At 31.2% G+C, this 102644-nt stretch overlaps 15 protein-coding genes across 18 annotated transcripts; 11 read left to right on the forward strand and 4 right to left on the reverse strand.

Annotated features, from left to right (window-relative positions):
• Positions 1–6520: 6520 nt before the first annotated feature.
• LOC129890771 (transcription factor MYB78-like) lies at positions 6521–7993 on the forward strand. The gene is made up of 3 exons (XM_055966257.1): positions 6521–6699; positions 6920–7049; positions 7460–7993. Exons 1-3 carry the CDS (start codon positions 6552–6554, stop codon positions 7974–7976), a joined length of 795 nt encoding a protein of 264 aa, XP_055822232.1. The 5' UTR covers positions 6521–6551; the 3' UTR covers positions 7977–7993.
• Positions 7994–10302: 2309 nt separating this feature from the next.
• LOC129890779 (transcription factor MYB78-like) lies at positions 10303–11612 on the forward strand. Its single transcript, XM_055966264.1, has 3 exons — positions 10303–10553; positions 10754–10883; positions 11035–11612. Exons 1-3 carry the CDS (start codon positions 10406–10408, stop codon positions 11543–11545), a joined length of 789 nt encoding a protein of 262 aa, XP_055822239.1. The 5' UTR covers positions 10303–10405; the 3' UTR covers positions 11546–11612.
• An 8053-nt stretch (positions 11613–19665) lies between these two features.
• LOC129890789 (MYB-like transcription factor EOBI) lies at positions 19666–21659 on the forward strand. The gene is made up of 3 exons (XM_055966271.1): positions 19666–19993; positions 20637–20766; positions 20852–21659. The coding sequence occupies exons 1-3, from the start codon at positions 19813–19815 to the stop codon at positions 21399–21401; spliced, it is 861 nt and encodes a 286-aa protein (XP_055822246.1). The 5' UTR covers positions 19666–19812; the 3' UTR covers positions 21402–21659.
• Positions 21660–27493: 5834 nt separating this feature from the next.
• LOC129883533 (serine carboxypeptidase-like 26) lies at positions 27494–32420 on the forward strand. Of its 2 annotated transcripts, none has more exons than XM_055958175.1 (10): positions 27494–27797; positions 29119–29226; positions 29477–29572; positions 29664–29756; positions 29840–29928; positions 30133–30414; positions 30789–30955; positions 31063–31158; positions 31419–31524; positions 31983–32420. In XM_055958175.1, exons 1-10 carry the CDS (start codon positions 27539–27541, stop codon positions 32127–32129), a joined length of 1443 nt encoding a protein of 480 aa, XP_055814150.1. In that variant the 5' UTR covers positions 27494–27538; the 3' UTR covers positions 32130–32420. The 2 variants fall into 2 exon arrangements, with proteins under 2 accessions (XP_055814150.1, XP_055814154.1); XM_055958179.1 differs by having other exon boundaries at positions 27500–27797; positions 30795–30955.
• Positions 32421–34280: 1860 nt separating this feature from the next.
• On the forward strand, positions 34281–37425 carry LOC129883544 (F-box protein At5g49610). Its single transcript, XM_055958182.1, has one exon. It carries the CDS (start codon positions 34530–34532, stop codon positions 35610–35612), a length of 1083 nt encoding a protein of 360 aa, XP_055814157.1. The 5' UTR covers positions 34281–34529; the 3' UTR covers positions 35613–37425.
• Positions 37426–39493: 2068 nt separating this feature from the next.
• Positions 39494–44624, forward strand: LOC129890799 (nuclear poly(A) polymerase 3). The gene is made up of 10 exons (XM_055966279.1): positions 39494–39815; positions 40278–40355; positions 41091–41198; positions 41492–41554; positions 41654–41815; positions 41935–42048; positions 42375–42437; positions 42545–42850; positions 42954–43118; positions 43960–44624. Exons 1-10 carry the CDS (start codon positions 39585–39587, stop codon positions 44284–44286), a joined length of 1617 nt encoding a protein of 538 aa, XP_055822254.1. The 5' UTR covers positions 39494–39584; the 3' UTR covers positions 44287–44624.
• A 2776-nt stretch (positions 44625–47400) lies between these two features.
• Positions 47401–48370, forward strand: LOC129883547 (cell wall / vacuolar inhibitor of fructosidase 1-like). Its single transcript, XM_055958187.1, has one exon. The coding sequence runs from the start codon at positions 47506–47508 to the stop codon at positions 48031–48033; it is 528 nt and encodes a 175-aa protein (XP_055814162.1). The 5' UTR covers positions 47401–47505; the 3' UTR covers positions 48034–48370.
• A 6563-nt stretch (positions 48371–54933) lies between these two features.
• LOC129883561 (cell wall / vacuolar inhibitor of fructosidase 1-like) lies at positions 54934–56780 on the forward strand. The gene is made up of 2 exons (XM_055958198.1): positions 54934–55363; positions 56422–56780. Exons 1-2 carry the CDS (start codon positions 55067–55069, stop codon positions 56638–56640), a joined length of 516 nt encoding a protein of 171 aa, XP_055814173.1. The 5' UTR covers positions 54934–55066; the 3' UTR covers positions 56641–56780.
• A 1756-nt stretch (positions 56781–58536) lies between these two features.
• LOC129883555 (cell wall / vacuolar inhibitor of fructosidase 1-like) lies at positions 58537–59774 on the forward strand. The gene is made up of 2 exons (XM_055958193.1): positions 58537–59023; positions 59498–59774. Exons 1-2 carry the CDS (start codon positions 58724–58726, stop codon positions 59714–59716), a joined length of 519 nt encoding a protein of 172 aa, XP_055814168.1. The 5' UTR covers positions 58537–58723; the 3' UTR covers positions 59717–59774.
• A 1290-nt stretch (positions 59775–61064) lies between these two features.
• On the reverse strand, positions 61065–61875 carry LOC129895495 (DELLA protein RGL2-like). The gene is made up of 3 exons (XM_055971221.1): positions 61728–61875; positions 61537–61674; positions 61065–61417 (listed from the first exon to the last, which is right to left on the reverse strand). The coding sequence occupies exons 1-3, from the start codon at positions 61873–61875 to the stop codon at positions 61065–61067; spliced, it is 639 nt and encodes a 212-aa protein (XP_055827196.1).
• A 2134-nt stretch (positions 61876–64009) lies between these two features.
• Positions 64010–66828, reverse strand: LOC129890810 (putative ubiquitin-conjugating enzyme E2 38). Its single transcript, XM_055966289.1, has 2 exons — positions 66715–66828; positions 64010–65179 (listed from the first exon to the last, which is right to left on the reverse strand). The coding sequence occupies exons 1-2, from the start codon at positions 66767–66769 to the stop codon at positions 64173–64175; spliced, it is 1062 nt and encodes a 353-aa protein (XP_055822264.1). The 5' UTR covers positions 66770–66828; the 3' UTR covers positions 64010–64172.
• Positions 66829–70120: 3292 nt separating this feature from the next.
• LOC129890818 (probable pectinesterase 67) lies at positions 70121–73549 on the forward strand. The gene is made up of 5 exons (XM_055966296.1): positions 70121–70353; positions 70948–71110; positions 71702–71911; positions 72466–72713; positions 73396–73549. Exons 1-5 carry the CDS (start codon positions 70121–70123, stop codon positions 73547–73549), a joined length of 1008 nt encoding a protein of 335 aa, XP_055822271.1.
• A 2008-nt stretch (positions 73550–75557) lies between these two features.
• Positions 75558–77992, forward strand: LOC129883569 (uncharacterized). Its single transcript, XM_055958205.1, has 4 exons — positions 75558–75822; positions 75927–75982; positions 77611–77677; positions 77758–77992. The coding sequence occupies exons 1-4, from the start codon at positions 75697–75699 to the stop codon at positions 77836–77838; spliced, it is 330 nt and encodes a 109-aa protein (XP_055814180.1). The 5' UTR covers positions 75558–75696; the 3' UTR covers positions 77839–77992.
• Positions 77993–78363: 371 nt separating this feature from the next.
• LOC129883576 (uncharacterized) lies at positions 78364–85806 on the reverse strand. Of its 3 annotated transcripts, none has more exons than XM_055958217.1 (14): positions 85181–85806; positions 84491–85007; positions 83640–84051; positions 82904–83546; positions 82525–82565; positions 82101–82169; positions 81104–81204; positions 80903–80981; positions 80567–80665; positions 80372–80440; positions 80203–80252; positions 80037–80118; positions 79493–79597; positions 78364–78901 (listed from the first exon to the last, which is right to left on the reverse strand). In XM_055958217.1, the coding sequence occupies exons 2-14, from the start codon at positions 84913–84915 to the stop codon at positions 78899–78901; spliced, it is 2178 nt and encodes a 725-aa protein (XP_055814192.1). In that variant the 5' UTR covers positions 84916–85007; positions 85181–85806; the 3' UTR covers positions 78364–78898. The 3 variants fall into 3 exon arrangements, with proteins under 3 accessions (XP_055814192.1, XP_055814184.1, XP_055814187.1); XM_055958209.1 differs by having other exon boundaries at positions 79493–79587; positions 85181–85804; XM_055958212.1 differs by lacking the exon at positions 85181–85806 and having other exon boundaries at positions 79493–79587; positions 84491–85174.
• Positions 85807–92057: 6251 nt separating this feature from the next.
• Positions 92058–99376, reverse strand: LOC129883590 (ATP-citrate synthase beta chain protein 2). Its single transcript, XM_055958222.1, has 17 exons — positions 99194–99376; positions 97033–97152; positions 96820–96922; positions 96059–96124; positions 95823–95946; positions 95480–95614; positions 95294–95354; positions 95121–95197; positions 94290–94445; positions 93995–94123; positions 93774–93906; positions 93541–93668; positions 93300–93405; positions 93146–93222; positions 92974–93044; positions 92525–92809; positions 92058–92423 (listed from the first exon to the last, which is right to left on the reverse strand). The coding sequence occupies exons 2-17, from the start codon at positions 97130–97132 to the stop codon at positions 92348–92350; spliced, it is 1827 nt and encodes a 608-aa protein (XP_055814197.1). The 5' UTR covers positions 97133–97152; positions 99194–99376; the 3' UTR covers positions 92058–92347.
• Positions 99377–102644: the final 3268 nt, after the last annotated feature.

Genomic DNA, 102644 nt, shown 5'->3' on the forward strand with positions numbered 1-102644 from the left:
AATGTACATTAAACAATCAAATCAAACATATGAATAAAAAAGGAGTAATCATATCGAAAATATTAATTATTAACTAATAAGTCAACAACCTATGATATAGACTTATAGGTTCAATTGGATTTAACTATGTTTATTTGCTTACCTAAGCATATGCGTTAGTTACCTTTACAAAGAGGATTTATAGAACAAACCCTTGCTAATTTGTTTGAATTTGAAGTATAACACATAATTTGTAAATAATTTTTTTCTAATAAATTGAAAATATTCAATATATTGAGATGAAACTAAAATAGAAAAGTGAAACATCATGCTTTTTGTTCCTAAAAAAGAAATTTCATTGGATATGTCTATTTATAATAAGAGGACATTATTGCAATTAGGAATTGACAAATCATTAATGGGGAACATAATTATAATTCTTTCCAATTAATATAATGCAAATGTATTAATTTGATTGAAAGAGTAGGGAAATAAAGGAAAATAAAAGGACGATTAATTAATCCTAAAGGACAAGTCGTTTTTAATAGTAGTTGACTAAATATTAAGGTCTCGTTTGGCCATGCGATATGAAATAATGAGATGAAATTTTAAGATGAAGTTTTGTTTGGACATACGATTTGGACTTTTATGTTAAAAACATAAAAATTTCATAAGTTGCAATACTATCAAAATTGTCTAAATTGTTTATATAATCTTACCAAATAAACAAAAGTTTATAAAATCGCATTATACATTATCACAAAGTTATTCTAAAAAATGCAATATTTATTGATCAAATCTTAAATAATTCAATAAAAAAAATGAACATAAGTCTTAGTGTTCAAGTTGTTAGTAGCTAAGAAAATTATTTTTGCAAGTAATGTCACAGGCCATAGTGATTAGTCTTCTTCACTCAATATAATGATTGGATTTTTATTATTATTAAACATTGATTTGAATGAAATAGTAATAAATTTGATAAAAAATAATGAATTTGGTGAATACAATTGGTTAATTAAGAATTGATTTGAAGTAAAAATAATTTTTATATTGGAGAGAATAATCGTTATATGAGATATAAACGGTTTTAAAAGTAGTTATATGAATTATAAATTTTATTTATATATGAAACAAATGACTAGTAGATATATATAAATTAAATATGAGTTATTTTTACAAAATATAAATTTGTGGGTCAATTTTTATATTTGAAAAATCACATATCATTATATGAAATCATGAGATAAAATCAACGTAAAATCGCATGTCCAAACTTTGATTTCATCTCATAATTTCACGCATGGTCAAACGCCTACTAAAAATAGTGCTAATGAATCGTAAGCGTATATGTTTAATTTAACTTTGTAATAGTTTGCTTCGCCATTGAAAATTATAATAGATTTAAATTATTATATACTGATAAATAATAGATATATTCTATTATTTAATCATAAAAATTCACAACAATAACTTAAGGTCTTTAAGTGTCCTTAAAGAAAAATAAAGCTCATATATACGATGTAATTTTTTCTGTCAAAGAAATTCGAATGAACCCTCTTTTGCCCTTTTAGCTTCGCCCATAATTGCGATATAGCATAAAAATATATACTTATAGTTTAACTATTAATTGGTCGACTTGAATCTTCCTCTTTGTTTCAACTATAAGATAAAAGAAACTAGTTGTCCTGCATAATTTTGCACAATAATAAATTCTGATGGATTTAAAAAAAGATATTTCGATATACTAAGTTTTCATATATGAAATTCACAAAAAAATATATCAAATGATAAAGATCTATTATACATGATTTTTTTCTCCCAAATTAAAGGGTTCTAAAATGTACATGAAACAATCAAATCAAACATATGAATAAAAAAAGGAGCAATCTGCAATCATATCAAAAATATTAATTATTAACTCATAAGTCAACAACCTATGCTATATAGACTTATAGATAGGGATGTTCGAATGAGATCGAAAAATTGATCCGAAGCGGTAAATTAAGTAAAATTGATTTAATAAACTGAAAATTGGCTCGGTTTGATTTGGTTTGGTCTTAGATTTTTAAAAATCGATAACATTTGATTTGCTTTGGTGTTACCCATAAAAAAAATCTAACTAAACCAAACGAACCAAACCGATAAATATGGACATATTTAAAATATTATATATATTTATATATGTTTATTAAACTTTATCTATTTTTTAACTTATTCATAATTTAAGACCATTCCAAGAAAAAAGTCTAGCCCATGTTCCCTAGACCCATTTACGTTTAAAGTAAAATAAAAAATCCTTACTGAATAATTAGCATAAATAATTTTTCCCTCGTTAGATTTTCAGTTTTCTGTCAAACCCTGTAGACCTCTATTCTGCTCTCAGTCTCTCACAATAATAATTGTGTGCAAGAAGCTTTAATCCCTATAAGTCTGTAACTTTTTCTTCCTTTTACTTTTTTGGTTACTATTTGTATGTTCCCTACTCTTTGTTTGTGTAATTATTTTTGTGTCTTTGAAGTTTTACTTGAATGAATTGCTTCTCTAGTCTTTCATCTTGTTTGTGTTTTTTATTTTATTTCTCTGTTATTTTAGATTTTCTCCACTGATTTAGGTTTTTTCTATTGATTTAGTTTTTATTTAATTATTTTGAATTTCTCTATTTATTGAGATTTTCGGATATTTTTTTTCAAATGAAAACTACAACTACTCAAAAAGAGGTGGAGCCAGTGGAGGTAACCAACAAAGTATCTCCAACTACTTTGCTGGAACCTGAGCTTGACGGTGATAAAACTCGTGATATTACTCCCAATCATGCTAAAAAGAGGAAACAGACAACTCTTTGCGACCCTGATCATAGCCTTGTGAGTAGTGACAGGAGAACATCCGCCATTTGGAAACACTATAATGAATATGTTGATAAATGGAGTAAGAAAAGAGCGAAATGTAACTACTGTACTAGTAACTTTGCTTCTGAAAGTATGAATGGGACCTCAACGCTATAGAGACATTTAAATGAGGTTTGTCCTAATTCCCTCTTAGAATTATTGACAGAAATCAATCAAGAATCAAGATAGTTAAAAAAGGGGAACAAACATATAGTACATGTACTGTAGAAAAGGGTGTGATTAACATCAATGAGATTAGGAGAGTCATTGCTGAGTTTGTCATTATTAACGAACAACGTTTTAAAATTGTTGAAGGGAAAGGTTTTATTGGAACCATATTTGCTTCTTATAGCTCTAGCTTGGACTTTAGATGGTAATTTATTTAGCTCATATACTTTTCTTCTGTTCTCACTATCTCTGAATGAGGTCAGGTATTTTTGAAGATTAATGGCAGTTGTTTTGAAATTCTATTGATTTGCAGTATGAAGGTAGTAAATAAGTTTGTCAATTTTTTTGCATTATAAAATATATTATTTCAACCCGTAAAAAATGAATCAAACCGATAAAATTGACAAAATTGATAAAATCGAAACTGATAGAATTTATACTATAATGGTTTGATTTGGTTTGAATATTAAAAAAATTGTCTTAATTGGTTTGATTTAGTTTTAGCCAAAAAACGAGTCAAACCGAACCATGAACACCCCTACTTATAGGTGATTTACTTAGTGCAAAATGACACGGTTAATTAATCAAACTATACTATATATGTGAAAATTAAATTGAAAAATTATCTAAATACATAATATATTTTATGCTATTTTCTAAAAATTCTTATCATTTGAAAATATTTCAAGAATTCTTATTTTCTTCTTTCTCTCTCCAATTTTCAGATATATAACTCTTCACTTTCCCACTTCCTTTTTAATTGTCCTAAATTCACGTGTAAATTACAGTCTCCATTTCAATCATTTTGATTTTCAACCGCCTTCTTCAAAGTTTTCCTCATTAATTTCAAATTCTAAGAAAATTAGAAGAAGTTCTTCATCCTCCATGTTGGCATTCTGTACACCAATTTCTCATTTTTTTTAATTTCAAATCACTGTGCTTCTTCTTAACGTCCTAATATATATGGATTCTCGTCTATCTTTTAGTATTAGTCTTACCCAGTTAGTTCCTCAAAATCAAAATCTTTCTCAAACTGAAGATGTTTCTAAAAATGACGATCTTCCTCAAAATCAAGATGCTCCTCAAACCGAAGATGTTCCTCAAATCAAAAATGCTGATACTCGTGAGCTTGATTTGGATGATGATGGTTTTCATGAAAATAGATCCAAACAATAGAACGATCCATTAATCATGAAGAAATTGCATGAGAAGAAAGTGAAGAAGGATGTAGGTTCAAGTTCGAAATCCCCAGTTGAAAAGGCTTCTAAAAAGAGGGGGGGAGTTGAATTTGTTACTACTAGCCCTTGTTTTCCAAAGGTTTTGATTTCTTATGTATCTAGTGGTTTTTAAATTTTTAAATCATGTATACCCTGTACTTTTCGCCGTTATGATACATTATAACTTATAATATAATGTATCGCGTTCAAATATTATTTTTGATATATAATCCTAAGTTTTTGAATCATAAATTTTCATGTATCATGTGTATGATTTTGTATTAGATACATACTTCTTCAAATCTAAGTAAAATTTGGTACTAGATACATTCAACTAGTATCAATTACAAACTTAGAGTTCTTTTTGATACATAACCTAAGTTTTCCAATCATAAAATTCTATGTATCATGTGTATGGCTTTGTACTAGATACATAAATGTTGCGAAATTAAGTACAAGTTACTACTAGATACATTTAACTAGTATCATTTTCAAAAGGCAATATTATTCTTATTACATAACCCTAATTCTGTCAATCATATATAAAATTATATGTATCATTATGTGGTTCTGTACTTGATAAATAACTGTTTCAAATATAAGTAAAATTTTGTAGCAGATACATTCATCTAATATCATTCACAAAATTAGGATTATTTTTGATACATAATCCTAAGTATGTGAATCATAAAATTATATATATCATATGTATGATTCTGTAATAGACACATAACTACTGTGAATTTAAGTACAATTTAGTACCAGATACATTCATCTAGTATCATTCACAAATCTAGGGTTATTCTTGATACACGGCCCTAGGTTTGTGAATCATAAAATTCTATGTATCATTTGAATGATTCTGTACTTGATATATAATTCCTGCAAATTTAAGTACAAGTTTTATTAATGCAGGGTATGAAGTATGTGATAAAAAAATTCCATCTTTTGGGATATATTGGAAGAAGAGAATTTAGGCAAACTGAAAAGAAAAAAATAGATGAGGAAGAAGATGAAGAATAAAATTTGTTACGATTTGGGATAGATTGGGGAGAAGAAAATTTGAAATTTGAATTGTTGGAAATTCCTAAATTTTTGAGAAAGATTGATATCAATTTGTTTTGCGTGATTTGTGAAACTGACATTTAATTTTATCTTTAAATGTAACAACCATGATGTCTAAGGTATCACATTTAATCTATCTGGATGGCTCCTATGTACCCGGATGTGGCACAAATTTGAAGAAATATTTATAAATTGAAAAAAGGATAGAGATAGAATATAATTTGCTCTTTGCACTATGAGATTTATGTAAGTTGCACGAAATAAATAGCTATTGTGTCGAATCTATTCATAAGTGTGATAACCAACCCGTTAATTCATTATAATTAGATTATCCTTCTTCTAAATCTTATCTATAACATATAAACCAAACTATATTATATATGGATATTGGAAAAGTACGTTAGTTCTTTCCATCAATTATAATATATGACGATTAGGGTTTACGAAGAAAAATATTATGCATCTCTAAGAGGATATCTAGATTGTGAAAAATTTGGATTTCATTCACTTAATCATAATTCCTACGTACCAATCAAACTGACATGCATTGTGGTTTCTAAAATTTACTTCCGTCAAGAAAATAATAATTCTAAATCTCCTAAACTATTCCCTCTGTTCCAATTCTATCATATAATTTGAATTTCGAGAGTCAAATAAGAAAATATTTTATCGTGAATTATTCATATACCCTTTAAATATTTTAAATCGTTAATTCTTGTGATTTATAATACTTTTTATATACTTTTTAAATTTGTAAATTATTTTTCTAAAATCTTAAAAATTGTATGCCCGATAAATTAGAACGAAGGGAATAGTATTTTATTCTCAAATAATTCCATGACAATTTGCTTTGGTGGGTAGTGGAAATTAATCAAAGAAATCTAAATATTGATTTCCGCGGAACTAATTAATTATTACTATGTATTATATAGTGATTTAGTCAAAATCAAAAGGTGCAAAACGAGTTTGATTAAGTATATATATAATAAATATAATAATATACTAATGCTTCAATTAAACTTTATAATAAAAAAATTGGGAATTAATAATAAATAAATGTTCTTTCTTTATTTCCCTCACACTATATAAAGCCCTACCACTTCAATACATTACTTCACAACACTTCTTTCTCTCTCTATAACACTCACAAAATCCATCCTTTTTTTTAATTATTATTATTAATCAATAAGTTTCTAATTTCTATATTTACAGCAAAAAGAAAAAAATATCAATTTTGATGGATAAAAATCATCAAGAAAATAATACTGATGAAGAAATGATGGAGCTTAGAAGAGGTCCATGGACTGTTGAAGAAGATTTCATTCTTATCAATTATATTTCTCATCATGGTGAAGGTCGTTGGAATTCTCTCTCATATTATGCTGGTAAGTAAATAATTATTTAACGTATATATACAATCTTTAAACAATTTTTCAAACTATAAGTATATATATATATATATATATATGTCTACTAATAGCAACATGTCACTTAATATATGGTATATCTTGTAATTGATAGTATAATACTTACTCCCTTCGTTCCAATTTATCTATATAATCTATGTTTTTAGTATATCCCAGAATTAACGTATTAATTAAACAGGTTTAAAGAGGACAGGGAAAAGTTGTAGGTTAAGATGGCTTAATTACCTTCGACCAGATGTTCTACATGGAAATATTACACTTGAAGAACAACTCTTAATTCTTCAACTTCATTCTCGTTGGGGCAATAGGTATGTTCATTTGTAAACGAATATCGTAAATAATTTTTACATTATCAAAATATTTTAACGCGTTGTACAGACTTGTCATGGGTGAACTTCCTTATTCTCGCGGTTATATTGATACTCCATCTGTTCCAATTTGACACTATTTCCTTATGAATTCGTTAATAAAGATACATTTATAAATTTAGAAACACCTAACTATATGTTTAAGAATTACGAAGTCTACTTTTTTACTTAGACTTCATCGAGTCAAATTATATCATATAAGTTAAAACATAAAGATAATCACTTTTTATAGAAGAAAACCTATAGTTATATTACAAGAGAAATTAATAATGTAATGTCTATCGATCGTATAGTACTTTTCTATTCAACTAATAATGAGTTTATTTATGCCCTTATTTTTGTGTGCGTAGGTGGTCAAAAATCGCGCAACATTTGCCAGGAAGAACAGATAATGAGATCAAGAATTACTGGAGAACTCGAGTGCAAAAACATGCCAAACTACTAAAATGTGATGTCAGCAGCAAAAAATTCCAAGATACATTACGTTATATTTGGATTCCAAGGCTAGTTGAGAGAATTCAAGCATCCAAAATTCACAATAATAATTCTAGTAGCGAAGCTCAACAACCCGTTCTCAGAATGGGTATTACTGAGCTCGTGCCAATTCAACTGACGAACAACAACAACAACAATAATAATAGTAATTTAACCACGAGCGTTACACCGGAGAATTCCAGCTTGGTAGCTTCATTAGAAAACTCAATTGGGACACAAGTTTCACATAATCAAGATTATTATCAAGTTAATCAAAGTGATCAATTATGGCTTGAAGATTACCAAGCAATGGATCAACAAAATTTACAATTATGGATGGATAATGAAAATGTTTTCAACAATTTGTGCAACATTGAAGACATTTGGTCCTAATTAGAGCAGTCAACTAAACCAACAACAATGTTTTTTTAGCAATTTTTTTAGAGTTATAATTAATAATATTAAAGCATAGAACAAATATTATCTTTTTTTTTTGTCATTGTTTGTAAAACTACATGTACAAGTAAATGGTAGTAATTATATTGTTGACTTGTCTACTTCAAGATTTTAACCGTCCACCAATATTTTATGACTCAAACAGAATTTGTAAAAGTTGTAGTGTTTCAATACGCTGATTTTTTTTTTCAATTCCAAAGGATAACATAGTTTTTTTTATTGACTTCCAACTTGAAGATTATAAAAGGGGATAATTACGGCCCTAAATACTTCGACCAATTACAAAAAATATATAAAATGTATAGTTTTTGACATATATTGTTTGAACTGATTTTGCTTTTTTGAAATTGTGAGCAATTAGCTTACGTGTGAAGAAGCAAATTACCAAATTTCATGTAGCATAAAAAGGTTCAATTGGATTTAACAATGTTTGTTAAGTTTTAAAAAACCTAGTTGGCTAGATTAATATCTTAATTAATTAATTAACTAACTAATAAGAACCACTATTAGAAGCTTGCTTATTTGACTTGTTAACTCATGAACATGGTCAACTACAAAGATGAGATGTCTTTGACTTTATAGAGTACTTAGGTTTACAGGGTTGAAAGTTGAAATCTTAAATCACTATAATATAAAAATAATTAAGAAAGAAATTGAGGACATCAAGAAGTGTTACATAGTGGCTTAGGTTGCTAATTGAATTTACATGAATTCTAGATACTTTCAAATATATACAATAAATTAATTAATTAATGATAAATATAATTATATTTTATTTATATAAAAAATAGCCAAAAATCATAGAAAATATACGGTGACTATATAATATAGCTTGCCAAAAGTCATAGAAAGTATACACTTATTATATAATATAAATTACTTATACATGAGCTATACATTGAATATATATTATGATAATTCTATATATTGAATATACATGAATATACACTAAATATATATATATATATATATATATATATATATATATATATATATATGAATATACACCAAATAATCACTTTTTGGTAATTAAAATAACCGAATAACCGTCTAGTGTAATTTAAATGTAGTTGATATATATTAATTATTAGTAGCCGTAAAGTGATATGTATGCAGGAGGTGAAGCATTAGATTAAAATAGAAAAATGTCATTATATTAGCACTAATGAATAGTAATAATTAATCTTGTTGGTGCTTTTGGCAACCAAAAAAGAAAAAGGAAAAACAAGGAACTATTCTACCAAAAATTAAGTAAAATTAATCCATATATGATGAATTTTCAGAAAAGAAATTATTTGACTTTTTTCATGAAAGGGCCTTACACACAAAAGAATTCGAAAGAGGACTTTCACCTTAATTTTGGTGCGTTAGTTTGAATCTATTCGGATGGAGACGACAATGAAAACAAAGAAAGGATCGGAGGGACTCATGCTAATCAACTCGACAAAGACATTTTAATATATATATCTTAAAACATACGTATTTAACTAAATAACTATGTGCGTTAATTATATTTACAACGAGGATTTATATAATGAATCTTAGCTAACTTGTTTAAATTTGAAGTATAACACGTAATTATAAATAACTTTTACACCTGATAAATCAAAAATTCAAAAGCCTATAAAGTTATTAGTATATTGAAATGAAACCAAAAATAGAAAAGTGAAACTTCATGCCTTCTCCACAAAAAAGATTTCCATTGGATGTGTCAATTCATAGGATAAGAGAATATTAATTATTATTAGGATTTGACAAATTATGATGGGAAACTAAATATGAATGGTGTTAATGAATCTTAAACCTTAATTAATCTTGAGTCGGACTTAAGATTTTTAGTTTATTAATTCTAAATTATATTTTTAAAATTAAATTTAAATAAATTATTTATATATATTAAATATTTTTTTAATAAATTTATTAAATTCTGTTGAAATCGTAACTATAGTGGCGGGATCCACCCTATATATAAATCTTGATGGATAACATGAATACATGACAACTTGGCCACAATGTTGAATGAGTCCACTATGTAGAATGAAGGAAAATTAATTTATTATATGGTCATATAGTATAGTCAAAATTAACCAAAAGGTGCAAAACGAATTTAATTAAGTGGTATTATGATATACTATGTTTGAATTAAATTTTTTAATAAAAAAATAGGAATTAAAGATAAGAATATTTTTTTAATTATTCCCTCACACTATATATAAAGCCTCACAACTTCCTCTTATCTCCAAAATACATCTCTTCACAACACTTCTTTTTATCTCTCTCTCTCTAAACAACTGTTTTTCTCTCTATATAACTTCAACAAAATCCATCAAAAATCTTTTTCTTTTGTTATCAATCAATCAATTTTGATGGATAAAATTAATCAAGAAAATAATATTGATGAAGAAATAATGGAATTTAGAAGAGGTCCATGGACCGGTGAAGAAGATTTTATTCTTATCAATTATATTTCTCAACATGGTGAAGGTCGTTGGAATTCCCTCTCACGTTGTGCTGGTAAATAAATAATTATTTATCGTATATACACTATTTATATATAATTTTTTTACACTGTTTATATATATATATATAGTAACATGTCACTTACTATATGGTATTACTTGCAATTGATAGTATAATATTACTCCTTTCGTCCAAATTTATCTGTATATTTTTCATTTTAGTTTATTCCAAAACTAATTATTGATTAAACACAGGTTTAAAGAGGACGGGAAAAAGTTGCAGGCTAAGGTGGCTTAATTATCTTAGACCAAATGTTCGACATGGAAATATTACACTTGAAGAACAACTTTTAATTCTTCAACTTCATTCTCGTTGGGGCAATAGGTATATTTTTATGCGATATCATTTTATTATTAATTCATTTTAAAAAATATATTTTTATATTTGAAAAAAATCATTTATTCTTATTGAATTCTTTTTATAAGAAACATGAGTTTCAAACAAAGTCTTACAACCACACCATTTTTGAGTGTAGGTGGTCAAAAATTGCGGAACATTTGCCAGGAAGAACGGATAACGAGATTAAAAATTACTGGAGAACTCGAGTGCAAAAACATGCGAAACAACTAAAATGTGATGTCAACAGCAAACAATTCCAAGATACACTACATTATCTTTGGATTCCAAGGCTAGTTGAGAGAATTCAAGCATCCAAAACTCCCAATAGTAATTCTAGCAGCAGAGCTCAGCAACCCGTTCTGAGAACGGGTGTTACTGAGCTCATGCCAATTCATCTGACGAACAACAACAACAATAATAATAATTTAAGTATGAGCGTTACAATGGAGAATTCCAGCGTGGCAACTTTATCAGAAAACTCAATTGGGACACAAGTTTCACCTACTCAAGATTATTATCAAGTTAATCAAAGTAATCAATTATGGTTTGAAGATTACCAAGCAATGGATCAACAAAATATACAATTATGGATGGATAATGAAGATGTTTTCAACAATTTGTGCAACTTTGAAGACATTTGGTCCTAATTAGAGAGCAGTAAATTAAATCAACAATAATATTTGAGTTTTGGCATTTTGTTTAGACTATAATAACAGTAAACATCAACAATTGTAAGAAATCATAGAATGTTTTTATCTTTATTTTTCATTATTTGTAAAATTACAAGTACACTTGAGAATTTCAAGAACAAATTAATCCTGAGGTGGGAATTTTGTTTTTTTAAGAAAGAGTGAAGTACATAATGTTATAATTGTGTAAGTCGATGGTAGTAATTATATTGTTTACTTGTCAACTTTAGGATTTAACGATCCAACGAAATATTGAATAACTCAAATAAATTTTGTAACTAATTATCTAGACATAATAATATATAATCAACTTGTAAATATCCGGCGCAAATAAACTTTTATTGTTAAAGCACTAATAGTTGAATGCTTATTGGGGAAACTGAATTATTGGGGAAAAAAAGCATTTACTACCCAATTAGGAATTTAATGAGATGGATGAGATCGCATCATAAGAGGCCGTGATTCACGCTGAAAATAGAGATTAAACCTCCTAATGGCAAGTGCTTTCACCTTAAACAGATCGTACACTACACAAGATAAATTTGAATTAGTTCAAATCATGTGTTTTGAATACTATATGATTAAAAAAGAGCCTTTTTTTCTTTGTTGGACTTTGCTCATTTGCTGTTCGATATCTGCAATTAATATACCTAACTAAATTTGGATTTGTGCATTGTAGACATCGTTTTTGAGAGCGACGGCGCTCCCACGTGATTTTTTCAACTCTCAAAGCTTGAGCTTTAGACCTCTGATTAAGAGTGTACTTATTTCAATCATCCCAACACAAGCCATGTTGGTGAAAAAAAGAGCCTTCTAAGAAAACCATTTTTGTAAACAATTGGAACATTTTGGATAAAGTAGCTCTAAATATAATCTTTGTTTACATATTTTCATAGTTATAATTAGGTTCTAGTGCAACTTAAACACTTACCACAGTTTGCCATGATCTTATTTTTTAGTTTAATTCAAAGATAATGTAACTTAATGTTGACCATCGACTTCTTTCTCTTAACAACAAAAAATTACGAGCTTAAGGTCTAATGTCTATCCAACAACGTATTCAGCGTATACAAATATCACAAGTGGAATCTGAAAGAAATAGTGTATCGCATATTGTATTTTTATTTTAAAAGATAAAAAAAATAATTTTTGATAGATTGATTTATACACATATAATATAAAATTATAAATATTACAAAAAGCAAAATGCTTATAAAATAAATATATATAGATATTGGAAAAGTCAGAAACAGTGTGTTTAAAAACTAGTATATGCATGTGTGTATACATATGAAGTGTTGTTTTACCTATGTATTTAATATAATTTTCTATTCACACTATATAAATTTCAATAAAGTATTTTCAACTGATTGTATTTCACTATGTGGTTACGTAACCAATTAAATTCTAAATATAATATGGTCTAAATTCTAATTCATCTTTGGTGTTGACCATTTTATTTGACTCTTAACAATAGTTTATAATGTACAATTAGATTTTCTTGCGCTACAAGACTAATTTATTCTTTGTTGACTTTGACTATTGTGTTTCACTCATCAATAATATAATATAAATATTTATTTTAATAGATTAAAATAGTAAACTCTTACTAAGATGTTTCAGCTAATTTCTTTTATTTTCCTTTTTGCCTTTTGAATTTTTTTGCAAGTACTTCATCGGTCTAAATTTGTGCGGTACTTTTTACTTTATTTTAGAATTAATTTAACTAATATTTTAAATTAAATTATATTAGATCAATTTAATATTTTAAAATTAAATTTTAAATATTTAAAACATGTACAATAAGTCCTATATAAGTTACAATTCTTTTAATATTAATATGATAAAAAATATATTTTAAAAATATTAGTTAAAATTTATAGTAGATTGAGATTCGAAAAGTAAAAAAAAACATTAGATAAATTAAGACAAAAAAAGTAGCTAATTGTGTGTGAAGATGGGATAGCAAAACAAATTAAGTTCATGTACCTTAAAAAGTTTTGTTTTGGAATTTATTAATGATTATTTAGTCTCAAACCAAGCTAGGTTGATCTATTATTTTAAGTAAATAATTAATATGAACTAACTTTAGAAGATTCTTGATTAGTTTGACTATTACGCACGCACGGTCAACTACAAATTAGAGTTGAGATTTCTCTTGACTTTATAAGACTTATATATTTAGAAATTTATATATAATTTAGAAAAACACAATTAAGTTTTAGCCTGCATCGAAGGAGAAGAAGAATTAGGAAGGATGTGAAAGAATAAAGAAAATAGAAATTGGAAAAGGGAGAAAAAGAAGTTAGAGAAATTCCGGCGAAATGTTATTTTTGAAAATATAATAAAATTTAATTAGGATTAAAAATTAAAGATTGAAGCTATTTCGTGAAAATATCTGGGAAATTAACTTATATTCAAAATTAACATTATTTTTGTATAATAATTTATTATTCAAAACTTATTGATCTAACTATTTCGAATATTAATATAGGATTTAAATAATTTGATAGTATAAATAAATATTGGAAGTACCTTTAAAGGATATTAATTAAAGTAGTTAACATCAGTATAATTTGCAAAATAACAGATAGTTACAAATGGACGAAAGAAAGGAGATGACTCTTATTAATATAATTAAAAAAACTACTTTTAATAGTTATTAGGAATTGACAACTCATAAATAAGGAAATTCCAACTAGTATAATACAAATGTTATAAGTTATAACTATTGATTGAAAAAGAAAATAGAAAGTGAGGAATGAATCTAAAAGGGTTATAAATATGTGTCGTGATGAAATAGTTCATAATTATTATATATATATAATTACTGTTGTGGACTTTGATCTTTAATGGAATTGTTAATGAATCTGGACCAATTATATATTCATTCTATTTTTTAAAATAAATAAATAATTCCTGGTCATATTTTGCTTCATCAATTGATTTGATGTTTCATTAATCAATCAATCACCATCATTAATCACAATTTTCATAGTGATTTTCGGTGATATTGCAGGTAGATATGCTAAATGAGCGGATTGAGCTGACTTTGAAAAAAATAGAATAGATTGAGTTAATAAATAAACAAATTATTGATCCGTAAAAAGTTATTTAGACTCAAATTCGAATCATATACTAAATCTTAAAATCTAATTACACACAAAAAAAAGTGCTAGAAAAGACACACCTCTCCCTCGTTGTGCCTCCCTCTCCTTGTTCCTTACTCGATCGTCTTTTAAAAGCCGTCACCCAAGATAATAAGAGTCCAAATGAATCTAGTCTCTTAAAATTAAGATTGAATGCTTTCAGACTAATTAAATCGGTGAAAATTATAGTAACCTCGTTCTTCATAATTTTTAATGTTTTTCATAGGCAAGAATTTATTTTTATTTTTTAAAGAAAAAATTGACTTAAAATATCTATATCCCGGTGAATTATATGCTAACATTATAATACATAGTATTATTGGGCAGTGTCACTATATATTTATCACTTCTTTTTTTCACTAGTGTGAATTCTAATTGAGAAATTGGATGATACATTGAACAATCAAAATAAAAAAAGCAATCAATTAAGTCTACAACTAATTAATTATATTATAGGGGCCTATAGAGTTCTATATGACAAAACAACATGTCTTAATAATTAAATCTACTAAATGTGCTATTTATTAAAAGGTAAATTAAAAATTAATCCTATCTCCAAATATATTTTATTATAAACATATGTGGGGTAATTTAGAGTTAGAAATCAACATAGTTACGTGTACTATATAATTGGTAAACATTAGAGGGAACATTAGCAAATATTTTAATATTAAAACTATACTTTAAATTTGAAGCGTGCGTTTGAGTACTGAACAAAGACAATTTTGGTGGGCTTACCCTTTTTAAAGTTTTTTGGAGTGAATAAAATTTTATATTGATAGTTTGAAAAGAAAGATATGTTATATGTAAGATGTAGAGATATTCTTAATGTGCATGTGAGGTTTTTTAGAAAAAATTGTGCGAGTTGATCTAAATTAAAGGAGATAATATTATATCATCTTGAGAATATTTTGATTGTTTTAGCCTAACAATTGGTACGAGAGACTAATTCGGCGAAATTAGTATAGAGATGAGCAGACGATGGTACTATGCGACAGAGGCAGATTCAGGATCTTAAATCTCTGGGTGTCATGCTACTTTAATTAGTAACCTATGACAAAATCCCCAGTGTAGAATAACAACAACAACTACATACCCAGTGAAGTCCCACAAGTGGGGTCTGGGAGGGTAGAGTGTAAGCAGACCTTACCACTACCTCATAAAGATAGAGAGACTATTTCCGAAAGACCCTTGACTCAAAAGTATCAGTCCAAAAAAAAAAGTGCAACAATATATATACAAATCATATTATGCAATTTCTGCATGACAAGAACAATACCAATAACAAAATAAAGTGATAAGATAATACTTAATATTTATTAACAAATTTACATATAAAATTTAGACTTGTTCTGTTGGTTCACCCATAGCAGGCTCGAACTTGCATCCTTGCAGTGATAAACCTGAGTTTTAACCACGGTCGTCACAAATCTCATTATTTCTAAAAATGTCATGTATAATATTTATACTTTCCTTATAAATATATATACAAATATATATGTATATACATTTTTTCAACCGAGATCATGGGATGATATGACACCCCCTTCCAACTACATAGATCTGTCCCTGCTTTGCGACCCGACTTAGTACCTTGAACTATCTACGACAATTTATAACCTTTAGTTGTAGCTTTGAATACGCATGCATCATGAGAAAAAGAAGTCAGTGGCCTTTAATTTGGTAGTCATCACTACATCAAAAATAATTTTTAGCAATAATATTTAATTAATAACAACAGCTTAATTAATTATTGCTTAATATATTTTCTTAGAGACAATTAACATTCTTTGTAAATGTTTTTAAAGCGTATAGTAACACTGGATCCAATGGTAATTAACTAATGCCATCAGTAAATACTTTAGCACTGTATTTATTAATTTGCATATTTACTGCCGATAAACATTATTTTTATTATAGTGCATAACTACTCGATTGATGTGATGGCCATAACTACTATCATATAATCACCAATTTCTTGAAACAATAATCGAAATTAAAAAGACTATATAAAATATTGGGATACTCTCTATAATATAAAGTGCCTTTTTAAAAAAATATTATATAAACAATTCAAAATAAATAATATCATATTGTAGCTGTATTTCATAATCACACTTTAAACTATAACTATTTAAATAATCACTAGCTAATAACAATCCCCAACATATTATCACATGAATGATACAAAATGAAAATTTAAACTAGACCCAAAAAAAAAAGAAAAAAAAAAAGAAACAAATGTAATATCACTTTGATAATTTCTAGTATATTAATTGCATCTATTATAATATAAAGTCATGAACACGTGATTGGGGTACTCTGTTTTGTAGATTAATTTGTTTATAAAAACGTCTTCATCCTCTAGAACTTTTAAATTAACTAGCCATAAATTCTAAAAAAAGTGCATACCTATTTTAATTTTATTTCTTTTGTAAAAAAGGACAACTAAACAAATAAAATAAAAGAAGTCTACTGTTTAATATGGTGGCTTTAAAACAGTGCAATGAATATGGAAGCATTTCCAAAAATTGTATTCTCAAAGTGGTGCATGAATTGTCTATTTATAGTAATTAATATTTAATATTATAAAGCAAGAGAACAAAAACAATTTTACAGTAGTATAAATTTATATTAATTAATTCAAGGAAAAAGGATGGCCGGTGGCTTAAGACCTTGCTTAATTTTTTTTTTTTGTAATCATTTATATATTAATTAATCTTTAGATCCTATCCACATGTGTTTTCACATTTCTTGATTTTACTTTCCTTAATAGTTTCTTAGTTGTGTCTGGTATTTGTATTTGGATCTGATAAAATTTAGATCTCCGCCAAAAAATGCATATTAAAGGGGTAAAATACTTTAAAACAAAGACAATTCTATATTCAGAGTTTGAAATTGAGATTTCTGATTAAAAAGAAAAGTGCACGTATGTACGTACATACCACTCTACCACAACGTTTGTTGGTTGTAGTTTAATCGTAGATATTAAAAGCAATTAAGAGTTTGCTTAATCTCACTATACTATCTTTTTTTTTGGTTTTCCACCAGATGTTTGGAGATCATGGAGCCCCGATCAAATCCGAATCGTGCACTGCAGGGCCCATTTGGGGGTGGCGCTCCCAACAAGATTTAATTTTCTTTATACCCAAGACTCGAATCTGAAACCTCTGATTAAGGGTGAAACAGTCTCACTACTGCACCACAATCTATATTGGTTTAATCTCACTATCTATACTTAATAAATTAGCTGTTTAAAGAGGACTTATAAGCAATTATAGAGTAGGATTTACACATTAATTTGAATCATAAATAAAGTACTCCCTATAGGGATTAGGCATGAAGTTATATATATGTACAGCTACTTGTTAATTCTAAATTACTAATTATAATATATAGCCATCAATAACATAACTACATAGCCCATATTCACATTAGATCGCATATCTATTTTTTTAAAAGACACCAAAAATAAAATAAAATAAAATAAATAAAATAGCTGGCTAAATTTCTATAGAGGCAAGTAGCCGGACACTACTAAAAAAAAGTGAATTTCTAACAAAATTTTATCAAAAATTGGCTTGTCAAAAACATTTCAGCGAGAAAAATAGCAATTTCATATTTCTGACGATATTCTGAAAGAAATGTCAATTACAAATTTGCCTTTTCTTAATAGTGAGATTTTAAAAAAACTTCAAAGTTTATTAGATGTTGGAAGTGAGAGTTTGGCGATATGATGAGATTTGAAGAACACAATAAGCCTAGCTAATATATATATATATATATATATATATATATATATATATATATATATATATATATATATATATATTTCTTTCAAGATTATAAATTTCATATTTTAAAAAGGCTTATTTATAAATATCTTGGGTGACTATCTAATAGAAGCGATGAAATCGAAAATTTCACTAAAAATGATGTCCAACACGCAAGATCTAACATACGGAAAAAGGCCAAATATATTATGTACTATCAATATAGTTTAAATGTACTTTTGTTTGAGTTTCGGTAATTGAAATATATGCTTTCGTTATACTTTCGATCCAAAATAAGGATAACTCACTATAGAGTATAATGAAAGGGTAATTAGGATCGAAAATATAACTTAATGAGTATATTATTTGAACCGAAACTCAAATGAGGGATATATTTAAATTATTTTTGATAATATATGAGTATATTTGATCCTTTTTCTTTTAATAGGTAAAAAGTAATTTTTGACCTACATACACACAATATATTTTTAAAGAAAATATTCAACTGATCACTCTTTATTATATTACTGTTTGTGGTTCCGCCTTTACCTAATGGTGTAAAAAAAATCCTTAATCTAAGCCATGAAATTTCAATATCAATTGTTAGTGGACATCTTATTCAGTTTTGAAGAAAAAAAAGGAATTTAGGAAATTAACTTTGAAAAATGAATTTAAGAAAGTCAGCAAATCCATGACAACTTGTTTAGTGGATGAAGAAAAAAAATAAATCTAAATATTTATTTAATTTGTTGAACTAATATTAAAATGTGAATACAGTGAAATAGACAAAGTCAAAAAGTGTCAAAAACGAGTTTAAGTCATTAAGTGTAATTAACTAATTAATTAATGAATGAATGAAATGAAATTAAATTAAATTAATCAACACACAGTATACACTTTCCATCAATTAATTAAACAAGTGGCTAAAAATTAGACATGTTCCCTAATTGCGGCTTTGTGAGATTAAACATTAATTAAACTCATTAATTAAATGTACAACTTCTTAATTCTTCTTTAATTTCCATCTAATTTACACGTTTTACTCACCTTTTTTTTTTCTTCTTTTTTTTTTTGTTTTTCTTCAAATATCTCTCTCTTTTTATTCATCTATATAAACTCCCCGTCACTTCTTCTTATCTCTTCATGCACTAATTTAGTACATCTTTCTCTCTCTAAAAAATCTCCTCTCTCTAAAAAAAACACAATTCAATTTCTCATAATTTATGAGGCTTTAGGCGACTGGAGCAACCTTTCGATTAGCTTATTCACTCTTTTAGTTAAGTATTTCGCTTTTTTATTATCGATGGATCATTTTGGTTTGAGAAGAGAAGCTAGTATTGATAGTAACGATACAAAAGGCGATGAAAACAATAGTAATTTGGACCTAAAAAGAGGTTCATGGACTGTTGAAGAAGATTTCACTCTTATGAATCATGTTGCTGTTCATGGTGAAGGCCGTTGGAATTCCCTCGCTCGTTCAGCAGGTAACATTTCTATACATGACAATATTTAAAAAAATTGCAATCTTTTTTTCTTAACTAATTTTTATATAACTACTCAAAATTTGTGAATTTCCATGGACGTTTCTGATGAAAATTCGTGGGAAAAAAATTCATATAAACTTATTTCCCACGGATTTCAAACGAATTTCATAGGGAATTTTGAATTTCTAGTAGTCATATATATCATAATAACAACAACAATATACTTTGTGAAATCCAAATGAGTAGGGTAGTATATATATATAATTTTATTTCTGTTTCATAAATAAGGTAAAAAGATTTTGTTTTTCGATGGACGCCTCAACTTAGATATATAGGTTGGATAGTTTATGAGGGGAGATAAAAGATTCATGTTTGATGTGTATTGGATAATTTCTTTACGTACTAAATAATCTTTTTTAAAAGTTAAGAACTCATCTAATCATCCCACTAAGATAAAAAAAAAAAAGGGGGGGGGGGGGAGGGGAAATTAAAATGGTTATGATTAACTATTGTTAAATAAAAAGTAGTTAGAGTATTAAAGTGATATTATTGGTTCTTCCTAAAACAAAATTCTTTTACCAATAAGCTATGTGATATAAGGAATTTAATAATTACTAACTTATCGCATGAATTAATTAAACAGGTTTAAAGAGAACAGGGAAAAGCTGCAGATTAAGATGGCTTAATTATCTTAGACCAGATGTTCGACGTGGAAATATTACACTTGAAGAACAATTGTTGATTCTTCAACTTCATTCTCGTTGGGGCAATAGGTATGTTCATTTGTACATAATAAACACTAGCTAATTCAATAGGCATATGTACTGAAAATGTAAAAACATTTTTTTTTGATTGTAGGTGGTCGAAAATTGCACAACATTTGCCAGGAAGAACAGATAACGAGATAAAAAATTACTGGAGAACCCGAGTGCAAAAACAAGCCAAACAACTAAAATGTGATGTGAATAGCAAAGAATTCAAAGATACGTTGAATTATCTTTGGATTCCAAGGCTTGTTGAGAGAATTCAAGCTTCTTACAATTCAAATAATCAAGTGAATATTCAACAAACAAATGATAATATTATTAGTAATAATAATATTCTTCCAAATTATTCTAGTACAACAACAACAACTTCATCAGAAAACTCAATTGTGACACAAATTTCAGACATGTCTGATAATTGCTACACTAATTACCCTCTTAATCAAGGTGATTATGGGGAAATCTTGATTAGTCCCACAGGTGATTATTTTCAACAAGGTGCACTAGACTTCAGAACAGTGGATATTATTAATGATAATAATAATGATCAACAAAATATGAGCCAATTATTTTTGGATGATCATGTTTCAGACAATTTGTGGAACATTGATGATTTGTTGTTTTTACAACAACAACTCAATTAACAATGATGACTGAGGTCTCGAGTTCGAGCTTTGCATTTGGAAAAAATTATGCATTGTCGAATTCAAATTAGCCAGATTCTAGAATAAACAGAATCAAGTGTAGAAATCACAATTAGGGTCATTATTACTCATTACAATTCACAAAAGAATAGTTTTTTTTTAATCTTTATTTATGTTGTGAGCTACATACATTATAACCTTTCTGAAGGATTTGTAACATTTATCTCTTTTAATTAATTAAGGATTTAAAAGGATTTAATTCTTTTAGACTTTTATTCTTTGAATGAGAAATTTTCATATGGTTTCTTTGTGTATACTGTGATTTTATTTAAATAAGAAATAGTTAAATTAAGAAATACACATCATATTCTAATTCTTATAATTAATTGTATAAATATACTTCATATAAACAACAGGGACGAACTTTTGTTTAGTATATTCGTATTAGAAAATTCATTAAATATGTATATTAAAAATTTAATTACAGACCCAGTAATTATGATGATTATGAATTTGACAAAAAGTTTACAATTAATAAGCTCTAAATTCTTGTTTCGCTTCTGCAAATCAATACATAATATTTAAACTCTTCTATTTTAACAAAAACTTGTGATTACACTAAAGGGAATTTATAAGTGTAAAATTAATACTATTATAATTAATGTTGAAAGAGGATCCATATATATTATTGGTTCCACTATATATAAATTTAATAGTGAAAATGTCATTGTTGCTTGTCATTCTAATCTTAGACCAAAGTCATAGAGTTTTAGAAACATAGTCTATGGGGCCTGAACTAGATATTTTCCCCCTCATGCGAAATTTGGTATTCACATTAAAGATTGAATAAATTTAAATTCACACATTTGTAAAATTTATTTTCAAGAGCAATAATATTAGTAGGATTTTTTTCATTTTCTAAAACTCAAACTCGAGACCTAATTAAGAGTAAAATTAAAAGATCTCAATTATCTCATCACGATTCATGTTGGTAGCTGCAATGATTAATTAAGGAAAATTGGTATATTCTCAAATACATAGTATTGTTTAAAAACAGTTAAAACCCTATTATTTTTTTCAGTTCTTTTTTTAGTATAAAGTCTAAAATTACTGTAATTTTATAATTATATCGTTTGAATACTACATGAGTGGATTCCAATGTCACCAATGACTAATGAGATTATACTATTTATGAAATTAATCTCAAATTTAATTAATTCCTGCTTTGTCCCCTTGTTTGCCGACGATTAAAGTACCGTAAAAATTTATTCATGTCGGTTGTTTATATGTATGATATATACAATAAAAATCCAGTGAAATCTCACAACGTGGGATCTGAGGAGGGTAAAATGTACGCAGACCTGACTCCTACCAAGGTAGGACGGCTATTTCAGAAAGACTCTCGGCTCAGTAAAATTATAAAGAGAAGTTAGATAAGGATAAGAAGTTCAAAGCGATATGACAAAGCAAATAACGAAAGCAACCCAGATAAAATAGAGCAATCAAAGTACATAAAGTAATAGATAATAACAGAAATCAGATCACAAGAAATATGTATGATATATGTTTCAACATAATATATGTACCTCAATTAATTCAACGGAGAATGTATGCACTAAATAATTCTATCCACCAAATACAAGATGATCGTCATTTTCAACGAATACAAAATTATAAATACTTAAAAAAATAAAAAAGATAAGTTGAAAAAAATAAATTGGTATTGAAATATTTGTATCACAGGTGTCTTTGCACAAAAGCCATCAAAGTGGTCCCTAAAGTAGAGCTATATATTAAAATAGGTTCCCTAACTAAGGCAGCCATAGCTACAATTAAAAATAAAAAAAACTTTCTCAATTCATGCTATGTTGTAAATAACGACAATAATATAGCTAATATAATTCTATAAATTGGATTTGAGGAATTTGTAAGATATACGTATATTTACCTTTATTATTTATAGAATAGAAAAGTTATTTTCAATAGACCTGAATCCTAAATATCATGTTCTTATAATTTCCTTTACTATTAAATTTTATAGCTCGTCATGAAAGTTGAATTTGTTGTGCCAAACTAGAATTAATTAGCCCGTCCATTTTGATAGCTCTATATTTTTTTAATAATTCGGGCAAAGTGCACGGATACTCATTCATTTTTGCCACTTCAGACATTTTTGCTAGAATTTTAGTTATTTTTTCCTAAACATTAATCCTTATTTATTCGTCAAATTTTGTATATCCGACGTTTTTGATAGACTTATGTAAAGAGAAACTACTATTTTAAAAAGTTAATTTTTAATCTACAATTGCAAAAGTGTAAATCCATTTTTTAAAAATATATAGTACATATATCTTTAATTTCAAAATTCAGAATCCGTTCCGATCCATATAATTAGATGCATGCATCCTTTATTTATTTTTTCCTCTAATCGATTGCGTGAAGGTATTTATTGAAAGGGAGATTACATTGTATAAATTAAACATATTAATTATTCAAATCTCATTAGCCACAAGTTTTATTAATGAAAAAAGAAATTAACTTCCAAAATTTTGGGTTTTTTCTTGTTTTACATAGAATGCTTTTCCAAACCGTAACAAATATAGGAAAATCTTCATCATGCCGTTCCACTATAAGAAAATTAATGAACATAATTAGGCATTTTTTGTGTTATATCACTACTAAAAAAAATATTGGAATTAGCTACAAAATTCTTCGTTGGTTCGTCGCTATTTTTTTCGTATTTATGAAAATTCAGCGGCAGAGGCAGGAATTTCTGGGCGAAATATTGAACCCATTTACCACTGAGCTAAGCCCTCTGACTTATGTTTAGGGAGTTCAATGATAAATATATACACACAAATCAAAAAAATTATCTTATATATACAATATAAAATATGTCGTACATCGTTTAACTACAATTTTTTTTATCTAATACAATGTAGATCCGCCCCTGTGAAAATCTGTCGTACATTTGTCCGTGGCTTAATTCAATTTATTTTTGGGTAGTGTATATATAAGTTTATGGCTATCCTTTTCTCCAAAAGTTTTTTCACTTTTTAAATTAGTAAATAGTTATGTAGTGGAGTTTTTAACGTCCATAAACTGTTGCAATTAGGTGATAGCTTTTGGCCATGGAAATATTTCAAGTGAATATATTTTTTTAATGAATCATTATGGATTTCAGAAAATTACATTTAACATTATTGATTCCACAAATTGTAGATAGAATAGTCAGTATCACTTGATATTACTTAATAATGCTTATCTTATCCTTCTATATGGTTTGTAAATATATTGTTCATGCTTCAAATGTTTAGTCGACATGCGACGTCAGTTGTGAAATGAAAAATGTGTCTCCTTTTAAGGTCTTGACAATTCTTACTTAATGAGCTAGTTTATTTATCGAGTGGTTCTCTCTATTAATGATAAAAGTAATTATCTAGTCTAGATTATCTGAATAAGCGATAATTTTTGTCAATCCGAATTATAATCAATACCCCGTGCAGCGCATGGTCACTCAACCTCTAGGCTGAGTTAGGTCTATATATGTTCAATTTCTTATCATGATATTAGAACTATACTCATCTAAATTCTTAGTTTATTCGATGTTGGAGCCCGACTCATATTACGATGGTTATTGAGTTTTTTCTATATCCAGTGTAGAATAAAGATTCAGTTGATCTCTTTATATAGTCTTGAACAGTATTTAAACATGAGTTCGTTTTTTCAGATTGAATTAGGCTTGAGGTCTTATCACAAACCCTTCATTAACGAGAAATTACACTCAATGACCTTAAAAACATGTGGTATTGAATTTTTAACCCCCGCTTGGCCTTCAAAAGTAATTAAACTTAGCTCAACATTTTGTCCATGGGACAAAGAAGGTCAAAAGTCCTACACCATCCACCTTTATAAACTAGTTTTTGAGATTAAATTAAATTTGAAATCAGGTTCTTATTAATTATGCAATATTAAATACTTTATGGGTCAAAAAGCAAAATACTTAGTACTACTTGTCAAAACGTGTGGATGTGGGCTCTTAGTGGATTGTTCAATTCTTGTAGAGTTTAAGGAAAAATAAAAAAAAGTATGTTAAATTATCAATAGAGACTAAGTAAGTGGGAGTCTATTTTGTCTAAGCATGTATTGTTTGTTAATTAATTATGTGTTAAAAATAATGATTAGTAGTAGCCACAAGTCAATAAATACGAAAAAATTAAAATTAACTATGAATTTCGTCACTAATCTATAGCTAAATTGTTCATAGCTAGCAATTGTTTTTGATAACATGCTAGAATTTATCCGTTGCTAATTTTTGATTTTTTTTGCGATGAAACGATTTAATTATAAGATTACAAATGAAAAATTAATATTCTTTTTGGGTCAACTAGTTTGATTATTCATTCTTTGGATGATAAGATCATGGCTTACGTAAGTTGCTGTGGCAAATATATATAGCCTATAAATTCAACTTGCTCAAGTCATTGGTATATTTGGTGATCGATTACAAATATCAAGTTTTTGACTCATAAGTGTGTATTAAATTTGGGCAAGTTGAAAACATTTTTCATTTAATGGTCAAAATTACGGAGGTGTTTGATTATGTTTCATCGTGAAACTTTAAAAAAAAATTATTTTCAAAATGAAAAATAATTTTTAGAATAGAAGTTGTTTTTGATTTTTTTGTGAGGAATTTTTCGTTTTTCAAATTCTTGAAAGTTTTAGAATTCAACTTTCGAAGTTTTATGTCCAAAAATATTTTCTAGAGTAAAGTGAAAAAAAATTCATGATCAAACACGTTCTTAAGTATTACATAAGAGTTAAGACAACTCGTTTAAATGATTTAATAGATTATAATTTGTTAAATATCTTAAGATTTACAATCAAGTAATAGAAGGCTAAATGTATTTAATCAGGTATATCAACACGATTACAAGTTGCATGGTAAATATTTAAACATCAATACTTAAAATTTTTCATAAATTATGTTTTGCGATGACAATACACATCGATTGAGTGGGCTCACTATTCAACAATTTTAGCTTGCGTCTTCTAAATTATTTATATATATGGTCGATTTAAAATGTTTTGTATTTATAAATATGTAAATCTTATCTTTATTTTTGCAGAGTTTGGGAAGGATAAAATATACGTAACTCTTAACTTTATCTTTGAAGATCTGGAAAAGATGGAATGTACTCGAAACTATATGACAACATTGATCTCCTCATATGGTTAATGCTCCTTATAGGCATGAATTTCAGGCAGAGTGAGAATTTTTTGCTTCAACTTTTAGTTATTTGAAATGAGCACTTTTAATCTTTTTTTTAGAATAAATAAAAATACATCTAAAGTATCTTAATTTTTTGAATTTTATATTTAAATTATTAGATGCTCGAATTTTTTATCTGAATTATCACCAAATATTTATCGAAACACACCATAACAAAAATTTAATAGTGTGTGTACTACATTTTTTTTCCCTTAAAAAACAAATTGTGTCAAGTAACACTCCATATGAATAAATAATTCTACCATGGAAAAACTAATTAAAACTTAAAAAGATTAATATTTTGAGTAAAAATTAGCATCTTTTTTCTATTCAAAAGGTCATGATTTTTGGGCATAATACATAAATATGACTCTTAATTTGACTTCAACTGACAACTATGATCTCTAACTTTACAAATGTACAAATATGCACTTTAACTATCAAAAACTTGAACAAATAAACGCATTCGTCCTACGTGGCATCCTGCATGACAATTTTGTGTCCTACGTAGAGTTCTACATGTTTTGTGCCACGTAAGACATGTATATTTACTTGTTCAGTTTTATAAGTTTAAGTGTTTATTTGTGCACACTCATAATTGAATGATATAAATATGAAATGAGATCAAATTAAAAGATATATTTATGTATTATACCATAATTTTAACTATCACATTCTTTTTCATTTAATCTATCCATCGAAGCACGACAAATAAATTGAAACAAAGTAAATAAGATAGAAGTGTGACTAATATAATGTCATTGTCCTTTCAATTATTGAGGTCAACTCAATAGTCAAGTTTGAGGGCCACTTTATCTTAAAAGTTTAGAAACACACTCACAAATACACACACTGACTGAAAAAAATGGAACCTTCAAATGCAAAGAACACCAAAAACATCTTACTAATATTTGTGTTCCTCATTTGTTGGAGTAATGTTTTTTCAAGAACTCAAGAAGATGACAAAGTAACAAAGCTGCCTGGGCAACCCAATAGCCCACAAGTCTCACAATTTTCTGGTTACATCACAGTCAATAAAACTCATGGAAGGGCTCTTTTTTACTGGTTTTTTCAATCTCAGTTTGATTCTTCCAAGAAACCCCTTCTCCTATGGCTTAATGGAGGTGATTTCTCATATTTTTTCTCATAAATAATGAACCCCATTTTCTTATTTTTCTTGTTTCATATGAAAAGATTGGAGCTTTAACTATTTTTCTTGTTTCATATGAAGGATTGGAGCTTTATGTTTTATTTTTCTTCTCTATGTTGTTCTTGAACTTGTGGCACTAACCATAATTCTTGTTTTCCCTTGTAATTTCCCATATCTTTATCATATAGAGTGAACCCCATTTTCCTATTTTTCTTGTTTCATGTGAAAGATTGGAGCTTTATACTCCCTTTGTCTCAATTTACGTGGCACAGTTGAAATTTCAAAATTTCATTTCTTTATAGGACTTTTAAATATTATAAGTTGTTAATTATGGTGATATGTTTCCAAATGTAAGCTTCTGTGCCCGAATTCACTGTCAAATTTTAGAAGTTTAAATCTCAAAATTTCAACCGTACTCCATAAATTGGGACAGGGGAGGGAGTACAAATTATTTAGTTCTGTTCTTTTAGCTTCTCTAATGTTGTTGTTCTTGAACTTGTGGTTCTGACCATAATTCTTGTTTCCCATTGTAATTTCTCATATTTTATCATAAAATAGTGAACCCCATTTTCTTATTTTTCTTGTTTCATATGAAAGATTGGAGATTCAACTATTTAGTTCTTTACTTTTTTGTATGTTGTACTTGGGACTTGTGTGGCTCTATAACCTTATTTCTTGTTTTCACTTGTTTCTGATGACCTATGTTGCTCGTACTCTTCAAAAATGTTTACGGGTGGACTTTGGAATACTCGAGAAATAGTGTTTTTGAGGATCTGACATGGGTGCGGCAATATTCTTTGAGAGTACGAGCAACATAACTTATGATGTTTTTCTTGTTTCATAAGGAAAGCTTGGAGATTATTTTTGTACTTCTATATGTTGTTGTTGTTGGAACTTGTGGCTGTATAACCATATTCTTGTTTTCTTTTGTATCTTATGAACTGCATTGTTCAAACTCTTCAAATATGTCGGATGCATGGTGGATACTTCAAAAGTAGTGTTTTTTATTGGGATCCAATATGGGTGCGACAATACTTTTGGGAAGTCCAAGCAACATAGCTTATGATAGCTGAGGGAAAAAAAAAGAGTTTCGGCACATGATGAAAAGTACCCTTGAACTTGTGGTTTTAAACATGTCAATGATATCCTATAAGAGCATGTCATTAAGTACAAATAGGAAGTTCAAAGTTAAAAACTACTAGATATAAAATGGTGTAATTCTTTTAGGAACAAACTAAAAAAGACCGAATGAGCACTTAGTTTCTTAGCATTCACTTGTGTGATTTCTATATTAGGGCCTGGTTGCTCTTCAATTGGATATGGTGCTGCTGTAGAGTTGGGACCTCTGCTAGTTCAAAACAATGGGGCTGGTCTTGACTTCAACAAGCATTCTTGGAATAACGGTCATACCTCTTTTTCATTTATGCTCTATGTTGACCTTATATTGTTTGCCAATTTATGACGAATCCTCACAATGTAGAGCATATTCGCTCTCTATATTATGTTGTCGAGACGAGAATTAGAAGTAGATTTGTACATGTTTTAGCTTTGCAACGCTTAGTAACTTGTTCATTAACCGAAGGTTTAGTAACTTGTTATATCGAACCTAATAGGGTGTGACTGTATTGTTCTTGTTGGACATTTTACTTGCAGAAGCCAATTTACTGTTTTTGGAGTCACCAATTGGGGTGGGATTCTCATACACCAATACGTCCTCCGATTTAACCAACTTAGATGATGACTTTGCTGGTAATTACAACCTGAGAAATGCAAATACATTTTCGAAGAAGAGTTTCCATTGTGTGTATGCTAACTTATGACCATGATTTGCTTCACACAGCTGAAGATGCTTACAATTTCCTGGTGAATTGGCTGGAAAGGTTCCCCGAGTTCAAAAACCGCGAATTTTTCATATCAGGAGAGAGCTATGCAGGTGACATAAACCTGCCCCTAAACTTTCATTTTAACGATTAAGACTATGTGTCCAAAGTAATGTGCAATCTTTTGTGATCATAGGACACTATGTGCCCCAGTTGGCAGAGCTCGTCTACAACCGAAATAAAGATAGCAAAAAGTATCCATATATTAATCTCAAAGGTTTCATCGTAAGTTTACCTTCATCTCCTATTCCGTAATCTATCTTAGTTTGCATTCTGTAGCAAATCACTGCAAAATTCACGGATATTTGCAGAAAGTGATTACTCACTTGCTCATTCCGATTTATGCAGGAAAGGAAAAACAGAATATTAACATTTTCTTTGCTGAACTCTTGAAGTGTCATCTATTTAATCTTATAGGATGACTTGCAGGTCGGAAATCCTGAAACGAACGATTACTATGATTATAAAGGGATATTGGAATATGCTTGGAGCCATGCAATACTGTACGATTCGGAGTATCAGAAAGCCAAACAAGTATGCAATTTCAAGGGCTCCAACTGGTCCGACGCGTGTAATGATGCTATGCAAGTGTTATGGGATAAATATAATGAAATTGATATCTACAACATTTATGGTCCCAAGTGTCTCGTGAACTCTTCCTCTTCTTCAGCTAGTGATATCGTTAATACAAACGACGCTTCTCAAATCAAGGTGAGAATGATCTTGGGCTCCATCTAGTGCATATTAGCCTATATCTGTAAAACAATTTATAGTCCGAGACTTGGGAGCTATTTTGAGCCTCTTCAATGGCGATTATATAATATGTTGCTCATACAAACTCTTCAAAAATGTCCTTGAGACTTGAATGCGTGTTGAATCCGCCAACACTAGTGCATTTTGGAGGATCCGACAAGGGGGTGCAACAACATTTTGGAGAGTCTGAGCAATATAGATTATATGCACTATAGACTAATAATGTTTCCGTTCACAATTAGTATTTCCATCTAAGCAATTTTTCTTCACGAATCAGATGGAAACTTACAAACATGACTCGAAACTTGGTTTCATTTTGACAATGTACTTAGTTGCAGGCACCTAATTATGGGTTCAGGAGGATGAAACGAATTCCGGGGGGTTATGACCCCTGCTATACTGCGTTCACCGAAAAGTATTTCAATAGGCTAGATGTTCAAATTGCTCTTCACGCAAACACTGAGGGAAGTCAAGCTAAAAAGAAATGGAAAAGTTGCAGGTGACTACAAGTTCGTTTCATGGTTATATTTGGTCGAGCTCCGTGCAATCTTTTGTTTACTATTTTCAGTTTCTATTTCCTAACTTGATTTCTATTATACACTTTAGTGATCCTGTGTTTCATATGTACAACTACAATGTGTTCTCTATCTTGCCAGTATACGAAAGGCTCATCAAAGGGGGCCTGAAGATTTGGATTTTTAGGTATTTGTGTTTTTCCCTCTGTCTTGAATTTTCTTTTAGCTTGTTCTTATCCTTCTTGTAGTTGCATCCTAGTATGAGGTTGACAAACATGACTCGAAATTGCTCGTGTTTTATTAAATGTCTCCTGCTCTTTACATAATGGATGAAAACTACTGATCTAATAAGGCCTTGTGATTCCTTGAATGCATCTTGATCTGCTTTTAGTACTCATTTTATATAAGCTGAAATTCACGTGGCTCGTTTTTTTTATTGTCAAAAAGTGGCGATGCAGATGGACGAGTGCCAGTAATTGGGACGAGAGACTGCGTTGAAGCTCTTAATCTGACTCTGAAGTCCCCATGGCATTCTTGGTTCCACAATCAGCAGGTTAGTTCTTCTTGTAATTTTTGACTTAGAAAATCAAATGATGATCTAATAAGTAAAACCCATTTTTCCTCTTTCTCCCTCGCCCTCTTTGAGAACCAGAAAATGTAGTCGAACTGCATTAGCGTATCTAGTTAACTTATCCTCCTTGCAATGATAGTCATCTCAATAAAATCACTGTTCATTGAGTCAACAATGCTTCAAATCTTATAAGAAATGTAGGACAAAACATTACAGCATGATCACGACAATTATGACTTGTATTTACCCGATTGAAAGTTGTTAATATGTACACGAAAAGCTAACTAGCTAAGCATAGTTGGTTGTTAGAACGCAACATAAAAATAAGATAGGTTACATGTTACAACATAGTAAAAGTACACTTGTAATGTAAAATTATATGCACTGTCAGTACGTGTGTGTATAGTAACCGAGAGACACGTTGATGTATGTAAATGCAGGTGGCAGGACGGGTAGTAGAGTACGAAGGGCTGACATTCGTGACAGTAAGAGGAGCTGGTCATCTAGTACCTCTATACATGCCAAGTGAAGGTTTAGCCCTCATCCATTCTTTCTTAACTGGTGAAGAACTCCCATCTCATAGATAAACGTCGATTGTATCTCATAATAAAATCTCCCTTATAAACATCACGTCGATGATTCATTACCAATTTGTCATTTTACCGCACGAAGTTACCTAATGTTTGCTACTAGTGATAAGGGCGGAAAGATGTTGACCTTTCGCTATTAGCGGTACACTTCTTTCTTGATTATATTACAACAAGAATCATGATTTGAGAGACCATAAATAAGCAAGAAAATATCAAAAGCACTTGCAAATTGTACCTTTGTGTACTGTATTTTAAAGAATTTCAAGGTGGTTCTCTTCATTTCCCCAAGTGCCATTGAGTTGATTTATCTTTTTGGTTTCATGTTTGGTGTTTGGTACCCGTATTGTGGCCTAACCAAATCTGAACGTGCATTGGATAGGCTCGAACTCGAGACCTATGATTAAAGATGAATGAGTACTTACAACTCCACCATAATCCTTTCTATGTTAATTTGTTTTCTTGAACTATTTACTTCCTATCGAGATTTCACTTTCTTTTCAAACAATTATTGGATTCCAATTACACCTAGTAATTTAATCATCAAGGACATATTCAATGTAATTCTGCGGGTGAGATTTGAGGAGGTGGGTGGTACGCAACCTTATTCCTATCTTGTGAGAGAAACTGTTTTCAATAGATCCTCAGTTCGAATAAGAGCCCGTTTGGATGGGCTTTAAGTTGGTCAAACCAACTTATAAGCTCCTTTTTAGCTTTTGGACGAGTTTGCCTAATGCTAACTTTAAGCCATAAAGTTCTTAAAGTCAGTCAAAAATGAAAAGACAGGATTTCTAACTTTTTTTTCTAAGTGCTTAAAGTCATTTTGTTTGACCATGGAAATTACTTTTATATCCCTTATATTTTAACTAAATTCCCAACTACCCTTTTTATTCTTTTAACCCTAAAATTCAAACACTTATTTTCAATATAAGCACTTTTATCCAAACACTCAACTGCTAATTTATAAAAATAACTTTCAGCACTTAAAGTTTTAAAAACACTTCATACATAAAAGTTACTTTTTTAAGTCCATCCAAATAGACTCTAAGCATGTCACAAATCTAGTATGTAAAACAAATACAATAACGAAGAAATCATGTTGAATGTAAAATGAAGGTTTGAAAGGTATGAGTGTTCTAAAATGATTAGATCACTAAGTCAGTCTAGTACACTAAAACTCCTATTATGCACAATATTCGAAAAAAAATTCGATCATAAAGACCTATTGTACGCAATCTTATAAAAAAAAAATTAGATTACTAAGTAGGAAAAAAGGATACTACATGTCCATCTCTAAAATATATTATTAAAGTTTCAATATAAGTGACTCATACTTTTCACTATTAAAAGACGGGGGCAAATGTGCTTCACGAATACCTATTCATATGGAAGTCAAGATCAATTTTAGTATATAAATAAAAACATTATCTTTATAATTATTTATTTATTTGTTAGTTTATATTTCAATCAATAACAGGTGGGTTGTTTTTTAATACTATTATCTTTCTTTGGAATAATAATAATAATAATAATATGAAGCTCTGACTTAGCTAATCGCTATCAAAACTCATCAGCCTTTAGTAACAATTAACAAACTTATAAATTTTTTAGATTACGATCTAAAGATTCTTTTTGAATAAACTAAAAAATTTATATATAAAAAAATTATTAAATAGCGAAAAATCTTTCATTGTATCATATGATTCTTTCGTTCTAGCTTTTTCCATTCCTGCCCTTGCAAGCGAAGAGATGTCAAGATAGCACGTGATCTAAAATTACATAAACTATTGTCAATGCTAGACGATAATATAATATTTTATTTGTAAAGCTGAGAAATCTATAAATAAATATCAAACACAATTCTAATATTATCCAAAAAAGCAATTATTCCTCAAGGATTATATTTGCGCAAATTTTGAAAATAGGAACAAAATTTCAATAGTGACATAAATAAGTTTTTTTTATTTATTATTATTTTTCATTTAATGTTCGATACCCATATTAAAGTCCGACTAAATCCAAATTCACATTAAAAAATTTCACATTAGAATAAAACACTGTGTTAGACAATTCCGCTAAGTAAATCAAGCCTAGTGTTATATCATCAGCCCAAAAAGGGAACTGTACTATAAAAGCCTTTTAAGGCCCATCTATTTTGTAACAAAATCAAGAATTAGCCATTCCATTTTCACAGCAATTTCTTAGAAATCGGTAGCCATTTCCCTTCTTTTTTTTTCTTCAATTTCACAAATTATTCATGTTTTTCTTCAATTTCCAAGATAATTCAACAACCCCATCTTCATCAAATTACAGAAAGACCTCAAAAATGTGAGAAAGGGTGAGTCTTTCTTCCATTTCTGAAAAAAAAATCTCATTTTTTGACCCCAAATCAAATTTAAGATGAATTCACCATATGGGGTTTTCCCAGATGAGGTAATTCTTCAGATTCTTGCAAGATTACCTGTTAAATCAGTTTTTAAGACAAAAGTTGTGTGTAAAGTTTGGTACAAATTGATATCTGATAAATACTTCACAAATATTTATAATGAACTCTCAGTTAAGAATCCTATGGTACTTGTTCAGGTTACTGAACCTTCATCAGAATCAAGATCTAGTTTGATTTGTGTTGATAATTTAAAAGGGGTTTCTGAATTTTCATTGGATTTTGTAAAAGATAGGGTTAAAGTTAGAGCTTCTTGTAATGGTTTGTTATGTTTGTCTAGTATACCTGATAAGGGTGTTTACTATGTTTGTAATCCATTGACTAGAGAATATAAATTGCTTCCTAGAAGTAGGGAAAGGCCTATTACAAGGTTTCATCCAGATGGTGAAGCTACTCTTGTTGGTTTGGGTTGTGATTTGATGAAACAAAAGTATAATGTGGTTTTAGCTGGTTATCATAGGTCGTTTGGTCATCGTCCTGAGAGGACGTTTATATGTATGGTTTATGATTCAGAGTCGAACAAATGGAGGAAGTTTGTCTCGTTGCAAGACAATCAATTCACACATATGAATAAGAATCAAGTTGTGTTTATTAATGGTGGATTGCATTGGTTGACGGATAGTTGTTCGTGTATGCTTGTTCTTGATTTGGGTACTGATGTTTGGAGGAAATTCCAGTTGCCCCATGAAATTAGTTGTGGAGTTAGCAGTCGGGTTTATTTGTTGGAATTGGATGGGCACTTGTCCGTGATTCAGATATATGAGGCTTGGATGGTTATTTGGGTAATGGAGGATTACGAGAAGGAAGAATGGCGAATGGTGGACAAAGTGAGCCTTCGATGCATTAGAGGGATGGTACCGGGCATTTTCCCAATAAGTCAAAATGACAACTATGTTTACCTTGCTACACATAAGCAGGTTTTGGTATATCAGCGAAACAGCCGTGTGTGGAAGGAGATGTTCTCGGTAAAGGACAGCTCAACCTTGCCTTTATGGTTCTCAGCACATGCCTTTAGAAGCACTCTCTTTTCCTGCCATTGACCCGAGGATCGTGTACATCTTTCTATTCAACCTTTGTACATAATGCTATTGTTAGTCTTAAGTCCTGTCTCTTTTACCAGTGTTCATCTTGTTCTTTTGTTATTTTGTGCATGCTGTGTGGAACCTCAAAGACGGTTTTGGCTGGGATATAGTTAGTTATATGTTGACTTATCGTGGAGAATGACAAATGGTTGACAAAGTAAGTCTTCAATGCATTAGAGGGATGGTACCGGGCATTTTCCCAATAAGTCAAAGTGACAACTTTGTTTACCTTTCTACACATAAGCAGGTTTTGATATATCAAAGAAACAGCTGAGTATGGAAGGTGATGTACTCTGTAAAGGACAAATCAACCTTGCCTTTATGGTTCATAGCACACGCCTTTACAAGCACTCTCTTTTCCTGCCATTGATCCGAGGCTCGTGTACATCTTTCTATTCAACTGTTGTACATAATGCTCTCATTAGTCTAACTCTTGTTACCTTGAGCAGTCATTGTCTTAATATTCTGCCATACTGTGAATGTTGTGTGGAACCTCAAAGGTGGTTTTGGCTGTGACGTAATCAGTTATTTGCTGACTCATTGGGGAGAAAGGCAAATGGCTGACAAAGTGAATCTTCGATGCATTAATAGGGATGGTACTGGGCATTTTCCCGATAAGTCAAAATGACAACTTTGCTTACCTTGCTACACATAAGCAGGTTTTGATATATCAATGAAACTGCCGAGTATGGAAGGCAGTGTACTCTGTGAAGGACAGCTCAACCTTGCATTTATGGTTCGTAGCTCACGTCTTTACAAGCACTCTCTTTTCCTGCTATTGATCCGAGGCTCACATACATCTTTCTATTCAACTGTTGTACATAATGCTATCATTAGTCTCAACTTCTGTTACCTTGAGCATTCATTGTCTTGATAATCTGCCATGCGTGTATGCCGTGTGAAACCTCAAAGGTGGTTTTGTCTGGGATGCAATCAGTTATATGCTGACTTATTGGGGAGAAAGGCAAATGGCGGACAAAGTGAGTCTTTGATGCATTAGAGAGATGGTACCGGACATTTTACCAATAAGTCAAAATTGACAACTATTGTTACCTTGTGCTACACATAAGCAGGTTTTGATATATCAAAAAAACAGCCGAGTATGGAAGGTGATGTACTCTGTGAAGGAAAGGTCAACCTTGCCTATTTGGTTCGTAGCACACATCTTTACAAGCACTCTCTTTTCCTGCCATTGATCCTAGGCACGTGTACATCTATCTACTATCATTAGTCTAACTCCTGTCACCTTGAGCAATCATTGTCTTGATATTCTGCCATACTGTGTGTGTCGTGTGGAACTCAAAAGTGGTTTTGGCTGGAATATAATCAGTCATATGCTGACTTATTGGGGAGAAAGGCAAATGGTTAGTCTTCGATGCATTAGAGAGATGGACCGGGGATTTTCCAATAAGTCAAATTGACAGTTATTGTTACCTTGCTACACATAAGCAGTTTTTGATTTTGATTTATCAAAGAAACAGCCAAGTATGGAAGGCGATGTACTGTGTAATGGACAGCTTAATCTTGCCTTCATGGTTCGTAACACCATGCCTTTACAAGCAGTCTCTTTTCTTGCCATTGATCCGAGGCTCGTGTACATCTTTCTATTCAACTGTTGCACATAATGCTATCACTAGTCGAACTCTCATCTCTTTGAGCAGTCATTGTATTGATCTTTTGTCATGCTGTGTATATATACTGGAACCTCAGTTCATCATAGGTGGTTGGTTTTGACATGAATTAGAGCCCGTTTGGATTGTCTTATAAGTTATTTATAAGTTGTTTTCAGCTTTTTTTTAGTGTTTGACTGGCCAACTTAAAGTCATTTTGTGCTTAAAATAAACCTCAATAAATAATTGAGTTTGTTTGGATGGACTTATTTTAAACAGCTTATAAGTTGAAAACAGCTTATAAGTTGAAAATATAAGTTGGGTTGCATCTATTTTAATTTTTTTAAAATTATAAGCAGTTTTCAAATTATAAGTTACTTCAAATAAGTTCATCCAAATAGGCTCTTAATCAATTTATATGTTGAGATATCCTTCCAGGATAATTTGACTCACTATCACTTGTTGGTCTGATATATGTCCATTGGAAGCTATGCTTTTAGCTCCCTATTAAGTGTACAATGATAATGTTTTAGTTTAGGGATATTTTTTGACTACCAAAATTTGAAAATAATGTCTAAATATTAATTGAAGCAAGTAGTTTAAAAAATAACAGCATGGTACACAAATTTGTGGTTAAACAAAGATGGTTAGTCATATTCCCTAAAAAGTCACGAATACATGAGAAAATCAGTCATGAATTTTGTAAAGGCTATGGATATCTTTCACTAGGTCATTAGAGATATTTCATGAAAATTTGGATGAAAATCTATATTAGCCGCCACTAAATGTAAATATTAGTGGCAACTATAGTCGCCGAAAATACAAATATTAGTTATCGCTAAATATAAGTTTAGTGACAACTTAAGTCGACGCAACAACACATAACTAAAAATTATATTAGTGGCAACTTCAGTCGCAACGAAAACATATATTAGTCGTCGCTAAAGATAAGTATTAATGACAACTTTGTATTTTCAAGTTCTGTAAGGTTTACTAAGATTATCTGTACATCTTATTTACTTTCTCATCTCCAAATCGATGACCAACTTTGGTCGTCAAATATCATGTCTATTGGGGGTGTGAGGCAGAGGGTGGATTCTTTAAAAGTAGAGTATTTTTTAGAGAATTCGACAAGGGACATTATTTTTGGAAAGTCAGAGCAACATATCTTGAGGTTTGTCATTACGGTTTGAAAATGAAAATTTTCTTTTGATAGCCCTATCATATGGCTCCGATAATTCACATCCATATAATAAAAATATGCAATTATCTACTACTCGTCTATTCTAATCCTAACCTCCATGCTAACTCCCGTATATATTGTCACAGGTATACCCACACTTCATGCTCCACTTGTGAGATTTCACTGAATATGTTGTTGTTGTTGTATACCACACTTCATGGATCAAAATGTGGTCGATTAAAGCATGTTCTATTTACTATACCGAGGTTATTTTGGATATCATAGATTTATTTTTTGGGAACACCAAGAAACCTGTAGTCGATATCCAGGGGCGGAATCAGAATATTTGATAAGGGGGTTCAAGAAAATTAAAAAATAAGGGACTGAATGAAAAAAGTAAAAAATGTGTCATTGCCGAGAATCGAACCCACAACCATGGGCTCAATCTCAAGCACCTTATCCACTAATCAACAATCTCCATTTGTTAAGGGGATGCAAAAATAATATTTGTACATGAATAACAAAATTCGCAGTATATATATAGTGCAATTTTCCGACGAAGGGGGTTCGGTCGCCACCCCTCGCACCCCTGTAGTTCCGCCCCTGTCGATATCCATCGAGTGGATAAATTCACTCATGTGCAATAGCTCACAAATTAAACTATATAGGAGACTAGATAAGTCTAATATGACGAGCTCGATCGAGAAAGCCACATTTACAAAGGGAATCAATCCGCGATCTCCCTCGTGAAATACCACCTACTGTATCAACTCAACCACTGTCTTAAAGATGTATTACCAATCGTCCAATTTTATGCTACCTTATATCCTCATAAAATAATGTATATTAAAAAAAAGCTTGCTATATAATCCCTTATGCATGCATGCATAATTATTTGCAACAAAAAAATGAAAACCAAAAACTACATAGCTAATCTTTTTTCTTAATATATATAATGCAAAATATTGCTACTAATTTATGATAACCTTATTACATAAACCAAACAAGTCCTTAATACCCGTCATTATAGTTTGTTAGTTCCTCAATAGTTGGAGATCCTTCCATTGTAACTTTGTAGATTCTTGAGAATAATTTGGAATTTCCAAGGAGATTCCTTTTGATTTTTTCAATTTGTGCATGGAATTAGAAATTTTTGAAAACCAACTTATTAGTGATCTTATTGGAGCTGTTAATCATCCTTTAAAATGCCGACCCACAAGGTCTATTGGGCTGGCAAGCTCTAATCTTGCTTCTTCAGAGCCTCAATTTGGCGATTTTAATCAAAACCCAGAAATATTTCTGGGTTTTGGACGAAACCCAGATGTGATTTTGAGAATGGAAATGGAAAGATCAATGGCCCTGCTTCAGGTAGTAGTTTACTATCTATTGTTGTGTCAATATTTGGGGCTTTTTTCTTCTTTTTTCAATTTGGGGTTAGGGGAAGGGGGAATCACGTGGTGGAGAATCGAACCCTAACAGTAAAAGTTGGAATAGTTAACCAGCTGAGCTATTGAGATTCTATTATTTGAGGCTTTTCTTTTTTTAATTTGGGTGCAGGGTAAGGGGGAATTATGAGGTGGAGAATTGAATCCTAGCCAATAAGGTGAAAGTTCAAATAGTCAACTAGCCGAACTATTGAGATTCTATTATTTGGGGCTTTTTGTTTTTTAATTTGGGGGTAGGGGAAGGGTGAATTACGAGGTGAAGAATCGAACCTTAACCAATAAGATAAAGTTCGGGTAGCCAACCAGTTGAGCTAGTATGAGGTTAATATTTTGTTAATTTGTGTTGTTTGATGATTAATGAGGTGTTAATTTGCATTTTTTGAAGATGATGGTAAATGAGGGTTTAGTGCCTTGTGGAGAAGATGAAATGAAGAGGAGAAATGCTATTGACAAGCTCAAAAAGGTTCTTTTTTTTATCTATTTAAGCATAATTTAGATTTATATGTATTTGATATACATTTTGCTCTTATGGGTGCATATATATGCTGTATGTGTGTGTATTTTTATATTAAGTCAAAACATCACATTATAAAGGTGCAGTCTTGTTGGTAACAAGGTATAGTTCTTAAATGGTTATGTAATTGGGTTCGATGTAAAGTGTAGTTGATCATCTCAGTATCTCTCCTAGAATGAAAACAAAGAAGAAAATAAACTCTCCTAATGTAACAACTAGGGAAAAACAACAACATCAACATACCTAGTGTAATGGGGTTCTGGGAGGGTAGGTGTATGCAGACCTTACCCCTACTCTGGACGTAGAGAGGTTATTTTTGTTAGACCCTCGGCCCGATGAAACACATATAAAAGCAGTTCAGATGAGGAGATAACGGAAATGAAGAAGTCGTGGCAAAATACAATAGAAAGCATGACAAAGCATCCTGCTCAGTAACTATAACAAAACATACGAAAATCAAAGTACAAAAAACGTCAAACAATAATAGAAATCGAGAACAAGATGCTGCAAGAGTAATACTATGACTTCATTCAAGATTAGTTGTATAACTCACCAGTTACTTGTCAATCTTAATGTTTTATATCGAGGTCAGTTTCCATCACATTAAGTATATGATTTCATTGGAGATTTCAGTGAGCTACAAAAGCTTTTCAATCACATTATTTATTCGTTATTATTTTGCAGATAGTAGTGGAATGGGTTAAAACGGTGACTTACCAACGAGGTCTTCCAAAAAAGTACCTTAAGTTTGCCTCTGGGACAATATTGACATATGGATCGTATGGTCTAGGAGTAAGTCTAATTTCATAAGCTCTCCTTCGGTTTTCCTTCTTTTTTTTTTGGTTTCGTCTTGTTGGAAATTGCAGTATTGCTGATCACAGATATTTATGTTGGATAATAAGTGTTGTCCTGAATATCTGATTCACATTTTCTTGTTGTCAACCGCAGATTTAATTTGAAAGTTTTCTGTTATGCTGTTACTCCTCTTTTCTTATCACCACAGCTGACAATTTCTTGCATCATGAGAGCTGATCCGCTTGTTTCTGCAGCTTCATCATCTTTTGATACGTTTCCAATATTTGCAGGTTTATAATTCAGAGTCAGATATCGATGCTTTGTGTGTTGGTCCTTACTTTGCCACTATAGCTGTGAGTCTTGTTTCCTTTTTTAGGTTCTTTATTTCTAAATGAGGTTGTGCAATGCCTATAATGCTACATGTCATGTGTATCTCGTTGTGCCTCCTGTAGGAAGACTTTTTCATCATTCTGCATAACATGCTTGCAAGCAGGCCTGAAATATCGGAAATCCACTGTGTCAAGGATGCAAAAGTTCCTCTGATGCGATTCAAATTTGATGGGATATCCATTGATCTTCCCTATGCACGACTCAAAGTAATATCTATCCCCGAGGTGAGTTATTTTGATTACAGTTCAAGTGAAAGAGACCTTGTTAACCAAAAGTGTTAAATTTCTTCCTTTACAGATACTATACGATTACTCTATCTAATTGATTTTCTCTTTACATATAGAATGTGGACGTATTTAATCCATTCTTCCTTAAGAATATCGACAACACAAGCTGGAAAAGTTTGTCTGGTGTGCGTGCCAATAGGAGCATTCTTCATCTTGTGCCAAACATAGAGGCAAGTAATGATGTCAACTTGTATTACTTCCTCCGTTTCAATTTGTTTGTCTTATTTTGACTTGGCACGGAGTTTGAGAAAGTAAAAAGGCTTTTGAATCTTGTGGTCCCAAACATGCCATGTGAAAAGTTAGAATTAAAGAGTTACCAAAAAAGGAAAGAGGCATTCGTTTTGAAACGCACTAAAAAGGAAAGTAAGACAAACAAATTTAAACAGAGGTAGTTGATAGAAATAGCGTGGTTTGACGTAGCATGCTTGACAGGATCCCTTAGTTTGGCCTAGTGTGAAAGTTTCCGTGTATTACATTCTTGGTTGATATGCTACAGGTATTCCAAGCAGTGCTTCGTTGCGTCAAATTATGGGCTAAAAGACGTGGAGTTTATGCAAATGTAAGAGATTCATGGATTCGCTCTGCTGCTTCTCTACTTCTATATTTCATGCTAACATTATCTTTTTCTTGGCCTCGAATCAAATCCAATCATGCGATAACCTTCAGTTGCTTGGATTCTTTGGAGGAATTCACTTGGCTGTGCTTTCAGCATTTATCTGCCAAAGGCATCCAAGTGCCTGCTTAAGCGCACTCATTTTACTTCTGTTCAAGACATTTGCCTTGTGGCCTTGGCCAACTCCAGTAATTCTGCAAGACCAAATAGCTAGGCCATTCATCCCAACTCATGATAAGGTTTTGTGGATGCCAATCCAGTTACCATGTAGCCCGTACGAATTTTGTCATTCCAACATTACCAAAAGCACATTCTATAAAATCAGGACAGAGTTCCTAAGAGGACATATGTTGACTAAGGTATATGATAATTTCGAACATATCCTGTCGTCCTGGTCATTATTTTAGTTCTTTTAGTGGTTATTTTTCCCTTCACCACTTACTCTATGTAATTTTACTTCAGGATATGTTAAGTCCAGATTTTGATTGGAATATCCTTTTTGAGCCTTTTCCTTATGCAAGAAGATATGGACTATTCGTCAAAATTTTTCTCTCAGCTTGCGACAAAGATGAACTAGGAGACTGGGTAGGTTGGGTCAAGTCACGTTTTCGCTGTTTACTGGTCAAGGTATGTCCCTGCTGCAGACTTATTTTCTCTGTTTTAGTAAAGGTATCATCACTATTTTAGCTTATTGCATCAGCATATTGGCTGCTAGGATTTACTGGACCGAGTAGGTACCGGTGAGAGTTGGAGACAAACTTGTTCCTGCCAATGACTTTCCTATCATGTTTTTCCTATGTTCGTTATAACACAAAATACTTTTGTGCACACCAGAGGTTTTGAGGAAAACCATTTCTAAACCGTTTTCTAGTGTCTTGTTGAAGATAAAAAATAATGGCATGTGATAATAGTGAAAGGTGGAGGGCGTCCATATGATTTGTGTTATGTGATAGTCACAACTCACAACTCACAAATAGCAGAGTAAAGGACTGTTTGGTGCACGAAGCATCCCGTGTTCACGCGGTGTCTGAGGAAGGGAAACACTCCAATGGGGGTAATGTAGGCAGTGTACCCTGATGCTAGTATTAATGGTTGATTCCACACCTCGAACTCGTGACCCTATAAATCATACAGAGACAACTGTATCATTGCTCCAAGACTCCCTTTGCAGATAGCAGTAGTGATAAATATAATTGTAGGAATAAGAAGTCTTATCTAAAATGACTAGTGCTCCTTATTTACATTTGATGCTTATTTGCTATGTTGCGTGCTGGACCTTCCAAAATAATGCATTTTTTGAGGATTTGACACGGATACAACAACAATTGTGGAGAGTCTTAAGCAACATAGCATATTTGTGTTAAATTATTGAGATGTTCTCGTCTACGAGAAGTATTGTATCATTTCTTATTAACTGGAGTCGTATTTTTAGTTCTTTCGTAATGAGACTTTCTTTCATTCCACGCAGCTGGAGGAGTTATTGGGTTTTTGTGACCCGAACCCAACTGAATATGTCGACACAGATGCATCAGAGCCTAATGTCATCTTCTATTGGGGATTACCAACTGGTAGGACTGATCTAATAAACGCTGATCTCGTGGAAGAATACTTTCTGAAGAGCATCGACAACGGATTGCATCAAGTCTCAACTGGAACGATGAAGTTATCGATCGTAAAAGCATATCAGTTGCCTAAAAAAGCTGATCAGCTTCCTCTCGAACGAAAGAACTCTAAGCCATGCTGGAGAGTTGTTGATGGCAATCGGAAAAAAAACTCCTCCACAGCCCAAGTATAAACCTCGTTGTGCTGATGATTACTTGCCTACAAACGAAAATCCCGATTATCCTAGTGCTGGAAGGTAAGCTGCTGTGCTATTCGGAGATATTAGAGCGGGATCCACTTTTTGGGAAATACAATTTACTCGAAACGATAGCAAGAATATTTCTAGTAAATACAGGGTTGACACTGCACATATTTGTTGATCACACATATAAAGAACATGAAGAAACTTTGTACATTTGCATTGTATTGTATTAATTTTGAAACTTTTGATCCTCACAAACACTTTTTTTTTTTTGCTATTGAATTAATTGATGGAAGAAAATGTAAAGAAAAATTGAATTATTGATGTAATGAAAAGGTTACTATTCTTCTTATCCTTGTTTGATTATTTAAAAAAATTTGGTTCCTTAATTATATATTTACTTTGAGGAGTAAATCTTTTTCTATTTTCTGAATTTAGCAAATATTGGTTGATTTAGTTCTTGTATTAATGGATGGTTGTTTGGTACGAAAGTAAGATATTTATAAATCATTTTCTGGTAATCAAATATCGAAAAATTATTAAAAGGGGGGAAATGATTTTTTTTCCCTCTTATTCTCCGAAAAACGTTTTCAACATACCTCTTTTTTTTTCTAGCACTTTGTAGTTTTTCTTCTTTTTGATTGGAAATGGTAAAATTGAAAGGCAAAATGAATACGTGAATTATGATGGGATCGTTGATATTTATTCACCTTTAATTAAAAGATGTGTCTGGCCAAATATTCTACATGACAATGTAAAAGTCATTTCATGAATATAATGGGAGTTATAGTATAATGTCTAAAGTCTATGGTTTCATGTGTATATGATAGAGACATACTTATGCCAAGAAGTGGTAATTTGATACCACTTTGAGAAGATGTCATTTTTAGTTTGTTTAGATTATGATAATCTTTAATTTGAATTAAGCAAGTGGTGCAACTAGCTAAGATATTTTATTGAGGGCATTGTGTTTAATAATAATTACAATAAATAAAAACACTTAATTAGAGGTCTTAAGTTTGAGTCTTAAGAATAAAATAAATTAATAAGATTAGTGTATTCGGATATGAAGAAAACAACCGTTGGACAACATCAACCGTCAAAAGTGGTTTATTTACTTATATAGGTAACTTTTTTTAGAGATTTCGAGTTCGAGCTTTGGATATGGAATAGTCTTTGTTACAAAGTGTTTTATCTCTTATATAAAAAAATTCAGTGTAAATCTAGATTTGATCGGACATGTCAAATATCGAGTGAGAAACAAAAACCCAACATCATTAATCGTCAAAAATGGTTTACTTTTATAAGTAAAAGAGTCTAGAAATCTCAGGTTCAAATTTAAAATATCTCAGTACGAATATGAATTGAGTCAAGCCCTGAATATTAAGCAAAAAACCACTTTGAAAGATGCCATTTTCATTTTTGGATTATATAGGTCGTTAGATGATATAATTTTTTTTAACTTAAAGTAAACAAGTTGCACTTGCACCCAGTAAGATCTTTTTCTCCAAGGCAATTTGTTTACAAGCACTAATAATTAAGGCCCTATTAAAAATTTAAAATGTCATTGTTAATTGTGATTGATTTAATTAATCCTTGGACAGCTTTAATCAACTCTTGTTAATTTTATTTTTCTCAAAGGACTCTTCTAAATGTCGTCATCTACATCAAAATATCTAGTAATTTTTCTTTTGTAACTAATCTTTTTAATTGTTTTTTTAATTTTCCATTGGTATCTCCTTGGCCCGACTAATCCAGATAACTAACTTGTTTATTACCTAAAGAGAATATTAAAGCATGTCAAATACTACTACAATAAAAATAGTTTTTAGCGGCAATAAAAGAGTGTTAAATTAAAACTTTTATCAGCATTAGTTAATTATCGTTGGATACAATGTCACTACAGATTTTGGGGACAATTACAAAAAGCTCTAATTTTTACGCACTAAAATGATATATTTAGCGGTAATTAAACTATTATCATTAATTAATTGCCCGCTAAAATTATTTTTGGCTTAATGTATGTAGCAAATTCTATATGTTCTAGATATGCTTTGCTATTTCCAAACATCATCATTATTGTACCAGTTTGTAAATTTAATTAATTCTATTGGTTGAGGGATTAACGTAATTAATCAAATTAGTGGAGTCGGTGAAAATAAAATAATTAAAGAGAATAAATAAAAGATAAAAACAAACCAAAATATGCTATTAACCCTACTTTTTAATTATTTTTAAAAAAAATGGACGGAATTCATTATCATATTTATATTTATATTTATATACACGTTTAGAAAATGATAACTAATCTTTTTGTGCTTTTTTAGGTTATTGAAAATAGAGAAAAATGAAGAAAAAATATATGAGGGAATTATAATATTTGGTGACAAAAAAAAGAAATGGTTTGTTAATGATGTGATTGGGAATATAATTTATTAATTAAAAACAATTAATTTACGGTCTAAAAGCTTTTGCTAGTTGGCACGACAAGTAGCTAACGTCGCAATTTGGAAATCAACTAATGCTAAACAAATAAAGTTTACTTGTGACCGTCACTGTCATAATTTATGTGACACTTTTTCGTTTTTCAAAAGTCAAATAATTTAGGTTGATCGGATGTATGAAATCTTTAATTTTTTTTGAAAAAAATTATATTTTTATAAACTACATAAAAAATATATGAAAAATTTACGATTAAAAATAGACTTGTTTGAATCTCGAAATATGAAAAATACCATATAAAATTGGGATGGAGGGAGTATCAGAATTTGATGCTTCCTCACTACGCAAAGATTATGTTTCACTTTCTAATTTTATGTTATTGTAAAACTATTAATATTTCATTTTTTCCAACTATTAATTTCATTTATTACTCTCAGTTTTCTCTCACATAGTGTTTATACATAATACCAAAAAAAAAATCGAACATGCATATAAAATATCATGATATCGAAATTGTGATATGAAAATTTTCAATTTAATATGATAATTAACTAATAAGTTTCCACCATACACTTTGAGTGATGCACACAATTGCTTTGGTCACTTTCCTTCTCTATTTATATGTCAACACAATTGCTTTAGTTGTAATCTTGAAAAAAAATATATATATATCAAAACACCTTTAATATTTCTTTAGCTTTTTCCTACCTATATTCCTTCATCATCTTCTCATTCTTTCTTCAATCCTCAAGAAAAAAAAAATTAAAAATGAGAAATTTATTCCCTATATTGATGCTAATCACCAATTTAGCACTCAACAACGATAGTAGCAGCAACAATAATAATAATAATAGTTTTATACACGCAACGTGTAGGAAGACCCCGTACTACTCCTTATGTGTCACAACCCTACAATCCGATCCCCGAAGCAATGAGGCTGACATCACCACCCTAAGCCTCGTCATGGTGGACGCGGTGAAATCAAAGTCCATAGAAATAATGAAAAAGTTGAAAGAGCTCGAGATATCGAACCCTGAGTGGAGGGGCCCACTTAGCCAATGTTATGTGGCGTATAACGCCGTCCCACGAGCCGATGTAAAGGTAGCCGTTGAAGCCTTGAAGAAGGGTGTCCCTAAATTTGCTGAAGATGGTATGAATGATGTTGTTGTTGAAGCACAAACTTGTGAGTTTAGTTTTAAAAATGATAATATATTGGTTTTTCCAATTTCTGATATGAGTCAGGAAATAATTGAACTCTCAAAAGTTGCTAAATCCATAATTAGAATGTTATTATGAGTGGTGAAACAAAGGTCAAAGTTGATGTACAGTGCATGAAGTTCGCAAAATTTGAAGAAGAGTCGGATTATAAGGGGTTATAATTTTCTAATCATCTTTCTGTACTAGTTTTTTATTTTTAATTATTTTTTATATTCTAGTATTTTGTTTAATGTGTGTGTTTGTATATACAGAAATGTAGACAATAATGTGAATTGTATTTAAGCTAGTTTGGCTATTAGTTCCACTAAATTATATTTCATATAAATTCTAAGTGTTTTAATCTTTATGTGATTTAATGATGATATGAGTTGAGCTCAAAATGAAATAGTGAGGATCAATGTGTTTGGGATTGAGACATTATTATTTTTGTTATTCTTGGATACATCACTCCCTTTTTGTTGATATATCACTATCCCCCTCTCGTATACAACCCTCCTCTCTTTGATACATCTCTTCCTTCTCGGATACATTCTTTCCTTACGTATTCGGATGTTCTATTTCCTCTTTGATACATCCCTCCTTTATGTATTCGGATGTCTGCTAATGTATTCGGAAGTCCAGTGATATATTCTAAATTTATAGATTTTAAGGAATTTTTGTAATTTGAAAAAAAAATAAGAAAATAACGTAATTAGCTTTTTACACTAAAAATGTATGTAAATTACATTTTTTTTATACACATAAATTTACCAACTTTTAAACAAATGTGAAGCACGAACAAAGGCTGAATTAGATTTTTAGCTAAGATCGTAATTTATTAAATATGTATAAATAATTTATTCAAAATTCGTAAGTATTGATCTTCTTTTAGCTAGTACCTTTAATTTTAGCAGCAAAATACCAATTATTTGGTTGGTTGGTGCGTGCACATAAAGCAAGCATTCTATTAGGTGATAGGTTTGCTTTCACTGATCTTTCATTATTTTTTTAGGATAAAAATACTATTTTTGTTATTCCGTATATTTTTTTAATTTCAAAAAAAAATGTACATTTTTTAATATAAGTATCGAATAATTTGATTTCTCAAATTTAAATCACTTAAATAATAATTGTTGTCTCTACAAAGATTTGAATTTTAATCTCATGATTTTTACTTACTTTATTGATCGTAAACTACTATTCTGATGTAGAATATCACGATCAAGCAATAATCTATCAACAAGACTTAATTACATCGATTTTCTTTCTATTTTCTTCAACGATAGTTGTGAGCTTGTCAATCTTTTCTTTGACATTTCAACTATATGAGATGTCTCCTAAAGATAATATATATTATGTGGAATGTCACATCGAGCACTAATCTATCAACAAAAATTACGTTAACACATACTTATCTTCGAGAGTTAAATTAATCTTCATTTTAATTCACTTTATTAATCACTAAATCATATTTTAGGATACTAATATATCAAAAAATAAAGAAAAATTATGTGTTAGTCACCTAGACTTGAATTGATCTTCATTTAGTTCACTTTATCAACCGTTAGGCCATAATTTAGGTATTTAAAATTATTATTATTATGTCAAATGTCATGATCGAGCATTAATCTATCAAAAGAAATTATGTTAGCCCATACTTGTCATCAAGACTTAAATCGATGTCCATTTAATTCGCTTTATTGATCGTTACACCAAAATTTTAGAAGATTTAGAATTGTTTTGATATCGAATGTCACGAGCACAAATCTATCAACAAAATATTATGTTAGCCCAAACTTATCAACACGACTTGATTCGATCTTTATTTGAACTAACTCTATTAATCATTAGACCACACAATCTTCGGATGCTTAAAGTTTATTTTGATGTTGCATGTCACGATCAAACACTAATCTATCAACAAAAATTACGTTATCACATATCCTAAGATTGATATTCATCTTTTTTTCTTCAAAAATAACTTTAACCTTGTCAATATTTTCGATGAAATAATTGAAGTGCATGCGAGTTTAACAATGTTATTAAAAAAAGTTATATTAGAGTGGTTGGGAGAATAAAGCGTTGAGGTTGTAATATAAGTGCCTTTATTTTTTCATAACTTATTCCTTTAGGACTTTTTATAAAGTGGAGGTGAGGTTTAGCTAAATATTTTTTTTGAGTTTTTCACTCGATATTCGGAGTTTGTGGAGTTTCGATTAAATTTAAATCGCACACTGCAGGGCTTATTTGGAAGTGGTGTTTCTAACATGATTTTTTTCATACCCAGACTCAAATCTGAGACCTCTAATTAAGGGTGAAGCAATTCCACCACACCACAAATCATATTGGGTTAGGTAAATATTATTTGTATCTAGTTTTAATGAATAAATAAACATATATTAATGATAGTGTCTTTAGATATTTTATTTAGTAATTATGATAATGAAGCTTTAAGGTTATTTATAATATGAAAAGCCTAAGATATTTTGACATTTTGACTAAAGATGAGTGATGCTGTAACCCACTATCTCATAAAAAAAGATGAATTGAGAATAAGATTAGAAATATAATATTAAAAAAGTAGAAGAGTATTCTTATCTTTAAACTAATGTGTAATATAAAGGTCCCCCCAAGGCAGATGTTTTTGTTTCCTTAAAAATTTTGGGGATATTTTATTTGGACAATGTTATTTAATATATATTTGATTAATTTTTTTGAAAATATTGTACGTCTATTCATTTTGGAATATCTTCAGACATGGGGTATCACAAGCCTCAGACAAAAATAGTTGAACACAAAAATGTTTGAAACTGATTAGTCGTATATGTCCAAAGTTTATGTAAAAATAATTGAATTTTAATCATATTTATCTGTATCAGTTATATGAAACTTCAAACACTGTATATCTAAAGTGAAAACTTGTAAATTACATTTAATGGCGATCCCAAAATTGGTGATCTATCCACCTTCTTAATTGATTATATTTAAGTAAATTACAATACTTGTGAACTAATTTACGATATCTTCATTGTTAATGTTACGTCAAGCAAGCTACGTGGATTGACCAGGGTCTTCTTCGACAAATCAGCCGGATATTTCATCATTTATCAAAGAACAAGAATCTCTAGCCCATTTATAATCAGTAAGCACTGACTGGCCCAGAATAAGTTTAGTGGGCTATGTAAGTTGAAGCCCACAAACAATTTACAGCCCAATACAGCAAGGAAGCCCACAATTCATGAATACTCATACTTGTTGGACCATTAGACTTTTAGAGACTCATTAAAAACAAAAACTTTAGATACTAATTCCTTTATTCAAAATAAAATTCATAAATAGCCACTGTTCAATTTTGTAATTGAAAAAAAAAAACATTGTTATGGGTTTTCAAATTTCATAGATAAAATTCTTTTAAGATAATATCTTTGAAATTTCACCAGCAGAATTTGAAATTCCATAATAATGAATGTTTTTTTCAAAAATAAACCGCGCAGGATAAGATTGCATACATAGATAGATTCTTGCAGCATGATCCTTCTTTGAATCTCGTGCATAACGAAAACACCTTTTGCAAGATCGTCGATAAATCACTTTTTCAGTTAATCGGGCTGGTGCACAAGCGGACCATGCCTTGGGCTTCTACATGGGCCGGTCTTTGGGCTTAAGAAAATATCTGATCAAACCCCTAAGAACCCGTGTTAGAATCGAGCTGATCAAAGTCCGATAGACACGGGCTATGGTTAAAATTGAAATGGTAACTATACTTCTATTCTCAATCAAATATCTTTAATTCAATATTTAAAAATGAAGCCGTCTTTAATATTTTTTATTTAATTTGAATTAATCAGACTTCAAGACGAATTTATAACAAAAATTCAAAAGAAAAAAAAGGAGAGACTTTCATGTATCAAATCAAATTGTTATTTGTCTGTGAATGCAACTAGAAATGCTTATCCAATCACTTTGGTGGACAATATTTATCCACCTGTCTTATTTTTTGTTGTCCCCTCACTTATGTAGGCCCTATATTACAATATAAATAGTTATTCCATTAAATTATATGTGAACGCGAGATATTTTATATATTAAGTTATTTTATTTTATTATGTTCTATATTTATTTTATGATTTTAATTAATTTAAACTTATGTTGAATAAGGTTTTAAATTTTCAATAGACGAAAACGTTTTTTTTTTATTCAATGACAATCCTTTGTGATTATACTTTAAAACTCTGGTTGGACTTCAAATTTTGTATAGAATAAATTTCAAAGAATTTATAATCACAAAATTTGAGTTGGAAAATAATAAATTTCTTTTTATTTTTTATAAAACAAAAACAACGGCCACTTTTTAAAAAATTATGCAAGCTTTGATCACATGGAGCGTGAGGTAAAGAAAACAAATTATTGTTATTTTCTATGTTTTCCAATCATGAAAAGGACACTCTAGTGTTACATTGGTGTATATATAACTTCTTTTTTTCGATTTCTCGTTTCGAAGTTTGATATTTTTATTATAATCTGATTAAATTTAAAACGTACATTGAATGACTTATTTTTGGAGATGATGCTTTTCAAATAATTGTTTTTATTTTATTTTTAAAGACTTAAATTTGAGATCTTTAATTATAGATAAAGAGATGTGTATATTTTGGACTTGGCTAAAACAATAAATTAATTGGTATATTTCTTCTCCCAGTAAATTAATTAGTAGATAATAAAAGATATAGTGGGAAAATGTCAAAAAGTAGGCATAGTGCAAAATGCTTTTAACTCAAAGTTGGGGTACAACCACCTCAAGATAATGAAATGATATCATGAAAGTAAAATAAGATAATGAAATGATATCATGAAAGTAAAATAAGATAATGAAATAATATCATGAAGGTAAAATGTATGATTTTTTTATTTTTAAAGGAATTTATAATCTAAAGAGTCGTTTGTCCAATCGTTTAAATTAAAAATAATTAAATAAATATATAATCTTTATATAATTCATGTATAACATGCATAAAATTATACATATCTGATAGGAAAATCGATATACATGAATTCAAATAGATTCAAAATTAAGCTTCTAGGTTCATCTGAAAAAATGTATGACCAATAATGCTATGCAATTTTATCAAACCACTAGACGTATATTGCATCACTCAATGATTTGATAATATCATCCAATCAAACAAGTAAGAAGGACAATCATTGGAGGCGTAACTAAAATTTAAAGTTTATAAGTCTTAAATTCTAATCATTTTAAGTTACTACGACTAATTACAATAATAAATGCATATTCAATCAAATTTAAAATAAATATGAAATTAAATCAAAATTTATAAATTCAATTAAATCTGTAACTAATACTTTAGCTCCGTCCTAAAATCAATCATGCAAATGAAAGAGCAACTCGATGCACTAAAGCTCGGTCCGCTATGCGCGGGGTCCGGGGAAGGGTCTGACTACAAGGGTCTATAGTACGCAGTCTTACCTTGCATTTCTGTCAGAGACTATTTTCAAGGCTTGAATCCGTGACTTCATGATCACATGACAGCAACTTTACCAGTTACTCCAAGACTCGCCTTCGAAATCAATCATGCAAATGCTTCCAAGAAATCAACCCAAAAAGGAAGAGATAAGAGAAAGGCATAATAATGTGATACATTCCACTTTCATGAGGATAATGAAAGGAATCATTATCTCTAACAATTATGGATGTTCAACTTGATTAATATATATAATTACAATTGTATTATATTTCTATATTGATACAATTATTATATTGAATTTATCTTTTGGGCTATATTATTATTGAATTCAAAAGAGCATGTAGACATAATTTAAATTATATCTTATAAAAGTTATTCATTTTTCTCTTTTATTATATAATTTTTTTTTGAAGTGTTATATATATACCTCATCTCTAAAATCTTTTTAGTCTAAAAGCTTTTCAATTCTGATTGATTCATTTTCAATTAATGAATATTACAAAACCTTTTCAGTCTAAAAGCTTTTCAATAGTTTTCAATCCATCAATATTATAAAATTATTACGTTTCTAAACTGACAAACTTCCAAATAAAATGAAACGTTACACAACATGCTTGTCTTTTTCCAAGGGCAAAATAGGAGGGCCAATAATGATTTTTGGTTTGTGTACATTTTGGTAGTTTCAAAGTCTTATCATATTAGAGTGTTATGATTTAGAGCATGTTTGGATTTACTTCAAAGAGTATTAACTTTTAAGTTAAAAATAAAAAAATAAATTTAAATGATTTTAAGTTAAAAAATAAAAAAATGGGGGAGGCTTACTTTTAATTTTTAAGTAATTTAAATTTATTTTAAGTTATTTTATATTTGTTAAATACTTTTAGAAGTCAAAAACTGACTTAAAAATAGATTTGATTGTTTGGTTGTTGGTTAGAAACTAAATCATTTATGTATTAAACAATATGGTTAATATCACAAATGATAAAATTAACACATGAAATCATAATTTGCTAATGCTACAAATTTGATAAAGCTTTTATTATCCATCAGACATAAGTTTTAAATTTTACTTATAAGTATTCATAAAGCATTGTGGTCAGGAGCGGAGCGGACCTAGTAAGGGCACAAGAGATTTATTTTAAACCTTTCAATAAAAAATTATATTATTATAGCACTAAAGCTTTCGCTATGCACATGGTTCGGGGAAGAGTCTGACCACAAAGGTCTATTATACGCAGACTTACCTTGTATTTTTGCCAGAGACTGTTCCCAAGGCTTGAACTTGTGACCTCTCGGTCACATGACAACAACTTTACCAGTTACTCCAAGACTTAAAATTAATTTTTTATGTATATGTAATAGATATTAAATCCCCTTTACTTCTTCGTCTACCAATTTCTTCATATTATAAATTTTCTTATTGAAAATTCTGATTCAGCCACGAATCGTAACTTGTTTGTAAATTAAATTCTCTCTTCCCACAAATACCAAACAAACCCCACCGAAACAACAGAGCAAGAGATCAACACGCAATTGAATCCATCTACTATATAAAACACACATACACACACTTACAAAAACACATTCCAACTTCAAATTTTCTCCATACAAAAAAAACAAACTAAATTAGTTGTTAATTTTCTTTGAAAATGAAAATTTTGATTTTCCTAATGATGTTTCTAGCTATAGTGCTAGTAACAAATGGGAATAATAATCTAGTAGAAACAACATGTAAGAACACACCAAATTATGAGTTATGTGTGAAAACTTTGGTTTCAGACAAAAGAAGTGGAACAGCAAGGGATATAACAACATTAGCATTAATAATGGTGGATGCTATTAAATCTAAAGCTAATCAAGCTGCTAATACTATTTCAAAACTTAGGCATTCTAATCCTCCTGCTGCTTGGAAAGATCCTTTGAAGAATTGTGCCTTTTCGTATAAGGTAAGTTCTCGGTTCAATTTGTTTGTCTCATTTTTTTAATAAAATTTTTGACTCAGCATAAGGAGTTACGTTTGTTTTTCCTGTTTTAATTTGTTTGTATAATTTTTTTAGTAAAAATTTGGACTCTATTTATGTTTCTCTTACTTTCTTAGTGAAAATTTACTCTCAATATCTAACTAAAAGATACTTCAATTTTAAACTTTTTAGTTTTTATTTGATGACAATATTTTATATATATATATATATGTGAAAATTTCATGACTTGGTTCAGTAGTATAAGTATTAAAAGTCTTTCTTTCGTTTTTAAAAAGTTTATGTTTAATTAAATTATGCTATTTAAATTGAAACGAAACTTTTTACTTTTTTCGCTTCAACTTAGGTGACATAATTTGAGTTTTTTAAAAAAACTTTTGAAACTTTGATCTTAAACATACTATTTCCCTTAAGTAATACACTTTTCTTACTTTTTTGGTCCATTTCAAAAAAAGTTGTCGAATTTCTATAATTAAAAGTAATTAAATTAAATTTTCTTTTTATTGAATTTAAATAAAGTGTGAATTAAGAAGGAAAATTGGAGAATCAAATTAAGAAAAAAATAAAAAATCATTTCTCTCTTATGTAACCTTTCAGCTTTTAAAAGGTTAAAAGTATTCATTTAGCTCTTAAAGCTTAAAAGAAGCGCCCGTCGCTCCGCTGTCCCTACTTCAGTAAATGAGTAAATGACGTGATTGATCAATTTTCTTAATTAATTAATTCGCATAACAGAATTAACTAATTAAAATTCCCGAAATTAAATTAAATTTAAATTTGCGGAACTATGAAATGAAATTAAATTTAAATTTGCGGAACTTTTTCAAAAAGGATCTGAAATCGAGAGAATATCACATGTTGAATTTTTTATTATCATTAAGGTAAAATGAAAAGTATAAGGTTGATCATTTTTTTAAATATAAAAATGCATACATCTTTCTTTTAATTAATGACTTAATATTACATAAACTGAAACTGAGAGGGAATATTACATGTTTGAATGTTTTTATTATATGGTTCCAAAACAGGTAATTTTAACAGCAAGCATGCCAGAAGCCATAGAAGCATTGACAAAAGGTGATCCAAAATTTGCAGAAGATGGAATGGTAGGTTCTTCTGGTGATGCCCAAGAATGTGAAGAATATTTCAAAGCTACAACTACTAAATATTTACCACTTTCTAAATTAAATATAGTTGTTCATGAACTTTCTGATATTGGTAGAGCTATTGTAAGAAATTTATTGTGAAATGTCATGTGTTATTATGTGTCTTACACTTTTTCATTTTCATAAATTAGTGACATGTGTAATGGAACCCCTCTTAATTATAAGGAAAAAAATGTATCATGAATATTTATACAAGTGTAACACTCTTATCTAATATCCAATATACGTTGTCCCCCTTCTAGATAAGTTTCTACTACTATAACTTTAATACTCGTTTTAATTTATTTATCTGATTTTGAATTGATATAGAATTATTATTTTTTTTAAAAAAATTATAATTTTAAATTAAAAATATGTAAAATGTCTTTTAATCTTATGATTTTAACATGTCATGTGCATGAAAAGTTAGAGTTAAAAAAGTTATCAGATTTTTTTTTATTCTTTAAACAGATTGAAAAGAAAAGTAAGACAAACAAATTGAAAAGTAGAGAATTGTTATGTATTTTATTAATTTTATGGTTTTAATTATGGCTTGAGAAATTATGTACGCGAGCTATGCGTGAGATTTATAGAAGGATCAAACATCTAGGGTTTGTTGTACGCTATCTTATCCTATATTTCTTTAAGAGACTGTTTCTATTATAGAAGGATCAGACATCTAGAGAATTTGTTGTACGCTATCTTATCCTATATTTCTATAAGAGACTGTTTCTACATCTCGAACTCGAGATCGACTAGTCAAGTCTGAAATTGAATCTAAATGGTGAGGAATATATTTTTCGTGATTTCATATGCTATTGTTTTTTCGTTTATGAAGTTTCATGAAAATGATATTATTTTATTTTTATTTTATTTTAGCGCGTGTATTTGATAAATTTAAATGTGTAAGTCTAATTATCCATTTATCATATCATAATTCATAAACATATTTTTAAAATATATTTTACAACACGAAAAAAGAATTAAAAAATGAAAAAGTGAATTAAAAAAATATATTTGGAAAGACAATTCCTAAGACTTAACTATATAAATAATAATATTTTTTTTAATATAACATATATGAACATTTTTATTACGTATATAGACGTTTTAAAGAATCATAAAAATTAATTATAATTCCTAATTTGATGCTAGAAAAAATCATCTATTTATCCTAATTTAAGAGATTCTCTTCAATCATTAAACAAAATACCTTAAAAAGAATATCAAATCTTTCTAAACTAAATTTCTATTTGTAATATATGTATATATATGGCAAAATTAGATTATTTTTATATTTTCTTATATAAATTAATGAATAAATATTCATGGTAGATATTTATTATTTTGAAAGTGTTATTTTTAATAAAAAATCATTACATATAATTTATTTTGTTGTAATATACGCTGGTACAAGATTTTATAACTATAATATATAAGATATTTTTATGGTATACTATTTATAAAAAATAGATTATTATTATTATTATATCTTTGATATAAATTTGTGGGATAAATATACCTATTTCGGCTTGAATGGAAAATACTGGACAGGAAAGGAAAATAAAATGTCCAGCCTTTCAAGCCCTACTAAGTAAAGGGGTATCAATTATTATATCGGGAGTACTTTAAATTATTATTTTTTACTAATTATGAATATATAATCCTAATATATATATATGGTATAACTTTTTTATATCTAAAATATATCATATACTTTGATGGTATAAATATAATTTGTAGCAACGTGAGATTACTATTGTTATATATTTTACATAAATTTATGGGATATTTTATTAATGCTGTAAATTTATTACTCTATATTGAAAGTATCTTTTGTACAAAAGAAAGTTTACTAAATATATATTTATAGTATATGTATGATATAAACTTTTGTATTTAAGGAATACATATATCTATTTATGGTATATATATTAATGATTAATTCTTATGTATATTAGAATCTGATATTTGATGAGTTAATATTTTATATGCCATAATATTTTTTTTTCCTAATTAATATTTTGACGAAATTCATTTTCAATGCATCCAAATTCAATTCAATCCGTCCGTTTGCCATCTCTACACTATATAAAACACACACACAGTAATACAAAACACCCTCCAACTTCAATTTTCTCCATACAAAAAATAATCCACTTTTAGTTCCTAATTTTTTTTTAAAATGAAATTTTTGATTTTCCTAATGATGTTTCTTGCTTTAGTTCTAGTAACAAATGGGAATAATAATAATCTGGTAGAATCAACATGCAAGAACACACCAAATTATGAGTTGTGTTTGAAAACTTTGTCTTCAGACAAAAGAAGTGAAACAGCAGGGGATGTAACAACATTAGCACTAATTATGGTGGATGCTATTAAATCTAAAGCTAATCAAGCTGCTAATACTATTTCAAAACTTAGGCAGTCTAATCCTCCTCTTGCTTGGAAAGATCCCTTAAAGAAATGTGCATTTTCATACAAGGTAACGTCACGTTTCAATTTATCTGTTTTACTTTTATTTTTTCGATTCGTTTAACAATGTGTGTCTCTTTTCCTTTTTAACATTACTTTTCTTTTTAGTTTGTTTGAAACATGTTCTTTTAATTTCCTTGTTGGAAACTCATTAATTTCAATTTTCTACGTGACACATAGCTAAGACCAGTGGTGGAGCCACCTTGTAGTTAGAGGGTTCATCCGAACCTCTTTCGGCATAAAATTATACTATTTATATATGGTTAAAATAATTATTTTATGTATATATAGTAGATGTCGAACCTCCTTCGACTAGTTCGTGCATCTACTTCTTCAGATTTTGAACCTGTTGGTCAAAATCCTGACTCCGCCACTGGCTAAGACTAGCTACAAGGTTGAAGAACAAATCTATTTTATTACATTTAAACTTCATTTTTTTTCTTGAATATCACATATTGAATTTTATTATATGGTTCCAAAACAGGTAATTTTAACAGTAAGCATGCCAGAAGCCATAGAAGCATTGACAAAAGGTAATCCAAAATTTGCAGAAGATGCAATGGTAGGTTCTTCTGGTGATGCACAAGAATGTGAAGAATATTTCAAAGCTACAACTACTAAATATTTACCACTTTCTAAATTAAATATAGTTGTTCATGAACTTTCTGATGTTGGTAGAGCTATTGTAAGAAATTTATTGTGAAATGTCATGTCATGTTATGTTATGTGTGTTCTTCACAAAATTAGTGACATGTGTAATAAACCCATCTTAATTATTATTATTATTATTATTATAATAATAAACTAGTTGTGAAAAATTCGTGGTATATACTAGTTCAATATTTGTTCATAAATTTATTTTAAGTGGTGTTAATTAAATAATTTTACATTTTTGCTCTAAATAAATTATATATATCAAATTATCTCATTCTTTTTTCTTGCAAATCTAATATGAAGATGCTCATAATTAGAATGTCCATAGTTAAAGTATTTTTCGTTATTGACCGTTGATTTTTTTCAATCAAAGTAGTTACAAAATTTATATAAATATTATCAATATTTAAAGTAATAAAGTTATAATTAAAAGATATGAATTTAGAATTAAAGGGCATAGTTAAAATGGATCCCATAATTTTGTAAAATTGTGCACTAAATAAATTAAAATAAACCAAAAAAATGTTTTTTTTAATTTTACTAAAATATCCTTGTTGAAGCAAGCATATCGACGAAACCTTCCTGCTTCGGCCTTAACTCTCGCTTAAATAATAAATAAATAAAATAAGAGAAAATGTGTCATGAATATTGGTACAAGTGTCACACGCTTATCCAATATGTTTGTCCCCTTATAAATAAATCTCTACTACTATAACTTTAATATTTTCTCCATTTTAATTTATTTATTTGATTTTGATTTGACACAAAAATTTAAAAAGTAAGAATTGTTTTTGAATTTCTTAGTCTTAGATTAAAAAATTTCCATCTCAATTTATGTAGTACCCCTTTTTTTTCAAGGATGTTTTCGTTTATTGATTTTCGAATGAATTATTTATATATATTAAATTAATTTTTGATACAAATACTCAATGACATGCAATTTTATGCTTTAGATTTATTGTAAATATAATTGATTGGTGATGTTTTTTTCTTGAAAATGAAATGACAAAAATGAATAGTTGAACGTGTCACCATCTAATTCGTCCTTCTAATTCAGCCTCATCATCTAATAGATCAGGTTCAACAAAAAACTTTTTAAATTATTTATATTATTTGTTTAGATTAGCATTAAGTAAAAGAAGAAAATCAGCATTTAGCATTGTTAAAACAATTATAGAGAGCAGCACTAAATAAAATATCATATTATACAAAAAGGAAAAAAGGAACAAAGGAAAATCTCTACATAACTTCTGATACAAGCTATGTTATAGACTTTTCGAAAATATGATTAGATGTAAGTCCGATCCTTTGAAAGCTATTCATTTTTTTGAGTATTCAACATGAATGTGACAATATTTTTTGAGAGTTCGAGCAAAACATATGTCTGAATGGATTTTTTAAAGAGTGATGTAAGCTCTATGAAAAACACTTCTTTTGTGGAACTTCCATGCAGAAAGTGAATTCAGAGGAGTTCCTTTCCATCCAATCGCGATAAAATTTTCATTCATTTCAAGCGTGAAAGAGTTTCCACTACTAAATTTTTCTACCACCATTTTTGCTTGGTACAATGATGAGTTGCTCATTTTCATCTCCTCCATTCCAAATCGCTTGAAATACTTCCTCCATAACTCAATCGTTACGTGCCTAATAGTCCTTTCCTCCCCCTCAACCGCGACAATGTTCCTTATGCCATGCCACATTACCTCTGATTCCATAGTCGTCCTAGTTGATTCATTATTTTCATACAATCCTCGAACAAATCAAAGAAAGCACCATGATAGAATAGAGCTTCAATAAAACGGTTAATAAAAACAGGAGAGTTAAGATTTGCCTCGACCTCTGCAACGATCATTATATGAGGATTCAAACCTTTGATAAATCCCATCAAGAAATCAAGCCTATCTTGTTGTGTTAACATGTTGGAGAGTAGATATTGTGAGTAAACAACAATGGCTTCCTCAGGATCGATATCAAAATGAGATCCAGGATATCTTCCACCATAACAATCTTGAATGAAAACGAAAAATGGAAGGACTCAGCAAAACTCACTAATCGTTTACCAGTCTCCTCGACGTTAGTCCTGGACTGAACACCTAAAAATGCAGTTATCTTAAGATACTCCAGAGGATTTTCAGCATTATGTTGATGAGTTACGAGTGCTTGCATTAGGATAGTCCATTGCATTCCCATTTTGATCTGGAGATCCATTATATGAATCTTTTTTGAGTTTTCTACGTTTTCTACTATAGCTTGAATTCCAACAAATTTTACCACTTGACAGAGAGGCATGTCCTGAACTGCAATCGTGCACGCGTTTATGCTCCTTAACGACTCCTGAAAATTTTGCATTCCATGTATCCCTAAACCTTTCGTGCAATATTTCCCTGTTTCCCTATCGATTCATTCACGTAGAGCTTGAGAGAAATAGTACACCAATCTCTCAACAGGGTTCCCTGTTTTGGAATTCAACTTATCACATTCATTTAAAAGGTTAATCGCGCGATCAAACAACTTCTCCCCGATATTCTCTGCAGAAGCAAGAAGACGTTCAACGAGCATTATGCTTCTAGACACTTCCTCTGGAACGTCAAGCAATGAGTTAGCAACTGGATGATCAAATTCAGTGGATTGAATGAACTTTTGTCCACCTAATCGAAGAATTTCCTCTGTGGATAATTTACAAACAATTGGTGTGCATTCATTTTCACTAGTTTGAACAACATCAATCTTTTGCCCCTTTAATTTCCTGAATCCATTTCCAAAGTCTTTTAGTATGTTGAGTGAAGAATGCAATAAATCTTGTTCATTTTGTTCTTGCATGCTACTTGTTTTTTCTTCTTATTCGTCTTCAATTTTTAGATTACTATATGTAGGATACGATTTTTTATTTTTTTAATATTCTATAAATTATGGAAACTTTGGTATCATCCATAATCGATGTTTTCAATTTCAAGCAAAGGCAAATCAAGCAGTACTAATTTCGATGATACTGCGCATAGCGGGAGCTTAAGTGCACCGGGCTGCCCTTTTTAGTAGATGTTATCATTGGTTCATGTGTACAGAATTGTACTAATTCATAAGCTATATTTATGTAAGAGGTTGTTTCGTCTCTACAATTAAAAAGGACACTAAGATGCACTAAGCTTCTGCAAGGGTATGTTGAAAAGGACAGTTCGATGCATTAAGCTTTTGCAAGGATTTATTCTACACAATTTTACCCTGTATTTCCTCAAAGCAAAAAGGTTGACCTTGTGGTGTTTTCTCAATTTGGTTTATGGTTTATTTTGAACTTACAAAATAAAACATTGCAACCTAAAACATAATAACATAAACCTACATAGGGCAAATCAATAAACCGTACCTAATCGATAAATCGAACCAAATCGAAAAAAACCCAATTAGTGGTTTGGTTTGGTGTTTGGAAAAAAAACCCGATCATTATAGGGTTGGTTTGGTTTTACCTAAAAAAAGTCAAACCGAACCAAAACCGACCCGATTCTAGATATACTACTTTTAAATTATGTTATACATAAAAATATTTATTAAAATGTAATTTATAAAAAAAAATTAAAATTTTTCATAATTTTTGTTTTCTTTCTTACATTTAGATTTGGACTTGAGAAGGCCATCTAAATAATATACAAAAAAACTCATCTTATAAAGTTATATTATAAAGTTAAAACTTCAATTGTTCTGCCTCCATCTTATATGTTGATATTTTGTACTAGAACTCTTTTTAAGAAGCACTATTATGTGCTTTTTATTAGATATTATGAAAAAACTGAGAAACCAGAAAAAACCCCAAAACCCGAAAAAATCCAAAAAATCCGAGAAAAATTGATATCGAAAAACCCGTCTTTTATTGGTTTGGTTTGGTTTATAGATTTAATAATCCAACACAAATGGTTTGATTTGGTTTGTAAAAATTCTGAACCAACTCGGTCTATGTACACTCCTAATTACCTACATATTTGATGCAACTTAGAGACAAATAGACTGTCTTTTTTTTAATCTTTCAATAAGCTACTCTACCTTATACGTCACTGAAATAATCAGGCTTTGACTGCACGAACTAAGACCTCCATAAAAGTTCAAAGAAGTAAAGCTACATACTACTGGAAAGAGATGGGCTAACTCCTTTCTATTTCTTGCGGGCTATTGATTGCCTGCTTACTTTCAAGCCTACACATGAAGACTGTTTTTGGGTAGACATTCATTAAAAAGCATCAAACGAATTCTAAGTTCCATTGCAGAAAGACGGATATTCCTAGCTAATTATCAAACAATCACATATGGGGAAGGTCGTTTTCATGTAAACAAGGAAAGGAAATAACAAGAAAAGTAACACAAATTCAGCTTTCATAAACACAAATAAATCTACCAAAAAACAAGGGGGAAATTTCGAGTACGCGACAAACAATGTACCTTGTTATGGTAATATTCAATTCAAGAACACACAATGTTCCATCCAGATGCAAATTGTAAACATAAAACTTACTATTATCTCATTCAAAAATGAACTTGAAAAAGCCTTTTATCTTCTGCATAAGTCCACTTTTAGGCTTATTTTCCTTTACTACTACTTTAGCCTTTGATGATGCATTTTCCCTTTTCCTCTTCTTCTTAGCTGTCTCCTTTGCTTTCTCCTCCTGGTTTCTGTTGCTCAACTTCTTCAAAGCACTTTCAAACTCAGCAAACATTTTCCTCGAATTTTTCTGAAACTGAACAGAGGTGTAAACTCGAGACGATGACTTGTTATTATCTCCTTGATACTGTCCTGCAGTTGCCTTTCCACCACCATATGTGTTAAGTGATGCCAATATGTACTCTCCACGTTCACGAAAATGTTGATGAACAAATCCTTCAAAGTTCTTTGGAGGCGTACGAATATGACAAAGCATTAATTTACATGACATGATGAATACTTCCTCATTATAAGCTAAAGATCTCTTCAACCAAGTCTCAGACTTGATATGTTTTTCGCGACCAGGCTCATTGAAGTAAGGTTGAGCGTTGAGTACTAGTCCCTGGATTGAGACGAGAAGTTGAAGAATCGTAGAATTTGTAGGTGTCCATCTTTCAACCTTGGTTCCATTCCAAGTGTTGACAAGGCTCAAGCAAACGAATCCACTTGAATACAGATTAGGATTCATATGAAATCCGCGTGACAAATGGTAAATATTTGGAGGATGGTTAGGATAATCTGATGGAAAGACAATGTCGAAGAAGAAAAGTCCATCGTGATATGGAGTCCCTGGGGCACCGATGATCACTGCTCGTAGAAGATCCATACGCAACTCATATGTTCGAACATAAATGGATTCAGGGAGATTTTTCTCAAGGATTTTCCATTCTTTCATGATGCTTCTATAAGTAGAAGTGTTTGTATCATTGAAGTAGTTTCTTTCTTTGTTGGATTGGTTTGATTTGATGTAATAGTGATCTGATTCATCTGATACAACATCAAAATGTGGGAATTTGATAGTTTTACCACATTTTTTGCCCTCACCAGCTAAGAAAATATCAACAAATCGGGTCAGTGGAGGATAAAATATATGCAAACTCTACCCCTACTTTTGAGAGGGTAGAGAGCTTGATTTCTAAAGATACTCGAATGAGCAAACAATGAAAAAAGAGGCACACAACAACAAGAGAATAAGATAATGAAACGCATCCTAAATTACATTGACAATGTATATAGATAGACATTTAAATTTGGCTTCCAGTACTGTTGGTTGAACACTCCAACTTATAAAATTAATGATTATCTAGACACATCTCAACTCGTATCTACTGTATCAGTTTGAACTCTCCGACTTGCAAAATGATCATCTAGACACATCTAAAGTTTATGTTTCATGTCAGAAGAACTTCGACTCTAGTAAAACATTTCAAAGCATGTTTGAAAAAGGAAATACAATACTACATAAGTATAATGTAGAAAAGAATGGTACCAACAACAAAATAAAATCTATACAATCGAATGATAAGATAATAGGAGTAATAGTAATAATATGAGAAGGAGACTAGACTGTGCTCAACTACCGACAAGCCTTCTACCCTAATCTCGATCAATCATTGAACATGAAACAAAATTTTGAAAAATTAATTTCCGAACAAATTTTTCGCCCAAAAAACATAGAGAAAACGTAAGTGCTACAACACGATATGCATAATGTTTTTTTAACTGTTAGTCACACAATGTTTTCCAATAATTTTCATAAAATTTTCGGGTAGTATCTAATTTATATATTTTATTTATTTAGTTTTTTTCCTTAAGCTCTACACAAAAAAATGATTTTCCTTATAGAATTCCTTATTAAACATTCTTTAATTTATCAATCAATTGTCAAGGGGATCTAACCAATAAAATAATATATATATATATATATATATACACGGAGAATTCAACTTATACTATACACATAAAGAACGATTTTGACCCTATCTATCGCACTCCAATGAATGAGAATTCGTATGAACTCAACCCCACTAAATCCGCCCTGTAATCATTCTACTCTTAATTTTTCTATTTTAACACTCAGGATGCACAATTTTCATCAAGGGGATCCAAATTTATTTTTTTAATATATATATATAAGATGAACCTCCAGGAAACAGCCGTCCCACGTTGTGGGATTTCACAAACAGCCTCTGGCAGAAATGCAAGGCAAGGCTGCGTACAATAGACCCTTGTGGTCAGGCCCTTCCCCGGACCCCGCGCATAGCGGGAGCTTTAATGCACCGGGCTGCCCTTTTATATATAAGATGAACGTACATGCGAAAAATTCAAGAGAATTTAACTTATAATATATACACAAAAATAATTTTGACCCTATCTACCGCATTCCAACGAATGAGAATTCAAATGAACATAACCCTCTAAATCTGGTCCCGCGACCGATGTACCCGCAATTTTACTATGTTAACATTGAGGGTTCATATCATCGACCCCAACTCGTTTGAGATTAAAGCTAAATAGTTAATTAATTGTGCTTGAAATTTGAATGTGGTATTAAAAACTACAAAAAAGGAAAAGAAAAATACCTGAAACAATGGCCATACTAGTTCCTTTTGTTCTTGTTTCTTCTTCAGTAAACATATATTAAAGACTCATAATAATAAAAGTATTAAATTAGTTTCATCCCATATAGAGTTCTTGTTTTTCTAGGTGAACTATATATATGGCTTTCGAAGTCCTACTACAAATAAAAATCTTCGACTTATTGAAGATTTTATTATGTGCATAAATGCTTCAAATCTATTATAGTCAAATTTCCTGTAATGACAAAATTAATTTCAATTTTTTTAGATATAGTCAATTTATTTTATAAAAACATTGTTGATTTCGAGGTTTTTTAGTTGTTACCCCAATGGGCTATTATACCCCTGTAATAAACACGTGATATTTTGATTGTGTAGATAATGTTTCAGTCTATTATAGTCAAACTTCTTTTTAATAATATTGTTGATTTCGAGAGTTTTAGATTGTTATAACGGATGACTATTATATTCATGTAATAACATTTGATATTTTGGTTGTGCAGATAATGTTTCAATTTATTATAGTCAAACTTCTCCGTAATAACATTGTTGATTTCGAGAGTTTTAGATTGTTATAGCGGGTGACTATTATACCCCAGTAATAACATTTGATATTTTGATTGTGCAGATAATGTTTCAATCAATTATAGTCAAACTTCTCTATAATAGCATAGTTAGTTCCGGGATTTTTAGATTGTTATAAAGGCTGATTATTATACCCCGTAACAAATTTGATATTTTGATTGTGTAGATAATGTTTCAATTTAATACAGTCAAACTTCTCTGTAACGGAATAATAGGTTCCGAGATTTTTAGATGTAGTCAAATTTCTTTGTAACAACAATTAATTCCAAGGTTTTCTTCGAATCTATTATAGTCAAATTTCTCTATAACGACAAAATTAACTTCAAGAATTTTAGATATAGTCAATTTATTTTATAACAACATTGTTGATTCCGAGGTTTTTAGTTGTTACCGCGATGGACTATTATACCCCCGTAACAACATGTGATATTTTGGTTGTGCAGATAATATTTCAATTTATTATAGTCAAACTTCTCTGTAATAACATTGTTGATTCCGAGATTTTTAGATTGTTATAGCGGGTGACTATTATACCCCAGTAATAACATTTGATATTTTGATTGTGCAGATAATGTTTCAATCAATTATAGTCAAACTTCTCTATAATAGCATAGTTAGTTTCGAGATTTTTAGATTGTTATAAAGGCTGATTATTATACCCCCGTAACAACATTTGATATTTTGATTGTGTAGATAATGTTTCAATTTAATACAGTCAAACTTCTCTATAACGGAATAATTGGTTCCGAGATTTTTAGATGTAGTCAAATTTCTTTGTAACAACAATTAATTCCAAGATTTTCTTCGAATCTATTATAGTCAAATTTCTCTATAACGACAAAATTAACTTCAAGAATTTTAGATATAGTCAATTTATTTTATAACAACATTGTTGATTTCGAGGTTTTTAATTGTTACCGCGATGGACTATTATACCCCCGTAACAACATGTGATATTTTGGTTGTGCAGATAATATTTCAATTTATTATAGTCAAACTTCTCCGTAATAACATTGTTGATTCCGAGATTTTTAGATTGTTATAGCGGGTGACTATTATACCCCTATAACAACATTTGAAATTTTGGTTGTGCAAATAATATTTCAACCAATTATAGTCAAACTTCTCTTTAACAGCATAGTTAGCTCCGAGATTCTTAGATTGTTATAAATGCTGACTATTATACCCCCGTAACAACATTTGATATTTTAATTGTGTAGATAATGTTTCAACTTATTATAGTCAAACTTCTCTGTAACAGCATAATTGGTTCTGAGATTTTTAGATGTAGTCAAATTTCTTTGTAACAACAATTAATTCCAAGAATTTTTCGTTGTTACCGCGACTGACTATTATATCCCTGTAACAACATTTGATATTTTGCTTGATTTGAAATGGGTTAAAATGCATGTTATAATCCAACTTGATATATATATATATATATATATATATATATATATATATATGTGCATACTAGTTCTTCGGCACGTGCGTTGCACGTGTATGCAGCTTGACAACATTCTACTATTTACTAACCTTCTAGTCTAATTTGTGTCCTCCTCAACCTTTGTCATCAGTAAGCTACAATTGTGCATGTCCTATCTAATCATCTTTATCATATACTTCTTCGGTCTATATCTACCTCTTCTTAAACCATTTATATCTCATCTCATGCGTATGCACTAAGGTATCCACGCATCTTCGCTTCACATGTTTGAACCATCTCAGTCTCATTTTCTGAATCTTGTCCACTCTCACCTTGTCCCAGATATCTTTATTTCTAATCATATTTCTCCCTCCACACATATAGCATAGCATCCTCATTTCTTCAACTTTCATCTTCTGAATCTAAGGGTTCTTGAGTGGCTAACATTCCTCCTCATACAACTCGGTTGGTCTAACTACCACTTTGTAAAACTTTTCATTAAGTTTTAGTGGAACATTCTTGTCGTACAATACGTTAGATTTGATCCACTATTTCATCCACTCTATATCAATACGATGTGTCACATCAGCATCAATATCTCAATTTCTTTAGATAATAGACCCAAGATATATACTTGAAGTTTTCTTTCTTTTGGATCACATGTTCATCAAGCCTCACTTCTACACTAGTCTCAGGCATTACGTCACTGAACTTGCACTCCAAGTATTATGTGTTGGTCTTACGGAACCCGAACCCTTTGGCCACCAAGCTCTGTTTCCAATTCTCTATCTTAGCATTAATTTCACTATGAGTATTATTAATCAGAATTATGGCATCCACTAATAACATACACCATAGCAACTTACCTAATCCGATTCTCTACATTAATTCATTTCTCACCAAGACAAGTAAAAAATGGGCTAAGAGTTGATCCTTCGTACAGTTCATAACCAATTGAAAAATGCTTCGAGTCTCCTACTTTCCTTACTAAGTCCAAAAAATGCAAAAACTTAATATTAATTTGAATATCACAAATAATATACTGTTATTTTTTTTCATTACATGGGGTTACCAATGAAAAAAATATTTTCAATTTATCAATTTATAATATTGTATATGTTTTAGTTATGACTCATGAGTGAAAAGATAAATATATATATATATATTATATATATATATATATATATATATATATATATTATTTATTTTTATCACAACCACAAAAGAGTCTTTGGAGGTCCTCCAACATAGAAAGAAAAAATTAAGTTTTACCAGCTAATTTAATGCGTTAAATTAGCAATTTCTAACTATATTACAAATCATTTTAAGAAAAAAAATGATTAAACTCTCTTTTGAAAAATTAAAAATGCTCTTATCTTTCTTTAAAAATTCTTCAAGATGAATATTAATGTTACATTATTTTGGGTCATTTTCTTGGATTTTGTTCATTGTTTATCTGTGAAAAATGTGATTGATTCTCCTCTATTAACACAAAAAATTGGCACTAATCACACAATTATAGTGGATATTAATGGACAAGGGAATTTTAAATCTGTTCAAGCTGCAATTAATTCAGTTCCAAATGGGAATTCCAATTGGGTCATTATCCATATTAGAAAAGGGACTTACAGGTACTTACTTGGTTAATTTTTTCGATCCGGTCATTGAAAAATAGTCATTGTCCTAAAGTTTAATTTTCTCATTTATTCGCGATGTATTTGTATTTTTCTATTTTGATAATGATGGTATCCGCTCCAGATAACTTATGCATTATTGTTATTATTTTATTGAGTACTTGCGACTATGTCAATGTGTGACGCCCATGATGAAGGGAAAATTTGACGCCCATGATGGAGGGAAAACCTCTGAAGAAGAGGTGCACATTATATCTTAGGTGAATCTCACATCGGAATAACAAAATTAAAAAGTTAGAGATCTTATAAGAATGAGTTCAGAATCAACTGTTCAGGCGTATTTTGGATTAATACCCAAGGGACAAATCCATGTGGTCTTAGGGCCAGTACCAACAGATATAGATACCACATAACTCTATCAAATCATTCATCATTAGACCACATCCTTGAGGGTAAAATCGCTTCATACATTAAATGTGATGATATGATATAAAATTAAATATATTAAATTTAAATTCTAGAGCTACCTCAATTCTTTCTTTATTATAAAAAAATGAATTTGTTGAGATTTTTTAAAAATATTTTTTGCAGAGAAAAAGTATATGTACCACCAAAGAAGCCCTACATTTTTATGAGAGGCAATGGAAAAGGAAGAACATCAATTGTATGGTCAGAAAGTTCCACTGATACCACCAAATCTGCTACTTTCAAAGTTGAAGCTCCTAATTTTGTTGCCTTTGGCATCAGCTTCAAGGTTCATAATTTTCTAATATCCATCTCCATAAAATATTCTTTTAATTTGTATCATCATATATATATGGGCAGTACAATGTACAAAGTATCTCGTATTCATGCAGGGTTCGAGGAAGGGCTGCACCTTTAAGGAATGTGATGTAGACAGTCTATCTTAGTGCAAACATAAGTGATTATTTTTATGACCCGAATCCGTGACCTATAGGTCAAATGGAGATAGCTTTACAGTTGGTCCAATTAAAAAAATTAGCAAATTGACTTAACACATTTAACGTTCACTTAATTAAAATATGTGCTTTTGGTCCTTTTTATGTAGAAAACATAACTATTTAGACTTGTTTTTAGAAATATATTACCATCAAATTAATATTCTCCTAAAAAATGACTTTGATCGTATCAAAAACATATATATTTTGAGTGTATTAATACATGCTAGCTGATTTTTCTGAATTTAGTTTGAAATTTATCCAAATTTAATCATGACTTCTCTAAAATTAGAATATTCATATATAGTACCATTGACATATATTATGAAAGTTTTTTTTTCTAATATTATTTTATATTATAAACTTTTTTTTAATTTCTTTGGTAGAATCAAGCACTTAATGGTGTAACTTCAACCTCACCAAACCAAACATCAGTAGCAGCACTGGTGGGAGCAGACAAAGTTGCTTTTTATCATTGTGCATTTTTGAGTACTCACAATACACTTTTTGACAACAAAGGAAGACACTATTATGAGGATTGTTACATTCAAGGTTCATTAGACTTCATATTTGGAAGTGGTCAATCCTTATTTCAAGTGAGTTTAATTTTTATGCCTCGATATAAAGTATAGTATTTATATATACGGCCAGAATAATTATATGAATCAATTTAGGTCAAGTTATACTGACAAAAAAGTCGTTACACTTAAAAATTGGGATTTGTATCCATTGAGAATAATACAAGTTATCAATCATAACAGGTAAAAAGGACATGAAATACACTGATAGTTACATACACTTACGTGTGAATAAATTTTACACGATATTAGTGTACTTCAACATGTTATCATTGCTAATTCACTTTATTCTCTAGATTACTAAACTCACTTTCTATGAATGATTTACTTATATATTTTCTTTTAGATGACCTGATAGTGTTAAAAAGGATTTCCACTATCAACATCTAAAAGTTAAATTCAATTAAAATACAATCGTGATAAATGATGTTTGTTGTACAAATGTCGTCTATGTTTTAGGGTTTAACGAATAAGGTAATGAAATTCCAGTATAGATAAACTTTTATTTTTCTTACCACAAAGCATATAAAATTATCCCTCGATCCATATTTTAGCCTCTTTTTTTTTTGCAGAATTGTGAGATATTTGTAGTAGCAGATAGAAGGGTTGATATTCGTGGTTCAGTGACAGCACAAAGTAGATATAGTGCCATAGAAAATAGTGGTTTTGTGTTTATTGAAGGGAAAGTGTATGGCATTGGAGGTGTGTATTTGGGAAGAGCTAATGGACCTTATTCAAGGGTTATTTTTGCAAAAACTTATTTCTCTAAGACAATTGTTCCTCAAGGATGGACTAATTGGAGCTCTCCAGGATCAACAAAGTAAGACAACTTTTTTCTGTTACTATTTGCTTTTCATACTTGATTTTGATATGTTTAACCTGATCCGAACATCTATTAGAAACAAAAGGTAGAAGTACTTGTAAAATTACACTAGATATATTATTGTTATTATTGTTATTATTGTTATAGCTACAACCATTGAAATCAAGAATTTGGATCAGATTAATAAACTTATGATCATCATGAAATAGACTTAAGTTGTCAAGGAACATAATTTATCATGAGTTGTTCATGTAATGGTTTATTGAGTACTCCGCTTGCAACCATATTGTTGATCAAAATAACTAGGTTTAATGACTTGATCAGTAGCTAATATTGATCCTATTATAAAATTCTCCCACTTTGTGGTCGATATGTCCAATTCGCCTTATATTTATAGGCGTATTTCTGAAAGATTATATAAAGAGGTAGTGGTACATTATACCGAATCATATTTAATTCATACGATCGTAATAGCTCGATTTACTAGGTTTAGGGCCGAAGCTAGCTTGTGTCACGGGGTTCAATTGAATCCCCTTCGCCAGGAAATATTCTTTTAATAAGGCAATAACAAACAATTTTTAGTTATATATAAATTGTTGAATCCCTTTGACACGAGAGAAGATTCTACCTTATATCAAATTTAAATTCTGAATCCGACTAATTCTGATATTTGGTGCAGGAATTTATATCATGGTGAGTACAAGTGTCATGGACCAGGGGCAGCTATAGAAAGTCGTTCTCCATGGTCAAAACAACTCAATGACAAAGAGGCAATGTCATTCACCTCCATTGAATTTATCCAAGGCAAACAATGGCTTCCAGTATGGATTTAATTAAAGTTAAATAATATATTATATGAAGATTAATTAGTACTATATATACTAGTATTATTAGCCATGAAGTGCATCCCTTAATTGTAATTTATGATGCCTCTGGCTATACACATTTTTGCATATTGAAATTGTTAATAAGTACTATTAAGTTAAATTATTTCTAGTTTAAAAGTTTGATGACACTATTGGTGACTATAAATTTGAATCGTTAAATTAGATGAGTCATAAGTTATGCTAAAAAAAAATTGTGGATATTTTAAGCAATATATGTAAAATTTATCGATTCAATAAATTTTTTGAATATAATTTATATCAAAATTGTGTCAATCCATTATAACTTGTGAACAAAACAAGTTTTGTCCATTCACTTGTATTTTCATCAACAATTTGTACCAAAGTTATATGGACCTTTGACTAAACAACAACAAGTACCTCTTGCGATTTCGAACCCTACTATGACTATTCAAGGAGACACTCAGAATTAAAAGGATAAACAAACTTACCTTGTAGATTGTCGAGTTATAAGTTAATTGCATTTTCATTGTGATTACATAGCGTAACTACTTAAACACATTCATATATCAGACAAAAAATCAAGGGATCAAAAAGTTAAGTTTTACCATAATTATTTTAAATGCATTTGAATAACAATAACATTACTTCAAGTAATTATTGCACAAATTTCTTAAATGGGGAATTTTTTTAAAACATAGACCTCAAATGGTCATATTTGTGCAAATCTCACATTCATTTTCATTATGATATTACAAAACGATAATTACTTAAGTATATTCATATTTATTAGACATAAAAACCAAGAGATCAACGGGTCAAGTTTTACTATAGTTATTTGAAATGCACGATATAACTTGTGGGAAAAAAATAACTTTCACAAGAAAATTATAGAAAGTTATGATTCGTCAAGTTATTATTGCACAAATTTCTTAAATTGGAAAAAACTTAAACGTCCACCTTAAATTACCATATTTGAGCAAATCCCCCGTCCATTTTCATTATGATATTACAAAACGATAATTACTCAAAGTAAATTTTATATAAGACAAAAAAATTAAGAAATCAAAAAGTCAAGTTTTACTATAGTTACTCGAAATGCATTTGAATAATGACCCCTCCGACATAACTTGTGGATCCATCAACTTATTATTGCACAAATTTCTTAGATGGACTAAAATTTAAATAAGGAAAACTATACAAATTGGACCCATTAAGCAAAGTATTTACTCAAATTGGACTCAACCTAAACTACTTACCCTGATTGGATCCACGACCCAAATGATTTACATGACTCCCTCTTATTCTATTCACTGAATCACTGCTTCTTCATCATTGATACCATCGAAATATATATAGCAGTGTTCCAGTGAAAAAACTCTTCAATTACTGTTTGATACCATCAAAGTACCATCAAGCAGTAAACACGAATTAGTAATTAAAAACAGGGGCGGTATGAAAGTAAAAAGATAGTCGCTTGTAAGTAGTTTCCCTTTTGGGGTACACGTGTTCTTTTCCCATTTAAATATCGACGTTAAAGGGAAACTTACATAAATATACAATATTAAGAAAATATTTATCATCTATAGCAATAAAAAAAAAATTACTGAACACTTATAATACATTTATAATACAGTTCTAATACATATTGCAGAGAACTATTTATAAAACATATATAATACAAGTTTTATAGATAGATAATACATTTATCACATACTTTAATAGATTCATAATACATTATGTCAATTTCTTACTACACAAACATAATATATATTTTAAAACACTTATAATACATTTATACTGTATGCATAATTCACTTTTAATACAAGTGTAGATTTATCATAATATTGCTATGTATTTCTATAAATTGTAATAAATAAAAAATATCGCTAAAATCAGTAATTAATTTTTAAAAAACACTCAATTAAATAATTTTTCCGACGTTAAATGATCCTATTTGTGCAAATCTCATATCCATAAGAAATGAATCTTTTCCTAAGCCCAATACCAAATCAGGCCCAAGCCTAATAACAAAATTCTTTAGGGCTCCAATTAACTCTTCACAGTTTGGTAAAAACTCTGAAACTGAAACGGTAACGGAATCGGAATCGTAAACGGAGAGAGAGAAAGCAACAATGGAGGCCGGTGACGAAGCACTTGAGATGGTTGACTCAAAGGATTTGCAGCAGCAAAGCAAAGCTTTAGATAAGCTTACTGACCATGTCGAAGATCGTCAGCTCGATTCATCTCGTGTTCAAACGGTACCGTTTTATCCATATTCCTTTCATATTTCGTATGAACCTATGTAATTATGAATTTGCTTCAGTTTTTTGTCATTTTAATGCTGATAATTTGTGTATTTTAGGCTATGGCTTCAATTTATGCATCTAAGGAAGCTGATCTTCAAGCTATGAGAATGAGGTCTGTGATTTTTTGCTTATGAATATGAATATTTTTGGATGGTATTACTGATTGAGTAGTCAGAAACAATTTATTTTTTAAAAAACTATTTTTGTAACTATAAGAATTTGTTAGTTATAATTGTTTTGTTATGCAACTCCTAAAAATGTACTTTTGTTCTATAAAAAGTAAAAAAATTGATGCTCCGAAAACTAGACTATGGCATCAATTACTTCATTTGAATGTTGATCTTCAAGCTAGATGAGGTTTACTTTTCTTCCTTATTTTTGAACCTAATCAAGGATAATTCTCTATACCTCATAGGTTTGCGTACATGCTACCCTTCTCAGACCCCATTCTTTATGATTATACTGAGTACGTAGTTGTTGTTGATACAAATTCGTTGTTTGAATTATTTGTAATCTAGTCTATAATCATTCAAATTTTTATTTATAAGAATTAAGAATTTTGATGCACTTGCAAATTAGGCTGTTGCTGTACTTGTTGCATTGAAGGAAGTTGATATTTAGCTTTGTCTACTTTTCCTCTCTTTTTCTTTTTGGATTTTTAAGTCTTGGTAATTGGAAAGTTGATGGATGGATTTGACTTTTGAATACTCCCGGACACTCTGAAGGAATGACAGGGTTTAGAATACGAAAGTCAAATCATCAAAACTTCAAAGTGAATTCAGATGTTATTTCCTCATTTCTCAAATAAGATTTACATACGTAGATATTCTGATAGAGTATTATACTTCTTATTATTTTTTAAGACATTTGAGACTTGTTTCTAAAAATCGTAAAAACAAAAGAAAATTGATTGGGTCTATCGGAAGCAGTATCTCTATCAAAAGGCCGGGGTAAGACTGCGTACACATCACCCTACCCATACTCCACTTATGGGATCACAAAGGGTATGTTGTACAAAAGAAAATTGTTTGAAAAAGTGCGTCTAATTGTATTTATATGATTGTTGTAACTCATAAGTCGCTTTTGTTGATCTTATCCATAATTCTTGTTTGGTTATGTGAAAGGTGTTTGTACTGAACAATTAGTTGAATTTGTTGCTTCAAGAAAGTTGATGAGTGTTTTGATTGATTGCTAATGTGACGTTGCATTTCTTTAGCTTTCAAATCATTACCTGAAATTTGGGAAACATTGCTTGTAAACTCCAATTTGGGTTATCTTATCTGATTATGAAATGAATTTGAACTCCACAAGTTTTTAGATACATGGAACTTAGTTGATGTGTGCAAGGGACTTTTAGTTTATCCAAATAAAATAATTGAATTGGTTTGGTATGTGTTTACACGCTTATTATACGTGCATTGAAGGGAAATGAAGAGTTATTCAATCATGGAAATCAAATAACAAAATAGTGAATATGATAGAGTGGAATTGTTTCCGTTATCCACCAACAGTTAGTCTCTTGCTTCTCGGATTCACAAAAGAAAAAATCAAAAATAAAACTACACCTAACACCACGTTTTACACTCATATTAACATCAATATTACCTTTGAATGTGTGTACTTAGCTCTTGAACCTCTTTCAGTGTGTTTTTCCTGTTCTGATAATGTCTCTAATGCTTCTTGTGAAGTTGTATAATCCTTTATAAATTAGATGACATCAAGAAATTGTGTCTATTACAGGGAAAAAGAATTAGCTGCTGTTAAGATTAATGCTGCTGATGTTGATATAATTGCAAACGAACTAGAGGTCGGTTTCCTCTTACATCTACACGTGTTGTTTCTGTTGGTTTATTTTAGATCTCTTATGTTGTTTCAATTGTGGAATAGGTGGACAAGAAGGTTGCTGAAAAGACTTTGAGAGAGCATAAAGGTGATGCTGTAGCTGCAATAAGGCATTTGCTGAACTAGTACAACAACTACTATGCCTCATCCCAAACAAATTGGGGTCGGTTATATGAATAGTACTGGGGATTTTTTTCCTTCGATTCTGAAATGTACTAGCAAAGAGACTATTAAATGTTCATCCTATAAATGTAACTTTGATCTGTTGACTGTCTTTCAATTATAATGGTAATTGCTAATATTGAAGTGAAAAATTAGACGTGATTGGTGAGCAAGTTTTGGATTACTAAATGATTCATGCATAACTAATATGTATATAACTTGTCTTCAAACCAAACCAAATCAAAAGACTTGTAAGTGATTTCTATCAAACCAAACCAAATCAAACGACTTGTAAGTGATTTCTATCCATCTTCATTAGCCAAAGTTGGTTTGTTTGAGTTATCGGAGTTAAAAGATAGTAGGTATCTCATGGAATAGTCGAAGTATATTCATAATGGATAAAACTCAACCTCAGTTAAACTTCAATGGAGACTTCAAATTCAAAAATTGCACTCAAAGGAGTAACAATAAAAGAAGAAAATCAATAACTTGTAAGACTTGAAACATACCACCTTGAAAGCAAATTTCTCATTCAATATACAAAATATTTGAATGTTGTAACCTTATAAAACCCACAACGGTTTGAAGACGAATTCACTTCACACAAGATAACAACCAATGCAAACTGTGAATTCATTGAACAAGAATCATGTTAAGACTCACGTAGGGCAGTAAATGACTAGTACCAACTTGATTCGAATAAAGGGAGCTGCATTTTCTTCATCAGATTTCTCTGTAATGAATTAACTCCAAGCCTAACATTTAGCCTCTGAACATAGGATCCGACAACACAAGCTGTTTGTGAGCTCTGACTGACCAACCTTCATGCGACAGCCATAAAATCTTGAACAGTTAGCAATCAGCAGATGAAACTCAACCATATATGCCTGTTAGTTGTATTTACTGTTCCTTCTGGCTGCTATCTCCTGCAGTGTTACGTGCTGCCTGTGCCTGAATAACGTACTGCTTCTGCAGATCCTTAAGTTTCTCCACCAACTCTTGGAATGAAGGACGAGATTGTGGCTCACTGAGTTGGACAAAACATAAAAAGTTGCATATCAGCTCATTTCAGAATAACGATGAGTAGGCCTCAATCCTAAGCAAGTTGGAGTCATGTGGCTCCACTTATACAGCTTGGTTCAAAAGATGTGTAAAACTAATGTGATTCAAAGCAAAATGGTTGCCATGGAAGATGCTTTGCCATTGCAGTCATAATGCTCGGGAGGCGGGACAATGTTTCCTAAATTAGTCAGAGAATCAAAGTCCGTTGATAATACTTATTCGTCCCTAGTCAAAAAGATGCACGGAACTCCTACATCCTTTTCCTAAAAAGGCTTGACTCTTAAAGATATTACTATGTCCAGCTTACATATTGTCCGTTAATTTCTCTCAGATTTATCAAGGAAGCTATTGAATATGTTTCGAGGTCATCTCACTCTGGTTTGCTAAAGACAAGTCCATCATAACTTCAGAACAAGTTTGAATTCAAAGGCAATAGGCCTTGGAAGTTCCAAATAAGAATAAGAAAAATTCATGACATGTTTTTGACATGACGATGTCTTCCTCTTAAGGCTATTTGCTTCAACAAAAGAAATTATGATGGCAAAAAGATGTAAACCTGAGCCAACAACTTTCGATAATAGACGCCAACTGTGGATGAACATCCTTTGGGATATCTAGCCGCTGATTCATGAATCCTACAGCTCCAATCACCTGCAACCAACTCCAAGAAGTTGTTCTTTTTATACCACTATATGATGAAATATAATCTACTATTATCTTTTACTTTTGAGTTGATGGTCAAAACTCAAAACCACACCTTAAGTATCACGTTTTTGAGAGTTTCCTACCTGAACTATCAGGTGTTCATTTTCCTACTTGAACTATCACCAACTATTTATCAAAACACACCTCAACTATTAGTTGTTCCCTTTTCCTACCTGAAACTGAAATATCACTATCGTTCAGGTAGGAAAAGGGAACAATTAATAGTTGAAGTGTGTTTTGATAAATAGTTGGTGATGTTTTTGACCATTATCTCTTTACTCTTCTTATGTGTGAGGACTGAGGAGTAGGGGGGGGGGGGGGGGGGGGCTCTTCAGCAACTTGAACTGAATTTTATGTAATGTTGTCCATGTGAAACTTCAGTTAGATAAAAATACCTGCATTGTGTTGAGGCTATCCCAAGGGATTTTCTCCGTGGCGAGTTCCCATAGTATCACTCCAAAACTGTATACATCAGACCTAAATGCACATTCAAAGAAAGATCAATATCTTTAAAATATTAAAAAATCTGCATGAAGTGCATATTTCTCATAGTTGGCATACTTCTCATCTGAAGAGTCATTGCGAAGAACTTCTGGAGCCATCCATTGAGGCTGCATGAGAATAAATATAGAAAGTCAGATAGTCACATGAAGTTCCAACACAATAGGTGAATTAAAATAGCCCATACTGATAGAGTAAGAAAGAGAGATTCTGAGTTCAAGCTGAATACCGTTCCTTTACCCGTCTTTGTTGCTAGATATGTTTCATGTTTAAGACGTGACAGACCAAAGTCCCCAACCTAGTGATATTTGCATGGTGAGAATTCTTTTCAACATATTAAAAGCTCTTCCGTAATAGACAATTAGACATTCAGAAGACTGGTAATACAGAGAAGAAATGACAGTCAAATGAACTGAAGCCAAACCTTAACATTCCAGTTCTTGTCCACAAGAAGATTTGAAGACTTCAAGTCGCGATGAACTATAGGAGGGGTAAGATGATGAAGATAATTCATGCCACGAGCCTGAAAGAAGCAGCAAAAAGAGACATGATAGGTAGACTAAAAGAGTAACGTGGTAGCTCCAAATATCTCCGATAAAAATTATTATATTACTAATAGAAAGAATTTGATTATCAGCTATACATGAAGGAAAAGATACAAAAGAAAACGGATATGGCAAACGTAATCCAGTAAAAATGATGGATGTTATTCTTGGCAATAGTAAATATAACAGTTAATACAGATATCCTATGAACTTACTACATCTAAAGCCATGTGTATTCGTCGTCTCCATTCTAATTTGGATGCGTTCCTCTGTAATAGCCTGAACAAACTTCCCCTGCAATAATGGAAAAGGTGAAATGGTTTATCATTCACACACGAAAAATACTGATAGTCACAAGGAATAGGTGCAAAACAAATTGAACAGGTTATTCAGCATGAAGAAGGAAAAGGATTTACCGTGGCAGGAATTCTGTAACAATGCAGAGGCGTTGCGGTGAAGTAACTGCACCCATGAATAGAAGAATATTTGGATGTCGAAGTCTTTTCATAAGGGAGATCTTCAGAAAAAAAAAAGAGTAAAGCACAAGGCCTGTCAGAGACGCTTCTGGTCCTAGCACAATGTTAGTAACCATACTTGAATTAGAAAGCAAAAAAGAACTAAGCTTAAGTCTCCATGCACTAATATCAGGCACAAAAACATTTTCCAAGACATACTATGAATGAGTCATTTCATTGTAGAACTATTATCTTTGGCAATTAATCCTCTGTACAAAATCAGATAGTATTTGCCTATTTGGGAGTAAACGGAGGGACTCCAAACAGAAGTTGATCAAATTAATAGAATACAAAAGACAGATTCAGAACCAAGGATGTCTGAGTTAGGATTTTCCAGAGAAACAAGACTCAAGCAAGAAAAGAACTCCAAGACAGAAAATTCTCAATCCTTGTCCCTTGTTTAAGTGCATAGGACTTCAAAAGTGATGCGGCGTATAAAGGTGGGGGTGAAAGATTTGATTCACTATTAGCATTTTAATAAATTTTACCACTTACTAATGTAGAAAGTCAGATAGTCACATGAAGTAGATCCTATTGTGATAGTTTCTAACAAACAGAAAATGGTAGTATTTTGTTTATGACACATTTAATTTTCATCATATGCAGATTAATCTTCACATTGGTCCTGCATTAACTGGGATTGATTACATTAGAAAGTTCAATTTTCCAGAAGTCGCAGTGACGAAGAGCATACATTGCTGGTGAATTTTGACCTTGGTTCACTGACCTCATTAAAGGCTACAGCAATATTATGGCAATTTCTATGAAAAACATGGAAAGACCGTAATTATGACTGCCATATAGTTTAAAGTCTTTTAGAAAAACCAATATTCAATCAGGAAAAGAAAAGGAAAAAAGCAAAAGCATTTCATAACATATTTATGACAAACAGACCGACCTCCTGTTTGAAGGAATATATCACTTCATCAGAATATTCTTGCTTGGTGAACACTTTAACAGCGACATCCTGCACGGCAAAGACATCATTATGTACAAAGAAGAACCAACTCAGTCACCCTTCCTGGGTGTTCCCTCCAGAAAAATAGCTAGTACCTCTAAATTTTAAGTGTTGATTAGAACAGTGTTGAGGAACCTCAAGTAATATACAAAACTAATACTGGCTTAGAGAATTTTTCGACTTTGACATCATCCATATGATTATGATAGGACCAAGAATCCAGTTTTGTACTGTGTTACAGTCCATAAGCATAAGCTCCCGGAGTAAATGATAACTCACAAATTCTTAACGATACTTGACGAATAAATGCTTAGAAAATTCTGTGTCCAGGAAGTTTAAAGAACAGAAGAGGCAAAGAACTTACTGATCCATACCACAGCCCATGATAAACAGTTCCACAAGATCCTAGAGAAACACAGAAAAGAAAAAGTGAAACACAGAGAAGTAAAAGGAAAGTGGTAACAATTGTCAAATACATCAGAATATTATTGCTATAAAGCTGCTACGGGTTATTCATTGCAGAATTAACGTGTTAGCTTCAGAAAAGATATACATAGGTTCAAGTGCGATTGACTAATAACTTCTGATTATTATGCACAACAGAAGCATATATAATGGCTGGAAAATAGAAAACAAAAGTAAACTACATCCTTGTCTGTTACCAAAAAACTCTATGATCAAGTTTGGAATAACTAACTAGACTTGTTTTTTATAATTTCACCTGTAAAGGATATTCCGCGTACCTTCTCCAATCTGTTCTCCGATAGTCAAGTCCTCCCACAAGATTTCGTAATCCAGGCAGTCAGTATCCATGTCCACCTTATTAACAGCACTACTGCTGGTGCTTCCATAGCTACTAGCACTGCTTGTGCTGTTAATATTGAATGAAGACCAGGATCCTGGAGCTTCATTATTGGTTGTCCGGTAAGTTTCAGTAAATTGATTTTCTGGTTTAAATGTATTAGAACTGTTGATGTGATTTAGCTCATTGTCTTGGTCATTGTTTATCCAAGGCCACACAGATCGTGTAGTTCTTGACTCTGACCCTTCTCGTTCATTGCCTTTCCATGGCCATGATAAACTATTCTTTGCCATCCACGCCTCTGCCTTTGAGGTAATAATCTTAGAAATCCCTTGTTTTCCCTCACTCTCATCCCCAGAATGCTCCACTTTAGCAAGATTAGAGAATACTCCAAAAGGAGAAGGGTGAACATCTCCCCTAGGCGTACTCGCTCCACTTGAATTCACATCCTCCCTGTTATCTGAGAGAGCAGCATCAGAAAATGCATGGTCAGAATAATGACTATCTCCACTTCCACCTTCGCGAAGAATGCTACTCTCTCCTGTCTTTATTTTTGACTTAACCGTATTGCTCACCTTTGAGGCCTATTGTGACAGTAAGAAAAAAGAAGACAGTAAGAGAACACAAAGAAAGCAAAATAAAACCAGACAACTACCCAAATAAAGACAGTTACTAACCAAATTAGATATTTTGGAGGCAATGGCAGTTTGCAGGGGCTGCTGGGGATCAAGTCCAAGTTTGGAAGAAGCAGGGGTTCTGGCTCTAAATCTTGTATCTGCTTCCAACTGTTTCCCTCCCATAGACATAAGGCCTGATTCTTTGAAAGGCCTCATATCACTCGATATACAAATAACACCGAGCAAAGTACCATCATCATCATAAAAAGGGGTATCGGTAGCAACGACTAGAAATCTATCCCCTTGCTTATTCTTAACTGGAAACTGTCCCGTCCAACTCTCACCCCTTATCACTCGGCGTACAATGTTATTAGCAGCATCATGATCCTGAGCATCTGTTAGGAGTTCAATGAGATCTCGTCCAAGAGCTTCTGCAGCAGAATAACCATATAGTTTTTCAGCAGTTCGATTCCTGTGCAACAACGGCTCAAATTACACTCCTATATTGATAACATTAACAAACACCAATGGAAGTCAAACTAAGGCCAAACAAAATGTTCTTACCTATTTGCACAAAGTTTCGTTTGGTAGCTAGTAAAGAGGTAACTTATTCATGTATTATTTCTGCATAAGTTATACAACGTTTGGTAGCTAGTTAGGAAGTAAGTTATTCATGTATGAAATTAATGCGACATGTGGTTTGCAATTTAGAAACTCGCATAACTAATACATGTATATCTAATACCTGCATAATTATTAAGTAGCTACCAAACGAGTGTTCATCATTACAACCATGGACCAACTTAAAAATAAACTCAAACTGACAAGCTCAATCTTTATCACACAACTCCTACCGAACGAAAGGTAAAACGTGAATGCAAAATGATAGGATGTCCATTTTAATTACTCACCAGTAAATTATTTGACCATTGATATCAAGTATATGCACTGCTTGTCCCATTGATTGTAATATATTCAAATATTGTCTATCAGTAAATTTCACTGCAGCAGGACCTCCTCCACCAATACTACAACTGTCTCCCTCACCCTTACTACTACTCTCTCTTTGCAATGGTGATGAATGCCGAAAGGACATCGACCCCCTTTTCCACACAGCAGCAGAACCCCCATCAAATCCACCACCAGCTCGAATACGAGGTGGTCTCTGTGGTGAGATAGAATGTGACCTCTGTCTTTGTGTTCTATGATCATCACAAATTATGAGCTTAGACATCTCATGCTTCAATTGAGCATGTCCTGCCTCCAATTCCTGAATTTTCTTTAGCAGCTCCTCAGCTGGTGGTATTGTTCCTTGAGCTGATTTTGTACTATCCATTTCAATTTCAAGATTGATCAAAAAAAAACTCTTCACCAGTTTGACTTTCTTCCCCCCTCTATCACTAATTTCACTGAAACCCCACTATATACCTGCAAATTTGGATTGCATTTTTTAGCTGAAAAATGAAGAAAATGGTTACCCTTTGAGTTCAAGAATCCACCTTTTCAGTTCAAGAACCAATAAGAATGGATCTATGACAAATTCCCATAACACCCCACTATATATATATATGTCTACAAAATCAATATCTGCAAATTTCTACCTGCAAATGAAGAAAATGGTTGCCCCTATGAGTTCAAGATTCCACCTTTTTCATCTCTACCTCTTTCTTGACACTTTCTATGTATGGATCTATGACTAATTCATCCATATATGCAAATTTTGGAAGTTCAATTTTTGTTGATGGAAAAAAAAATGAAGATAAATGGTCACCTTTAAGTTCAAGAATCCACTTTTTTCTTAATTTCCATTCTCTCTCTCTCTCTCTCTCTCTCTTATGACCAATAATCTTGATACCCCACCCCCACTATATACTATCTGCTTCTATATAGCCATAAGAAAATTAATATCTACAAAGTCAGTGTCCTAAAAAAAAAACCAACTTTTTCTCAAGTTCTTTCTATGTATGGATCTATGACTAATAGCACTAATAACCAACCCAATATATATATATATATGTCTCTATATGTATAAAAAACTCAAAATCTGCAAATTTTTTGAGTCCATTTCTTAGCTGAAAAAATGCACAAAAATGGACACCCTTTGAGCTCAAGAAACAGCCCTTTTCATCTCTCTCTCTCTCTCATTCTTTGTATAGTTATAGCGGATTTGCTCATTTAGTTGTGTGTTTTGGTTATTTCTTTCCCACTTGGTGTTCAATATCGAAGACCGATTCAGAATGTTGAGGTTTACAAGGCCTCAAGTTAATATTATTAATATAGTTTCCTTTTAATTTACGTAACATCATTTAGATTGACATAAAATTTAAGAAAAGTTTTATCCTCTAATTTTTTTTGGCGTAAAAAAACTTAAGATATTTATATAATTGTAAATCATTACATTACGGATAGAAATAAAACTTAAAACTATTTCTAATTAAAAAAAGATGGCTTCTTTTTTAGATAAATTAAAATAAAAAATGTGTCACATAAGTTATGGAATTAGAAAATAGTAACTTAGTTTATGCTTTAAAAAATATTTAGTAGAATTCTTCGTGTACATATAAGGCCGATGCAAAATATATTAATTTATTATTAAATATATTATTATTATTGCAAAAGATATTAATTTTTTGTAACTAAAATTCTAAATTCACCTTAATTAAGACTTTATTACATCCGAATTCACATTGAAAAAATTTACACTAGAAGGTTAATGTCCTCTTATGAAGGTAATAATTATACTCATAATTTAAATTTGATATCTTTAATTAAGTATTATAAAAATTGCTTATTACTTGACTCATATTTTAAGGTTTCTTTTTTTTTTTCATACTAATCATTATTTCTTAGAAGAAGACAATAACTGATGATGCAATTATGAATGTTGAAATGATTTTACTCTCGATGATAGAGCGTATAATAAACGCGCCATAAGAACCAATAATAAAGATAATTTTGGACCTTATATGGTGGAGGATATTCACGACAAATTATGCGCGTGAGAATATTAACTTATTTCTCTTTCTATTTTTTTTTGTCCCACAATTTATTTATTTTCCATATAAAGGTTTGTATGTCCCCTCCACTTTCTATGCTTCCACTCCTTATTTTCCTTTCATCGAAATAAGTTTGTTATAATAATAAGATTGCAAACATCTCATTATTTTCAAATCGATCGATTTCGCTTGTGAACTTATATTAGATATGTTACTGTTATTTTATATTTTCATAGGAAAATAGTGTTGGTATATATTTAAATTCACACCAAACATTAAGTAATTTAATATTTATTTTTTAAACCTTGGCACATAAAGTTAAGTTCTTGGTATGCCTTGGGTACCTATGGAGGGTTTCAAAATAGTTTTCAAAAAAAATTCATCGGAAGACAGTTCACCAAAAATATTCATTAGCTAACATACACGAAAAATATAGCGAAATAGCCTAATTCCGCTTGTGCGATCCCTAAATACTATGAAAGCACCGTGGATTATACAGAGGCCGCACGTATTGATCCTCCAGGTACCTACGAAGGATCCCATACCAGTTTTCGAGAACAATCCATCGGAAGTCAGTTCACCAAAATCATCTAATTTCGCTTGTGCGTCTAAATGCTATGAACGCGTCGTGAATCATGCCGAATCCGCACGTACTGATCCCTCGTGTACCTTCGGAGGATCCCATAATAGTTTTTGAAAAAATCCACCGAAGGCCAGTTTACCAAAAATATCTATAGGCTAACCCAGACCAAAAAATGGCAAAATCGCCAAATTTCACTTGTACGATCCCTAAATGTTATAAACGTGTTGTGGATCGTGCCGAGGCCGCACGTAGTAATCCCTCGGGTACTTGCCAGCGTCTCATAACAGTTTTTGAGAAAAATCCATCAAAAGGCAATTCACCGAAAATATCCATGGACTAACACACACGAAAAAATGGCGAAATCGCCTAATTCCGCTATGCGACACCTAAATACTACGAATGCACTGTGGATTATGCCGAGACTGCACGTTGTGATTCCCAGGGTATCTATGGAGGATCCCATAATGATCCTCGAGAAAACTCTACCGGAAGCCTGTCCACCAACAATATCCATTGGCTAACACATACGAAAAAATAACGAAATCGCCTAATTTCGCTTGTGCAGCCCCGAAATGCTATGAACGCATCGTGGATCATGTCGAGACCGCACATACTTATCCTCGGGTACCTACGGAGCATCCCATAATGATTTCCGAGAAAAATCCATCAGAAGCCAGTTTACTAAAAATATTTATGGGCTAACATACACAAACAATAGTGAAATCGCCTAACTCCGCTTATGCGACTCCTAAATGCTATGAGCGCGTCATGGAACATGTTGAGGCCGCACGTACTGATCTCCTGGGTACCTATAGAGAGTCCCATAATGGTTTCGGAGAAAAATTCACTGGAAGCCAGTTCACTAAAAATATCCATAAGCTAACACACACGAATAAATGGTGAAATCACATAATTTCGCTTGTTTGGGCCCTAGATGATATGAACGCACTGTAGATTGTATCGAGGCTGCATGTATTGATCCCCTAGGTACCTACGGAGGGTCCCATAATGATTTTTGAGAAAAATCCCCCAGAAGCCAATTCATTAAATTTATCAATGGGCTAACACACACGAAAAATGAGAAAATCACCTAATCCACTTGTGCGCCCCCCAAATATTATGAATACACCATGGATCATGTTGAGGCCACATGTATTGCTCCCTTAGATACTAACGGAGGGTCTTATAAAGATTTTGGATAAAAGCTAACCGAAAGTTGTATATCACCAAAATATTCATGGGCTACGACATACGAAAAATGAAAAAAATTATCTTATTACACTTGTGCAATCGCTAAATGATATGAATATGTTGTGGATCATTCTGATGCTACACATACTGCTCCCCTCAGTACTTACAGAGGGTCCCATAAAGGTTTCATAAAAAAATAATTGAAAGTTATATCACCAAAATATTAATGTGCTAACACACATGAAAAGTGAGAAAATCACTTAATTCCTCTTGTGCGGCCTCTAAATGTTATGTATACACCGTGGATCGTGCTGAGGCTACACGAACTGCTCTACTGAGAACTTTACGAAAGTTCCCATAAAGGTTTTGGAAAAATATGATCGAAAGTCATATCATCAAAATACTAATGGGCTAACATACACGAAAAAAGAGAAAATTACTTAATTTCGCTCGTGCGACCCCAAAATGCTATGAATATGTCGTGGATCATGGCGAGACTACACATACTGCTCCCCCATGTACTAACAAAGGGTATCATAAATATTTCAAAAAAAATTGACTGAAAATCATATCACCAAAATATTCATGTGCTAACACACATGAAAATTGAGAAAATACCTAATTTTGCTTGTGCGGCCCCTAAATGCTATGAATATGTCGTGGATCATTCAGAGGCTACACTTATTTCTCCCCCAGATACTTACGGCAAGTTCAATAAAGATTTCAAAAAAAATTGATCGAAAGTCATATCACCAAAATATCTATAGGCTAACACATACGAAAAATAAGAATATTGCATAATTCTACTTGTGCGGCCCCTATATGTTATGACTTATGAATATGAAATGTATCATGCTGAGGCTACAAGTACTTCTCCGTCGGGTACTTATGGAGTGTCCCATAAAGGTTTCAAAAAAATTGACTGAAAGGCAGATCACCAAAATATTAATGGGCTAAGACACATGAAAAAATGAGAAAATCATTTAATTCTGTTTGTGCAACCCCTAAATGCTATGAATATACTGTGGATCGTGTCAAGGCTACACGTACTACTTTTTTAGATACTTACGAAGGTCACATAAAGATTTCGAAAAAAAAATTAACCGAAAGTCATATCACTGCTCTCCTGGGTACTTACGGAGAGTCTAATAAAGGTTTCGAAAAAAATTAACCGAAAGCTTATCACCAAAATATTCATGAGGTAACACGTACAAAAAATGAGAAAATCGCATAATTTCACTTGTGCGAGCTCTAAATGCTATGAATATGCAGTGGATTGGGGCAATCCTACACGTACTGATCCATCGGGTATTTACAGAGGGTTCTATAAAGGTTTCAGAAAAAAATGACTAAAATTCATATCACCAAAATATTCATGGGTTAACACACATGAAAAAAGAGAAAATCGCCTAATTTCGCTTGTGCGATCCCTAAATGCTATGAATATGTTGTGGATCGTGGAGAGGCTACACGTACTACTCCCTTGGTATAACAGAGGGTTCCATAATGGTTTAAAAAAAATTGACTGAAAGTCATATCACCAAAATATTCATGGGCTAACACGTAAAAAAAATAAGAAAATCATCATATTCCATTTGTGCGACCCCTAAATGATATAAATATGTCGTGGATCATACAGAGGTTACACGTACTGCTTCCCCGGATACTTACAGAGGGTCCTATAAAGGTTTTGAAAAAAATTGACTGAAAGTCATATCACCAAAATATTCATAGGTTAACACACACGAAAATGGAGAAAATCGCTTAATTCCTCTTGTGTGACCCCTAAATACTATGAATACGCCGTAGATCGTGTAGAGACTACACGTACTGCTCCCATGGATACTTATGGAGGGTCCCATAAATGTTTTAGAAAAAAATTGACCAAAAGTTATAGCATACAATATTGATACGGTAACACACACAAAAAAATGTGAAAATCGTCTCATTCTTCTTGTGTGACCCCTAAATGCTATGAACACGCCATGGATCGTGTCAAAGCTACACGTACTGTTCCCCTAGGTACTTATGGAGGATCCCATAAAGATTTCAAAAAACTATTAACCGAAAGTCATATCACGAAAATATTCATAAGCTAACACATATGAAAAATGAGAAAATCTCCTAATTTCGCTTGTGCAGCCTCTGAATGCTATGAGTACATCATGGATCGAATCGAGGCTACTCATACTACTCTCCCGGGTACTTATGGAGGGTCCCATTAAGGTTTCAAAAAAAATGACCGAAAGTCATATCACCAAAATATTCATGGATTAACACACACGGAAAATGAGAAAATCGCATAATTGCGCTTGTACTGCCCCTAAATCCTATGAATACACCGCGGATCGGGCCGATGCTACACTTATTTCTCTCCCGAGTACTTACGAAAGGTCCCATAAAGGTTTTAAAATTTTTTTGACCAAAAGCCATATTACCAAAATATTCACAGGCAAACACCTACGGAAAATGAGAAAATCGCCCAATTTCATCGTCACAAATTAACCGTCGTTTAGTATCCCAAAATACTTGTCAATTAAATTTGTCAGTTGTTTTCAATTACACCCTTAGTCACAACAAAAGCATATAAAAGGAAGAAATCAATGTGCAATTAAAATGGGGCAGATGAAACATTAACTTGAGGTCGTTTCAGAAATTCATATGGGGTCAATGCGCGTATGCGTATGCCATTGACATAAGCGACAGTCCGATCCACAATCATCCAAACCTTATGCTAAAAGAAGAAACTTAAAATCTTGACTAATGTTCAAAATATTCCAGAATTCTTGGAATAGATCCCATATAGAATTCAGTAAAAAGTGATGTCAAATGCACTTTCTAGGTCCTAACATGAGTTCCAATTTCTGATGATCTCAGGCCTCTCATGGTTCAGAGACATTACAAGTTACAACAACAATAATGATAATATATTCAGTGCAATTATGCCAATGGAGTATGGAGGGTGGAATATACACGGCCTATAATATATCTTTATGGGGTAGAACGATGGTTACTAATAGACTCTCGGCTCAGGGTTTAGAGAGATACATTACAACAACTACAATATATCAAGTGTGATTCCACAATTGGGATCGGAAAGGGTGAGATATGGAGACTTTATGAGGTCATGGTTCAGAACAATGACTAGAAAACTGGCCTCATCTGTACAACCAAAGGGGCTGAATTTGACCTCTCTGGAATTTAACATTCTCCAAGTTTCTGAACTTAATTGTTGCTTGTACCTGAAAGACTGGAACTGAGGCTGAGCTAAGCCATTTTCCCAAAAAGATTGAATTTTTTTAGTGAGGACATTTTTATTGACAAGGATGTCCAGACTAGCTTGCCCGCTTCTAGAATATTCCATAGGCACATGCTACCAAGAAACGGTGACTGACCATCGTCTAGTGCTTTTTTCCTCTAGAATTTGAATTTAAAACCCGTAACTCTCTTCTCACTTTATTGACCACTTGGACATACCCTTAAGTAGCACCTATAAAAAATTACCTACCTTATTTTCAGGTTACAAAGACAAGTTACAAGTAATTAGCTTTTGAAGACATGATAGTGTACAAAATTCCTTCACAATTAAAGGAATAAAGTGTTTTGAAACAAGTTTTGTGCATTAACCACATCACACGACGACTCAAAGTGGTGAAAATCATTTACACCCCCAAATTTTGCTCTAAATATCATACTCCGTTTCCAACGTTGAACAGTAGACATTCTCCCCACTTAGATTTGAGAAGGTAAAACAATTAATGCGTTTATTTCTTTCGTACATTGGAATTGAAGAAAACTCTTTCGTGTGAAACAAAAAGAGTTCTCTTTATAACAACTTACACAAAAAATGCTCAACAAGCACTTAGGGGAATACGCATACAAGTCTAAAACATGAACAATGATCATAAACAAAATGGTTAACAAAATACTTTGATAAAATGCTGGATACAGAGGGAGAGAAGGCAAATTTTTGCTTCTTGTTGCTATTGAAAGCGTCTTCACTTGGTGTAGAGAACGTCTTCCCATGGGTGACGGTATAGAGGCTGCTTCAATCTCTTCTGATCGAACGTGTGCCTAAAATTCACAAGAAGGTTATGGTTTCAATCGTTTAACATGACTAGATTTATGTTTAACGTAGACGAATAGTTTAATGGAAGTGTCAGCATTTGACTTACCCGATAAGACCAATGGAACGTGCCAGGACGAACAGTCCATTCAGGTAACCGATCTCTACTATTTCATCAATTTCCGGCTTGGTGAACATTCCACTTCCAGCAAGGAGATCCAAGAAGAGGGAACCAATGGCTCCGTCAACATTGAGGACTAGGTTGTTTGCCTTTGAGAGTGTGTAGGTTTCAACTTGAACCGCGTATTCCATGTACTTAACGGAAGGGAAATTTTCCCTTGCGTAAAGCTGAAGTAGTTCCACTCTCTTATCTCTGTTGTCACCTCTCTTGATCCTGTCACACGAGAAGTAGATGCAATGCATGAGATGCATTCAAAGAGTCATACAAGGCTCCGAGCATGAAACACTACAATGTCATTTAGCTTGTCCAACTACAATATTAACTGTTGCTTCTGCAAAATACACTTAATTTCAATAATGAATTACGAGAAAAGCTACCTGTGTCCAATTCCTGGCACTCTAATGCCCTTCTTCTTCATACTTTCAACAAATTCATATGGTGTAAGACCCTACAAACGAAGAATTGCAAACATTTATTCATCCAGACACTCAAAAGGGAGTAGCAGGAACTGTTTCTACTCTACTAGTAGCTTAGATCGTATGGACTCACCCTGTCGTAAGCATCCTTAAAGTATCGGGCAGCATCATCAACAGCACCACCAAATCGGGGACCAATAGTCAACAACCCTGTTACCGAACCACATTATTCCTACTCTGATTGAACGATAAATCGACAACTACCTTAAAATTAAAGTATGACATACCAGAAACAAGACACGACACGAGGTCTTTTCCAGCCCTGGCAGTTACGATGGAGTTGTGAGCACCAGAGACGCAGGGACCGTGGTCAGCACACAACAGAGTGCAAATCTGCCAAATCGAACCAACCACAAGAAAACGGATGATTAGAAACAGAACGACAAGGGGGAGAACATGTAGTCCAATATATGCAAATTTCATAGTTTTAGCTAAGAACATTAACAATGCAATCACACCTAATTTTACCTCAATAAAACGTGTACAATAACGGGGGAGGCTGCGTTTGAACCACAACAGAGAAATGACATCACCGACACCTAATCCTTGCTCCACAATAGATGACATGGGTACACCAGCGTAGCATGGCTCTTCACCTATAGATGGAAATGCAAGACAAAATTAGCATTGGTTCCGACTCTTATTCAGCCACCGAAAAAAGCAAAACAACCAATGATAACTAGTCAAATTTCAGTCAATACCTCTATCATCAGATATGGTGGAAATAATATGAGTTGGGGCTCGAACTTTCCCACTCTTAATTGCTGTGTTGAGATCCTCAGGAATTTGTGGAGGCGTTATTTCCTTTACAGGAGTTGTTTTGCCTTCCGAGACCTATAAAAACGACCAGGTAAACCTATTAAAACAAATTCCAAGTGGAAGAATTATTATTGTTGAGTGTGCTCAATATCAAGAGACTTACCAGCTTTTCAAATGCTTCTTTGATTGCTCCTTCAAAAGCTTCATACGAAGTGGGAACCGTAGCTCCAGCATCTCTGAGTGCTTGATTCTTAGCTTGTGCAGACTCCATTTCACCACCACTCTTCGCACCCTATTAAGAGAGTCTCGAGCAAAGTTAGATTTAGGCAGAAAACTGTTTCACCAAATCAGAGATCAATACATTTTTTCTTTTCAAGAATTCAATCGGCTCTCAATATTTAGAGAGAGGCATTAATCTGCATTTCACGAGAAATGAAGAATAAAGGGAAATAGCTCACCGCATGTCCAAACTGTACTTCCGACTTGAAGAGTGTAGCACAAGTTCCGCTGACCCAGGCAACAACAGGCTTGTTGATTTTCCCTTGCTTCAGGGCTTCAACTAAGGAATACTCATCTCGTCCACCGAGTTCCCCAAGTACAACAATCATTTTGACCTAAAGTTTACCAAAGCATAAGTTAAAAGAACATCAAACTGTGCAAAATGGCAAAATATATAGTTGATCATGCCCCATTAAGCTTTCAAGTCCTATAAAAAAAGGGCAGCCCGGTGCACTAAAGCTCCCGCTATGCGCAGGGTCCGGGGAAGGGCCCGACCACAAGGGTCTATTATACGCAGCCTTACCTTGCATTTCTGCCAGAGGCTGTTTCCAGGCTTGAACCCGTGACCTCCTGGTCACATGGCAGCAACTTTACCAGTCACTATAAGAATAGTGAAATAAAATGAGACTTGAATCGCAATCGTGTTGTCTAGGAATGAGAAGTTTTAGCAATGGATTTTCTACTATTCTGTTTTTTTATTTTTCTTGGTTGTTTTGTGATTCCCTACTTGTATTCTTCAAAGACAAACTAATTCATTCATGTATCTTTGTTTGGACATCTACATCTCTCACACAACAACGGAAAGTTCTCCGTTTGCACGACTACCATGTCTTAAAAAGCTTCAGATTGTTACGAATACGCTTTACTGTGATAAATCTATAAAACTAGCTCTTCACTATGCACAGACAACGAGGTCACTTGAAGAATTACTGGCAGCATGGCTGCGAAAGAACTTAGTGCCAATCATTTTACAAAGATCTCTTCCATGGATTTCACTGCAAATCAATTACCTGTGGAATATTGTTGAAGCGCAAAACATGATCAGAAAGGGTAGAGCCAGGAAAGACATCCCCACCAATTGCAATACCTGTGCACACCAAAAATTTACTCGTATTATTCGTCTAAATATGAATAAATATAAAAATGTTCTAAAAACATAAATTCAGGATTTAGAATGCCCAACCTTCATAAATTCCATCAGTCACACGGGCAATTGTGTTGTATAATTCATTAGACATACCACCCTATATATTAAGATAAAGGTCAGTACTAATGCAACCACAAAACAATGTCGTGTTGTTTTGTAACTCCAGCAAGAGTAGATGAGTTAAGGGAAAATGATTAAAAAAAACTTGCTATAATGACTCACAGATTTGGAGACAAAGCCCACAGATCCAGGCCTGTAAAGCTTGCACTGAATAATGTTATCAATTGTTCCAGCAGTATCACCAATCTTAAAAGCTCCTGCTTGAATCCCTCCGACAGTAGCTGGACCAATAACCACCTGAAAACAACGTGTATATAATAAGTCATAAAGCTTGATAACTTTTAAATATGAAACTCAAGTGACCTTAGGTAATGACTGAAATACACTTTATGAACCCATTCTCCGCTTGACCGAGTATTTAACATCTTCAAGAATGTAGCCGAAAAAGGAAAAGAAAGATGCTAATGATGAAGGACACAACAGGAATGATGTAACATTAGTATACCTTATTATTTGCCTTTGCAAAACCAATAAGCTGCTTGGCGTCCGACTCAGGAACACCTTCAGCTATAATAGCTACAACTCTGATGGTTGGCTGTTTTAGAGCGGACATGGAGGAAGCAGCAGCACTGCAATTAAGGAGAAGATCAGATATAAAAACAAATCGTTTTTAGTTTAAGATTTTTTTCCAGGAAAAAAAAAAGAAAAGAACAAACCAGGAGGATCTATAATAGTACCAACCTTCTGAAAGAGGCAAAGTTTATGAAAACATCAGCTGTGGGATGAGCAGCACAGGCAGCTTCAACACTGTAGATGGGTAAAAATTGCAAATAATTATCAAAACTAAAGACTCCACAACCAAGGTCTGTAAAGAAGGCAAAGTTCATTCATACTTCCTCCGTTTCAAAAAGAATGTCTTGTTCCTTTATTGGAAACTCTTTAATTTCTACTTTCCACATGGAATGTTCAACACCACGAGATTAAAAGACATTTTGGTACATTCTACATATCTTTAGTTTAAGACCACAAAAATCAAAAGTCTTCTTTACTTTCTTAAACTCCGTGTCAGTTCAAAACTAGACAAACAAATTGAAACAAAGGGAGCATGCACTATAGGTATGTTTTCTTTGGTGGTTAGTAAAAGCTTAGAATTAAGACTATTCGTTTATCTGAAGTAGTTCAAATTGAAAAAATAAGGCGACAAGTCCATCGACATGTCTGCTTACATTGCATATCTTTCAAACCATATAAAATGGAACCAAAAGTTAGAAAGTCGCATGTTCACATTGAATATTTTGGAACCTCAATTGCAAGAAATTTTGAGCAAAATATTTTAGACCTATTGACATTAATGGGAGAGGACCACACTGAAAATGCCTACCAAATCAGGTCCTTTAGGATATCAGAACGACAAATAAAAAGCACACATGTCATGGAAATACAACCAATAAAATAAAACGAATATAATTGAAACAAATAAGTGGGGGATGAATTTAACGCACGTAGAATGTACTGGGATTGCAATTTCCTCCTGACCAAAGAAGAGTTTCTGGAATCCCTCGGAACCAGGATTGATAATTCCAGCAACAGAAGGTGTTTCTCTCCCTATAAATTCAAAAAAATATTATAAAAATGTGAATGATACCTTATGACGACAAATATTGTAAGCACATTTATTTTATAGAAAAAAGAATGAGTGGAAATGTAACACACACCACAAAGGAAATCAAAGTCAAGCATCCGTTGGATAGGAAGCTGCTTGTAGTTGTAGAACAAAGCTTGTGTAGTTTTGGAGAAAAGTTGTCCAGTCGCCATTCTGCTGATTTAATCGAGACCTGCAGAAAAGTTGCAACATCAGCACAAGCATCAAAGTTTAATTCCATCAAAATAAAGTTATTCATGAGAGGAGCACTCCATGACTTTTAGCCAACCGCCAAAACAATATCTCAACAGGCTAATATGCATCTGAAAGTGACATATATATGTCAAAAATAGCTAAAATTTCAACAATTACGAAGTTTTGAACCTATAATTGTGAAAGTGCAAGGAATTCAATGATGACTGATGAGATACATAAACATTGAATACATCAAATACAAATCCCGGATACTCCTCGTTTCGGAACATCTTTCTTCACCAAGGCCCAAGTTATCCACTCAAATCCACCATTTCCACATACAAACACCATGAGAAAAAAATATGTTACTATAACAAGATGATCCTTTAGAGATTTCTCTAAATTAACCTTTAACAAATGAAAACAAACCAGAACCAGGCTACATCGCCCCTGAGTTCAATTAAACCAAAGACTATACTACAAACAGCCTGTGATCAGTGAAAATCAGAACTAAGTATAAATGATAAGAAAGTGAAACTCAATGTGCTTAAGATGAATAATTGATTGAATGAGGAAAAGCCAACAAACAATGATAAAGGTGAGTGCAAATAAAAAAAAACAGCAGCCGAGGAATGGCAAGACCACAAGGGTCTATTGTACGCAACCTTATCCTGCATTTTTGCAAGCGGTTGTTCCCACAACTCAAACCCGTGACCTTCCAGTCACGTGACATCAACTTTACCAGTTACGCAAGGCAGGCAGAAAGGTGAGTGCAAATGATGATTCAAAACCACGTGATATTCAAAAAAAACTCGTAAAAAGATCAGATCTTTAACACGTGAACCAAATAAAAGAAATGCACCTTCATTCTCCTAAAAAGACTACAACTATAAATGACCATTAAAGCAGATCTTTCTTAGATCAAATATTTGTACAACAATCAAAGCATTTCACCACGGAAACATCGAAAACAGATCAGACAAAAGAAAAATTCTGTAACTTCAGCAGTTTTACTTACACTAACAGGCAGAAACCCAAATCGCCAATCCAACAATAAAATCACAAAAATGAACCAAAAACCTTTTGGATCAACAGAAGGTTCCCAAAATCAAGAATTCGACAGAAAAACGACAAAATCCCAGATCCCATACTCCAAAAAACACAACAAGGATTCAAAAAAGAGAAACTTTTTAGGAAATCATAAAATGTACCTCATAACAGGAACCTAAAATCAAGAATTCAACACTAAAAAGACAGAACCCCAGATCCCATACTCATAAAAGAACAAAAAAGATTCAAAAAAAGAGAAACTTTTTAGGAAATAAAATACTAATATTCAAAAAATGTACCTCCTAACAGGAACCTCAGATCCCATACTCAAAAAAACACAGCAAAGATCAAAAAAGAGAAACTTTTTTAGAAAACAAAATACTAGTATTCAAAAACTGTACCTCCTAATAAGAACCCCAGATCCCATACTCAAAAAAACACAGCAAAGATTCAAAAAAGAGAAACTTTTTAGAAAACAAAATACTAGTATTCACAAATGTACCTCCTAACAAGAACCCTAGATCACATACTCAAAAAAACACAGCAAAGATTCAAAAAAAGAGAAACTTTTTAGGAAAAAAATTACTAGTATTCACAAAATGTACCTCCTAACAAGAATCTTTGATCCCATACTCAAAAAAACACAGCAATGATTCAAAAAAGAGAAACTTTTTAGAAAAAAAAAATACTAGTATTCACAAAATGTACCTCCTAACAAGAACTCCAGATCCCATACTCAAAAAAACACAGCAAAGATTCAAAGAAAGAGAAACTTTTTACGAAACAAAATGCATCTTCTAACAGGAACCAAAATCAAGAATTCAACAATAAAACAACAGAACCCCAGATCTCAACTCCAATTAAAATCCATCAAACCCAAATCAAACAATAAAAAAACAAAACCCCAGATCCCAGAACATGAAAAAAATAACATCAAGAATCTTTAAAAAATGGAAACTTTTCTAGGAAACAAAATGCTAGAAATGTACCAATTATGTATTTGTTCTTGATTAAGCGAGGATGAAGAATGATCTAATTTGCCCCTGTAAGTAGAGTTGGGTGAGTGAAATAGTTAGATGGTTGGTATGTCGTGGAAGAATGTTAGATGGGTGAGTGTATATATATGAGAGAAAGAGGGACGGAGCAGCCAACCTTGAAAGACACCAAATTGATTCACGTGCCTCAGGTTGTTAGGTATCGTTAGGTTGGCCAACAAATTATATTTTTTTGAACTAACTTATCCCATCTTTCGCGTGAAATAAATAATCTCAAATTCGATAAAATAGTCAATATTAAGATTGAGAAATGTATCTTGGGATAAATTTATAGCGTCTTAATCATGAGATATCTTGCGTGCCAAACACCCCTTAGTTCACGCTTAATTTTTTTATGATTACTTAATGAATTTGAATAGAGGCTGGTGATAAATAGTTATAACAAAGTAATATTATTATTAAGATGTTGTGCATTCGAAGATATGTGTAAAGATGACATTTCACTCAGGATAGAGCAAGTGTGTTGGTTACGAATTATGGTAAATACTGTAATTTTGATTCAAGTTCTCTATTTGTTGTAAGAAATTCATCGAATATGTACAAACTTATTATTTTAGAACCCGATAATTTAAATGAATTAAAATTATGAATGCATAAACTTCAAATTCTGACTTCGCATCTAATTCCACTACTTCACTCACTTTTACTGTTGATCATTTATCAACTATTACATACATCATGATCGTCAATCTTATCATTGCCGCTAACTATCATAATTACAATAGCGATCAATCACTACTATCTTCCGTCACTATAAATTATTGAGAATCGTTATAATAGTTAAATTATTTAATTTGATTTAAGCATCGAATGTGAGTACTCTTCATTGATTATTCTTAATTTGATGTGATTAAAAAAAATACATAAAAAATATGATGTGATGGGCGTGGGGGTGGGGGTGGGGGTGGAGGTGGGTGGATTGGAACTTGTTGAAAGGTTGGCCTGACTTTAGTAACTTGAAAAATCAAGGGTAAACATGACCTGTTTTTGTGGATGTTACATTTTGACCTTTATTTTTTTTATTGATATTATTATTGTTATTGTTATTATTGTTACCTATAATTAACTTACTATATCATGTTTAGTGTTTGAAACATAAAATTTGAATTACTATATTTCATGTTTCAATTGCTTATTCTATACATTCTAAAATCAATTTGGGCATGTTTTATATCTTAAATAATCTGTCATGTATGTCCCACAACATAATTTTCTTTACATTAATTTTTAAGTGCTTAATCATAGTAGCTTATATGCCACATTATTGAATTAGAAATGTTTGTTCTACATCCTAACATAACTTGAAAATTTCAAATTTGTAACTATAGTAAAAAATTGATTTTTTTAAAGAAAATATTATAAAATTTTATTATTCAAATAAAATTAGATTTATGATCCACTCTAAAAAAAAATTGTTATGGAAAAATAACTAAAACACATGATTGGTTATAGATATCCATTCTTGGCTGCTACCAAAATTGAATACACCTAATGTTAGGAGCTAATTTGTGGGCTATGCTTAGAGTTAAATCAAAGTAATACATAGAATACAAAATAAAAATAAAGAAAATAATATAATAGAAAAAGTAGGCAAAAAGAGAGATAAATAAAATAAATTAAAATAGGAACACCACAAATGAAAAGAACAAAAGATAATTTAATTTAATGAAGTTCAAATTAATGTCACTTTCTAGTCATAATTGATCAAATGCTAGAGAGAAAGTTTGTCAATAAAATAAGGCCACATCATCCAAGTACCCAAAAGATATTTTTTCAAAGGAATAATAAAAGTATAATCTCTTAAATTATTAGTAAATTTTAATTTTACTTCTCGTAGTTTTTGACAATTTATTTAATTTTAATAATTAAATTATGTTTTTGTCTCGTTACATACACAATATGTTATGTTTAGATTATTTTAGTATAAATAAATTTTCTTTCACAAATAACTAACTTTTTTGACAAGGGAGATAGGTATCATTTCCATATCTCGTCCTATTAGAGCCTAACGTATAAAGGTTCGATAGAAAATGCGATAAAAGGATGTTCCTAGGCCTTCTACATATTCTTTATTTTTATTCTTTCTATTTTTTTACTTATTAAGAGAGAAAATACGAGGTAACAATACAAATTTAAGTAAAATGATAAATTTTATGACTATTCATTAATAAATGAGTCAACAATGCATATTTCAATCAATTAAAGATTAATTATCGTACTTATTCAGATATCAGAAGAATCAAAATTATAATTTATTAATAATTAAAAAGATAGAAAGTGTTGTTAACCTGTGTAAAATGTGCCACTTTCTTTGTTATAATACAAAATACTAATGGAAATAAAATAAAACATAGACACACTAAACTTTGCTACTACTTGCCATTGTTGAAAAGCCTCCACAAATAGTGTCCAAACTTTTAGCCATCACTTATGAATTATCTTTCTTTATTAGTTATTTAGTCAAATTCTTACTGCAAAAGTCCAATCAATAACTTACAACCTTAAAAAAAAATCTTGCAATTTAAACAAATAAGCTGATTAGAGTGCTACCAAGTTTCGTTTTTGGTTGCAACCCCAAATTCCCGGAAGAATGAAATTCAAAAAGTCTTTGCTTCGATTATCGAATTATATATTGTTGCTATTGTTTATTTCTTAATTATGCTCAGCATGATTGCTTCACTACTGTATTTTTCTCATATCTAATTTTATTATCATTTATTTAAATTGAAGATTTATCGAAAACAATCTTTTTATCTTCATAAGATAAATATAAGACTACATACCACCGACCCGTATATATGTTGTTTGTTGCACCAAATAATAAGCCCATCATCTAATTATTATTTTGTGTTAAGAAAAGAAAAACAGAGCCAGCCAGCAACAAAAACGTGATATTGCCATTCAATTAGTTATTTCTTGTCTTATTGACCATTACATTGACACCTACAGAGGTTATTTTTTCCATTTTAGTGCAGGCTAACGTATATTCGATATATTATTTCGTATTAATAAATCATTATATGAGGACAGTGCATTCATGTCTGCAGGTTATCAAGTAAATAGGGGTCTTCGAACGGTTTTCCTCGTTTGCTGAATGGTTAGATTGTCATATATATCAAATGACATAGATTTTGAGTTCGAATCTTTAATGTGAAACCATTTTTAATAGTGAATATTTTACTTCTTAAAATATGAACTTTCGATGCGAATCAGAATTAATTGGACTCCAAAACAGATATCATCATTAACGAGAAATCAATATTTTATTTTATGCATCATAAAGCTGAGGCAAATCATATAAAATGAAACAAAAACAAGCAAGCAATTAGCAACCTCATATGACCACATCATTTATTATATAATATCCACTGAAGTTGTAGTGAAA

This window comes from Solanum dulcamara, chromosome 1 (assembly GCF_947179165.1).
Source record: "Solanum dulcamara chromosome 1, daSolDulc1.2, whole genome shotgun sequence".
NCBI lineage: Eukaryota > Viridiplantae > Streptophyta > Magnoliopsida > Solanales > Solanaceae > Solanum > Solanum dulcamara.

Bases quoted from the DNA above. Each gene is read 5' to 3' on its own strand.
- LOC129890771 (XM_055966257.1), top strand. From the start codon at position 6,552: ATGGATAAAAATCATCAAGAAAATAATACTGATGAAGAAATGATGGAG. The intron at 6,700-6,919 runs GTAAGTAAATAA...TTAATTAAACAG, and splicing joins TTCTCTCTCATATTATGCTG to GTTTAAAGAGGACAGGGAAA. The intron at 7,050-7,459 runs GTATGTTCATTT...TTGTGTGCGTAG, and splicing joins CATTCTCGTTGGGGCAATAG to GTGGTCAAAAATCGCGCAAC.
- LOC129890779 (XM_055966264.1), top strand. From the start codon at position 10,406: ATGGATAAAATTAATCAAGAAAATAATATTGATGAAGAAATAATGGAA. The intron at 10,554-10,753 runs GTAAATAAATAA...GATTAAACACAG, and splicing joins TTCCCTCTCACGTTGTGCTG to GTTTAAAGAGGACGGGAAAA. The intron at 10,884-11,034 runs GTATATTTTTAT...TTTTGAGTGTAG, and splicing joins CATTCTCGTTGGGGCAATAG to GTGGTCAAAAATTGCGGAAC.
- LOC129890789 (XM_055966271.1), top strand. From the start codon at position 19,813: ATGGATCATTTTGGTTTGAGAAGAGAAGCTAGTATTGATAGTAACGAT. The intron at 19,994-20,636 runs GTAACATTTCTA...TTAATTAAACAG, and splicing joins TTCCCTCGCTCGTTCAGCAG to GTTTAAAGAGAACAGGGAAA. The intron at 20,767-20,851 runs GTATGTTCATTT...TTTTGATTGTAG, and splicing joins CATTCTCGTTGGGGCAATAG to GTGGTCGAAAATTGCACAAC.
- LOC129883533 (XM_055958175.1), top strand. From the start codon at position 27,539: ATGGAACCTTCAAATGCAAAGAACACCAAAAACATCTTACTAATATTT. The intron at 29,573-29,663 runs GTAATTACAACC...TGCTTCACACAG, and splicing joins CTTAGATGATGACTTTGCTG to CTGAAGATGCTTACAATTTC. The intron at 29,929-30,132 runs GTAAGTTTACCT...GATGACTTGCAG, and splicing joins TTAATCTCAAAGGTTTCATC to GTCGGAAATCCTGAAACGAA.
- LOC129883544 (XM_055958182.1), top strand. From the start codon at position 34,530: ATGAATTCACCATATGGGGTTTTCCCAGATGAGGTAATTCTTCAGATT.
- LOC129890799 (XM_055966279.1), top strand. From the start codon at position 39,585: ATGGAATTAGAAATTTTTGAAAACCAACTTATTAGTGATCTTATTGGA. The intron at 41,816-41,934 runs GTGAGTTATTTT...CTTTACATATAG, and splicing joins AAGTAATATCTATCCCCGAG to AATGTGGACGTATTTAATCC. The intron at 42,851-42,953 runs GTATATGATAAT...ATTTTACTTCAG, and splicing joins GAGGACATATGTTGACTAAG to GATATGTTAAGTCCAGATTT.
- LOC129883547 (XM_055958187.1), top strand. From the start codon at position 47,506: ATGAGAAATTTATTCCCTATATTGATGCTAATCACCAATTTAGCACTC.
- LOC129883561 (XM_055958198.1), top strand. From the start codon at position 55,067: ATGAAAATTTTGATTTTCCTAATGATGTTTCTAGCTATAGTGCTAGTA. The intron at 55,364-56,421 runs GTAAGTTCTCGG...GTTCCAAAACAG, and splicing joins ATTGTGCCTTTTCGTATAAG to GTAATTTTAACAGCAAGCAT.
- LOC129883555 (XM_055958193.1), top strand. From the start codon at position 58,724: ATGAAATTTTTGATTTTCCTAATGATGTTTCTTGCTTTAGTTCTAGTA. The intron at 59,024-59,497 runs GTAACGTCACGT...GTTCCAAAACAG, and splicing joins AATGTGCATTTTCATACAAG to GTAATTTTAACAGTAAGCAT.
- LOC129895495 (XM_055971221.1), bottom strand. From the start codon at position 61,875: ATGGATCTCCAGATCAAAATGGGAATGCAATGGACTATCCTAATGCAA. The intron at 61,675-61,727 runs GTAAACGATTAG...TTTTCATTCAAG, and splicing joins GACTAACGTCGAGGAGACTG to ATTGTTATGGTGGAAGATAT. The intron at 61,418-61,536 runs GTTTGAATCCTC...GATTTGTTCGAG, and splicing joins CTTGATGGGATTTATCAAAG to GATTGTATGAAAATAATGAA.
- LOC129890810 (XM_055966289.1), bottom strand. From the start codon at position 66,769: ATGTTTACTGAAGAAGAAACAAGAACAAAAGGAACTAGTATGGCCATT. The intron at 65,180-66,714 runs GTATTTTTCTTT...ATATTTTCTTAG, and splicing joins TAGTATGGCCATTGTTTCAG to CTGGTGAGGGCAAAAAATGT.
- LOC129890818 (XM_055966296.1), top strand. From the start codon at position 70,121: ATGAATATTAATGTTACATTATTTTGGGTCATTTTCTTGGATTTTGTT. The intron at 71,912-72,465 runs GTGAGTTTAATT...TTTTTTTTGCAG, and splicing joins GTGGTCAATCCTTATTTCAA to AATTGTGAGATATTTGTAGT. The intron at 72,714-73,395 runs GTAAGACAACTT...TATTTGGTGCAG, and splicing joins AGCTCTCCAGGATCAACAAA to GAATTTATATCATGGTGAGT.
- LOC129883569 (XM_055958205.1), top strand. From the start codon at position 75,697: ATGGAGGCCGGTGACGAAGCACTTGAGATGGTTGACTCAAAGGATTTG. The intron at 75,823-75,926 runs GTACCGTTTTAT...TGTGTATTTTAG, and splicing joins ATTCATCTCGTGTTCAAACG to GCTATGGCTTCAATTTATGC. The intron at 77,678-77,757 runs GTCGGTTTCCTC...ATTGTGGAATAG, and splicing joins TAATTGCAAACGAACTAGAG to GTGGACAAGAAGGTTGCTGA.
- LOC129883576 (XM_055958209.1), bottom strand. From the start codon at position 84,915: ATGGATAGTACAAAATCAGCTCAAGGAACAATACCACCAGCTGAGGAG. The intron at 82,566-82,903 runs GTACGCGGAATA...GTGTTTCTCTAG, and splicing joins CGGAGAACAGATTGGAGAAG to GATCTTGTGGAACTGTTTAT. The intron at 80,441-80,566 runs GTTTGGCTTCAG...AAATATCACTAG, and splicing joins ACAAGAACTGGAATGTTAAG to GTTGGGGACTTTGGTCTGTC.
- LOC129883590 (XM_055958222.1), bottom strand. From the start codon at position 97,132: ATGGCGACTGGACAACTTTTCTCCAAAACTACACAAGCTTTGTTCTAC. The intron at 94,446-95,120 runs GTAATTGATTTG...GGTAAACTTTAG, and splicing joins GCTTCAACAATATTCCACAG to GTCAAAATGATTGTTGTACT. The intron at 92,810-92,973 runs GTAGCTTTTCTC...CTCGTGTGACAG, and splicing joins GTGCCAGGAATTGGACACAG to GATCAAGAGAGGTGACAACA.